Genomic DNA, 131,997 nt, shown 5'->3' on the forward strand with positions numbered 1-131,997 from the left:
GCTCCTGTCCAACTTCACAAGTGGCTACAATTGAGTCCCGAATATTAAAGTACTGAAGTTGATGACCCCAGGTATTTCAGAAACCGAGAAATATATATTTCTGTTGAGTAAACCATGGATGTTTGCTGAACAGTTTGCTGAACAGTTTTGAAGTTGGCTAGTCGAACTACTATGCACAGTCCGTAGCCAGATGTGCACCGCATTGACAATGCGCCGTATACCTGTATTTCTCCTTTTAGCTCTGTGAAATCAAATAGTTTCTGATTGATTTGAATGAGTGGTGGATTAATGTCTATTTTTTTTGTCTGCCAGTCTATCACTCCTCTATCACTCATCTGTTTTGTGTGTTTGATTAGGGACTTTGGTTCGGCATACACTGCTGGCTGTACCTATTGTTGTCATTACTACCATGTGGGACACAGTAAGATGCGTAAGATGCCTTGTGAATCTAAGGTAATTATTGTATTGAAATTGACACGACATATATACCAGTATATGTGAATAGTCTGGTACTATATGTTTGTAGTTCATATGTGTAGGTCCAAACTCCATGACAGCTGATGAGGTATTGAAGGCACAACTGTAATATTTATTTCAAAGCAATTGAGGTTCAAGTAATATGTAATGTAGTAATGTAGGGAAGTGTGAAGGCATATTTGGCATTAATTTATAGGCAGGTGTTTAAATGGAACAGAGAAAGTAACCATTGAATTGCATTGTAGGACATTCCTAAATATCAATCATAACCGAATCGTTGCTGAAGAAATCGTTTTTCAAATCAAATCGGCATGAATGCTCTGATTTATACCCCTAGTCATGACTAGAAGAAAATAAAGACAAAAACACATTGACAATTTGTCAACGGTTTATTCTCCCTGTTTGACATGTTCATGCTGTGTCTTGAGGTTTTTTTTGTGTTTGTTTTTTTTTGTTTGTTTGTTTTTTGCTATTGGTGGGGACTGCTATTGAGGAGGCTGCCGTGGCTGGAGGATGCTGTCGAAGGTGTAGGAGACTGCCGTGGCTGGAGGAGGCTGCCGAAGGTGGAGGAGGCTGCCGAAGGTGGAGGAGGCTGCCGTGGCTGGAGGTGGAGGAGGCTGCCGAAGGTGGAGGAGGCTGCCGAAGGTGGAGGAGGCTGCCGAAGGAAGAAGCTTCCGTAGGTGGAGGAGGCTGCCGTGGCTGGAGGAGGCTGGAGGAGGAGGAGGCTGCCGAGGCTGGAGGAGGCTGCTGTAGCTGGCGGAGGCTGGAGGAGGAGGAGGCTGCCGTAGGTGGAGGAGGAGAAGGAGGCTGCCGTAGGTGTAGCTGGAGGAGGCTGCCGTAGCTGGAGGAGGCTGCCGTAGCTGGAGGAGGCTGCCGAAGGTGGAGGAGGCTGCCGAAGGTGGAGGAGGCTGCCGTGGCTGCCGAAGGTGGAGGAGGCTGCCGAAGGTGGAGAAGGCTTCTGTAGGTGGAGGAGGCTGCTGAAGGTGTAGGCAGAGACTTCTTCGCTTGGCTTTTGCTGCCCAGGTAAGCTTTATTGCTCAGCTGCTTTTCACTGAGGCACTTGCCCGCAATTCGTAGCCTCAGCCTAATGTATCTTCTCACCAACTTCCTCTTCACATCATGGCATGATGGTAGGCTGCTCCTTGTAGCCATGGCCTCCTCCTCCAACTGTTGCACAGTGCAGCTTGGTGTGTTGTTATTATTACTATGTGATTCTTTACTTCACTGATGACCCCTGAACAGATTGTCAGTGCCCTTCCTAACTTCATGTGTTTCTTTATTTCATTGCTCCAGCTGTGTCATATTCACTCATCATTGACTGATGACCCCTGAACAGATTTCCGGCCCTTCTTCATACACCTTGTCTTCCACCTTCACAGTCATGGTGTGTATATTGTTATTACAATGTGATTCTTCATTTCATTGCTCGTCTTCATACAGCTTGTCTCCCACCTTCATCTGGTTCTTCACTTAATTGCTCCAGGTGTACCATATTCACTGATAATGATATTTGTTGTTCATATACAGAAGCATAGACCCCTTTTACAGTTTTAATTTTCTGTCTATTTCAATGTTACACGTTGAGTATGACCGCTGCATGTCTGTGTTGTTGACAGGCACAACACTCAGGAGTGCTGTGAGTTGCATGACACCTGCAGAGGCTCCATACTACAGACTACTTCTACTCGGTACTACAGAAACCGGATCACTTGACAAGCCTGTGTCCTGTTTTGGCCTTCCACACTCTGTAGGATTGCATAGGCTCCATTTCTTCTCCCACATCACCATTCCAAAACAACTCCAGATGTTTCGTTTGTATTATGGCCAGTTTCTTTACATCTGTTACACTACCTGTGTTTTGCACCCAAAACTGGACTGCTCTATCTGTTTCTTGTTTTTTATCATTATCACTTGCATTGCTGTAAATATGTTCCATTAGCTCAGTTTTGCAACTATGAAGTGTACAGTTTTGTTGTTGTATTACTGTTACGCTGAGCAAAAAGAAACCTCAAACCTTACTCTTAGGCCTATGTGAATTCTTCATGCGTGTCGTGCTCTGTCAACAGTTTGATGCTTACAAAGCATTCCAAGTGTCTGTATGATGTTCTACCATTATGCTATGCCTTCACACAGTTAATAACAAAAGGTATACAGTATTAAAAATGCATATTCACACTAGGTTATTGTCTACCTTGGCACCATAGCAGTGAGCATCCAGTGTATTTCTGTGTTCAAAACATACATAAATACATTTTTTTTTTAAATTAATTGACCCACTCAAGTACTGGTTATACAGTTGTTGTCTTTTTTTAATTATAATTTATTTAGTCCACATGACAGATCCATGGCCCTGCTCCATGCCACTGATTCAGAGTCGTGTGTAGGGACTACACGTCTCTGCCCTGATCCTCTTCACTCTGCCTGCATGCAACGATGCATGTTTTTGGCAGGTCTGATGCAGCCTCATAAAGGCTAAAGCTGGCCTGCGTCTCACTGCTAGAGATCTATAGACATACAAGTGTATGTGATTAGTTTTTAACGAATTAATATTTGTAGTGTAAATAATGAACACAACGCTTTTGCGATTACAGTCAAAAGCTACCAAGAAAATTAGCATCTCATAGGTAAGTGGCGGGCTCCTGGATAAGCTAATGGTGATTTCCCTCAAAACGTGATAAAAACACACCAGTTCTACGACAGTAGCGTGTAAACAACACAGTATTTTATATCACCTAGATGTACTAGACGAATTACCTAAAAAAAATGGGATGGATCCCGTTTGTGTGCATATTTATTCAATGCTTGCCGTAGAAAGGCTTATTCTGCTCAGTAGAAGTCAATGACGGCTCTGTTTGTTTAGAACTTTAGCGTGTCTACACATGACTCTGACAGCCACTAGGTGACTTTCCCGCCGAGATCAAAGGTAGGCGTAACTCTGTTTATCAATGGCTCTGGTCCACTACGTGGCCTGCGCAAGACGTCACACAGACTGCTGTCTGGATTTGCTCCGGCTCTGTCTGAGTCTGAGCAGGTAGCGAGAAGAACAAGTGAAGGCTAATGCACTTCACATGGACAAGTACCGATCTTTGGTCTGAGTCTGAAGGAACCTATGCAACGACATAAGCATAGAGTTGCCAGATATTTACTAATTATTGCATTTGTACCATACGTTTTGTCCTCTGCTGTACGATTAAAAACACATACTGTACGACAATCAGAGCTTTCATTCAGTTGCCTTTAACAACCATTTGGTTTGTGTGCAATAATTTCCTCCCACCATATCCCATAAAACGATCATTTTTAGGCTTTGTATATGCTTTAGCATTTTCCATCTGGCAACTGTGATCATGCATGCACAATAACATCCGTAGCAAGTAGTCGATCCATCTCTTTGTCCTTAAACAGTTTTCGATCTCCAAGCTTATATGGTCAATTCGTGCTGAATCAAGGAACATGCCTAAATAAAGCATCGTCGTAACTTTATGTGCATATTTCACGGCTAGAGTAGCCAGTCGAGGTGATGTGTGGAGCATAGAAAGAAGAAACTAGCCAAGACAAGTAGCAGAAAACCAGGATCATGAAAAGATATCTAAGTGGCTGCGAAAAAAAGAAGCGGAAAAAAGAAAACGAGCAGTTTGTTGAAAAGCTTCCAAAGATAAGTGCATTCCTCCAACAAACAAGTTCTTCCGCCCAAGAGGCAAGCACATCTGCTGATATTTTTTCCAACAGCAATGATGCTGCTAGTTGCAGTAGTTCTGGTGACAACTTAGCTTGCGAGACACCAGCAGCAACATCCTCTCGCATCGACATTGAAGAAGAGGGAACAGAGGAGGAAGATAACCAATGCTCCGATCATGACACGGCCACAGAATCGGTCAGTGAAAGTTCCCTACTCAGTGAAGATCCATCGTTATGGCCAGAAAAGTTAACAGACAGAGAAAGAGTCGAAATAGTTAAAAAAGGTCCTGTGCAAATTAAGAATTTCCCTTTTCCACCCAATTCTGACCAACCACCAAGAAAATTCACAAAAGAGAACTACTCCATGACGATGAGAAATGGCGAGAAAATAAACAGAAAGTGGCTGCTTTACTCAGTCAGTGCAGACGCAGTATACTGTTTTGGTTGTCGCGTCTTTGGAGAATCGAAGACTGCGCTTAGCTCCAATGGCTTTCGCTCCTGGAAACACCTTTCCGAGCATCTTCGAATGCATGAGAAAAGTAAAGACCACACCGCAAACATGGAGAAATGGCTCCACCTAGCGGAAAGATTGAAACTAGACGCCACAATCGATTCAGTGAACCAGCAGCTGATTAACCAAGAAATGTCACACTGGAAGATGGTGCTGAGGAGACAGTTTGCCATTGTCTGTCATTTGGCAGAACGAAATCTAGCATTTCGGGGTCATTCCGAACACCTTTATGAGCCCAGAAATGGCAACTTCTTGGGTCAGGTGGAATTAATGGCACAATTTGACCCAGTGCTAAATGAGCATTTAATGAGGATTAAAAATAATGACCGCAAACATCATTACCTAAGCAAGCAGATCCAAAATGAGATGATAGCAGTGATTGCACAGAAGACCCGAAATGCTGTTGTTGCTCTCGTTCAGAAGGCCAAGTACTTTGCTATCATAATGGACTGCACACCAGACAATAGCCATACTGAGCAGCTGTCAATTGTCTTCCGCATTGTCAACTGTGAGAGTGATGTGGGTGTTTCCATTGAGGAGCATTTCATTGGATTTGTGGATGTGCATGACACCACAGGAAAGGGGCTATTTGACACTTTCATTGACCTGCTGAACAAGCTCCAGCTGAACATCTCTGACTGCCGTGGCCAGGCATATGACAATGGAAGTAACATGAAAGGGAAGCACCAGGGAGTTCAGAAGAGAGTGTTGGACGTCAACCACAAGGCCTTGTATGTGCCTTGTGGGAGTCACAATTTGAATTTGGTTATTTGTGACGCAGCACAGTCCTCTATTCAGTCTGTGTCATTCTTCGGGCTCCTCCAAAGAGTTTACACTCTTTTCAGCTCCTCAGTACAGCGGTGGGAAATTATGCAAGAACATGTGGACCTCACTGTGAAGAGCCTCTCCGCCACCAGATGGGAGTGCAGAATCGACAGCGTCAAAGCAATGCGCTACCAAATGCCTCAGTTCATAAAAGCCTTGGAGGCAGTCCTCAACCATGCCATGGGCAAAAAAGATGCGGAGACCGTGTCAAGCTGCAAAGGCATACTGAAAGAATTACAGACATGGAAATTTCTTACTTGTCTTGTTGTGTGGTACAACATCCTTTTCCAAGTAAACCACATCAGCAAGCTCTTTCAGAGCCCCAAGGTCTCCATTGAAACTCTGCAAAGAGAGACAAATGCTCTACAAGAGTCTCTTCAAGAATACAGAGAAACCGGGCTAAAGTCAGCACAGACAGAGGCAAGAGAGATTGCAGAGAAATTGGATGTTGAAATGGAGCTGCCTGAAGAGAGACAGCGGACCACAACCAAAAGATGCCTCTATGAGGGAAGAGAAGAAACAAAATCGACACCTGAGGAGCGCTTCAATAGGGAGTTTTTCTTACCTCTCATTGACAAGGCATTGTGCAGCATCAGAGACAGATTTGCACAGACAAAAGTCTTTTTTGATCTATATGGTTTCCTGTATTCACTGGACCACATGAGAAAAGCTGTGTCTGAAGGAACCTTGGCCGTTAGCTGTCAGAAGATGGAGGTGGAAACAGACGATGTTGATGGAGCTGATTTGGAGCGGGAAATTATGGCTGCAATTCGAGGCTTTCCTTCCCTTTCCTCTCCGACTGACATGCTCAGCTACATATTCCGAGAAAACCTGTTGGACTGTTACCCCAACTTGAGCATCGCCCTGCGAGTACTCCTCACACTACCAGTCACAGTGGCCTCAGGAGAAAGGAGTTTTTCTGCTCTGAAGTTGATAAAAACTTATCTCAGGTCCACAATGAGCCAGGAGAGGCTGTCTGATCTGGCTGTGATATCCATAGAACAACATGTGAGGAGGAAACTTGATATGGAGGACGTCATCACTGCATTTGCCAATGCAAAAGCACGAAAAGTAAAGTTTTAGGTAAGTTAAATTATAATAATTAATAATTTAATCTATTTACATTTTACACTGTACAGTATATGCTGCATATTAATTCATGTTTTTTTCTCTGTCTCTATCTCTTGTCTTTTTGTCCAGGCCTCGTTCACTTAAGCCGCCACCACCACCGTCCATGAGAGTGATATGGGCATGCAGTTCAGAGGGGCAGACAGTCACTCACTCACTGTGTATATGGTTTTCGTGTGTTCATTAAAAAAATGTGCATCAATATGGTTGAAAAGTAAAGTTTTAGGTAAGTTTAATTATAATAATAACTAAATCTATTTAAATGTAACACTGTACAGTGTACATATTAATTCATGTTTGTTTTTTTCTCCTCTTGTCTTTTTGTCCAGGCCTCGTTCACTTAAGCCGCCACCACCACCGTCCATGAGAGTGATATGGGCATGCAGTTCAGAGGGGCAGACAGTCACTCACTCACTGTGTATATGGTTTTCATGTGTTCATTAAAAAAATGTGCATCAATATGGTTGAAAAGTAAAGTTTTCAGGTAAGTTTAATTATAACAATTAATAACTAAATCTATTTAAATGTAACACTGTACAGTGTACATATTAATTCATGTTTGTTTTTTTCTCCTCTTGTCTTTTTGTGCAGGCCTCGTTCACTTAAGCCGCCACCACCACCGTCCATGAGAGTGATATGGGCATGCAGTTCAGAGGGGCAGACAGTCACTCACTCACTGTGTATATGGTTTTCGTGTGTTCATTAAAAAAAATGTGCATCAATACTATGGTTGATTTTCTCATTATTACAAATATGCGTTTGAGTTAAGGGGGGCCTCGAAATGTTTCTTTGCCCAAGGCCTCAGATTTCCTAAAACCGCCCCTGGCTCTAACTAATAGCCTCTCTATCCCCACTGTCTCCTGAGAGCCAATAGGAAGCTGCCTGCCTTTACTGTTTCTGTACATGTAGCAGATAGTAGCCAATACGTCAGTGTAGCAAAGTAACTGGGAGAGGCATACTGTACCGCAGCTGCAAGGTGAGGGATATGGATGATATTTTATTTAATTATGTTGAAGGCCATTACTTTTCAGCCTGTGTTGGGGGTTGTGATAACCAGGCATATGAGCGTGATGACGTATGTTACGCGAGCAGAGTAGAACTAGTGATCACGCAGTGTACACCTGTATTATCATTGTGCGAGTAACCACTAAAGATACCAGTCAACTCCAGTCAAGTCTCGGTCTGATTTATTCAATTCATTTTAATGACCGCGGAAGCTGCAGTCATTACAGTGGCGACGAGGATTCAAAACGGAAAACAAAGGAGAGGACGGACAACGCTTTCGTCAAACTTTGGAGAGGAGAGGAAAACCGAAACCGGAGCATTGGAACAGGGACGCGTGAGTGCTAACACCCATGAACGCAACTAGCCAGCTAGCGCAGCAAACGCCTGACTACTGAAGCTAAGTAAAATGTTTAATGCAGCCTTGGCAGGCCACTCTCCTCAACCGTTTGACACGGAGACAGATCCGAGCTCTCTAGGCACGAGATGGAGTAAGTGGACACAACGCTTTGAAAACTTTCTCGTAGCGATGAACATTGTGAGTGATGCTAGGAAGAGGGCACTGCTTCTGCACGTAGCTGGGGAACGAGTGCATGACATTTATGATACTCTCTCGGATGACGAGGATGATTATGCAGCGACGAAAAAGAAGTTAGATGACTACTTCACTCCGATGAAAAACACCCAGTATCTTGTGTACAAATTCAGGAAAGCAATGCAGTTGCCTGGCGAGTCCCTAGACACTTATCACACAAAACTCCGAACTCTAGCAAAAGACTGTGAATTCGCCGATGTAGACAGTGAGATCAAAGCACAACTGATCCAGAGCTGCACGTCGCAAAGGCTCCGCAGGAGGGCGCTCCGAGAACCTGAAACGAAATTAGACAAGCTGTTAGAGTATGGGAGGACAATGGAAATATCCGAGGAACAAGCAGAGGGCATAGAGAAAGGCACACCCACTGCAGTTAACATGCTGGAACACAAAAACAAAGCACAAAATGAATATCAGCGCAAAGATAAAAATAAAGCAAACACAAAATGCAGGAATTGTGGAGGAATATATCCTCATAAAGGGGAATGCCCAGCAAAAGGAAAGGACTGTAATGCATGTGGGAAACCCAATCATTTCTCCAAAGTGTGCAGGTCCCGGCAAAGAAAACCCCATGAAAGTAAGAAAATGGATTCTGCTGAGAGAAAGCAGGTGGGCACCAAGAAGGTAAACCAAGTCACTGCATCGTGCTCAGAGTGCAGCACACACAAAGGTTCATCTAGCAGCGATGAATATGCATTCATGGTCGACAGTGAGGTTTGCTCAAAGCATCCTCAGACACATGTCACAATAAATGGTGTCAAAATAAAAGTCCTGATTGACTCTGGAGCTTCTGTAAACATAGTCAGCGAGACAGTAGCCAACAGTCTCAATCCTGCTCCAAAACTCAGTCCAGCTGAAATCAAAATATTTGCTTATGGCTCCAAAACTGCTCTGCCTATCATTGGTATGTTCACATGCTGCACACAAGCCAAGGGCAAAAGCACAGAAGCAACATTCTATGTGCTGAAAGGGGATGGACATTCACTTCTCAGCTGCGAAACAGCCAAAGCACTCGGACTGATTCAAATCATCAATGCTGTCAACCTCACCAGACCAAGCGTAGCAGAACAACTTGTCGACAGTCATCCGGAGCTGTTCACTGGAATAGGCAAGCTCAAAGACTTCCAGGTGAAGCTTCACATTGATCCTGATGTGCAACCAACATGCCAACCACATCGACGAGTGCCGTTCCACGTCCGGCAAAAGGTTGAAGCAGAGCTCCAGAAGCTAGAAAATGATGGTATCATTGAGAAGATCGCAGGGCCAACACCCTGGGTGTCTCCAATAGTGACGCCTCCGAAACCAAAAGACCCTAACAAAGTCAGAATTTGTGTTGACATGCGCCAAGCTAGCGTGGCCATACAACGAGAGCGACATCTCACGCCAACGATGGATGATGTGATCCATGAACTCAACGGCGCGAAAGTGTTCTCCAAATTGGATTTGAATGCAGGATACCACCAGTTTGAGCTACATCCAGATAGCCGCTATATAACCACCTTTACTACTCACCTGGGGCTCAGAAGATACAAGCGTCTGAACTTCGGCATATCATCGGCCGCTGAAGTTTTCCAAAATGCCATATGTCAGGCTCTGCACGGCATCCAAGGTGTCAAGAACCTAAGCGATGACATCATTGTCTTTGGTGCCTCTCAAAAAGCACATGACGATGCCCTGACAGCGGTGTTTGCAAGACTGAAAGAGTCTGGTCTGACACTCAACCGCAACAAATGTGAGTTCAACAAGCAACGACTAGAATTTTTTGGCTTTATCTTCTCAGCTGACGGCATCTCAGCTAGGGCTGGGCGGTGTACGGTTAAAAAACCGTGATCTCGGTTTACACTACACAAGGTTCTCTTTTTGATGAGAGACGGTTTTGTTGTTGTTGTTTATAGCCTACTATGTTATGTGCGTGAGCTTCATACTCCGTGTCACACTTCCAAAGATTCTTCTAATTCATAAGTCTCTGACACTTCATTTCAACTCCACTGTTGTTGCTGTTCTACGTGTCACCACAATGTAAGATGTTGATTGAACTAATAAAATAATTGGTTACGCACTAGAGGCTAGTGAAACATGATGAACACACATGGCATGGATGAATCATGACAAACATTTCAATTCATTTAGCCTACTTTTGATCTCACAAAGTTAAATAAAAGGCAATTCTATGTGGTGCTATGTTAACAGGCTACAACAGTTATCTGATTCTTAACTGTATTTAATTACCATCCCAACTGTGTGCCCCGCACTGCTGTTAAGACTGCTTATAAGCTAAAGTAGCATAGCTTTCAAATGCAATGGGCAGACAAGATACATTGCTACATTGCTATATTTGTTTGAAATGATTTGGGGGCAAAATAGGAGCGAAACACATCGCAATATGACACAAACTACCGGACAAAATACCTTCTACGTTGGATTTGGACTTTAATTCAAAGACAATATGCACACAATGTCAAGTAAATCCGTTTGTTTCGTTTCTGTCCCACTGTTGTTTACTCGCTAGTCCAGCGGCAGCGCAACACGCCGGATGTGTTGCCAGGTGTAGAACGACAAATAAGCAATTAGTGTTGCCAGGTGTAGAACAAAATAAGCTGTTTTGGGCTGTCTTGGAAAAAAGCCCAAAACAGCTGCTTATAATCATTTAACCCTTCTTCCTTGAAAAATCTATGGCACCCTGGTCAAGATTTTAGGTTATTTTATGAAATGCTGCATTTTCTCTAATTTGAGACTTTGTTGGATAGGGAAATATAAACTATAAATTATAGAAAATATTATTGAATGAAAAAATGATAAAATATAAATGGAAATTAATTTAAATTCATGATTTTATCTCATTTTAACATTTAATTTGAGATCTTTTCCTCAGAAAGATTAAGATTTGGGGGGAAATCGTCGCATATCAAAAAACCGTGCAGAAAACCGTGATCTCAATTTTCATCAAGAAAACCGTGATGCTATTTTTTTCCAAAACCGCCCAGCCCTAATCTCAGCTGACCCTCAGAAGGTGGCGGCCATTCATCAGGCCTCCGCACCCAAAGACCCGGCCGCGATACGAAGCCTCCTCGGCATGGCCAATTACTGTTCCCGGTTTATCAAAGATTTCTCAACAATCACTGCACCCCTCAGGGAGCTCACCAAGAAAAGCACGCCCTGGCAGTGGGGTGAGGAGCAGTCAGCTGCGCTCGAACTGCTTAAAGAGAGACTGACCAGCAGTACCACCATGTCCTACTTCGACCCGAAGAAAGAGACAGAACTGATCGTCGACGCCAGTCCTGTGGGACTGGGTGCCATTCTCACTCAGAAAGAAAAGGGAGAGAAACACATCATAGCGTATGCCAGCCGCGCGCTAACTGACGTCGAGAGAAGATACTCACAGACTGAACGTGAAGCACTAGCAATTGTATGGAGCTGCGAGCACTTTCACCTCTACATCTATGGGCACCCATTCACCCTGGTCACTGACCATAAGCCGCTCGAACTGATCTGGAATAACCCAAGGTCAAAGCCACCTGCCAGAATAGAGCGATGGGGTCTCCGGCTGCAGCCCTACAATTACCGTGTGGTCTACAGAAAAGGAGCTGACAACCCTGCCGACTACATGTCCAGACACCCAAGACCAACACTGACATCCGAGACAAGAGCCAGTAAGGTTGCAGAGGAGTACGTGAACTTCATCTCGATCCAGGCGACTCCAAAGGCGATGACGCTAGAAGAGATAAAATCTGAAACATTAAAGGACACCACTCTGCAACTGGTCAGTAAATGCATCAAGAACAACACCTGGCACACAATCAAAAGTGACATGCCAAATGCAGCTGTGTTACAGCAATTCAGAAACAATAGCAGAGAACTCACACTGTCTGCGGATGGAGACATCATACTCAGAGGCTGCAGAATCGTCATACCACTGTCCTTACAGCAGCAAGTACTGGCACTTGCCCACGAAAGCCATCAGGGCATAGGCAAGACCAAAGAGCTCCTCCGGGAGAAAGTGTGGTTTCCTAACATTGACCAACAGGCCGAGGCTATCTGTCGAAACTGCTTAGCCTGTTTAGTTAATACCCCTGTCAGCAAGACCGAACCTCTCAGAATGACCGAGTTGCCTGAAGCACCCTGGCACTCTGTTAGTGCTGATTTCTACGGCCCGCTCCCAACAGGAGAGTACCTGTTAGTCATAGTGGACGACTACTCAAGATACCCCATTGTTGAGGTCCTTCGCTGCATCTCAGCAAACGCAGTGATACCCCGACTGGATGCTGTATTCTCCATGTTCGGAATTCCATCCGTTTTCAAGACTGACAACGGGCCTCCTTTCAACGGCTCACAGTTTTCCCAGTTTGCCAGCTACATGGGATTCAAACACAGGAAAATAACACCTCTGTGGCCGCAAGCAAATGCAACTGCTGAAAGATTCATGCGGACCATTGGGAAGACAGTGCGCATTTCACAAATGCTTGGAACTTCCTGGAAGCAGCAGCTCAACATCTTCCTACGTGAGTACAGAGCAACGCCTCATAGTACAACAGGAAGACCGCCTGCTGAACTGATCTTTCAGAGAAAAATGAACATCAAAATACCATCTGCCAATCCTTTTACCATTGATGCTGACAAGGATGTACGCCAGAAAGACACCATGGCAAAGGCCAAGATGAAAGCTCATTCCGACGTCCGACGACATGCCACGCCATCCAACATCAAGCCAGGCGACGTGGTGCTGTGTCGTCAACAGAAGAAAAACAAGCTCACCACACCTTACAGCAAAGAGCCGCTCACAGTCACACAGGTGAAAGGCCCAATGGTGACTGCAGGACGGAACGGATACGCCATCACCAGAAACAGTTCATTCTTCAAGAAGATTCAACCCGATGCACTGCAGGATCCGCTGACACTCCTCGATCCAGACCTGGACCTTGATGATGACGGCGACGCTGCAGAACCGGCACCAGATCTGGAAGGCGGTGTTAACGCAGAACCAGCACCCCTGCCACGTCGATATCCTTTCAGAAAGCACAGGCAGCCTCCTGCTTATTTACGTGACTATAATTAAAGGACTGAGAGAGACCTTAAGTCACAAGGGGACTGTTTAGACTTCCCATTAAGTGTGGTTGAATGTTGAATTTAAGTAATGGTTCTGTTGACATCTTATCCTGAGTTATTTGGACATTTCATGACTTAGTGAAGTGCATTTATGTTCTGCAGTAAATATGATTTTCAATGCCATTGATAGCCTAAAAGTAAAGTAAAAAGTAAAGTAAAAGTGTAAGTCAATTTAGATATTATTGGACATTCATACTATGCTCTGTCATCTAAGTGCAGTAATGGTAGCGCGTGGAACTTCGTTAAAAAAAAAAAGGAGTGATGTGATAACCAAGGCATATGAGCGTGATGACGTAAGCTATGTGACGCAAGCAGAGTAGAACTAGTGATCACGCAGTGTACACCTGTATTATCATTGTGCGAGTAACCACTAAAGATACCAGTCAACTCCAGTCAAGTCTCGGTCTGATTTATTCAATTCATTTTAATGACCGCGGAAGCTGCAGTCATTACAGGGGTAAAGAGTAATCTGGCTCTCGTCAGATGGACATAGTGGGAGTTATCATAACAATAGGATTTGAGGAGCTATACTTATCTCTCTGTTGCTCCAGATGAGTCCATCCTCCACACTGCTGTCCTGGGATCAGCACTGCCCCCTTTGGCTCCTCTTGGTTGTGTCCACTCTACTCCACCTGCCCTCTCTCTCTCTCTCTCTCTCTCTCTCTCTCTCTCTCTCTCTCTCTCTCTCTCTATCTCTCTCTGTTGCCGTATATCATGCTGCTTTCATTCTGTGGCCTGTAAGCCGCTTGTGAACACGTGAGCACATACAAAAGGAGCTCAACTTGCCATCTGATTTCCTCTAAATTTCATCTGAATTCTACTGGGTTCTAAATTGGTCGACACATTCCTTAGAATAGTATCTCACATTTGCCGATGTTACATTTGGTCCCCACCCTCATGCAAACACGCACGCACGCACGCACGCACACACGCATGCATGCACGCACGCACGCACGCACACAAACACACACACACACACACACACACACACACACACACACACACACACACACACACACACACACACACAGCACCTGCAGTGAGCTCCAGCAGCAGCAGTGCAGTCATGTGGAGCCTGACTGAGGGAGGTTTTTGTACGGCGCTTTATCACTGTGTGAACACATATTTGCTGTTGGGATAGTGGAAACTCTGACAGTAGTAAACTCCTGCATCCTCAGCCTGGACATCACTGATGGTCAGAGTGAAGTCACTGCCACCACTGGATCCTCCACCAACAAAGCGACTGGGAGTTGATCCATAGCGGGTGCTTATATAATACATTAACAGTTTAGGAGCTTCTCCAGGTTTCTGGAGGTACCAGGAGAAGTAGTTACTAAGTATGGGGCTGCTGGTCCTGCAGTTGAGTGTGATGGTTTGTCCCACAAGAGCAGCTTTCACTGCTGGAGTCTGAGTCACAGTATACTGGCCTCTGCATACTGAAATAAATGGGAAAAAATACAGAACACCACTGATTTGTACAATATCTACAATTGAATGCTTAAATAGTCTACTTTGCTCATTACATTACCTGTAATACAGAGCAGGAGAGCCCAGATTAAATAGATGTTGTTTGTCTTTTTCTTCAGATAATGTCCTCCAGAGTTGAGTGCTCCAGTCCTCGTCTCCCTCACATATAAATATCTCAATCACACATTTCTCAGTTTGCTAATGCAAATTATATACCTTCACCACCCATTCCTTCCCACCACAGATTCTCATCCACAGTGTGTGTTCTCCATCCCCTGGTGGCCATGAGAGGAAATGATGACTAGACCAACACACTGAGTGCGTTCCAATATGCGGCCTTGTCTCCTCCACTTGTGCTTGTCTCCTCGTACCAGGAAGTAATATGTCATGATGACATCACTGACAACAGCATTACATTTCAATTTCTTGCAAAAGCTCAATTGTAAACACTGTTTCTCATTTGCAAACTGGATGGTGAATGAAGAATAGTCCCCCAAAAATTGTTCTGGCTTGGCTGACAGCTGGGAAACTTTATCGTTTTCTCCACGGAGGCGGGGTGAGGTCACAAGCACAAGTGGAGGACGCAAGGTTGCATATTGGAATGCACTCACTAACATGCATGGATGTTTATGTTTGGGCCAACTCTGACATCATTAAGAATAAAACTGAGAGGTTATCCAGTCCACAACTGAACTGGACCAACCCTTAGAACCACTGATCAGTAGATGTTTTTCACAGGGTGAGTTTGGTGCTGGATGGTTTAGGAGGAAAGTCCAAACAGTTAAACATCCTGGTGTGTCAGTAGGTGTCAGGACAGAGGAGGTTTTGCCTACTGACATTGTAATACGGTACTATTGAACTTGGTCAGAAAAGCATTACATACTTATATGATAGCATAGATTAAGCATAGGCCTAATGTAGGACTTACATTCAACTCTGTAATTATTCAATTGATGGTGGCCCATTATTATAAACTAGACCAGTTAGTTAAAGCCTGCCAATGTTGCATAGCCAGTCAAAATGTCAGAAAAAAACAATGCTGTCTAAAACCGAACATGATAGAGACCATGGTCTCACATTTTGATATTTGAGTGTGTGTCAGGAAGGCATGGAATTTTAATTAGAAATAAAAACAATACATTAATTTTAATGGCAAATGAGGACCTCAATCCTAAAATCATCCATTAGCATCCGGAATATTAAATGGTTTAGTAAGCTTTTACACTACTATTTGCTGCTGTATGTTCAACTGTCTATAACGGCACAGTCACACAGTCAGGCCCAGTGTAGCATGAAGAGGTTTTTGTACGGCGCCTCTATGAGTCTGTATCACTGTGGTGGACTTTCGGAGGCGGCAGCAGACTTGAAGTTGGAGGTGAGTTAATAGTTTTACTACTTTTTTACCACACAGATTTCAGGTTTCAATATTTTAATGTTCATGTGACAATGGAGTGCTTTTATGCTGTGGTGAAATTATGTCATTGCGTGAGCTTATGTCATTTTATAAGTGTCTGTTTTAGCGTGATCAACAACTGGACTTAAATTTGTTGTGTTTCTCAGATTAGTCTGTCTTTTAAGGCATAGAGTGACCTTAATTAGTGAAATCATGTATTTCCTTGGCTTATTAAAATGTGAGGGTGATTCACTTTATAGGTTGTGCTGTGATGGGTTCTTGCACAGCTGCAAATACTATTTTTAGAACTACACAGCAGTAGAGTGAATGTTGGAGGCAATGGTTATAGCTTTGAATGGTTATAGCTTTTTATCAGTGTATATTGTTTTGAGGGGGTAGGGAGAAGTTGTCATTGACGATATAAAATTTATACTAGTTAATTTACATTGCACTTGTGAGAAGCAGCACAATGAGCACTTTATGGGGGTAGTGGGATACTCTTAGCATGGTGTATTAAAATGTGGAGCAGTGTAAAGCTTTTCAACATTACACATTGTTTTGTGACATATGCATCATGAGTTGCATAATGGTGGGACATAATGGTTTAATCCTGTTTTATTGCATAAGCTATAGTTTGTGCTAATTTATGCCATATGTAATATTAACACTACTGATCTGTTATACTGGCTGACAAATATTATTGTGCTTCATTATGATTCTGGTTTTGATGTGTTTCATCTCATCACCTTGTTATCTCGTTTTGTGCCCCTTGTCTTCATTCCCCAGGTGACACCACTCCCAAACTGACAGTGCTGCCCCCCCTGGACACCAGCGGGAGTTCGGCCACGCTCATGTGCCTGGCTAACGGATGCTTCCCGTCTGACTGGAGGCTGAGCTGGTCTGTAGCGGGGAGCAGCAGGAGCGGGGAGACCAGTCTCTGGGCCCCACAGAAGGACGGCCTGTACAGCTGGAGCAGCACCCTGACCCTCCCTCTCCAGGAGTGGACCCAGGACGTCCCAGTGACCTGCCAGGCAACACGGGGCTCCCAGACTGTCACCAAGATCCTGAAGAAATCAGAATGTTCCTAGGCTCTGCTTTAATGTCATTATGCCATTCGTCTGATTTATAGTGTGGCTCAAAGGGACTCTTCCTCCCTCTATGTGTGTGCAGCTCTGACTGACATTTTTAGAAATAATTTCTTTGTTATTCTGACGTATCATTTGAGAATCTGAAGTGCTTGTTGCTTTGAGGTTTCCTTGCATTTCTACCAGTTTTATATAAATAAAGGGTTTTAATCAGATTTTTTGTTTTGTCGTTGCTTTTGTTTTTGAAATGGTGAAATCTTTTCATATTATTTTCATCTTAAAGTATTCATTATGACTGGAACAATTGCACTTTTCATACATGAAAAGGGGGATCTTCTCCATGGTCCGCCATTTTGAATTTCCAGAAATAGCCATTTTTAGCCGCAAAAATGACTGTACTTGGACCATACTAGAAAATATTTTATTACTCAGTAAACTTTCATGAAAAGATCCAATTTGGCAATAGGCAACCCAGTTTCAATGAGCAGCATGGCTGCAGTACCTTTTTGACCATTTCCTGCACAGTGTACCTTTAACACATTTTTTTCATTAAAAAGAGAAAAGTCGTACTTCAAAGTTCTACTTCTACATGTTTCCATCCTACAAGTTGTGTATCATTCTCAATACTAATGCTGCCTTTTTGAAATCTCGTGGGAACTCTTGAACATCTGGCAGTAGTGCTGCTCTATTCTGGGACTAGCAGAGCCACTGAAGCATGGCCATGCAAATACTAGTTTCCCCCACAGAGTGCACTGTTGCACTGGGTTGCACCTACACCCACAAAATGCCCTGAGACATCTGTGCTTAGTCACTCTTTCACTTTCCCATAGAGTACCTCACGCACATGCACACATGCACACACACACAGACACGCGCACACAGAGAAAGAGAAAGAGAGAGAGAGAGAGAGAGAGAGAGAGAGAGTCACACAGAGGCGCCGCAAAAAAAATTGGGCCCCATGAAAGATAAAAATTTTGCCCCCCCAAAATGACAAATTATGTTATCAGCATCCTTCCATGGGCCCTGTCAGTACTGTTGGGCCCTTAGAATCTGTAACACCACCCCACCCCACCCCCAACGGCACCCATGGAGTCACACTCAAGCACAGTGCACTATCCAAAAGCTCCCTCTACTGTAATGTTATTATCAGCCCTTCCCAGTTCACTAGTTAAAGTTTAATATATTTTTTAGGAATGATTATTCCCGTATTCTTCCATAACTTTGTTACATGTGTGTACTCTGTATTTTCTACAGGTATTGCATGTTGCTGATTATGCCCTCTACCATCTCAGTGCTAGTGCAAGAGCAGAGCCCACAAGAGGTGGCATGTTACTCCTGATATCCTCCACTAGGGGGAGATACTTGAACAGGATCAGGACCAGACTGTACCTGGCACCACGTGTCATGCAGGGTTGCTCCTTGGACGTGTAGGCTTACATTTGTGGTAAGAGATCTAGGCCTGACCTTATTCTTGCAGTGGCGTCATCAAGTGTGACAGGCCTAAAGGCATTAATACACTCCTCTGAGGCATGTTCGCCTCATGTGATCAATCCTAGTGTGTGTGTGCATTATCGTATTAGAACAGTATATACTATCCCCTAAAATGTCTTCATTTGCTTTTTTTTTTAAAGGTAATGCTACTGCTAATTCTGCCCCAAGACTTCATATCTTCTGCAGTGATACAATTCTTTTTTTAAAGACATCTTCCACAATAATGGAGTTATCTAGTCAACATTTCACAGCATAATGTGACAATTAATTAAAAATTGGGCACAGTATATCTCCACTCTACTTTCTCATGTTCCCCAAATCCAGAGAGTGGAGCTCTAGTAACTCTGTATCCCCACTGCCCCCTGAGAGCCAATAGGAAGCTGCCTGCCTTTATCGGTACATGTAGCAAAGAGAAGCCAACATGTCAGTGGAACATGTAGCAGAGAGAAGCCAACATGTCAGTGGAACATGTAGCAGAGAGAAGCCAACATGTCAGTGGAACATGTAGCAGAGAGAAGCCAACATGTCAGTGTAGCAAAGTAATTGGGGGGACATTCTGTACCACAGCTGCAAGAAGAGGGATATGGATGATATTTTATTTAGTTATGTTAAAGGCCACTACTTATCAGCCTGTGTTGGGGCTAAAGAGTTATCTGGCTCTCGTCAGATGGACATAGTGGGAGTTATCATAACAATAGATGTTTGGGGAGCTACACTAGGGTTTGTGCTTCCACATGTATTCCTCTCTCTGCTGCTCCAAATGAGTCCATCCTCCACACTGCTGTCCTGGGATCAGCACTGCCCCCTTTGGCTCCTCTTGGTTGTGTCCACTCTACTCCACCTGCCCTCTCTCTCTCTCCTCTGCTGCTGCTGTCCATGGTGCTGAAGCCCCTGCAGCTCCCTCATGCTGCTTTGCGAATATCACATGAAATGCATGAATAAATGTTATGTATCCACTCATGCCCTAATAGTGTGTCTGATTTAGTCTACACATCTACATGAGACATTGGTACGTGTACTGAATATATTCTAACAGGTTATTACTGCACCATGTCATATGCTGGGCTATATGCTGCTTTTAAACACATGTGAACCCACAGACACACACGCACGCACGCACATACACACACACACACACACGCATGCACGCACGCATGCACGCACGCACGCACACACACACACACACACACACACACACACACACACACACACACACACACACACAACCCTCAGCACCTGCGTTGAGCTCATGTAGCAGCAGTGCAGTCATGTGGAGCCTGACTGAGGGAGGTTTTTGTACGGCGCTTTATCACTGTGTGAACACTGGGCCACTATGGAGACTCTGACAGTAGTAAACTCCTGCATCCTCAGCCTGGACATCACTGATGGTCAGAGTGAAGTCACTGCCACCACTGGATCCTCCACCAACAAAGCGACTGGGAGTTGATCCAGAGCGGGTGCTTATATAATACATTAACAGTTTAGGAGCTTCTCCAGGTTTCTGGAGGTACCAGGAAAAGCGGTCACTCCAGATGAGGCTGCTGGTCCTGCAGTTGAGTGTGATGGTTTGTCCCACAAGAGCAGCTTTCACTGCTGGAGTCTGAGTCACAGTATACTGGCCTCTGCATACTGAAATAAATGAAAAACACAGAACACCACTGATTTGTACAATGTATACAGTATAGTTGAATGCTTAAATAGTCTACTTTGCTCATTACATTACCTGTAATACAGAGCAGGAGAGTCCAGATGAATTTAATGTTGTTTGTCATTTTCTTCAGATAATGTCGTCTAGAGTTGAGTGCTCCAGTCCTCGTCTCCCTCTCATATAAAGATCTCAAACACACATTTCTCAGTTTGCTAATGCAAATTACTGTATATACCTACCTTATATACCACCCATTCCTTCCCACCACAGTTTCTCATCCACAGTATGTGTTCTCCACACCCTGGTGGCCATTACAGGAAATGATGACTAGGCAAGCACACTAATATGCATGGATGTTTATGTTAATTTGGGCCATCACTGACACCATTAACAGCAGAACTGGACTCGTTTCTCAAAAGCGTTGTTGCTAACCACTTAGCAACTTAGGTTGCCGATGGTAAAATACATTGATTGAAACCAAGTAAGTAGTTAATTTAGTTAGCAACAATGCTGTTGGGAAATGCACCCCTGAGAGGTTATAAAGTCCAGAACTGAACTGGACCAACCCTCAGAACCAGTTAAGGAGATCAATAGATCATGTTAATCACATCAGGGCCTGGTGAACCAGAGATCAATGATCATCACAGGACATAGCGAGTTGCTCCTGTCAAGGTGTCAGAAAACAATGCTCCATCCACGCTGTCTAACATTGAACAAAGTATCATCTTAACTACTGATATGTGTGTCAAGAGGCATGCAATGAATTAGAAATAAAAGAGAATAATTTTCATTGAAATGTAAAACAATGAGGCCTGCAACCGGTTTGAAATGAGTTGGTAAGCTATGTTCTCCTCCCTGTAACAGCACAGTCTCACAGTCAGGCCCAGTGTAGCATGAAGAGGTTTTTGTACGGCGCCTCTATGAGTCTGTATCACTGTGGTACACATTTGGAGGTGGCAGCAGACTTGACGTGGGAAGTAAGTAACTCTTTTTAAGTATTTCAACCATTCAATGTTTGGTTTCAACTTCAAGTTCTAATAGTATGTGCTTTATGCTGTGACAAAATTATGAAATTAAATTGCTTTGAAAAAGCTATTTTTATGGGCTACATGCATTTAAGGGTCTGTTTTATAATGATCAAAAACTGGACTAAAGTTTGTTGTGTTTCTCAGATTTGTATGTACTTTTAAAAGATATGCAGTGACCTGAGTTAGTGGAATCCCTTTTATGTGTTTTTTTAAATGTTAGGGCAATTCCCTGTTGCCTACACTGCAATGGGTTTTGGTATGGGGGGCAATTGCTGTAGTGTTTGTTGCACTGTGGTACACATTCAGATGTGAGAAGCGACGGAAACACTATAGCTTGCTGTGAGAGGGTCGGGGACTTTTCATTATTTATATGGGTACATCTATATTATGGATACATTACATCACACTTGTGAGTACAGCACTATGATTACTTTATGAGGATAGAGATACAGTATACTCTTAACATGGGGTGTAGTAAAACCTGGAGTAGAAGGACATTTTTCAACATTGTGGTATGACATTTATGCATCATGAATTAATTTGAAATACATAGCCATTGCAATATGATTAGATGTTTTGGTATTGTCTATAGTTCATGGCCAATTTATGTACTGTTGCTTGCTTTCTTCTTGTAAGTATTTAAGGATGCAGTGCATTGTATTAAGCATTCATACAGATAGAGAAAATTTGGCATTTCTGTAACAGCAGGAGCAAAACTAACAAAAACTCTGGTTACAAGTCAGTATTGCGCTAAGTCCCTTGGGATAAATAAACAAATAGCAAAACAAATAACAAATAGAAAAGAAAGTTTTTGTTGCATTGAAAAAGGTGAAAGGGGACCTTTTCTTTATCAATGCACTCCATGGACTTAAATATTAAGAATTAAAATATTTTAACATGTCTTTACACATGTGACATATGACATTTCCCACAGACACAAGGGCAATTTTATTTTAGTTTTTTGTCATTATAAATAAACTTCATGTAGTGCCTTGATCAAAAAAAGTTCTTAGTTTCACCTTTTGAGCTAAACTTCATTGTGTTCTGTCAAATACATGCAATCTACATAGATATAGCCTACTAAATATGCTTTCCTGTATGAAAAAGTAAGCAGTGTGCAGTCTGTGCACTGCGGTTATCTGTTATATTGGAGGAAGAATTACCCCCTTGCACCACGATCACTAGTTTGATTTCATCATCTCATTTCTCTCATTTTTTCATGATTCCCCAGGTGACACCTTGTGTTTCATCTCGTCACCTTGTTTATCTCAGTTTGGTCTCATCTTCATTCTCCAGGTGACACCACTCCCAAGCTGACAGTGCTGCCCCCCCTGGACACCAGCGGGAGTTCGGCCACGCTCATGTGCCTGGCTAACGGAGGCTTCCCGTCCGACTGGAGTCTGAGCTGGTCTGTAGCGGGGAGCAGCAGGAGCGGGGAGACCAGTCTCTGGGGCCCACAGAAGGACGGCCTGTACAGCTGGAGCAGCACCCTGACCCTCCCTCTCCAGGAGTGGACCCAGGACGTCCCAGTGACCTGCCAGGCAACACGGGGCTCCCAGACTGTCACCAAGATCCTGAAGAAATCAGACTGCTCCTAGGCTCTGCTTTAATGTCATTATGCCATTAGTCTGATTTAGAGTGTCTGATAGGGACTCTTCCTCCCTCTATGTGTGTGCAGCTCTGAGTGACATTTAAAAATAATATTTTTTTTGTTATTCTGTCATATCATTTGAGAATCTGAAGTACTTTTTACTTCGAGGTTTCCTTGCATTTTGACCATTTCTACAAATAAATCATTTTAATCAGATTTTTAGATTTGTTGCTTTTGTCTTTGAAATGGTGAAATCCTTTCATATTAGGATCTGGGCTTGCCATAAGTTATACAATATGCTGGTGGTTTTATTTCTGGTTAAGTCATATTACATATTGTAAAACTTTTTTAGGGAAAAGGCACAAGGATACAAGGATATAGTGTAGTTATTGTCATGTGCACATGAATTCAAGACTTCATGAGCAATGGAAAGCTTCCCTGCTTGAAGAGCCCCAAAAAATAAAAATAAAAACGTTTTTAAAAAGTATAAAAGTTTAAAATCTGCGTGGTGTCCTTTTATGCCACTGACACTCACTCACTCAGCAATGAAAATACACAACTTTGGTTAAAAAGAAAGAGTATCAAGGGCTTGGTGTTTTATCAAGACCTCATAATCTTAAAAATGAGAACATGGTTTAACTATACTAATGCCGCCTTTTTGAAATCTCGTGGGAACTCTTGAACATCTGGCAGTAGTGCTGCTCTATTCTGGGACTAGCAGACCCACTCAAGCCTGGCAATGCAAATACTAGTTTCTCCCACAGAGTGCACTGTTTCCTGGGTTCAAAAACTGAGACATCTGTGCTTAGTCACTCTTTCACTTTCCCATAGAGTACCTCACACACATGCAAGCATGCACACACACACATGCACAGAGTGTGTGTGTGTGTGTGTGTGTGTACTGTGTACATTATCCAGTTAGTTTATGCTGTCCCTAAAAAGTCTTAATTTGCTGCTACAAATGTCTTTTTTTAAAGGTAATGCTACAGCTAATACCGTTCAAAGATTTCATATCTTTTGCTGTGTGACATCTTCCACTTTGTGCAAAGTTAACTAGTCCACATTTCACAGCACTGCTCATGCTGCTGTCCATGGTGCTGAAGCCCCTGCAGCTCCCTTATGCTGCTATACTATTGGGATTGTGTGGGAAATCAAATACACTAACAAACAACAAAAAGAGCAAATAGATAAACTTGCATCAAACTGTAGGGGGTTGGGAGAGTGTCGAGGGGGGTCAAGAAGGTCGTGTTCTTTTGCTGTCACAGCATTTGGAATTTGATTTACCCAGACTCTGATTTTGCTTAAACATCAACAAAAAACATTGGACATTAGCATATGTGTTGAATATTACTGAACCATGATTTGCATTCTTCTTTCTGTTCTCATGTAGCTTCACAGCCAGCATATTCTCTGTTAACCTATAATGACTTCTGCTGCTTTGGTCACACTGGGAGCTGAAGATGAAGTGAGCTACCTACACATACCATACCACATTTGAAGCTGCAACATGACATTACAAATATTACCTCCGCCAAGGATGTTTTTGGTCACCTAGCATTGTCTGTCTGTTTGTTTGTTTGTCTGTTTGTTTGTCTGTTTGTTTGTTTGTCTGTCAGCAGGATAACTCAAAAACATATGAACGAATTTGGATGACACTCTGTGGAGTTGTTGGAAATGGCCAAAGGAACAAGTGATGAAATTTTGGTGGTGATCCGGATCACGAACCGGAACCAGGACTTTTTAAAAGATTCTTCACCATTGCGGGATAGGGCGAATTTTGACATTCCAGTTTCTAACTCCACAAAAAGGGTGTAACATAGTCAAATATACTATCAAACAGCTTCCTTGGCCAAGCTCTGCATTCTGTGAGTGTATTTCTAGTTTATACCTTTGAACAAGTCCTGCCCCATATACTGTATTTTCATATTGAAGTGAACATGAACAAGCTCGTAACACATCCTGTCTTGCAGTCCTCAAAACAAGACTCTCCACAGCACCTGCAGTGAGCTCCAGCAGCAGCAGTGCAGTCATGTGGAGCCTGACTGAGGGAGGTTTTTGTACGGCGCTTTATCACTGTGTGAACACATCTTTACTGTTGAGAGTGCAAACTCTGACAGTAGTAAACTCCTGCATCCTCAGCCTGGACATCACTGATGGTCAGAGTGAAGTCACTGTGAGTTCCACTGCCACTGAATCTGGATGGAGTCCCAGACTGAAGTCTTTTGGCGTAATAGATGAGGAGTTTAGGAGCTGCTCCAGGTTTCTGTTGGTACCAGGCAAGACAAGGGGCAGATCGACCTGATCCTGCATCATACACATCACTGCTGGTTTTACAGTTCAGAGTGACTGATCCTCCCTGTTGAACAGCTTTCACTGCAGGAGTCTGAGTCACAGTGACCTGTCCATATGACTCTGTAGAGAAGACAAAAACATCAATATCTGTCATGTCCAAACAGAATCATGCCTAATTTAAGATGATTATACTGTAAAATAAGTAATGTTTTACCTGTAAAAGAGGATATAAATATCCAGAAGATCATGAAGATTGGAGTCATGTTGTGTGATTATTTCTCCTCAATGATGACAAACACAGTCACTGTAGAGCTTCTTATAAGAAAACACAAGGACCTAAATGTCACCAACTTTATCCACTCATGCAAATCAGCATCTACATGCAAATACTTCACCAGAGCTGCATGCATAATTCTGCCTGATTAATTATTACTGATAATGTAGTTGACAATAACTTTGACTGCTGGTATTAAAGCAGCAATGGCAGTGTTATGGATGAATGCAAAGTTTAGGCTTTATTTGATTTAAAACATATTTTACGTACACGTAATAGAAAATTGAACAAACGTACTCCCAAATCTGAAGACTCAGACACCTCTACTACTTTGCAATACTATGGGGAGATTATATCTACTGTATCAAGATGTCGATCAAATATGTTTGAATGGTCATGGCATGGAGATGGATGTGGGCCTACAGTGTGTACTCTGAGAGAGTGTAAGGGGATGGAAGCTGCTTATGGAAGGGGACCCAGTGTCTTGAGGGTCTTATGGGAAGTGTCTTATGTAACATGACATGCAATGGACCATGTGAGGTGCAGCAGTGCTGGAGAATGTGAAATATAATGGGCCCTCTACAACTGAACTGGACCAACCCTTCGAACCGCTGATCAGTAGATGTTTATCACAGGGCATGGTGAGTTTGGTGCTGGATGGTTTAGGAGGAAACTCCAAACTGTTGAACATCCTGGTGTGTCAGTAGGTTTCAAGACAGAGGATACATTGCCAAATCCACTGACAGTTTACAGTGTGCGTTATCGTCCATGTAGGGCAGGCCTACTTATTGAATTTAGTCCGAAAAAATGTCATGCTTTTATATGCATAGTAGGGTTAATCATAGACCTGTAGACCTACTAACATTGGACTCATTAAACTCACATAAACTAGACCAGTGTGTTAAATACTTCATTGCAGCATAGCCAGTCAAAATGTAATAAGAAATGTCAAAACTGAACATTATAGAGACCTGGCCTCACATTTTGATATTTGAGTGTCAGTGAGACATGGGATATTCATTAGAAGTCAAACAATGATTTCCTTTCAATGGGAAATGATGAGGATGTCAACCCTAAAATCATCCATGAACATCCCAAAACTTGAGATGAGTTGGTAAGCTAGCCTACTGTATGTTCCCCTCCCTGTAACGGCAGTCTCACATTCAGGCCCAGTGTAGCGTGAAGAGGTTTTTGTACGGCGCCTCTATGAGTCTGTATCACTGTGGTACACGTTTGGAGGAGGCAGCAGACTTGACGTGGGAAGTAAGTAAACCCTTTTAATCATTTTAAACACGATTGAATTTCAGGTTTGTTTGTTTCAAGTTGTAATCATGTGTGCTTTTTACAGTGACAAAATTATGTCTGTGAATTGTATTTTTTGTACCTAGCCTAGTTAAGGGTCTGTTGTGTTGATCAAAAATTGGACTTGGGTTTGTTGTGTTTTTCAGATGTGTTTGTTCTTTTAAGTGGTTTGCATGTAACAGTTGGAGTTAGTGAAATTGTGTCTTTTCTTAGGTTCCTGAAATGTGAGAGTATTTTACTGTAGGATTACATGGGAGCAAATTGTATTTATTGTGGTGCACATTTGGCTGTAATTATTTTTTATTGTTTGGAATATGTGAGTCTATTCATGAATTTACGTCTATGTAGGCCTATTATTGGTGAAATTACTTTGCACTTGTGAGTACATGACTATGAGCACTTTACAGGGATAGTGGGGTACTCTTCACATGGGGTGGCAAAATGTTTGCATCTTGTCTTATTGTGTTGGCTGTAGTTTGCGTTAATTCATGCAGATTCTGCTGTGTCTTTATAAAGTTATTCTAGGTATATAACGCGCACACTGAAAAAAGCAAGGTTTAAAAAAAATCTAAAATCTGAAATCAAGGCTAAAGCCTGAAACCTGCAACCTAAAACTCTGTGCCTTCTGAAATATTTTACATACGTATATATTACTAAATATTATTCCCAGATTAAAAAGTAACCAATAATCAACGCTACAGTGATGTGTTTTATTACAGTGATCTGATATATTACTCTCGTGCCTCTGACTGGTTTTGATGTTTCATCTGACCCTCGTTTTTCTCGTTTCATCCCTCGTCTTCCCCAGGTGACACCACTCCCAAAGTGACAGTGCTGCCCCCCCTGGACACCAGCGGGAGTTCGGCCACGCTCATGTGCCTGGCTAACGGAGGCTTCCCGTCCGACTGGAGCCTGAGCTGGTCTGTAGCGGGGAGCAGCAGGAGCGGGGAGACCAGTCTCTGGGCCCCACAGAAGGACGGCCTGTACAGCTGGAGCAGCACCCTGACCCTCCCTCTCCAGGAGTGGACCCAGGACGTCCCAGTGACCTGCCAGGCAACACGGGGCTCCCAGACTGTCACCAAGATCCTGAAGAAATCAGACTGCTCCTAGGCTCTGTTTTAATGCCATTATGTCATTTTTACTGATTTAGCGTGTGTATGATAGGGACTCTTCCTCCTTTCCTCCCTCTATGTGTGTGCAGCGCTGACTGATTTTTTATTCATCTCTGTGTTATTCTTTCATATCATTTGAGATTCTGAAGAGCGTAATGCTTTGTGATTTTCTGGCATTTTGAGTATTACTTAATAAAAAACTTTACTTTTCACTTATTGTTGTCATTGTTTTTGTCTTGAAAATGGTGAAATATTTTCACATTTCTTTCATCTTTGGTCGAAAGAAGTACCAAGAAGTAGCAGACATTTTTTCATTCACTTATATGACATTAAGACAACGCATTTAGACAATGTAAGATGTGTCATTATGATACTTATGCATGCTTGCTTCCATGATTCCATCCAAGACACAAGTTATCTCACATTCTCTAAAAATGTTTCATACTAAGGCCACCTTTTTGAAATCTCGTGGGATCTCTTGAACATCTGGCAGTAGTGCTGCTCTATTCTGAGACTAGCAGACCCACTCAAGCCTGGCAATGCAAATACTAGTTTTCCCTACAGAGTGCACTGTTTCATGGGTTACACCCACAAACTGCCCTGAGACAAATGTGCTCAGTCACACTGTTTCATTTTCCCACAGTTTAACTCAACACACACACACACACACACACACACACACACACACACACACACACACACACACACACACACACACACACACACACACACACACACACACACACACACACACACACACACACACACACACACACACACACACACACACACACACACACACACACACACACACACACACACTTCCCTTCCCAATGCTTAATGTGTTTTGGGGGAGACCATTCGTAATATTATATTTTTTCCCCATAACTTTGTTACATGTGTGTACTCTGTATTTTCCCCACATAATGCATGTTGCTAATTATGCCCTCTTCCCTGGCACCTGCATGGTTGTACATAGAGAGGGCCCACACAAGAGGTGGCATGTTATTCCTGATACCCTCCACTAGGGGGAGATGCTTGGTCAAGATGAGACTGTACCAGACACCATGTGTGCATCTTAATATGCGACCTTGCCTCCTCCACTTGCTTCTTGTCATGATGACATCACTGACAACAGCATTATATTTCAATATCTTGCAAAAGCTCAATTGTAGAGTCTTTTTCTCATTTGCAATTGGGATGGTGAAAGAAAAACAGTCCCTCAAAAGTTGTTGTGGCTAGGCTGACAGCTGGGAAACTTTATCGTTTTCTCCACGGAGGAGGGGACAGGAGGCGGGACGAGGAGACGAGCGCAAGTGGAGGAGGCAAGGTCGCATATTAAGACGCACACCATGTGTCATGCAGGATGGACCAGACTGTACCAGACACCATGTGTCATGCTGGGTGTCTAATATCAGAATCAAATGTTCACACATTAGCACCTTGGAAGTGTTGGCTTACATTTCTGGTAAGAGATCTAGGTCTGACCTTATTCTTGCAGTGGCAGGCCTTAAGGCATTGAACACATCCTCTGAGGTACGCTCGCTTCATGTGATCAATCCTAGTGTGTGTGTACAATATCCTATGAGTGTATACTGTCCCCTAAAAAGTCTTAATTTGCTTTTGGAGGGACCGGACAGGAGGGATATGGTGGTAGCTAATACTGACCAAAGACTTTATATCTTTTGCTGTGATATAATTATTTTCTTAGACATCTTCCACTTTGTATACACAGTTAGAGTTAACTAGTCCACATTTCACAGCACACACACACACACACACACACACACACACACGCACGCACGCACGCACGCACGCACGCACGCACGCACGCGTGCACACACACACACAAACATATCCCACAGCACCTGCAGTGAGCTCCAGCAGCAGCAGTGCAGTCATGTGGAGCCTGACTGAGGGAGGTTTTTGTACGGCGCTTTATCACTGTGTGAACACATATTTACTGTTGATTTCATGTATACTCTGACAGTAGTAAACTCCTGCATCCTCAGCCTGGACATCACTGATGGTCAGATTGAAGTCACTGTAATCTCCACTGCCACTGAATCTGGATGGAGTCCCAGACTGGAGTGTTTTTACATAATAGATCAGGAGTTTAGGAGCTGCTCCAGGCTTCTGTTGGTACCAGGATAAATCTGGACTTGACTTCCCTGCATCATTAACATCACTGCTGGTTCTACAGCTCAGAGTGACTGATCCTCCCTGTTGAACAGCTTTCACTGCAGGAGTCTGAGTCACAGTGACCTGTCCATATGACTCTGTAGAGAAGACAGAAACATCATCAACTTCTATCATGCAGAAACATTCCTCATTTCTAGCTGAATAAAATTAAATTAAATTAATGTTTTACCAGTGAAGGAGGATATAAAAATCCAGAAGACCGTGAAGATGGGAGTCATGTTGTGTGATGATTTCTCCTCAATGATGACAAACACAGTAACTGTAGAGCTTCTTATCAGAACACACGAGGACATAAATGTCACCAACGAGAGCCGTTATCCACTCATGCAAATCAGCATCTACATGCAAATAGTTTCGGTAACACTTTCTATGAAGCCCATATCTATAGCGCATTATGAGCGCATTTATAACAAATTATAATGCACATTATAATTACTTACAACACATTACGACTACACCGATGATGTTTCATGATGCTTTATGTTAACAGTAATGAATAACCATGAATCGCCACAGTGCGTGAACAGAAAGAACTACAAAGGATAGTGCGCTCTGCTGAGCGCTGTATTCGTCAACCTCTCCCTGCCGTGAAAGACTTATACACAAAGAGAGTGCTATCTAGGGCCCATAACATTCTCAAAGACCAGTCACACCCAGGATATGGACTATTTAAAAAACTGAGATCTGGAAGGCGACTGTGCTGTCACAGAGCTAGAACTGAGAGACTGAGAAAGAGCTTTTTTCCTCATGCCATTTGCTTACTGAATTCCTCCTAATTACTTTGATTGAACACACACACGCACACACACACACACACACACACACACACACACACACACACACACACACACACACACACACACACACACACACACACACACACACACACACACACACACACACACACACACACACACACACCTTTTATTTTTATTTTTTATTTTATTTTTATATTATTTCTTCTTCAACCTTCTTCTGCACACTTGTTTTTGGAACGGCCACGCATTTCATTACAAGTGACACGAAAGTGTCTCTATGTACATGACAAATAAATATCCTTGTATCCTTGTATCCTTGTATCCTTGTATCTAGCTTATAATACTTTATAAATCCAAGGGTATTATGAGTACTCATGACTGGATATAAACTACAGGCTGCCTGATGGGGCTTACAGTACATTATGATGCATTATAGATGTGCATTATACAGTGCATTATATATGCATCCATATGAACTTCACTTTACTTAGAGCACACATTGACGACTTATGATCTCACATGAAACATTATAGCATCGTATGAGCCCTTATGACAGTTTATCATCCAGGTCTGTGCATAGAGGGGTATAGGTGCTCATAATGTACTATAAGCCCCATCAGACAGCCTGTAGTTTATAGCCAGTCATGAGCACTCATGACACCCTTGGATTTATAAAGCATTATAAGCTAGATTCATAGTTATTCATAACTGTTAATATAAAGCATCATGAAACATTATGAGTGTAGTCATAATACGTTGTAAGTAATTATAATGTGCATTATAATTTGTTATAAATGTGCTTATAATGTTGGCTTTAAGTAAAGTGTTACCAATATTTCCATAGAGCAGCATCCAATATGCTGGCTGATTAATTATTACTGATTACACGTAATGTAGTTGACAATAACTCTGACTGCTGGTACTACAGCAGCAATTACAGTGTTATGGATGAATGCAAAGTGGGCTTTATTTGATTATCAACATATTTTTAATAGAAAATTGAACAAACTTTTACTCCCAAATCTAAAGACTCAGACACCTCTACTACTTTGCAATACTATTGGGATATTATATCTGCTGTATCAAGATGTTGAAAACTAAAGATGTTTGAAAGGCCATTGCATGGTGATGAATGTGGGCCTACAGTGTGTACACTGAGAAACTGTTAGGGGATGGAAGCTGCTTATGGAAGGGGACCCAGTGTCTTGAGGGTCTTATGGGAAGTGTCTTATGTAACATGACATGCAATGGACCATGTGAGGTGCAGCAGTGCTGGAGAATGTCAGATTCAGATTCAGACAGAGACACAGGCTGCTGGGTCGCACGCGAGGGAGCGCCCCGGAAAACACACATGTGAAATGTGAAATATAATGGGACACAAAGCCCAATACCATTACAAGTTATCATTTCAACATTAATGTAATCCAATACCCAGCGAAGCCAATTGGAAGTACAGAGGACAAACTCAGGCCCACCAGTGCAGAGTCAAGCCCATGTCTGTTACAGGAACACATCATTCTGGGATATGTGAACTACTGCAAATGTGGCTGGAATATTCATCCCTGTGTGTTTGAGTATTTCAATAGAAATATTAATATTATTGATTATTATTAATGAAATGTTATTAATATATACATGCATTACTGCTTTTAAATACTCGAATGTGTTATGATGCACCATTGGTAATACTACAGTAGGGCCTATATGCATTGGTTAGAAATGCTGTATCATAAATGTCTTGAATAAACACACACAGACACACAGACACGCACACGCGCACATGCACACACACGCACACACGCACACACACACACACACACGCACGCACACACACACACACACACACACACACACACACACACACACACACACACACACACACACACACACACACACACACACACACACACACACACACACACACACACACACACACACACACACACACACACACTCACTCACTCACTCACTCACTCACTCACTCACTCACACACACACACACACACACACACACAGAGTAAACCACAGCACCTGCAGTGAGCTCCAGCAGCAGCAGTGCAGTCATGTGGAGCCTGGCTGAGAGAGGTTTTTGTACGCCGCTTTATCACTGTGTGAACACATATTTATAGTTGATATAGTGTTCACTCTGACAGTAGTAAACTCCTGCATCCTCAGCCTGGACATTACTGATGGTCAGGGTGAAGTCACTGCCACCATTGGAGCCTCCACCAACAAAGCGACTGGGAGTTGATCCAGAGCGGGTGCTTATGCGATACATGAACAGTTTAGGAGCTTCTCCAGGTTTCTGGAGGTACCAGGAGAAATTATCACTCCAGTTGGGGCTGCTGGTCCTGCAGTTGAGTGTGATGGTTTGTCCCACAAGAGCAGCTTTCACTGCTGGAGTATGAGTCACAGTAATCTGGCCCCTGCATACTGAAATAAATGAAAAACACAGAACACCACTGATTTGTACAATGTATACAGTATAGTTGAATGCTTAAATAGTCTACTTTGCTCATTACATTACCTGTAATACAGAGCAGGAGAGTCCAGATGAATTTAATGTTGTTTGTCATTTTCTTCAGATAATGTCGTCTAGAGTTGAGTGCTCCAGTCCTCGTCTCCCTCTCATATAAAGATCTCAATCACACGTTTCTCAGTTTGCTAATGCAAATTATATACCTTCACCACCCATTCCTTCCCACCACAGATTCTCATCCACAGTGTGTGTTCTCCACACCCTGGTGGCCATTACAGGAAATGATGACTAGGCAAACACACTAACATCCATAGAGTTTTATGTTTGGACCGACTCTGACATCATTAAGAATAAAACTGAGAGGTTATCCTGTCCACAACTGAACTGGACCAAACCTTAGAACCAGTGATGTTTATCACAGGCCATGGTGAGTTTGGTGCTGGATGTTTCCTGGGGGAAACTCCAAACTGTTTAACATCCTGATGTGTCAGTAGGTTTCAGGACAGAGGATGCTTTGCCTACTGACATTGTAGTATTTTATTGAACTTAGTCAGAAAAGCATTACAAACTTGTATATGATAGCATAGAGGTTACGCATATAGGCCTACTGTAGGATTTACATTCAACCCAGTAATTGTTCAAATGTTGGGGGCCCATTGTTATAAACTAGACCAGTTAATTAAAACCTATCATTGCTGCATAGCCAGTCAAAATATCAGAAAAAAAGAATGTTCTGAACATGATAGAGACCATGGCATCACATTTTGATATTTGAGTGTGTGTCAGGAAGGCATGGAATTTTAATTAGAAAAAGAAAATAAATTCATTTTAATGGAAAATGATAAGGACCTCATCAATCCTAAAATCATCCATGAGCATCCGGAATATTAAATAATTTACTAAGCTGTTTCACTACTACTTGCTGCTGCATGTTCAACTGCCTGTAACGGCACAGTCTCACAGTCAGGCCCAGTGTAGCATGAAGAGGTTTTTGTACGGCGCCTCTATGCAGGGCCGGTTCTGGCTTATTTGGTGCCCTAGGCGAGTTTGATTTCTGGCGCCCCCCCCCAGAAATCTTTCTTATACCTCACAGAACACAAGACTAATATCCTTAGTAAGCTTAACTAAATAGCATCAAGAACAATAACCGTTTTTCATCAAATGGATTTGTGGTTCTTTTTGACAGGCGACCAACACATCAAATTGAGTCGCATGAAAGTAGCTTCACTGTGTGGTGTGTTGGATGTGATGGTGGTGGGACTGTCGTGCCGAAAAGTGAGTGCCTGCCAGAATACGAGTGCCCTCATTGAAACCAATGGAAACCAATGACCAATTTTTCAGACATTTGTTACCCATTTTTGCAGATAAATCCGACACAATTTAAGATGGAAAGCCTATCAATAAAGATTCCTTCTGGAAGTATAACAAAGAACTGGTTACAATTTCAGTATTATTTCCATAAAAGAATCGAAGAATTGTCATAACAAATGTTACAGTTTCATTCAAATAGCTCATATTAAGTGGAGGACGAGTAATGTTTCATAAGCATATTTTAGTTCATAAATTATGTAATTCATTCTGCAAAAATGTGTATAATTTTCTCTCAAAAAATGTCATTGGTTTCAATGAGGGCACTCGTGTTCTGGCAGGCACTCGCTTTTCGGCACGACACCCAACCCCAGATGAGAGGGAGGTTATCAATGTGTTTGAATTGTAACGTGAAATTGAAATGCCAGGAGAGTGATACAGTACATTTGCATGTAAAATGCATGTGTAGACAATAAGCCTACCAAGGAGGTCTGCATTGATCTACACTATCTAGGCTACAGCATCACAAAGCATGGCAGCATAACAATTTTAATAAGCTACACATTTGTGCTGTCTTCCAAACCAATTTCATTTCTGGACTGGAAATAGTGGTGCATTTGTGAGTAGGAGAATGAGAAGGGGGCTATCTATGTGTTTGGAGGGACAGGGTGAGAGAAAGGGAGAAGAGCTGTCACGCTATTGAATTTCATAATATACAAAATATAGTAAATAGCCTCACTTGTCTGCTGTGCATGGTTCTGTTACATGATTAATGTAGGCTATGTCATTCTGGTCTGGAAATTAATGTTTTTTTAAGCTTACAACAAGCAGGTAATTCATGTGGATGGAAGGAGATATGGCAGCTAAAATTGTTTTAAACATTGCACCAGTCTTACTTTACATTGCTTGTCAACCTAAGCAAGTATTATGATATCAGGTGGGTGTTAGTGAGTAGTGAGTAGGCTACTAACAGCTACTTTACTGGATTTCATTGCTTAGCATACTTGGCTAATGTTAGCATGCTAACTAGCGATTTCTCTGATCAAAAACAAAGCTCTTTTTCTCTCTAATTCCAAATAGTAACCTCATAACTATTGGGCTTTCCATAATCACAAACGGTTGCTGATTAAATCACATGGTTCCAAAACACCCTCTGAAACTCCTGCATCATGCAATGAGTGGTTTAATGAGAACATAATAATCTCCATCCAGCAGAGCAGCACTACTGTTTGCGCTTGTCCCCTCTGTCTCTCGAGTGAGTCTCCAAATTCAAAATAGACCGCACGCTGTCACTCGTCCCGCCCCCTTTCTCAGAACTGTCTGTTTATTGGTTCACAGACTTCCCAGAGACAGTTGGAAGAGATATTACTATTGGCTGAGGGGCGCTTTGCCGTGAGGAGCGCTTTCGCCATTCTTTGTTAATTGCGACTTCATAAAAAAACTTCATATCGCAAAATTACGCATAGGAGAGCGCCATTTCGGCGCCCCTTCTTCACATGGCGCTCTAGGCGACCGCCTAGCCGGCCTATATTAAAAACCGGCCCTGCCTCTATGAGTCTGTATCACTGTGGTGGACTTTCGGAGGCGGCAGCAGACTTGAAGTTGGAGGTGAGTTAACTGTTTACAATATTTTTTAACCACATTTAGATTTCAGGTTTCAATGTTTCAATGTTCATGTGACAATGGAGTGGGCTTTTATGCTGTGGTGAAATTATGTCATTGCGTGAGCTCATGTCATTTTATAAGTCTGTTCTAGGGTGATTAACAACTGGACTTGAATTTGTTGTGTTTCTCAGATTTGTTTGTGTTTTAGGGCATACAGTGACCTTTCTAGTTCGTGAAATCATGTCTTTCCTGGGGTTATTAAAATGTGAGGGTGATTTACTTCATAGGCTGTGCTGCTATGGGTTTTTGCACAGCTGTAGAGTGGATGTGGGAGGCAACTGAATGGTTATAGCTTTTTTATTTGTTGGTGTTTATTGTTTTGAGGGGGAGGGAGAAGTTTTCATTGACGATACAAGATTTATACTACAGCTAATTTACATTGCACTTTTGAGCACATCAGCACTATGAGCACTTAATGGGGGTAGTGAGATACTCTTAGCATGAGGTATTTCTTTTCAACTTTACACCTTGTTTTATGACATATGCATCATGAGTTGCATAATGGTTGGACACTTATATAGACCTCCTTGGTTGGACATAATGGTTAAATTTGGTTTTATTGCATGAGATATAGTTTATATGTAATTAATGCTCATCAACACTATTGATCTGGTATACTGGCTAAAAAAATATTCTTGTGCTTCGTTATTATTCTGGTTTTGATGTGTTTCATCTTGTCACCTTGTTATCTCGCTTTGTGCCCCTTGTCTTTATTCCGCAGGTGACACCACTCCCAAAGTGACAGTGCTGCCCCCCCTGGACACCAGCGGGAGTTCGGCCACGCTCATGTGCCTGGCTAACGGAGGCTTCCCGTCCGACTGGAGCCTGAGCTGGTCTGTAGCGGGGAGCAGCAGGAGCGGGGAGACCAGTCTCTGGGGCCCACAGAAGGACGGCCTGTACAGCTGGAGCAGCACCCTGACCCTCCCTCTCCAGGAGTGGACCCAGGACGTCCCAGTGACCTGCCAGGCAACACGGGGCTCCCAGACTGTCACCAAGATCCTGAAGAAATCAGAATGTTCCTAGGCTCTGCTTTAATGTCATTATGCCATTATTCTGATTTAGAGTGTGTCTGATAGGGACTCTTCCTCTCTTCCTCTCTCTATGTGTTTGCAGCACTGACTGTTTTTTTATAATCATCTCTTTGTTATTCTTTCATATCATTTGAGAATCTGAAGAGCTTAATGTTTGGAGTTTTCTGGCATTTTGAGTATTACTTAATAAAAAAAACGTTACTTTACACTTACTGTTTTCATTGTTTTTGTCTTTAAAATGGTGAAATATGTTCACGTTTCTTTCATCTTTGGTCGAAAGAAGTACCAAGAAGTAGCAGGTTTTTTTTTTTTTAATTCACATGACATTAAGACAATGCATAGACAATGTAAGATGTGTCATGTGCATTATGATAATTCTGCATGCTTGCTTCATAACATTAAGTTCTACTTCTATGATACATGATTCCATCCTACACACAAGTTGTCTATCATTCTCTAAAAAGTCATAATACTAATGCCGCCTTTTTGAAATCTTGTGGGAACTCTTGAACATCTGGCAGTAGTGCTGCTCTATTCTGGGACTAGCAGACCCACTCAAGCCTGGCAATGCAAATACTAGTTTCCCCCACAGAGTGCACTGTTTCCTGGGTTGCACCTACACCCACAAACTGAGACATATGTGCTCAGTCACACTGTTTTATTTTCCCACAGTTTAACTCGACACACACACGCACGCACGCACGCACGCACGCACGCACGCACGCACGCACGCACGCACGCACGCACGCACGCACACACACACACACACATTTCCCTTCCCAATGTTTAATGTGGTTTGGGGAAGACCATTCCCAATATTTTCCCAATATTCCCAATATCATATATTTTCCATACAAATTTGCTACTTGTGTATTTCCTCACATATTGCATGTTGCTGATTATGTCCTCTTCCCTGGCACCTCCATGCTTGTACAAGTGCAGGGCTCACACAAGTGGTGGCATGTTGTTCCTGATATCCTCCACCAGAGGGAGATACTTAGTCAGGACGAGACTGAACCAGGCCATGTGTCATGCAGGATGGACCAGACTGTACCAGACACCATGTGCCATCCCGGGAGTCTACCCCACAGACTGTCAGTGGCAAATGTTCACACATTAGCTCCTTGGAAGTGCAGGCTTACATTTTTTGGTAAGAGATGTAGGCCTGACCTTATTCTTGCAGTGGCGTCAAGTGTGACAGGCCTTAAGGCATTGAACACACTGACTCCTGATCAATCCTAGTGTGTGTGCATTATCCTATTAGAACAGTATATACTGTCCCCTAAAAAGTCTTCATTTGCTTTTTTAAAGGTAATGCTACTGCTAATTCTGCCCGAAGGCTTCATATATTTTGCAGTGATACAATTCTTTTTTAAAGACATCTTCCACAATAATGGAGTTAACTAGTCAACATTTCACAGCATAATGTGTAAATTAATTCAAAATTGGCCTACAGTATATCTCCACTCTACTTTCTCATGTTCCCCAAATCCAGAGAGTGGAGCTCTAACTAGTAACTCTGTATCCCCACTGTCCCCTGAGAGCCAATAGGAAGCTGGCTGACTTTATCTGTAGCAGAGAGAAGCCAACATGTCAGTGGAACAAAGAAATTGGGGGGACATTCTGTACCGCAGCTGCAAGGCGAGGGATATGGATGATATTTTATTTAGTTATGTTAAAGGCCACTACTTATCAGCCTGTGTTGGGGGTAAAGAGTAATCTGGCTCTCGTCAGATGGACATAGTGGGAGTTATCATAACAATAGATGTTTGGGGAGCTACACTAGTAGGGTTTGTGCTTTGACATGTATTCCTCTCTCTGTTGTTCCAGATGAGTCCATCCTCCACACTGCTGTCCTGGGATCAGCACTGCCCCCTTTGGCTCCTCTTGGTTGTGTCCACTCTACTCCACCTGCCCTCTCTCCTCTGCCGCTGTCCATGGTGCTGAAGCCCCTGTAGCTCCCAATGCTGCTTTCATCTTGGAGCATTCAGGCCGTCTGAGAACCATGCAGGTGCCTGTTCCCGCACCTAATAGCGATCCAGCCGCAGATCTTAGTGTTGGCGATTCGGAAAGTTGGTTCGTGATGCGAACCAAAAAATACTTGTTTTTTTCCGCGAACCGTGACGTCAACAGGTCCATCCGGGAAACACACAGTCATGTGCAGAAAATTTCAGAGCCCAGTGTGAACGCCGGTGGTTCACAGGTAAGCACTTTAGTGCTGAACGTAACTGGTGTGGGCACCGGTTCCGTTCTGGTCGGCCTGAAAACCACCTCTGTGGCCCTTAATCTGCTTTGTGAACACACGTGAACACATAGAGAAGGTGCTCAACTTGCCATCTGATTTCATCTCAATTTCATTTCAATTCCATCTATTGTGTCCTAAATTGGTTGACACATTCCTTAGTGTAGTATCTCTCTCTCTCTCACACACACACACACACACACACACACACACACACACACACACACACACACACACACACACACACACACACACACACACACACTACACACACACACACACACACACACACACACACACACACACACACACACACACACACACACCACAGCACCTATACCTACACCTACACCTACACCTACTACACCTAGGCCAGTTAATCTAACGTTTGACCTGGGACAAATTGCAATAGCAATCATTTCAAGTCTTTTTTAACCCCTAGGTAAAGGGGTTGGGCAAAATAATGGAAACACTTGTCATTTTAAAGTGGGAAGTTTCATGGCTCAAGACGACCAGTCTGTTGTCCAATCTTCATCAATTCCACATTACACCAGTAAGGTGAAGTGTGAAGATTCTTTTAGCAGGGTAAGAGTACAGTTTTGCTAAATTTTTTGCAATGCACACATTATTATGGGTGACATATCAGAGGTCAAAAAGGAGAAATTCTTGGTGTGCGTGTAACTGTTGCCTTTTTGACTGACAGCAAGTCTTTGTTATGTATCAAGAGCCACGGTATCCAAGGTAATGTCTGCATACCACCAAGAAGGATGAACCACATCCAACAGGATTAACTGTGGATGCAAGAGGACCAGTGGTGGATGACAGAGTTAGGCCTATGTTTAATGGTTCAAAGTGTGTTTTGCTTGCACAGTCTTTGGAGATTATCTATATTGTAAAGAAGAGTGGATGTCTGACTCCTCAATCAGTTGCATCTCCATTTTAATGTCTGCATCAATGTTGCAATCATACAGCCAAAATTACTGACTGCTAATTGTGTTTTTAATGTATATGAAGAACTATTATTTAAATTGCCTTGACTATATGTATTCTATTTTGCTCACAAATACACATATTCATGCACACACAGCGACTCTCCCTCTCTCACACACACACACACACACACACACACACACACACACACACACACGCACGCACGCACGCACGCACGCACGCACACACACACACACACACACACACACACACACACACACACACACACACACACACACACACACACACACACACACACACACACACACACACACACACACACCCCTCAGCACCAGCAGTGAGCTCCAGCAGCAGCAGTGCAGTCATGTGGAGTCTGACTGAGGGAGGTTTTTGTACAGCGCTTTATCACTGTGTGAACACCCTTTTACTGTTGATATAGTGGTAACTCTGACAGTAGTAAACTCCTGCATCCTCAGCCTGGACATCACTGATGGTCAGAGTGAAGTCACTGTAATCTCCACTGCCACTGAATCTGGATGGAGTCCCAGACTGGAGTTTTTTTTACATAATAGATGAGGAGTTTAGGAGCTGCTCCAGGGTTCTGTTGGTACCAGAATAACTCTGGTTCTGTCTTCCCTGCATCATGCACATCACTGCTGGTTTTACAGTTCAGAGTGACTGATCCTCCCTGTTGAACTGCTTTCACTGCAGGAGTCTGAGTCACAGTGACCTGTCCATATGACTCTGTAGAGAAGACAAAAACATCATCAACTTCTATCACGCAGAAACATTCCTCCTTTCTAGCTGAATATGAAATGATAATGTTTTACCTGTAAAGGAGGATATAAATATCCAGAAGACCATGAAGATGGGAGTCATGTTATGTGATGATTTCTCCTCAGTGATGACAAACACAGTCACTGTAGAGCTTCTTATAAGAACACACGAGGACATACATGTCACCAATGAGAGTCGTTATCCACTCATGCAAATCAGCATCTACATGTAAATATTTCCATAGAGCAGCATCCACTATGATGGCTGATTATTTTTTACTGATTAATGTAGTTCACAATAACTCTGACCGCTGGTATTAAAGCAACAATTGCAGTGTTATGGATGAATGCAAAGTACAGTATCCTTTATTTGATTTTCAACATATTTCAACATATGTTAATAGAAATTGAACTTTTACTCCCAAATCTTAAGACTCAGACACCTCTACTATTTTGCGATGCTATTGGGATATCTGCTGTATCAACATGTTGAAGACTCAAGATGTTTGAATGGCCATTGCATGGTGATGGATGTGGGCCTACAGTGTGTACTCTGAGAGAGTGTAAGGGAGAGAGTGTAAGGCAATAGAATCTAGACTCAAGACAAAGCTGTTCTCAGATGCTTTCCCCTAGCTTAAATTACATATCATTCTTTTTATTATTATTATTATTTTTATTTTTATGTTTATTTAATTTGTTTTATTTTATTTTATTATTATTTTTACCTTGTGTTTTACCTTAATGTTTTAAATGTTTTTTGACTCTAATTCATTTCCTTCTTTCTTCCCTGTTTCCTTTCATTTACATTTGTTAACTTTGTGAAGCACATTGAGTTGCACCTGTGTATGAAATGCGCTATATAAATAAACTTGCCTTGCCTTGCCTTGCCTAAGGGGATGGAAGCTGCTTATGGAAGGGGACCCAGTGTCTTGAGGGTCTTATGGGAAGTGTCTTGTGTAACATGATGTCCAATGGACCATGTGAGGTGCAGCAGTGCTGGAGAATTTGAAATATAATGGGACCCAAAGCCCATCAATACCATTACAAGTTATCATTTCAACAGTAATGTTATCCAATAATTCAGAGAAGCCAATTGGAAGTACAGAGGACAAACTCAGGCGCACGAGTGCAGAGTCAAGCCCATGTCTATTACAGGAACACATAATTGGAATATGGGAACTACAGTACCTCAAATGTGGCTGGAATATTCATCCTGAGTATTTCAATAGAAATATTATTTTTAATGATTATTATTAATGAAATGTTATTAATATATACATGCATTGATGTATTTAAATACTCATATGTGTTAAGATTCACCATTGGTAATACAGTGTATGCATTGGTTAGAAATGCTGTATCATAAATGTCTTGAATAAACACACACACACACACACACACACACACACACACACACACACACACACACACACACACACACACACACACACACACACACACCACACACACACAGAGAGAGAGAGAGAGAGAGAGAGAGAGAGAGAGAGAGAGAGAGAGAGAGAGAGAGAGAGAGAGAGAGAGAGAGAGAGAGAGAGAGAGAGAGAGTAAACCGCGGCACCTGCAGTGAGCTCCAGCAGCAGCAGTGCAGTCATGTGGAGCCTGACTGAGGGAGGTTTTTGTACGGCACTTTATCATTGTGTGAACACCCATTTACTGTTGGAATAGTGGAGACTCTGACAGTAGTCAACTCCTACACTGCCTCCTACGCCAACACTGTTGTTGTCCCAGACTGTCCCACACACACACACAGGTCCGTCGATAGCTTTGGTTGGGCCCGGGACAAAGTCATCTGAAAGGGCCCCAGTCCCACTGCATAGAATGTAATGAGGATCCAAGTCTGGGGCCCCTCTCTCCCTGGGCCCAGGAAAAGTGATTCCTTTTGACCCCCCTTGTCAGCTTCCCTGCACACCCACATACACACACACATGTGCACACGCCGCCCACTTATGCGCCCACACACACATGCCCGACCCCCCAACCCCACCCCCACCCCCACACACACACGCACACGCACACATACCACACCAGCTGTAGTTAGCAGTGCAGTCATGTGGAGCCTGACTAAGGGAGGTTTTTGTACGGCGCTTTATCACTGTGTGAACACATGTTTACTGTTGGAAAAGTGGCCACTCTGACAGTAGTAAACTCCTGCATCCTCAGCCTGGACATCACTGATGGTCAGAGTGAAGTCACTACCCCAATTGGATCCTCCACCAACAAAGCGACTGGGAGTTGATCCAGAGCGGGTGCTTATGATATACATTAACAGTTTAGGAGCTTCTCTGGGTTTCTGAAGGTACCAGGAGAAAACATTACCATGTATGGGGCTGCTGGTCCTGCAGTTGAGTGTGATGGTTTGTCCCACAAGAGCAGCTTTCACTGCTGGAGTCTGAGTCACAGTATACTGGCCTCTGCATACTGAAATAAATGAAAAACACAGAACACCACTAATTTGTACAATGTATACAGTATAGTTGAATGCTTAAATAGTCTACTTTGCTCATTACATTACCTGTAATATAGAACAGGAGAGTCCAGATGAATGTGATGTTGTTTGTCATTTTCTTCAGATAATGTCCTCTAGAGTTGAGTGCTCCAGTCCTCGTCTCCCTCTCATATAAAGATCTCAATCACACGCTTCTTAGTTTAGTTATGCAAACTATCCCGTTCCTTCACCACCCCTTCCCACCAAAGTGTCTCATCCACAGAGTACGTTACAATATGCGACCTTGCCTCCTCTACTTGTGCTTGTCTCCTCGTACCAGGAAGTAATATGTCATGATGACATCACTGACAACAGCATTATATTTCAAAAAAAAGCTCAGTTGTAGAGTCTCATTTGCAATTGGGATGGTGAATGAAAAACAGTCCCTCAAAAGTTGTTGGGGCTAGGCTGACAGCTGGGAAACTTTAACGTTTTCTCCACGGAGGAGGGGCCAGGAGGCGGGACGAGGAGACAAGCACAAGTGGAGGAGGCAAGGTCGCATATTGTAACGCACTCACAGTGGGTGTTCTCCATCCCCTGGTGGCCATGAGAGGAAATGATGACAAAGCCAACACACTTTCATGCATGGGTCCTGGGGGGAACTCCACACAGTTAAACATTCTGTGTCAGTAAAGTTTGAGGAGAGAGGATACGTTGCCTAATCTACTGACAGTTTACAGTATGCATCATCAACCATGTGCCAATGTATTATTGAACTTAGTCAGAAAAAACACGCTTTTATATGATAGCATACAGTAGTAGAGGGTAGTAATATAATCATAGGCCTGTAGGCCTACTTACATTGGACTCAGTGGTTATTAAAATCACATAAGCTAGACTAGTAGTTAAAGCCAGTCATTGCTGCATAGCCAGTCAAAAAGTCAGAAAAACGATGCTGTCTAAAACTGACCACTAGGGACCATGGCCTCACCTTTTACTATTTGAATGTAATGTTAATTAGAAATAAAACAATTATTTCCTTTCAATGGCAAATTATGAGAATGTCAACCCCAAAATCCTCCATGAACTCCAAAAGGTGAGTTGGTAAGTTACACAGTCACAGTGAAACAGTCAGGCCCAGTGTACCGTGAAGAGGTTTTTGTACGGCGCCTCTATGAGTCTGTATCACTGTGGTACACGTTTGGAGGAGGCAGCAGGCTTGACGTGGGAAGTAAGTAAACCATTTTAATCATTTTAACCAGTATGCAATTTCAGTTTCAAACTATTTACCTAGTTAATGGTCTGTTTTATTGATCAGATATTGGACTTAAGTTTGTTGTGTTTCTCAGATGTGTTTGTCCTTTAATGGCACAGTGGCCTGTGTGCTTTAACTGTTGGAGTTAGTGAACTTGTGTCTTTTCTTGAGTTCCTCAAATGTGAGTGTATTTTACTGTGTAGCCCATTGTGAAGGGCTTTGGTATGGGTGCAAATTGTATATATGAACCGTGGTGCACATTTGGCAGCACACATGATGTGGGAAGCAGCTGAATTATTCCATCTGGTAACACTTTCTATGAAACCCATATCTATAGCGCATTATGAGTGCATTTATAATAACTTATAATGCGCATCATAATCATAGTGCGTTATGACTACACTCATAACTCTTCATGATGGAGCATATCAACAGTCACGAATAACAAAAAATCTAGCTTATAATGCATTATAAATCTTAGGGTGTTTTGAATGCTCGTGACTGGTTAAAAACTACAGGCAGTGAACAGGCTTATAATACATTATAACTGTCATGATGCACTATGACTAATTATGATGCGCATTATAAATTGTTATAAATGCGCTCATAATGCGCTATAGATATGGGCTTCATAGAAAGTGTTACCTTCCATCTTTTATTGATTGGAGTGTGTGACTCTATAAATGATTTAAAATCTACTTATACTATGGATAAATTACCTTGCACTTGTGAGTACAGCACTATGAACACTTCATATGGGTAGTGGGATGGGATACTCTTCACATGGGTAGTAAAGCTTGGAGCAGAGGGAAGTTTTTTTTTGTGGTTCGACATTTATGCATGCATCATAAGTTGTTTTTAAAATGTGCATACCCATGGCAAAATCTTATTTTATTGTGTTATCAGTAGTTTGTGCTTAATTTATGCAGGTTGTGTCTTCTCAAAAGTATTTAAGAACAGATTGCACACTGAAATGAATGTGCATTTAGACGAAAATCTGAGTAGAAATCGAATTCTGTAAATCGAGACTAAAGCCTGAAACCTGAAACCTAAAACTCTGTGTTCTCTGAAACATTCTACATACTATGTATAACTAAATATCTTTTCCCCAATTAAAAAGGAAATGTACAATGCTACAGTGATTCAAATTCGAATTCGAATTCTTTATTAAAGGATATCCCCTTGAGATGAACATCTCATAGTCATTTTCGAGTTTCGAGTGAGTTATATTAAAGTGTTACATTACATTGATCTGTTATATTACCCTTGTGCCTCTGACTGATTTTGATGTTTTATCTCATACCCTCATTTCTCTCATTTTGTCCTTCTTGTCTTTATTCTCCAGGTGACACCACTCCCAAACTGACAGTGCTGCTCCCCCTGGACAACAGCGGGAGTTCGGCTACGCTCATGTGCCTGGCTAATGGAGGCTTCCCGTCCGACTGGAGGCTGAGCTGGTCTGTAGCGGGGAGCAGCAGGAGCGGGGAGACCAGTCTCTGGGGCCCACAGAAGGACGGCCTGTACAGCTGGAGCAGCACCCTGACCCTCCCTCTCCAGGAGTGGACCCAGGACGTCCCAGTGACCTGCCAGGCAACACGGGGCTCCCAGACTGTCACCAAGATCCTGAAGAAATCAGACTGCTCCTAGGCTCTGCTTTAATGTCTGCCATCATTCTGAATTAGTGTGTGTCTGAAAGGGACTCTTCCTCTCTTCCTCCCTCTGTGCATATGCAGCACTGGGGGACTTTTTCTTTAATCATCCATTTTTTATTCTGTCATATAATTTGAGAATCTGAAGTTCTTGTTGCTTTGATGCCCTCTGGAAGTTGACCATTTCTTAATAAAGAAAGTCAATCAGATCGTAGACTTGATGTTGTCATTCTTTTTGTCTTTAAAAATGGTTAAATGATCAAAAGGAGGACCTGGGCCTGCAGTAACTAATACAGTATGTTGGTTTAATTTCTGAACTTTACTGGCTCTCAAGAATGAAAGTACATAAAAACAGACATTCAAAAAACTGTTCTTTTCCCTCCACAATCTCATTCATATATGTACGTGTAAATGACAATGCATTAAAAAAATCAACTACATATTTCCATCCTACACACAAGTTATCTATCATTCTCCAAAAAAGTCATGATACTAATGCCGCCTTTTTCTAATCTCGTGGGAACTCTTGAACATCTGGCTGTAGTGCTGCTCTATTCTGGGACTAGCAGACCCACTCAAGCCTGGCAATGCAAATACTAGTTTCCCCCACAGAGTGCACTGTTTCCTAGGTTACACCTACAGTCACAAACTGCCCTGACACATCTGTGCTTAGTCACTCTTTCACTTTCCCATAGAGTACCTCACATACATGCAGGCATGTGCAAACACACACACACACACACACACACACACACACACACACACACACACACACACACACACACACACACACACACACACACACACACACACACACACACACACACCACACACACACACACACACACACACACACACACACACAGAGAGACACACACACACACACACACACACACACACACACACACACACACACACACACACACACACACACACACACACACATGTCCATGTGTGTGGTAATTGTGGTAATGTGTTAGGACGTGTACATGCACAACGGTCTTTATGCTATAGTATTCAAAAATATTCCACATGTACATTTGTATAAGCAGTGTGAAACACGGAGTATGTTCTTAATTTGAAACGTGTCCACACGCCTACCTTTGGGAACACACACACACACACACACACACACACACACACACACACACACACACACACACACACACACACACACACACACACACACACACACACACACACACACACACACACACAGGGAGAGAGAGAGAGAGAGAGAGAGAGAGAGAGAGAGAGAGAGAGAGAGAGAGAGAGAGAGAGAGAGAGAGAGAGAGAGAGAGAGAGAGAGAGAGAGATACACACTCAAGCACAGTGCACTATCCAAAAGCTCCCTCTACTGTAATTAAATGTTATTATCAGCCCTTTCCAGTTCATTAGTTAAAGTTTAATATATTTTTTAGGAATGATTATTCCCATATTCTGCCATAACTTTGTTACATGTGTGTACTCTGTATTTTCTACAGGTATTGCATGTTGCTGATTATGCCCTCTACCATCTCAGTGCTAGTGCAAGAGCAGAGCCCACACAAGGTGGCATGTTACTCCTGATATCCTCCACTAGGGGGAGATACTTGAACAGGGTCAGGACCAGACTGTACCAGGCACCACGTGTCATGCAGGGTTGCTCCTTGGAAGTGTAGGCTTAGATTTGTGGTAAGAGATCTAGGCCTGACCTTATTCTTGCAGTGGCGTCATCAAGTGTGCCAGGCCTTAAGGCATTAATACACTCCTCTGAGGCGTGTTCGCCTCATATGATCAATCCTAGTGTGTGTGTGCATTATCCTATTAGTACAGTAGGCCTTTATTATCCCCTAAAATGTCTTCATTTGCTTTTTTAAAGGTAATGCTACTGCTAATTCTGCCCAACACTTCATATCTTATGCAGTGATACAATTCTTTTTTTAAGACATCTTCCACAATTTTTTAAGATGTCTTCCACAATAACTAGTCAACATTTCACAGCATAATGTGAATATTAATTCAAAATTGGCCCACAGTATATCTCCACTCTACTTTCTCATGTTCCCCAAATCCAGAGAGTGGAGCTCTAACTAGTAACTCTGTATCCCCACTGTCCCCTGAGAGCCAATAGGAAGCTGCCTGACTTTATCTGTACATGTAGCAGAGAGAAGCCAACATGGCAGTGGAACATGTAGCAGAGAGAAGCCAACATGTCAGTGTAGCAAAGTAATTGGGGGGACATTCTGTACCGCAGCTGCAAGGCGAGGGATATGGATGATATTTTATTTAGTTATGTTAAAGGCCACTGCTTATCAGACTGTGTTGGGGGTAAAGAGTTATCTGACTCTCGTCAGATGGACATAGTGGGGGTTATCATAACAATAGATGTTTGTAGGGTTAGTAGGCTTTGTGCTTCCACATGTATTCCTCTCTCTGTTGCTCCAGATGAGTCCATCCTCCACACTGCTGTTCTGGGATCAGCACTGCCCCCTTTGGCTCCTCTTGGTTGTGTCCACTCTACTCCACCTGACCTCTCTCTTCTGCTGCTGTCCATGGTGCTGAAGCCCCTGCAGCTCCCTCGTGCTGCTATACTACTGTGATTGGGAATATCACATGAAATGCATGAATAAATGTTATGTATCCACTCATGCCCTAATAGTGTGTTTTATTTAGTTTACACATCAACATGAGACATTGGTACTTGTACTGAATATACAGTTAGGGCCAGAAATATTTGGACAGCGACACAATTATCACCCTTTTCCACCCTATACCCCACCACAATGAATTCAAAATAAAACAAACAAACTGTGCATTAATTGTAGACTCTCAGCGTTAATGTTAGAGTGTTAAAATCCAAATTGCATTAACATAATTGAAATAGCAACAGTTTTTGTATGTGTTGCCCACTTTTCAAGGGATCAAAAGTAATTGGACAGTAGGCTACTCAGCTACTCTCCAGTCAGGTGTATGCTATTCCTTTACTACATCAAACCCAACCAAACCAAATCAAATCAAACCCATTTGAGAGATGAAGAAACATTAAATGTGATTAATTTAAGAGTTCAGAATGTTGGGGGGAAAAACAATAACAGAGAAACACCAAATTACCTGGCAAACATGGAAAACAAATATTGTGGATGACAGAAAACATTCGGTATTTGGTGAACAAAAACCCATATCCCAATAGTTGGCCAGATGTAAAATAGTGCCGTGGAGGAAGGTGGATACATGTCTAAGGCAGCAATCAATACAAAGATCAAGAACATTCAGGAACACCTCACCATGGGAAATACAGAGGATTCACTAAAAGATGTAAGCAAATGTTTGCTTCAGAAATAGTAATACCAGATTCGGCTTTGCAAAACAACGTCTAAAAAGACTTTATAGGTCTTGAAATACATCCTATGGACAGAGAGGGGGCCAAAATCATCTTGTACAAGACTAATGGGAAGAAAGGAGTATAGAGAAGGGAAGGAGCTGCTCATGATTCAAAGCGTACCACCCAATCAGTGATTCATTGTGGTAGTGTCATGGTGTAGCCATGCATATCTGTCAATATGATGTTCCCCTTGTATTTATTGATGATAATGACTGTTGACAAAAGCCACAGGATGAATTCTGAAGATTTTCAGGCTATATTATCATATCATATTAAACATATGGTTCTGAACTCATTTGACAATGTTTCACAGTGCAGATGGAAAATGACCCAAACCATCATGTGAGAGCCACCAAGTAAAAGTATTTTCAACCAAATATCAAAATGTGAAATTTTGATGCATAAATACTAAACTGTCCAATTACTTTTGGTCCCTTAAAAATTGGGAGGTACTAATAGAAATTGTCATAAGTCCTTCACAGTTCACCCAATTTGGACGCAAACATCCTCATATTAAAGCTGAAAGTCTGCAGTTATTGTACATTTTGTTTGTTTCAGTTCAAATACATTGGGATGGTGTACAGCACCAAAACGATGAAAATTGTGCAGATGTCCAAATATTTATGGCCCTAACTATTCTAAGTATTCTAACTATTGTTATTACTGCACCATGTCATATATATGCAGGACTATATGCTGCTTTTAAACACATGTGAACCACTTAACATCACACACACACACACACACACACACACACACACACACACACACACACACACACACACACACACACACACACACACACACACACACACACACACACACACCACACACCACACACACACACACACACACACACACACACACACACACACACACACACACACACACACACACACACACACACACACACACACACACACACACACACACACACACACACAAAGAGAGATAGAGTCGTACCCCACAGCACCTGCTGTGAGCTCCAGCATCCTCAGCCTGAACATTAGTGATGGTCTGAGTGAAGTCACTGCCACTGAATCTGGATGGAGTTCCAGACTTGCAGCCATCACAGAAGAAGAGTTTAGGAGCTGCTCTAGGTTTCTGTTGGCAACCGGCTAATATTAAACAGAGAGAAGGGAGGGAGAGGGAGAGAGAGAGAGAGAGAGAGAGAGAGAGAGAGAGAGAGAGAGAGAGAGAGAGAGAGAGACAGACAGACAGACAGACAGACAGACAGACAGACAGACAGACACACACAACTCTCAGCACCTGCGTTGAGCTCATGTAGCAGCAGTGCAGTCATGTGGAGCCTGACTGAGGGAGGTTTTTGTACGGCGCTTTATCACTGTGTGAACACATTCTTGCTGTTGGGATAGTGGCGACTCTGGCAGTAGTAAACTCCTGAATCCTCAGCCTGGACATCACTGATGGTCAGAGAGAAGTCACTGCCACCAACGGCTCCTCCACCACCAAAGCGACTGGGAGTTGATCCATAACGGTAGCTTATGTCATACATTAACAGTTTAGGAGCTTCACCAGGTTTCTGGAGGTACCAGGAGAAAAGATTACTATAGTTGGGGCTGCTGGTCCTGCAGTTGAGATTGATGGTTTGTCCCACAAGAGCAGCTTTCACTGCTGGAGTCTGAGTCACAGTATACTGTCCTCGGCATACTGAAATAAATGGGAAAAAATACAGAACACCACTGATTTGTACAATGTATATAGTGTAGTTCAATGCTAAAATATTCAACTTTCTCACAAACATTACCCGTAATATAGAGCAGGAGAGTCCAGATGAATTTATAATGTTGTTGGTCATTTTCTTCAGATAGCCTAATGTCCTCTAGAGTTGAGTGCTCCAGTCCTCGTCTCCCTCTCATATAAAGATCTCAATCACATGTTTCTCAGTTTAGTTATGCAAATTATCTACATTTTCTTCACCACCCATTCCCACCAAAGTGTCTCATCATTAGCTTTGACACCAATAATAGCAAAACTGAGAAGTTATCCAGTCCACAACAAAATTGGACCAACCATTAGAACCAGTGATCAGTAGATCAGTAGATCATGTTTATCAAAGCAGGACATGGTGAACATGTGATCAGTAAATCAGATGGTGAGTTAGTGCTAGATGGTTCCTGGGGGCAACTCCACACAGTTAAACCTTCTGTGTCAGTAATGTTTGAGGAGAGAGGATACGCTGCCTAATCTACTGACAGTTACAGTATGCATCATCAACCACATTACAAGGTATTATGGAACTTAGTCAGAAAAAATGCCATGCTTTTGTATGATAGCATAGTAGAGGTTAATCATAGGCCTACTTACATTGGACTCAGTAATTATTCAAATCACATAAGCTAAACCAGTGAGTTAAAGCCTGCTATTGCCTCATAGCCAGTCAAAATGTAAGAAAACCAATGTTGTGTAAACCCCCATAGAGACCATGACCTCACATTTTACTATTTGAATGTAATGTTAATTAGAAATAAAACAATGATTTCCTTTCAATGGCAAATGATGAGAATGCCAACCCTGAAATCATCCATGAACATCATGAAACTTGAGATGAGTTGGTAAGCTACACAGTCACAGTCTCACAGTCAAGCCCAGTGTAGCATGAAGAGGTTTTTGTACGGCGCCTCTTTGAGTCTGTATCACTGTGGTACACGTTTGGAGGTGGCAGCAGACTTGACGTTGGAAGTAAGTAAACCCTTTTAATCATTTTAAACAGGATTCAATTTCAGTTTCAAACTATTTATTATATAGCCTAGTTTAGGGTCTGTTTTAGATTGATCAAAATTTGGACTTAAGTTTGTTGTGTTTCTTAGATGTGTTTGTCCTTTTAAAGGTATACAGTGACTTGAAAAAGTGAAAATTTTGTTTTTGTGAGGGTATTTTACTGTGTAGCCCACTGTGAAGGGGTTTGGTATGGGTGCAAATTGTATATATGGACTCTAGTGCACATTTGGCAGTAAACAGCTGGAAAGCAGCTGAATCATTTTTTATTATTATTGTTTGGAGTGTGTGATTAAAAATCTACATATACTATGGATAAATTACTTTGCACTTCTGCACGTACAGCAGAATGAACACTTTATAGAGATTGTTGGATGGGATACTCTTCACATGGGGCAGTAAAACTTGGAACAGAGTGAAGTTTTCCGACACTACACTTTGTGGTGTGACATTTATCCATCATAGGTTGTTTGTGGTAGCTGTAGTTTATGTTTAATTAATGTCAATGTTAATAATAATAATAATAATAACAACAATAATAATAATAATAATAATAATAATAATAATAATAATAATAATAATAATAATAATAATAAATTTTATTTTGAGCGCCTTTCAAAATACCCAAGGACACTTTACAATCAAAACAAATACATAACAGTAAGGAAAGTATAACAAAGCTTCAGGGAATTAAGATGCAAAAATAAAATAGAAATAAAAGTACAATAAAAATAAATGTTTTAAAATAAGAAAAAGAAGTAGAATGCGTTTAAAAATAAAATAAAAATGTGGGAAAAAATAAATGAATAAAATCAAAATTAAACTAATAATTAAAATAAAGTGGAAGTGCCTGTCAGTGAGGTTGAAAAGCAGAAGTGAAAAGGTGTGTCTTCAGCTTAGATTTGAAAGTAGACAGTGTAGAACACTGACAAATGTTGTTGTGTGTCTTCTCAAAATTATTTAAGAACAGATTGCACACTGATTTTTTTTTTTTTTTAAATGAATATCTGAGTAGACATTGAATTCTGTAATTCAAGACTAAAGCCTGAAACCTGCAACCTAAAACTATGTGTCAGTCTGAAATATTCTACATACTGTATATTAGTGGTGTCAACAATAATCGATTCGGCGATGCAATGCAATGCGGGGAATGGCCAATTCAATTCAATCCGGCAAGTTCCAGAATCGATGCAGCAATTTTTTTACGTTTCAATTACTTCCGTTGATATTTCGGGAGCAAATGAATGTTAAATTAAATAAAAGCACTTCAAAGCATTGAAAGCCAATAAATTGTTTCTCAGTATCTGAGTATTGCCTCATCATGACTGATGAAACATTTGCTTTGCTTTCAGTAGAAATGTAATACAATGCAATGCATCGTAGAATTGAATCGAATCGAATTGAATTGAATCGCTACCATCGAATCGTAATCGAATTGAATCGTGAGGGCAGTGCCAATGCACACCACTACTGTATATTACTAAAGACGTTTTCACAGATTAAAAAGGCAACCAATGTGCAATGCTACAGTGATTCAAATTCAAATTCTTTATTAGAGGATAGCCCCTTGAGATGAACATCTCATTTTCAAGAAGGTCCTGTGAGTTATATTACAGTGTTACATTGCATTGATCTGTTATATTACCCATTTTGATGTTTTATACCCTCATTTCTCTCATTTTGTGCCTCTTGTCTTTATTCCCCAGGTGACACCACTCCCAAACTGACAGTGCTGCCCCCCCTGGACAACAGCGGGAGTTCGGCTACGCTCATGTGCCTGGCTAACGGAGGCTTCCTGTCCGATTGGAAGCTGAGCTGGTCTGTAGCGGGGAGCAGCAGGAGCGGGGAGACCAGTCTCTGGGCGCCACAGAAGGACGGCCTGTACAGCTGGAGCAGCACCCTGACCCTCCCTCTCCAGGAGTGGACCCAGGACGTCCCAGTGACCTGCCAGGCAACACGGGGCTCCCAGACTGTCACCAAGATCCTGAAGAAATCAGAATGTTCCTAGGCTCTGTCATTAATGTCATTATGCCATCATTCTGATTTAGGGTGTCTGATAGGGACTCTTCCTCTCTTCCTCTCTCTATGTCTGTGCAGCACTGAGTGTTTTTTATAATCATCCCTTTGTTATTCTTTCATATCATTTGATAATCTGAGGAGCTTGTTACTTTGAGGTTTTCTGACATTTTGAGTACTACTTAATAAAAAAAACTTTACTTTACACTTCCTGTTGTCATTGTTTTTGTCTTTAAAGGTGACGTATTTTCACGTTTCTTTCATCTTTGGTCGAAAGAAGTACCAAGAAGTAGCAGGGTTTTTTTTAAAATTCACATGACATTAAGACAATGCATAGACAATGTAAGATGTGTCATTTGCATTATGATACTTCTGCATGCTTGCTTCATAACATTAAGTTCTACTTCTATGATACATGATTCCATACACACAAGTTGTCTATCATTCTCTAAAAAGACATAATACTAATGCCGCCTTTTTGAAATCTTGTGGGAACTTTTGAACATCTGGCAGTGGTGCTGCTCTATTCTGGGACTAGCAGACCCACTCAAGCCTGGCAATGCAAATACTAGTTTCCCCCACAGAGTGCACCGTGTCCTGGGTTACACCTACACCCACAAACTGCCCTGAGACACATGTGCTCAGTCACACTGTTTCATTTTCCCACAGTTTAACTCACGCTCACTCACACACACATACACACACACGCACGCACGCACGCACGCACGCACGCACGCACGCACGCACGCACGCACACACACACACACACACACACACACACACACACACACACACACTTCCCAATGTTTAATATGGTTTGGGGAAGACCATTCCCAATATTTTCCCAATATTCCCAATATTATATATTTCCCAAACAACTTTGCTACTAGTGTGTACTCTGTATTTTCCCCACATATTGCATGTTGCTGATTATGCCCTCCTCCCTGGCACCTGCATGCTTGTACAAGAGCAGAGCCCACACAAGAGGTGGCATGTTGTTCCTGATATCCTCCACTAGGGGGAGATGCTTGGTCAAGATGAGACCGGACCAGGCACCATGTGTCATGCAGGATGAACCAGACTGTACCAGACACCATGTGTCATGCTGGGTGTACCAGACTGTAGCAGACACCATGTGTCATGCAGGATGGACCAGACTAGACCAGACACCATGTGTCATGCAGGATGGACCAGACTGGACCAGGCACTAATATGTGTCATGCAGGATGGACCAGACTGGACCAGGCACTAATATGTGTCATGCAGGATGGACCAGACTGTACCAGACACCATGTGTCATGCTGGGTGTCTGTCTACCACAGAGTCTTGTACCAACAAATGTTCACACATGAGCACCTTGGAAGTGTTTGTGGTAAGCTAGGCCTGACCTTATTCTTGCAGTGGCGTCATCAAGTGTGACAGGACTTACGCCATTGAACACACTCCTGAGACAAGCTCGCTTCATGTGATCAATCCTAGTGTGTGTGTACAGTATCATGTTAGTGTGTAACCTGTCCCCTATAAAGTCTTTATTTGCTTTTTTAAAGGTAGGCCTAATGCTACATATAATACTGCCCAAAGACTTCATATCTTTTGCTGTGAAAAAATTATTTTTTGAAGACATCTTCCACGTTGTGCACAATTATGGTGTTAACTAGTCAACATTTCACAGCATAATGTGTAATTTAAAATTGGGCACAGTATATCTCCACTCTACTTTCTCATGTTCCCCAAATCCAGAGAGTGGAGCTCTAACTAACAGCCTCACTATCCCCACTGTCTCCTGAGAGCCAATAGGAAGCTGCCTGCCTTTACTGTTTCTGTACATGTAGCAGATAGTAGCCAATACGTCAGTGTAGCAAAGTAATTGGGAGAGGCATACTGTACCGCAGCTGCAAGGTTAGGGATATGGATGATATTTTATTTAATTATGTTGAAGGCCATTACTTTTCAGCCTGTGTTGGGGGTAAAGAGAGCCTGACTCTCGTCAGATGGACATAGTGGGAGTTATCATAACTGTAGGATTTGAGGAGCTACACTTAACTCTCTGCTGCTCCAAATGATGACATAGTTTCTAAATGGGTCAATGAGTCCATCCTCCACACTGCTGTCCTGGGATCAGCACTGCCCCCTTTGGCTCCTCTTGGTTGTGTCCACTCTACTCCACCTGCCCTCTCTCTTGCTCGCTCTCTCTTCTGAAGCTGTATGTCATACTGCTTTCACTCTGTGGCCTGTAAGCCAGTTGTGAATACATGTGAGCACATACAAAAGGAGCTCAACTTGCCATCTGATTTCCTCTAAATTTCATCTGAATTCTACTGGGTTCTAAATTGGTCGACACATTCCTTAGTATAGTATTTCACATTTGGCGTTATCATGTTATTTGGTCCCCCCCCTCATCCAAACACGCACGCACGCACGCACACACGCACGCACGCACGCACGCACGCACGCACGCACGCACGCACGCACACACACACACACACACACACACACACACACACACACACACACACACACACACACACTACATTACATTACATTACATTGCATTTGGCAGACGCTTTATAACCAAAGCGACTTTCAAAAGAGGACATAATCAAGCCAACATCACAAGCAAATACAAAGTGCACAGGAGATATACAAAACAACAAGTGCAATTGCAAAGAGGGGTTAGTTTTTTTTTGTTTTTTTTTTTAATAAAGAGGAAATAACGAGTACACACACACACACACAAACACACACTAAACCAAACATCATGTCAGGAGTCTGCCCTGGGGCAAGGCCAGTTCAAGCATTAGTCTAGTAGATTCTCTCGAAAGAGGAATGTCTTTAGTTGTTTCTTGAAGGCTGCAAGAGATGTGCTTAGTCTTGCTGCCTCTGGGAGACTGTTCCACCACTTGGGTACCACAACGGAGAACAATCTTGACTGGGAGTACCTAGAGCGACTGGATGGCAAAGCCAGACGGCTTGTGCTGGATGAGCGCAGTTCTCTTCCAGTAACATAAGGCGTTAGTAGGTCCTTCAGATAAGCTGGGACCGTTCCTGTGATGGTTTTGTAGGCAAGGGTCAATGCCTTGTGCTTGATCCGGGCGGCGATCGGTAACCAGTGCAACTCAATAAATAGAGGAGTAACATGGGTCCTTTTGGGTTGATTGAATACATCAACCGTGCCGCCGCATTCTGGATCATCTGCAGAGGCTTTAGCGCACAAGCAGGTAGACCTGTCATGAGTGAGTTGCAGTAGTCAACGCGGGACAGGACCGTGGCCTGGACCAGTCTTTGTGTAGAATATTGTGTCAGCACAGGTCTGATATTCCGTACGTTGGACATCTGGATTCGACAGGTCCGGGTGACCGAGTTGATGTAGTTGGAGCATGACAGCTCATCATCAATCATGACGCCAAGGTTTTTGGCGACTTTGTTTGGGGTCACGATGGTGGAGGCTATCTTGACACACAGAGTCTATTGAAGGTACAGTGGACCCACACATACTAGTCAGCCTGCCAAGCCCCAAAAATATATGTTTGATGGCATTTTCTGTTAAAAGTTGGCAACCATGCCAGAAGTTATCAGCATGGGCTAAGGTTTCAGAATCACCTGGTTGCCAACACGGAACTTGACCTTTAAGGTCAAATATGAAGGTCAAATGGTCAACCACGGTGAAATAACAGTGTTATTTAGTTAAAAATTGTTCAAAAGATGTTAAAAGTGGGCAACCATCCCAGAAGTCATCAGCATGGACTAAGGATTCAGAATAAACTTGTTGCCAACACGGAACTTGACCTTTAGGGTCAAATTTAAAGGTCAAAAGGTCATAAACAGGGTATTTTCTTGCTAGTCTTTGTTGGGAACTGTAAATTAAATGGAATTCTTTTTCAAATGTAAGCAACCATGCTAGATGGTATCAGCATGGACTAAGGTTTCAGAATCACCTGGTTGCCAACATGGAACTTGACCTTTAAGGTCAAATATGAATGTCAAAAACAATGCATTTTCTGGTTTGCCTTTTTTGGGAGGGGTTTCATATTCATGGAATTCTTTTTCAAAAGTTGACAATCATGCTAGAAGTTATCAGCATGGACTAAGGTTTCATGGTCCATGGTTGCCAGCATGGAACCTGACCTTTAAGGTCAAATTTGAAGGTCAAAAGGTCAACCGGGGTGAAAAATATATATATTTAGTTGTTTTTTTGTGATGTGCTTTCATAAAACACAAGTTGTTTGCATGATGTATTGAATAATTAGTTTGAGATATTAGTTAGAGACATTTCGTATTATTTAAATCATTTTAGGTGAGTGAAAGTATTGGAACAAATAATCGTAAAGAAAATAAAACACTGTTTTGATGAGGTTTCTCCCAAAGCGGACAGCGCTGTCAAAAGTTGCATTTGGGGTTTTCTGTCAGTGGACGGTGGAAGTGGTCGCGAGAGTCACACTTAACCTACTGTAAGTATCAGATGACTCTGGACAGTGATTAATTAACCTTTTAATCCTACTTAGAGCCCCTTTAAACCCAAGTCTTCAGTGAACAACAAAAACAAGGAAAATTGCCTTTCTGTTCTAATACTTTAGGGGACTGTATATTTAGAAGTTGTATAGTCTTTATTATTATGGTATGAGTGAAAGTGATTATTGCAAATTGTCAATAACAAGAATGTAATTCATCGTATTGTTTCTTTACTTCAATAATTAAACAACAATTACAATTCAAATGTGATGTCAGTACATACTGGATATTTATGTTTTTAAAGGAGCTATTGTTGCTGTTATTACAAAAAGGTTGTGTCATCCAGATCATGTTCTATCCCTACGGCGTTTAAACATTCTACATTTTAATCACATGCAGGTATACAGGGCTGTCCATTCCTCAGGCAACTGCAGGCATATATTGGCCACTTGGTTCTACAACCATATCTTATCAGTCCTAAGCTACTATGTGGAACTGGAGGTTTACTTTGCCACACAGCCATCAAGTGTTGGTCTACAAATTTCCAACCACGTGTCTCCTCAGTGTCTTTGTCAATATGTACTTTGTCAGACTGCAGCCATACATTTGCCTGCTGATTTGTTATGCAAGATGCAATCCATATGCATCACTTGATGGTAACATATCAATTGTCTTTTTGTCTTCTGAAAAAAGTCAATCAATACCCAAAGATAAGCATGGTGATTTGTACAGGTTACACAAAAACTCAAGCCTGGGAAATTGCAACCGAACATTCTACAGTAGTCATGAGAACATCAAGGGAAGTGTGCAATACTTGCTCTACTCTTACTGTAGGTTTTATTTTCTAACTATGATATGACATAGCAAATCAGCAAGTATCCTTCATTGCTATAACCATTTGAACACATCAGAAATAACTGAAGTCATTATTTTTTCTATGGAAAGCATGTGAATTAATGGGGCAAAGCAAATTCACTGGTAAGCCAAGGCATATCCCATTTCATACCAGCAGCTTAATGTGCTTCACAAAGAAGAATAAAGTAATTGAGATGACCAGAATGAAAATGTAATGTAAATTTTATGCTAATGAGCTATGATGAATGTCTAAGGATGACAGGCCAGAGCCCCACCATGATAAGCCAAATCAAACATTAAATTATAGGCCTACTAATTATTCAATATACAGTACCATGCAAACAACTTGTATTTTATGAAAGCACATCACCAAAAAACTGATTTTTTAATTGATCTCGGTTGACCTTTTGACCTTCAAATTTGATCTTAGAGGTCAAGTTCCATGTTGGCAACCAGGTGATTCTGAAACCTTGAGTGCATCTTAATATGTGACCTTGCCTCCTCCACTTGCGCTTGTCTCCTCGCCCCGCCTCCTGGCCCCTCCTCCGTGGAGAAAACGATAAAGTTTCCCAGCTGTCAGCCTAGCCACAACAACTTTTGAGGGACTGTTTTTCATTCACCATAACAATTGCAAACGAGAAAAAGACTCTACAATTGAGCTTTTGCAAGATTTGCAAGAAATATAATGCTGTTGTCAGTGATGTCATCATGACGAGAAGCGAGTGGAGGAGGCAAGGTCCCATATTAAGATGCACACCTTAGTCCATGCTGATAACTTCTAGCATGGTTACTAACTTTTGAAAAAGATTTCCAGGAACACAGTCCCCCAAAAAGTCTAACCTTAAAATACATAGTGTTTGACCTTTTAACCTTCAAATTTGACCCTAAAGCTCAAGTTCCGTGTTGGCAACAAGTTGATTCTGAATCCTTAGTCCATGCTGATGACTTCTGGCATGGTTGCCCACTTTTAACATCTTTTTAAACCATTTTAAACTAAATAACACTGTTATTTGACCGTGTTTGGCGTTTTGACCTTCATATTTGACCCTTAAGGTCAAGTTCCATGTTGGCAGCCAGGTGATTCTGAAACCTTAGCCCATGCTGAGAACTTCTGGCGTGGTTGCCAACTTTTGAAAAAGAATTCCATGAATATACAGTTCCCAACAAAGACTAGCAAGAAAATACCCTGTTTTTGACCTTTTGGCCTTCAAATTTGACCCTAAAGGTCAAGTTCAGTGTTGGCAACAAGTTGATTCTGAATCCTTAGTCCATGCTGATGACTTCTGGCATGGTTGCCCACTTCTAACAACTTTGTAATAATTTTTAACTAAATAACACTGTTATTTGACCGTGGTTGACCTTTTGACCTTCATATTTGACCTTAAAGGTCAAGTTCCGTGTTGGCAACCAGGTGATTCTGAAACCTTAGCCCATGCTGATAACTTCTGACATGGTTGCCAACTTTTAACAAAAAATGCCATCAAAAGTTTATTTAAGCACCTTAGCTGCTGATGGCAGGCTGACTAACAGGCCCACAAGTGGAAATGGTAAATGCTAGATGCTTATGAGATTAATTAGTTTAACTCAAATGTATCAGGAATGCACGTTCATGTGAGTATTTAAATAATAACATTCATATGTGTATTGACAATGCACCACTGGTAGAGTACCCATGGGTTAGAAAGTTTGCAATTACAAACCCCAACTCCGATGAAGTTGGGACGTTTGGTAAACAGTGAATAAAATCAAAATGCTATCATTTTCAAAACATTCAATCTATTCATTAGATGGAGAATAGTGAAAAGACAACATATTAAGTGTTAAAACCGAGAAAAAATATTGTTTTGGGGGACATATGTACTCATTTCTAATTTGAGAAATCCAACACGTCTCAAAAGAGTTGGGACGGGGATCAGTGAAATTTAGTAAACATCCAAATAAGATAAAACAACAAAGAAGAACATTTCAAAATGAATTGTACTGACGGACAATATAGGTGTCCAGGTATAAGATCATCACAGAGAGGCTGAGTCACTCAGAATTAAAGATGCAAAGGGAATAATTACCATAGTTATTACATACATTTTTGAATTCCCTTTGATTTACCACGATTGAGTGTATATAAGACATATTTTTGTTAATAAAATCATTGTATAGGTTCATGACATCATGAAATATATATTGGCTATAGTCTCACTCTAATTCCTGGAGTGCTAGAGCTATTGAAAATTGACCATATTAAGAATGCTTAATGCATGAAAATGACACAGGGGTTTAACATTCTCCTAAGCACCTGAGCTCACTTGAAATAGACCCAGAAGACATGGGAAACTGTCCTTTGCTTACAGAAGTCAGCAGAAGTTGTAGAAGTCCATTCTTTTTGACAATAATAGAGCATTGCACATCCTGTGCTACAGTGAAAATGGACCATCCAACTTGTGTTAGTGCTAGCTTCAAAAGTCAGCCTCCATGATGGCATGCGGATGCAGTAGTGCATTGGTTAAGATGTTCTCACTCACCTGTAGAGTTAAATACAGTGCTGAATGGTATAAATGGGTTTGAAACAGCATGAAAAGCCACTCATGCATTATATTTTGAAGGGAGATCTTCGATTACTGCCACATAGTAAGGTCAAATTGCATTCTCTACTATGTTTTAACAGTTTGGCTCCATCATAAGGACCAGCATGTGATAAAATGGTGGGTTTTTGGTCAAGACCTGTCACACTGTAAGCACTACAGAAAGGAAAACATTGCAAAACATGACAAGGAATACACCCACCATTTAATCTGGTGAAATCATGTCCAAGATAGGAATTAACACTGTTTTTTATATAAAATGATCTCATCGGTTAATGTATTTAACTGTTAAGTGTTGTCTTTTGTTTTGTTTTTAGTCTTCCTCGACATTTGCTGCCATTTATTGTCCCCGTCCCAACTCTTTTGAGACGTGTTGGATTTCTCAAATTAGAAATGAGTACATATGTCCCCCAAAACAATATTTTTTCTCGGTTTTAACACTTAATATGTTGTCTTTTCACTATTCTATATCTAATGAATAGATTGAGTGTTTTGAAAATGATAGCATTTTGATTTTATTCACTGTTTACCAAACGTCCCAACTTCATCGGAGTTGGGGTTAGTAATATGTCTTGATTCTTGAATATAGAGGAGAGAGAGAGAGAGAGAGAGAGAGAGAGAGAGAGAGAGAGAGAGAGAGAGAGAGAGACTCATACCCCACAGCACCTGCAGTGAGCTCCAGCAGCAGCAGTGCAGTCATGTGGAGCCTGACTGAGGGAGGTTTTTGTACGGCGCTTTATCACTGTGTGAACACCCTCTCACTCCCAGGATAGTGGAAACTCTGACAGTAGTAAACTCCTGTATCCTCAGCCTGGACATTACTGATGGTCAGAGTGAAGTCCCTGCCTCTATTGGATCCTCCACCAACAAAGCGACTGGGAGTTGATCCAGAGCGGGTGCCAGGAGGTACCAGGAGAAGGCATTGCTATAGATGGGGCTGCTGGTCCTGCAGTTGAGTGTGATGGTTTGTCCCACAAGAACAGCTTTCACTGCTGGAGTCTGAGTCACAGTATACTGGCCTCTGCATACTGAAATAAATGAAAAACACAGAACACCACTGATTTGTACAATGTATACAGTATAGTTGAATGCTTAAATAGTCTACTTTGCTCAGACACATTACCTGTAATACAGAGCAGGAGAGTCCAGATGAATGTGATGTTGTTTGTCATTTTCTTCAGATAATGTCCTCTAGAGTTGAGTGCTCCAGTCCTCGTCTCCCTCTCATATAAAGATCTCAATCACACATTTCTCAGTTTGCTAATGCAAATTATATACCTTCACCACCCACCACATATTTTCATCCACAGTGTGTGTTCTCATCCCCCTGGTGGCCATGAGAGGAAATGATGACTAGGCCAACACATTAACATCAATAGAATTTGATGTTTGGGCCATTACTGACATCATTAAGCGTAAAACTGAGAGATTATCCAGTCCACAACTGAACTGGACCAACCCTTAGAACCGCTGATCAGTAGATGTTTATCACAGGGCATGGTGAGTTTGGTGCTGGATGGTTTAGGAGGAAACTCCAAACTGTTGAACATCCTGATTTGTCAGTAGGTTTCAAGACAGAGGATACGTTGCCAAATCCACTAACAGTTTACAGTGTGCATTATCGTCCATGTAGGCCTAGTTACTGAATTTAGTCAGAAAAATGTCATGCTTTTATATGATATTCACTGCAGGAGTCTGAGTCACAGTGACCTGTCCATATGAGAAGATAGAAACATCATCAACTTCTATCTATGCAGAAACATTCCTCATTTCTAGCTGAATAAAATTAAATTAAATTAATGTTTTACCAGTGAAGGAGGATATAAAAATCCAGAAGACCGTGAAGATGGGAGTCATGTTGTGTGATGATTTCTCCTCAATGATGACAAACACAGTAACTGTAGAGCTTCTTATCAGAACACACGAGGACATAAATGTCACCAACGAGAGCCGTTATCCACTCATGCAAATCAGCATCTACATGCAAATATTTCCATAGAGCAGCATCCAATATGCTGGCTGATTAATTATTACTGATTACACGTAATGTAGTTGACAATAACTCTGACTGCTGGTACAGCAGCAATTGCAGTGTTATGGATGAATGCAAAGTAGGCTTTATTTGATTTTAAACACATTTTTAATAGAACATTGAACAAACTTGTACTCCCAAATCTAAAAACTTAGACACCTCTACTACTTTGCAATACTATTGAGATATTATATCTGCTGTATCAACATGTGGATCACTAAAGATGTTTGAATGGCCATTGCATGGTGATGGATGTGGGCCTACAGTGTGTACTCTGAGACAGTGTAAGGGGATGGAAGCTGCTTATGGAAGAGGACCCAGTGTCTTGAGGCTCTTAAGGGAAGTGTCTTATGTAACATGACATGCAATGGACCATGTGAGCTGCAGCAGTGCTGGACACAAAGCCCATCAATACCATAATAAGCTGTTATTATTTCAAAATTAATTTAAGCAAACGGTGCAGAGAGGTCTATTGGAGACACAGTGGACACACACAGGCCAACTAATTCACAGTTACTGCCATCATATTTATGCCACATGCTGTACCAATGTGCCTTTATGTGAATTAACACTGTCTTAGCCTACATGTGGCTGGAATACACACACACACACACACACACACACACACACACACACACACACACACACACACACACACACACACACACACACACACACACACACACACACACACACACACACACACACACACACACACACACACCACTGCAGCTGCAGTTAGCAGTGCAATCATGTGGAGCCTGACTGAGGGAGGTTTTTGTACAGCGCTCCATCACTGTGTGAACACATCTTTACTGTTGAGATAGTGGTAACTCTGACAGTAGTAAACTCCTGCATCCTCAGCCTGGACATCACTGATGGTCAGAGTGAAGTCACTGCCATAATTGGATCCTCCACCAACAAAGCGACTGGGAGTTGATCCATAGCGCTTGCTTATGTAATACATTAACAGTTTAGGAGCTTCTCCAGGTTTCTGAAGGTACCAAGAGACACAGTTGCTACAGCCTGAAATGGGGCTGCTGGTCCTGCAGTTGAGTGTGATGGTTTGTCCCACAAGAGCAGCTTTCACTGCTGGAGTCTGAGTCACAGTATACTGGCCTCTGCATGCTGAAACATATTGCAAAACCATTTGTCAAAATAGGCTATGTATATGATGTTAATTCTTAAAATTGTCCGCTCAGCTGAGACACGTTACCTGTAATACAAAGCAGGAGAGCCCAGATGAATTTAATGCTGTATGTCATTTTCCTCAGATGATGTCCTTTAAAGTTGAGTGCTCCAGTCCTCGTCTCCCTCACATATAAAGATCTCAATCACACGTTTCTCAGTTTGCTAATGCAAATTATCTACATTTCCTTCACCACCCATTCCCACCACAGATTCCAGTGTGTTCTCCATCCCCTGGTGGCCATGACATGAAATGACGACTAGGCCAGCACATTAACATGAATGGATGTTTATGTTTATTTCTGCCATTACTGACATCATTATTAGCAAAACTGATCCAGTCCACAACTGAACTGGACCAACCCTTAGAACCACTGATTAGTAGATGTTAATCACCAGGCATGGTGAGTTTGGTGGTGGATGGTTCCTGGGGGAAACTCCAAACAGTTAAACATCCTGGTGTGTCATTTCAGGACAGGGGATACGTCAGTGACATTGTAGGATTATTGAATAATTAAAGCATACAAACTGTTATATGATAGCATATAGAGGTTAATCATAGGCCTACTGTTGCACCCTGTAATTGTTAAATGTATTATTATAAACTAGACCAGTTAGTTAAAGCCTGTCAATGCTGCATAGCCAGTCAAAATGTCAGAAAAAAACAATGCTGTCTAAAACCAAACATTTGAGTTTGTGTTACTGAGACATGGAATTTTGATTAGAAATAAAAACAATAAATTCATTTTAATGGAAAATGATAAGGACCTCATCAATCCTAAAATCATCCATGAGCATCCGGAATATTAAAGGGTTTAGTGAGCTATGTTCCCTATACTACGTGCTGCTGTATGCTCACCTCCCTGTAACGGCACAATCACACAGTCAGGCCCAGTGTAGCCTGAAGAGGTTATGGTACGGCGCCTCTATGAGTCTGTATCACTGTGGTGGACTTTCGGAGGCGGCAGCAGACTTGAAGTTGGAGGTGAGTTAATAGTTTTACTACTTTTTTACCACACAGATTTCAGGTTTCAATGTTTTAATGTTCATGTGACAATGGAGTGCTTTTATGCTGTGGTGAAATTATGTCATTGCGTAAGCTTATGTCATTTTATGAGTTGCTTAATTCAAATTGAAATGGCACTGCCGTGGTCATCACCACAGGTGCACAGCCCCCCATACCTTACTGTATTCTTAAGGTCGGAGCACAGAGCACACACGAGGACCTTGAACATGATGTGGGAACCTATTTATAGCAATGCAATTACCACACCCCTCGTCCTCATCTGTTGAGCACAGCTGGGTGAATATTGTGTGAATAATGTGACGCAATAAAATAGGGTTGAAGTGCTCAGACTACTGTAGCCGCTAAAAGGGGGGAAAAAACCTCACATGTGCCTATAGCAGTGACGTGCGCTGGGATTTATGGCTGGTGAGGCAACTTTTTCAATATCAGATTTTCAAATAAATAATTGCCAAATAGGCCTACCGACAAGTTCCATATGTCGTAGCAGCATAAGGTAGGCCTACATATATTGACATACTGCATTTCCGCAGAGAAAATGCTATTAGATCTCTCTCTCTCCCTCTCACACACACACACACACACACACACACACACACACACACACACACACACACACACACACACACACACACACACACACACACACACACAGGATTCAAACAGTGGTCTCACATAAACCACTCAGCACCAATGTGGACAGCAGAGCAGAGCAGAGCAGAGCAGAGGAGAGGAGAGGAGAGGAGAGGAGAGGAGAGGAGTGGAGAGGAGAGGAGAGGAGAGAAGAGGAGAGGAGAGGAGAGGAGAGAAGGGGAGGGGAGAGGAGAGGAGGATAGAAGAGGAGAGAGGAGATGAGAGAGGAGGAGAAGAGAGAGGAGATGAGAGGAGAAAGGAGGAGTGGAGAGGAGCTCAAGGAGAGGAGAGGAGAGGGAGAGGAGAAGAGAGAAGAGGAGAGGAGATGGGAAAAGAGTATCCTGGTGAACCAGTAGCCTGTAACATGGTGTCATATAGACCGCCAGGGGCGGAGTGGGAAGAGCATTCCCACCGGGAGAATTTTTCCCTTAGCGGCCCTTTTTACCCCCACACACACAAAAAAAAAACAAAACAAAACAACAACAACAACAACGCGAACAACATGGTTCCCTAACCAAAAAGACAAAAAACACGAAATCTGCAGTCGTAGGTGTACTACATGTGGACATTAGTGTTGTCAAAATATCAACCTGAAGTGGAGAATTGTAGCCTACACTTGATGAAATAGGCCTACACAGCCATCATCACAGTCCAAAGCATTCACCATAGAACATTGCAGGTTAGGCTACATCACGCTACTGTTCCATGAAAATGTGCACTCCACTGTCATTTTGACAGTTTGTAGGCCAATTGAAATATCGTAAAAGAGTCATTTATGTAGCCATTTATGTATTAAGCCATTTATGTAGCCCCTCCCTTTACCATTCAGATAAATAAGCGGACCAAAGTGGGTTCCTGTTGAGCTAGAGCAAGTATGTGTACCTGTAATGCAGTTACCTTAAGTGAGTGGAGTCTGACAAGTACTATAAGATATTTAAAAATAGAAGTATTTATTTTAATACCAAAAAGGTTCAATAGTAAAACAAATAAAACAGTGTAATTGCCCCTCTTTCACTAGTTATAAAGAAACAAAATTCACAAACCAAAAATGCATAAGTGGGGTAGCTCCCACTATGACCTAGATATAAGCCCAGGCAAACTAAAAAAAAAAACAATAAAAGATAAGGTACTCACTAGTACACTTCAAGTCCTAGACTCTTACTATTAGAATTTTACTCTTTAACAGGAATACAGGATGAGCACTGGCACAAAGTTTTGAGTGTGGGGATTTTTAGAAGGCTATAGCTTACAAAAAGTCTGTCTACATTGTGCAATAAACCCACCATGCAGCAACTAAGCCAAACCTAGGCTACTTCAAAGCACAACCATAAGTCAACAAAATTAATAACCAGACGGTGTAGGCCTACCTTAACCCTCAAGCGACCGGCCTGTTTTTGCGACTAATCTGACCGAGCGGGGTCATTTATGACCCCAAGGAGTTTACTGTATATAGAAATACCATTATGTAATTTTTTGGGGGGATCATTCAAATGTATTTACATCTTGCACATACTTGTCCCTCATCTAAAGCAAAAAAATGTGAATTTGAACATTTTATTGTTTTGCTAAAAATTTGTCAAACTTACATACGTATATGCTAAATATGATGTATGCCCTCATTTGCATATGTAAACATCAAAATACAAAAAACATCCAATAAATTTTTTTCTTCTCTCATCATCAGTAATCAACTGAGAAAGTTTCATGGTGATATCTATCATTTACATTTTTTAGCCCATTCACTTGTAGTAATCTTACCATAATAATACAGTATATTTATGCTAATTATGGAAATTGCTCAAAGTGAAACTTTGAGAAACCAATCTAAATTCTATCCATTAGGCCCATAGATGATATTTCTACAATAAAACTTTAGGTTACTCAACATTTCTGGGTTCATGAAATCACAAGATCAGAGAATATGGTAATTTACATAGACAAAACTGTAGTGATATTGAATGTATCATGCGCGCATGCGCAGTGTGTTGAGTTTCTACTACCAGATAAAGGCACTAAACGTACGTCCTGTCTCCGGTCCATTTATTATATACTTTATGAAGTACACAGTACAACACATGGTGTCAGAACTTGACGACCCGTCTCTATGAAGAAAGAAGCTTAAAAAAGCAACGGAGAGAAGTTTCCTTCCAGTTGGGCTACGCGAGGAAAAAGAAGTTTTGGGGTTCTCTCGAGCTGAACTAGCCAACGCGTTCCAAGGTAGCCACAACCTGACGAAGACGTCGGAAGGTAAAACAAAATGGATTCTTTGTTTTCGATAAGCCCGCCAGAGGCATTTGATTTCAATGATTTCGCCGGATGGCCGAATTGGATCAGACGTTTTGAAAGATTCCGTATAGCTGCCGGTCTCGATAAAAAGGACCAAGAGTATCAAGTGAATTCGCTCATTTACACTATGGGAGACTCGGCTGATGATGTGCTTAACACTTTAACGCTGGAAGAAGCGGACAAGAAAGAATACCAGAAAGTAAGAGACGCTTTTGAAAAGCATTTCATCTGTAAACATAACGTGATATACGAGAGGGCTAAGTTTAACAAACGGTGCCAGGAGCCTGGTGAAACTGCCGAGGCGTTTATCACGGCAGTCCACAAGCTAGCTGACCATTGCCAGTATGGAGACCTCAAAGAGGAGATGATCAGAGACCGCCTCGTCGTAGGCATTAAAGATCACACGCTCTCAGAGAGGCTACAGCTCGACTCAAAGTTGACGCTTACAAAAGCAATAACTAAAATTCGTCAAAATGAGGAAATTAAAAAGCAACAACCCATACTGAGACAAACTAGCACGGATGGTGCAGAAGGAGCAAATATGGATGCTGTAAGATTCAAGCACAAACAAAAATCTGGTCAACAAGGAAACAAAACAAATCATAGACCAGTGCACACAAATGCAAAAGACAAATGTGGCAGGTGTGGAAAATTTCATGGAAATGCATTCAAAGATTGTCCTGCTCGCAATGCAGACTGCAAGAAATGTCAGAAAAAGGGGCATTTTGCTGCTTTATGTAAAACTAAAATGAGAGTGGAGGAAATTCAGCAGAGTGACATAAGTGAGCGTGTGGAAACTTTGTTTTTGGGCACAGTGACTACTGCTGCACCTAGCACAGTGTGGAAAAAGTCAATTGGAGTAAATGGCCAGCAGGTGGTGTTCAAACTCGACACCGGCGCTGCAGTAACAGCCATCCCAAAACACATGTACTCTGCAAAACTGCATGGGAAACTTTCACCTCCAAACAAAAGACTGTGTGGACCAAGCAATACTCCCATTACAGTAGAGGGACACTTCACCGCCAACATGAGCTACAAGGGCTCTGTTGTGAAGCAGCAGGTGTATGTTGTTCCAGGTCTAGCTACTCCACTCCTTGGCTTGCCAGCCATACAGGACCTCAGCTTGCTTACTCAAGTGGACGTCATTGCAACAGAGAGTGCATTCACAAAGCAATATCCCAGAGTGTTCACTGGTTTAGGGAAGCTAGAGGGAGAATACAAGATTAAACTGAAAGAGAACGCCACACCATTTGCCCTCGCGGTGCCACGCCGCGTGCCTCTACCATTAAGAGGGAAAGTTCAAGAGGAGCTGAATAGGATGGAGGCAATGGGGGTCATTTCGCCCATCGAAGAAGCAACTGAATGGTGCTCAGGAATGGTTGTAGTACCAAAGCCAAACGGAAAAATCCGTATATGTGTCGACCTCACCCGCCTAAATGAGGATGTATGCAGGGAAAGACACATCCTCCCAGCAGTCGATGAGACGCTCGCGAAACTAGCTGGAGCTAGAATTTTTTCAAAGCTAGATGCCACTGCAGGTTTTTGGCAAATCCCTCTGCACAGAGAATCGGCCCCACTCACCACCTTTATCACGCCATTTGGCCGTTTTTGCTTCAACCGACTTCCTTTTGGAATATCCTCAGCGCCCGAGCATTTCCAGAAGCGCTTGACGCAGATGCTGGATGGCCTGGATGGAACGGTTTGTCACGCGGATGACATTTTGGTGTTTGGCGCCACACCACAGGAACATGATGAAAGGCTGCATCGAGTGCTGCAACGCCTACAGCAGAGAGGCCTCACCCTGAACGACAAGTGCGAGTTTGCAATGACTGAGGTGAAATTCCTCGGTCATATCGTCAGCGGAGAGGGAATACGGCCGGACCCCGACAAGATCAGGGCCATTGTAGCCATGCCACCACCCAAGGATGTGGCAGATGTCAAAAGATTCATGGGCATGGTGAATTACGTGGGAAAGTTTTCCCCAAACATTGCAGAGCTCACCGGACCAATCAGGGACCTCCTGAAAGCTGATAACATGTGGACATGGGGGCCAGCGCAACAGACAGCCTTCGCTAAGGTGAAAGAAGAGCTCAGCTCATCGGCTGTACTTGCCCCATACAGCACTGACAAGCCAACGAGAGTGTCAGCAGACGCATCGTCCTATGGACTGGGCGGTGTTTTGTCACAACTTCAAGCATCAGGAGAGTGGAGGCCAGTGGCCTTTATTTCCCGAAGTATGACTGAAACTGAGCGTAGATACGCCCAAATTGAAAAAGAGGCCCTGGCCATCACATGGGCATGTGAAAGGTTTCAAACCTATCTCCTGGGCCTGCACTTTCAGATCCGAACAGACCACAAACCCTTGTTGAGTCTCCTCAGCACAAGAGCACTTGATGACATTCCCCCTCGTGTGCTGCGCTTCAGATTGAGACTGCTGCGGTTCACGTACAACATTGTGCACATTCCGGGCAAAAATCTCATAGCAGCAGATGCTCTTTCAAGAGCCCCCCTTCAAGATGCAGTGAGAGAGGAGGATCTCGTGCTCCAGAGTGACGTGAGAGCTCACATCAACGAAATCATTCAGCAACTGCCCGCATCGCCAGAGAAACTGATCCAGATTAGGCTAGCCCAGGAAGAGGATCCAGTGTGTGCGCAGCTGTCTTCTCTCATCCGCACAGGTTGGGACAGACTGAGCTCTGCCCCACAGCTGAAGTCCTACTGGCAGTACAGAAATGACCTGTTCATGGCTGATGGTCTCCTGATGAAGGGAAAAAGAATTGTGATTCCAGCAAGCATGCAAAAGAGCATTTTGGAAACTTCATCAGGGCCACCAAGGAATGGTGAAGTGTATGGCGAGAGCTCAAGAAGCAGTATGGTGGCCAGGTCTGACAAGTCAGATAAAAGAAAGAGTACGCAACTGTGATGTTTGTGTCAAGGAAAGTCACAATGCACCAGAACCTCTCCTGACCACACCCTTGCCATCACGCCCGTGGCAAAAGCTAGCCGCCGACCTGTTTGAATGGAAGAAGGGTCACTACTTAGTGGTCATTGACTACTACTCCCGATTCATTGAGGTCGCTAACCTCACAAGCACCCTGGCGTCAGCTGTCATTCAGAAAATGAAAGCCATCTTCAGCCGTCATGGAGTGCCTGACACTCTCATCAGCGACAACGGCCCACAGTTTTCAGCAACAGAGTTTGCTGAGTTTGCTAAAGATTACAGCTTCCAGCATCTGACCAGTAGCCCCCGTTACCCCCAAAGCAACGGGGAAGCAGAACGTGCTGTTCGAACGGTGAAAGCCCTGTTGCAAAAGAATGAGGACCCTCACAAAGCACTAATGGCATACAGAGCGACCCCTCTCGCTCATGGGGCATCGCCTGCACAGCTCCTAATGGGGCGTAACATTCAGACACCTCTCCCAGTGTGTCCAAGCACCCTCACACCAGCATGGCCAGACCTGAAAGCTTTCGAGTTGAAAGACAAGGAGCTTAAGAGAAAACAGGCTGAGGGATACAACACCCGACACAGAGCGAAGGAGAAGGAACCGCTCCAGCCAGGCCAGAGAGTCTGGATAAAGAACATACCACGCACTGGAGTAGTTTCCGGATCAGCAGCGACGCCGAGGTCATACGTCGTTGACACTTCGAATGGCAGTCTCAGAAGAAACCGCTCTCATTTGAGAGTTGTGCCTTCGCCATCGACCACTCCAGATCCAGGGATACGCACCAGAGTGGGCAGAGCGGTCAAGCCCATCCAAAGACTGAACTTGTAGAAAAGTGTTGTGTGTATACACGGAGCAGAATAAACCTCCATACCACAACAGAGAGGACCAGGTAGTCCACCCTGCCTCTCAGTTAGGTTCTTTTGTGTTATGAGTTTAAATGTTGCAGTATTGTTTTCAAAAAAAAAAAGAGGAGAGAAGAATGAGATGGATAATGAGATGCAGAATATTAACATTCAGAGTTTATTTTGAAGAGTTATGTTAAGTCTGAAGTTAATGTAACTATAGCACCCCCTACCTGAGTTAAGTAAGATCTGCAGTAAGTAAATAATAGTATCTGCTTGAAAAGATATAATTCTTGATTTTGTAAACAGCTTTAAAGCATTGGATTAAAAGGGGGAGATGTAGTGATATTGAATGTATCATGCGCGCATGCGCAGTGTGTTGAGTTTCTACTACCAGATAAAGGCACTAAACGTACGTCCTGTCTCCGGTCCATTTATATACTTTATGAAGTACACAGTACAACACAAAAACCATGTCTCAAACATATAACCTTATGCACACTCAAAATTTCTCTGAAACTTTTTCTGGACATTGTAGCTGTGAAAAGGTGAGCAAATAAATGATTCAACTGATGCTTCAGCCTTTGTATAGCCATAAAATAAGGAAAATTCTAAAAACGCCATTGATTTCTACACTGATGACTTGTTTCCTCCCTCTTTGTTCATCAGGATGACTTCCATTTCATGTTCTCATCATGTGTCTAGGAGCACTGTGCCATGATATCAACAAATATGGCGTAATAACAGAGGAAATGCTACCTGGGTGCCCTCACAATATGCTTCGTTGGCTATCGCAGGGGTGCCCTATTTATTTAAATAATATATTATATTATAATACTATAAATGTTTATATTATGAATATTTTAAGTCTGCTGACCATGGCTTGCTCAAAGAAACAAAATACAAAAATCAGAGTTTGAAAATTACAACAACAATGGCCATTATAATGTTGAGTATCTCATGGATCCTCTCGGGGTCATAAATTACCCCAGAGGTATTTTGGTTATAAATCCTCTATAGATGGTCCAAATCTCACGAAAAGCATTCACAACATGCACAACATATGTATTGACAAATGAAATGATGAAAATTGCAGAAATGGTGTATGAAAATATGTGCCCGGGGTCATAAATGACCCCAGTTGGTCGCTTTAGGGTTAAAACGCTGTCTTCGTCGCAGCAAATGTCTTTGTTTCTTGCAATTACATTTTAATCCACAGTTTAGCACTGCTCACATTAGAATCTTGTGTAGTAATTATTTTGTTCCATTTCTTCAGACATTACATAGGCTACATCCTAAATGTGCCACATATAAATATATGTATGATATAACATTATTTCGACTGTAAGGAGATATAGGCCTACCGCTAGTTCTAACAAACCAATGCCATCAAAACATGTACAACGTGTTTTCCTGCTTAGCTGCAGTTCACCTCCTTACTGTCGTGCTTGTATAATTATAATAAAAACAGGTACTCGCGGAGCTGTGGCTGATGTTCATTTATTATTCAGAAGACTGACGGCTTGACGCAGCGAACGTCAAATGCCTCTCAATCAGGACCCCACACTTACACTTGACAGGTGCCTGTAAAGGTGCCTGATATAAATGTTACATCCTCCTCTTTTTGGAAGAAAACAGAACAATGAACACAATGATACACAAGCACTATGAAGTCATTTAAAATCAATTCAGTTAATCTCTTGAGTACATTCAATATTCAAACAACATTCAAGTTCCTGGCTGAAGTTATAAAACATTGGAAAAGCAATCATACCGTATAGATATGTAGGCCTGCAAAACACAAAAATGTAAACAACAATTCAAGGGAATGCAAACACCCTGTATCAATATGCTTTTTTCTTTCCTTCTTTCTTGTCTTTTTTTTTGTTTTTTGTTTTTGTTTTTGTTTTGTTTTTTTTTTAACAAAAATACTGCAGCGATCCGCCAAGTGTTTTTTTTTTTTTGGATTGTCTTCAGTCTGATGGTGCTCTCCGGTAAGTATATACTTGCGTGGTGTGTGTGTGAGGCATGTGTGCTTTAGGGCAGCGTTCGGCGTGCACCCTTTTGTTTGTGTGTGTGTGTGTGTGTGTGTCAGGCAAGTATGTTTCAGGGCAGCGATCCATGTGGTGTGTGTCAGGGATGTGTTTCAGGGCAGCGTTCGGCGTGCACCCTTTGTGTGTGTGTGTGTGTGTGTGTGTCAGGTAAGTATGTTTTTCAGGGCAGCAATCCGGCTTCCCCCTTTTCGTGTCACAAATCCATGACCGAGCGTGTCTTGACTTCACGCCCGGACTTTGTGTGGTATGACATTGGCCTGGTCAGCGGTTCCGGTGTCTGAGTGTCTGCGTCAGGTGAGTATGGGGATGGCTCTTCTTCAGTTGCGCGTGGTGTGTCAGGTGTACTGCTTTCGCTCGCCTGCGCCGTGTCTGACAGGGTCCGAAGGTGGCGTCGATTTCTACGGTACACCTCTCCACCTGCGGTGCGGAGGAGGTATGACCGTGCTGTGTCAGCTTGCTGAATCACGACGGCTGGTTTCCAGCGGCCCTGTTCTTGTACCCTGATGTGCTCTCCACTGCGTAGCTGGGACAGTGGTTTGGATGATCGATCGTAGTACCTCTTTTGGTGTCGCTGTCTCTGCTGTCTTTTCTCCTTCCCCTCTCCGTAGTCGACGACTTCGGGCAGCAGCTGTCTGTTGGTGTTTGGTAAGACCGATCGGAGTCTGCGACTCATCAGTAGTTGTGACGGGGATTTGAAGTTGTCCACCGGTGTGTTTCGGTATTCAAGGATACTTAAGTAGGGGTCTCTCTGCGCTGCTTTTGCTTTCTCCATCAGTGCTTTTGCAGTCTGCACCGTCCTTTCTGCAAGGCCATTGCTTTGTGGGTAATGCGGGCTGGAGGTGAGGTGCTGGAATTCCCACGAGTGGGCAAAGAATTCAAACTCTTTTGATGAATACTGGGGGCCGTTGTCAGAAATTAAGATCTCTGGAATGCCATGCCTGGCAAAAGCTGCTTTCAGCTTGTGGATCACTGCTGCTGATGTTGTGGTGGTAAGTCTATCTAGCTCAAAAAACCTGCTGTAGTAATCGACTGTTACAAGGTAATTCTCACCATTCCATACGAATATGTCTGTTGCCACGTTCTGCCATGGTCTATCTGGAATTTTGTGTGACAGCATGGGCTCTTTCTGGTTTGCTGCTTGGCGTTCTCTGCATATTTCGCAGTCCTTTACTATCGCCTCAATGGTCTTGGACATTCCGGGCCAGAACATGACATCACGTGCCCGCTGTTTGCTTTTTTCCATGCCCAAGTGACCTGTGTGGATTTTTTCCAGCATGCTGTCCCGAAGGCTGCCAGGGATGATGATTTTTTCACCCTTGAAGAGAATACCATTCATTTTTGACAGCTCGTCACGATGGTTCCAAAACTCTCTGACGCTCTGGTGGCAGCTCTGTATCTCGTCAGGCCAGCCTTCTTGTATGACTCTCTCCAGCAGTGTCAGCTGTTCGTCTTTCTCAGTTTCAACTTGGATCTCCTTCAGTCGGTTGTCACTCACCGGTAGGCTGCTGCATACGGTGTGTACTTGTGCATCCATCCCCTCACTGAGGCTGTTGTCATCCGATGTAAGTGATTTCCTTGAGAGGGTGTCGGCGACAGGTATATCCTTACCAGGACGGTGGATGATGGTGAAGCTGTATTTTTGTAGCTGGAGGATCATCCGCTGCAACCTCGGGGGGGCGGCTGCCAGTGGCTTCTTCATGATCGACTCCAGTGGCTTGTGGTCAGATTCAACAGTGACATGCCTGCCGTATGCATATTGGTGAAAGCGTTTTAGTCCAAATAGTATGGCATACATTTCCTTCTCAATTTGTGCGTAATTCACCTCAGTGTCTGTGAGTGACTTGGATGCATAGCTGAGGGGTCTTCCATCTTGTAGCAGCACGGCACCCAGGCCGTATTTGGAAGCGTCCACTTGTATGGTGAGCTCTTTCTTGGTGTCGAAATAGGCGAGGACTGGCCCTGGTTCTCTGGTGATGATGTCTTTCATGTTTTGGAACGCAGCATCGTGTTGTGCGTCCCACAGGAATTCACTGGACTGCTTCAGTAGCTGGCGCATCGGCGCATTGGTCTCGGATAGACCGGGTGCAAACTTTGCCAGGTAATTGACCATCCCCAGCACTGTCTCTAGTTCGGCCCGGTTTCGTGGTGGTTTCATCATCTTGATGGCTGTGATTTTTTCTGGGTCTGGCTTGATGCCCTCAGCTGAGAGGCAGTGGCCGAAGTAGCTGACCTCAGTGGCACCGATGATCGCTTTCTCCGGGTTGAGGCGAACTCCCTTCTCACGTGATCGTTACAGCATGGCGCGGAGGTTTCGATCATGGTCCTCCTTGGTTGCACCGTATACCAGGACATCATCCACGATTGCCACCACGCCCTCGAGCCCCTGGTATGTCTCGTCGATCTTCCTCTGGAATTCATCTTGGGCTGAGATGAGTCCGAAGGGTAGCCGCAGGAAGCGGTAACGCCCGAATGGCGTGTTGAAGGTGGTAAGTTTGGATGACTCTGTGGAGAGCTTGATTGCCCAGTACCCCGAACGTGCATCCAACACACTGAAGTACTTGGCACCCCCTAGCTTGGGGGTGATGTCTTCTAATGTAGGAAGAGGGTAGTGGGGTCGCTTGATGGCTTTGTTTAAGTCCCTGGGATCGAGGCAGACTCGGAGCCGTCCTGTACGCGGCTTCTCCACAACAACAAGCGCGTTGACCCATTCGGTTGGCTCAGTCACTTTGGCAATGATTCCGGTGTCCTCCATGTGTTGCAGCTCCTCCTCTAGCCGGCTGCGCAGCGCCAACGGAACTCTCCTTGGTGGGCATACCACGGGGGTTGCGGCTGGGTCAACGTGTATTGTGCATTCACCAGGAAAGAGCCCGATGCCTTTGAAAACATCTGCGAACTCCTCCCTAATGGCCTTCTGGTCGAGTGGTGTGCCAATAGATAACACTAGCTTAATTAAGTCTAAATCCAGGCAGGCGTTTAGACCTAGGACAGGCGGTGCCCTAGTGTCCACTACATAAAAGTCCAACATCATGCTGTTCTTCTTGTAAGCACTGCGAATTTTGCACAGGCCTTTAACGGCAAGCACCTGTCCCCCATATCCTGTCAGTGTGCGCATTGTGGGCTGTAGGCGCAGCCTGCATTCAGATTTCAACTGGTCAAATACATTCAGTGGAATGACATTGACTTGGGCCCCTGTGTCTAATTTAAATTTCAAAACTGTGCGCTTCTCCCCAATGTGTATGTCTGCGAATGCTTGTTCCGATTCTCGAGGGTGTCCACTTTTCGTGACGGCATCTACATACAGTTCCTCTGACTCACCCTCGTCGTCGTCGTCATTCACTGCATGTACTGTTTTCCCTCTCGTAGTAGACTTGCACACTCTTGCAAAGTGATTAGTTTTCCCACATCTGGCGCATTGCTTTCCTCTGGCAGGGCACTGTTCTATGTCTCTGTGTGCTTTCCCTCCACAGTATCCACAGTTCCTGCCGTAATCCCTGCTCCTCTCGCTAGGTCTATCGCGCTCGGTTTCTTCAAGCCTGGGACGCCTTCTCGTGGCTGCTTGCTGCTGCCTCTGCACAGAATGTACGACCGGATCACGCGCGATCGTCATGTTGCTAACGTTAGCTTCGATGGCGCGAGTTTGTGCCTGGGCGAATTCATGGGACCTGGCGATGTCAGTAGCTTTCTGTAACGTTAACTCCGATCCCTCATTTAGCAACTTTTCTCTGACTTTGGCAGACTGTACGCCAAATACGATTCGGTCTCTGACCATTTCGTCATCATTTGCGTAGGCACAGTCTTTGACTAGCAGCTTTAGCTCGGTGATGAACTGCTCTAGACTTTCGTTGGTTCCCTGCACTTTTTCGTTAAACTTGTATCTAGCAAAGATTGTGTTTTTCTTGGGCAATACATACTTCTCAAACTCGTCATAGTATGTTTTAAGTAGTTTTGCGGCTTCATCAGTCAACGTCCATGAATTGTAAATGTCTCTACCTTTTTCTCCCGCCCAGAGTAGCAGGTAGCTACATTTCTCGACCTGGCTCTTGCTCCGTAGCGGTCCCGAAAACATCAGCTCCACATGCTGTTTAAACTTCTTCCACTCCCCGGGAAGATCAGGCGCGTCCCAATTGATTTTGGGCGAGGGTACTCCGGTTACGTCCATTATTCTGACACCATGTCGTGCTTGTATAATTATAATAAAAACAGGTACTCGCGGAGCTGTGGCTGATGTTCATTTATTATTCAGAAGACTGACGGCTTGACGCAGCGAACGTCAAATGCCTCTCAATCAGGACCCCACACTTACACTTGACAGGTGCCTGTAAAGGTGCCTGATATAAATGTTACACTTACCACTTGGTGGAGTCTGTTCGTAACCCAAGTCAATAACCACAGAGCAAGTGAATCTGGACTGGCAGACTGTAAACTGTAACAGTCATGTGGAAATCGGAAAATAAATCACAACTTACTAATATTTCCATTCCTTGGTAACCAATCTAAATATCACAGGTTCTTGAAATACTGAAAACGAAACTATGTTACTAAGATCTAGTAAACTTCCGCGATCTACGGTGTATGAACATTATCAGTAGTGAAGGGGTGTGGCCAATTTACTGTTTGACACCGTCACTGAGGTATTGCGGTCGGGTAGACGGTATATATAGTGGTGAGTCAACTTCATGTTAAATGAGAACAAAATTGTAGTTAGTCAATTTTCGTAGAGATAGAAAAATACTTTAAGGCCGGCTGAGAACATAATGTGGCCAAACCAAAAATTCTCTGTTCTGCATTAAGAACGTCTCTGGCTAAACACTTTGGGGCCGGCTGAGAACATAATGCGGCCGCTATAATATATTTCGCGGCCGCGGCCCACCGGGACAAGTCCCCGATCTCCCGATGGCCACTCCGCGCCTGTAGACCGCTGAGCACCACGGCGAACAAACCGGTGTGATGGCTTTTGTGATACGCACTGGATTCTCGTGCAAATGTAGGCCTACATCTACTTGTACGAGGCTACGGCAAGCGATGTGGGACAAAGGTGTGGCAGGAAGCGAATGTCAACGTAAACAGATATTACACAAGCTTCGATATGGTCACCAAATATTTTGGGACTGTTATGCCTACACCTTGGAATTAAATCAGAGTCTTGTAGTTACACGGGTATATTTGATTTACCTCAACGGTACCCTGTACTCAACTTTACAAACAGTTACCGGGCACATGAGAATTCGGTGCCCATCACAAAAGCTACCACACCGGACAGAATCACGGAGGATTCTCTCTCTCCCCACGGGTCTCACAAACACAGGCTTCACACACAGGAAATTGGTCTTACCTGAACTCCTACATCAGGTCCATGCGCCGCTCTTTTCCTTCACTTTGTGAAGGCGTTGTGGGGCGTTGTGCATGCTAACGTTACTTTAGCCGGTGCTGTTCATCCAAAGCCCCAAACGTCGCCCCAAACGTCCAAAGCAATTTGGCATTGAATATGAGTAGCCGCGAGGATTTGTGTTTCGTGAGGCTCCTTAGTCCTTAGTAAATTGATTAGTCGTAAAATCCCATGCGAATGGTCTTCCACACATTCTCGCCGGTTGCAAACAAGACACAGGGGAAACAACAAATATTTTCTGTTGTACCACTCACTTTGAAATGATCGGGTAGTTATAATCCTCTGACCGGTCACCTGCAGTAAACCCTTCAGCTCTGTCGGTCCTCCATTATTTATCACATATTTTCCCCTTGGAAATCCAACTTTGAGAATGCTCTTAGTTTCGTTATGAAATCCACTTGTAGCAGTCAAAGTGAACAAGCTAGCCAACAACACCGACTGACTGTATTGTGAACTTCAGATTCGCTATGACGTAACTGTCCAGCAAGACTCTCAACACCAGAAGGAGTCTGCGGCCAGGCTACTGCTCGCCTCACCATTGTATCTTTCAGTGGGCGTTATGCAAAAGCGTCCAGAGTAAAGAAATGATAATCACACGTAGAAAATATTTAAAAAATATCAGGAAATGAGGGCACACCATACATACTTCTATTAAGTGTATAAAAACGTTTAATACAATATTACCAGGTTGCATTCACAGAACGAGCAACATGGCGCATGCGCTCAAACTTGTTAACGAGGGATTGCGCAATCCGGGGTGAGGCCAGTTCAGATCTGGCCCAAATTCAGCGTATTCGGAGCAATTTGACATGAAATGGGCAAATATTACGATTTTGGCCTCGGAAATTATTGAAAATGAGTGAAACTGTTTACATACTGCTCAAATTGTAGTTATGGTGCAGATGCTCGAAAACAATCGCTGTTATTGTTACTATTATTCAAATTTACTGCATCTCATCATTCTCATCTGGAGCTGGTGAGGCTGTGCCTTCCCTGCCGTATTGGCAGTGCTTAATTTGTCAAGTGGGAGGTCCTGGAGCGCAGAGGATGGGTGGCTCCCCCCCGAGGGGGATCTGTGATGTATTTCCATGAGGTTCCATCCAAGGTTCCGGAGCTCTCGTCTGAGGTTCCGGAGCTAGCTCCCCCTTGCTCCCCCTCAAATTAAGCACTGCGTATTGGAGTGCACGTGCCTGGCCTAGAGTGAGTATGGTTCACTCACCCGTAGAAATCATTCTACATTGTTGGTTGCTGGCCCCCCCAACCTGATCCTATGTATAAGTAATGTCAGAAATGATGGTATTGATTGTGTGCCAGGGAGACATGGACTGGTTTCTCTTATGGCAATTGTTGCTGATACTGATAAGAAACATTCTGAGGGAAGCTGTGCGTGTGTGTGCGCAGCGGCGTCGAACAGGGGGGGGAAAACCCTGACTCAGTCTTAGGGCCCAGACCACCTGGGGGGCCCACCGGGGGCCCTCCAATGGAAAATAATTTTCTTCTTTCCTTTTTTAAAAAAAACATTATTTTAAAATGTAATTATTTTAAAAATAATGTCAATACATGTTGGCAATTTAGCCTATGTAATTCCAATGTTCTCTGGAAATACATCTGTTGAATTGGATATACTAACCTGCAAATAGGCTATATTCTATCGGACACCCCCATTATCACGCATTGGTTCAGTCCGCCCGCTCGCGGACTTTTGATTCTACAATATGCGGAATCAACACTCACTCACTTCAATATTATGCATTAAACGCAGCTGCCGGTTAGCAATGAACGACATCTAAAACACCAGGCTTTCACAAAAAAGAATAGAAAGGCAAGAGAGACAGGGTAAACACAATGAAAGCAACTGCAGCTGATTTCTTGCAAAAAAGGTGAGCCAAAATGTCAAAATTGCAGCCTAGCCTAGGATAACTGGTTAAGCCTATCCCATTCCCATTCCGTGTGGCCTTCTGTGATAGCCGAAGTCAAATGAAAAAAATCTAATTTTGTTGGCTATCATTGTGATATAACCCATACGTGTCTTTGATATATTCATAAGTGTCCCAAAAGACCAACATGGGTCGATGTTGGTTCAAATGTCCAAATGATAGCAAAGCTATTTGTAAAATGAATCCCACTCAATTTCAGAAAAATTCACGGACGTGAAAGATGACCCCTGTCGCAGCAGGTGCAAATGGTGTGAACTTGAGAGAAGGTGAGCCTATTTTAGCTAATATCCTAGTCTTGAATAAAAGCAGTTTCTCAACCGGGTGCAATGCAGCCCGCCCTGGTCATCAAATTTGCAGATTGACTCTGTCCTCGTAACGATATGAATATTAATCGACGTCATGTTCATCAGTTGCCAATGTCAAGGTGGCGGTGCGAACAGCTGTCAGTCTTGAACTTTCATTCTGCTTTTATTTTGCGGTCTCAACACTCTAAATAGGAAAGCTCTGGTTACATGTCTCTGACCATCTGACAACGCCCGTTATAGCTGAAAGCATTGAGAAGAGAGATGTAGGCCTACCAGTCTCTCCTCCCCCTCACACCATAGTGATGAAGTGATGAAAAGTCATCCATATGAATATGATAGCCTATGTTTCATAACTGGTAATGTGAAAGATTAAGACATTTTATATTGTTATTATGTCTGTTAGCCTATGTCATATGACTGAAGATGAGGATGATTCAAGTGAAGGAGAGGACAGCATAGAGGGGTATTCCGAGGAAGGCAAGAAGGATGACGATATCAGGAGGTAGGGGGGGGGGGGGTTAGGTTGGGCTGTGTGTAGGGGGGCCCATGGAAGAGGTCGTTCCTAGGCCCCCAAATGTGGTGCTACGCCCCTGTGTGTGTGTGTGTGTGTGCGTGCGTGTGCATGCATGAGAACAGTGGATTATATTTCCACACAGCAATACTACCATTACAAACTGTCTCCGTGCATTTATATAGTACAAATGTAATGTTGCACAAACCCACTTGAGACATACTGTACAGATGGAATGCTTTTTGTCTGTGTGAAAAATGTAGACACCTTTGTTTTGAGAGGAAGTAGTTGGCAGACCAGTGCAGGAAGGGAGGCTTCTCACGGCTAAAGAATGCATGTGTATTAGTCTGTCTGTCTGTCTGTCCGTCCGTCCGTCCGTCCGTCCGTCCGTCCATCTATCTATCTATCTATCTATCTATCTATCTATCTATCTATCTATCTATCTATCTATCTATCTATCTATCTATCTATCTAGAGAGGGAGAGAGAGAGAGAGAGAGAGAGAGAGAGAGTGAGTGAGTGAGTGAGTGGTATTATGTGTACTACTGGTAAAGTCGTTAGACCAGGCTGGCTTCAGAATATGAGCAAGTGCTTTTACAAGAGCAGGCTGTAATGATGGCTGCCTGGCAAAACTTGGCTTTGGTCCTCCACAGACTGAACATTTGCCCTGCTAAAGAGGCCCATCTATGAAGATGCTTATTTATTTATTTATTTATTTATTTATTTATTTATTTATTTATTTATTTATTTATTCATTCATTCATTCATTCATTCATTTATTTATTTATTTATTTATTTATTTATTTATTTATTTATTTATTTATTTATTTATTTATTTATTTATGTATTTATTTATGTATGTATGTATGTATGTATGTATGTATGTATGTATGTATGTATTTATTTACTTGTTATGTGTTCATTTATTTTTTTATTTTTTGGAGGTGACCTTAGTCATCAGACATGTACAGGTATTGGAAATTTGAAAGTTAAAAAAACACCAATAATTGAAAATGTTTGAAGCTATTTACATTTGTGTGTGGGATATTCATTGCTCTAATGGACTTGTGCAACTTAGCGCACTCATGCACACGCACGCACGCACGCACGCACGCACGCACGCACGCACGCACGCACGCACGCACGCACGCACGCACGCACACACACACACACACACACACACACACACAAACAGGAGCCGGCCCGCCAGCTGTTCTTCATTCTGGCCACAATAGCAGCCCACTCCAGGAAGCCTCCAGCTGGCTCCAGCCACCACCTCTCTCCTCTCCGTGCCTGTGGGGATCCCTCCCTGTCTGGGTAGTGCTGGGCGATATTCCAGTACGCAGGCTTAGTGTCTGACCTGGGCATGCCAACTCTGAGCAAGTGGTAAGTAAGCCTACTACTAAGGACCTACTACATTTCGACCAAAGGGTGAAATTCAAGTCCTTTCTATTAGATGATTTAATACAACCCACCTTGCTCGTTGGTTACTAAGCCCCAGCAGCCATCGTGCTTCCCTTCTCCACCTGAGAGGATCCCTGCCTGGGCAGCACAGGGCAGCACAGGCCCCTGGAGCCAGACGGTCACCTGCCCCAAAGGGTTTATTAAATTGGACCTCTTTGGTGTAGGGCTGCATGTTTAATGTGCCGCTGTCTTGCGCAGACCTGGGCAGCACTGGTCCCTGGAAACTGACCTGTCACTGGAGCTCCCAAATGGACTGTTAAATTAGACCTGTTTGGGTTAGGGCTTTCTTCATAACATTAAGTTCTACTTCTACATGATTCTATCCAAGACACAAGTTATCTCACATTCTCTAGAAAGTCATGATACGAATGCCGCCTTTTTGAAATCTCGTGGGATCTCTTGAACATCTGGCAGTAGTGCTGCTCTATTCTGGGAATAGCAGATCCACTCAAGCCTGGCAATGCAAATACTAGTTTTCCCTACAGAGTGCACTATTTCATGGGTTACACCTACACCCACAAACTGCCCTGAGACAAATGTGCTCAGTCACACTGTTTCATTTTCCCACAGTTTAACTCAACACACACACGCACACGCACACGCACACGCACACGCACACACACACACACACACACACACACACACACACACACACACACACACACACACACACACACACACACACACACACACACACACACACACACACACACACACACACACACACGTACCCCACAGCACCTGCAGTGAGCTCCAGCAGCAGCAGTGCAGTCATGTGGAGCCTGACTGAGGGAGGTTTTTGTACGGCGCTTTATCACTGTGTGAACACCCATTTACTGTTGATTTTATGTATACTCTGACAGTAGTAAACTCCTGCATCCTCAGCCTGGACATCACTGATGGTCAGAGTGAAGTCACTGTAATCTCCACTGCCACTGAATCTGGATGGAGTCCCAGACTGGAGTGTTTTTACATAATAGATGAGGAGTTTAGGAGCTGCTCCAGGTTTCTGTTGGTACCAGGATAAATCTGGACGTGACTTCCCTGCATCATTAACATCACTGCTGGTTCTACAGTTCAGAGTGACTGATCCTCCCTGTTGAACAGCTTTCACTGCAGGAGTCTGAGTCACAGTGACCTGTCCATATGACTCTGTAGAGAAGAAACATCATCAACTTCTATCACACAGTCACATTCCTCATTTCTAGTTGAATATGAAATGAAATGAATGTCTTACCTGTAAAAGAGGATATAAATATCCAGAAGATCATGAAGATGGGCGTCATGTTGTGTGATTATTTCTCCTCAATGATGACAAACACATACACTGTAGAGCTTCTTATAAGAACACACGAAGACATAAATGTCACCAATGACAGTAGTTATCCAGTCATGCAAATCAGCATCTACATGCAAATATTTCCCTGGAGCTGGCTGATTAATTATTACTGATTAATGTAGTTCACAATAAGTCTGACTGCTGGTATTAAAGCAGCAATTGCAGTGTTATGGAGGAATTCAAAGTAGGCTTTATTTGATTTTAAACATATTTTAATAGAAAATTGAACAAACTTTTACTCCCAAACCTAAAGACTCAGACACCTCTACTACTTTGCAATACTATTGAGATATTATATCTGCTGTATCAACATGTTGAAGACTCAAGATGTTTGAATGGTCATGGCATGGAGATGGATGTGGGCCTACAGTGTGTACTCTGAGAGAGTGTAAGGGGATGGAAGCTGCTTATGGAAGAGGACCCAGTGTCTAAAGGCTCTTATGGGAGGTGTCTTATGTAACATGACATGCAATGGACCATGTGAGCTGCAGCAGTGCTGGACACAAAGCCCATCAATACCATAATAAGCTGTTATTATTTCAAAATTAATTTAAGCAAACGGTGCAGAGAGGTCTATTGGAGACACAGTGGACACACACAGTTAGCAGTGCAGTCATGTGGAGCCTGACTGAGGGAGGTTTTTGTACGGTGCTTTATCACTGTGTGAACACAGATTTGCTGTTGGGATAGTGGAAACTCTGACAGTAGTAAACTCCTGCATCCTCAGCCTGGACATCACTGATGGTCAGAGTGAAGTCTCTCCCATAACTGGATCCTCCACCAGTAAAGCGGCTGGGAGTTGATCCAGAGCGGGTGCTTATATAATACATTAACAGTTTAGGAGCTTCTCCAGGTTTCTGAAGGTACCAGGAGACACAGTTGCTACAGCTTGACATGGAGATACTGGTCCTGCAGTTGAGTGTGATGGTTTGTCCCACAAGAACAGCTCTCCCTACTGGAGTCTGAGTCACAGTAATCTGGCCCCTGCATGCTGAAACATATTGCAAAACCATTTTTCAAAATAGGCTATGTATATGATCTTAATTCTTCAAATAGTCCTCTTTGCTGAGACACATTACCTGTGATACAGAGCAGGAGAGTCCAGATGAATTTGATGTTGTTTGTAATTTTCTTCAGATAATGTCCTCTAGAGTTGAGTGCTCCAGTCCTCGTCTCCCTCACATATAAAGATCTCAGTCAAACATTTCTCAGTTTGGTTATGCAAATGACATACCTTCACCACCTATTCCCACAATACATTCTCATCACCAGTGTTTGTTCTCCATCCCCTGGTGGCCATGAGAGGATATGACAACCAGGCCAACACACTAACATGCATGGATGTTTAAGTTTATTTGGGCCATAGCTCTGACACCATTAATAGCAAAACTGAGACGTTATCCAGTCCACAACTGAATTGGACCAACCCTTAGAAGCAGTGATCAGTAGATGTTTAACACATGGTGAATTAGGTGCTGAATGGTTCCTCGGGGAAACTCCAAACAGTTTATCATCCTGGTGTGTCATTTCACTGACATTGTAGGATTATTGAAAGTATTCATTAAAGCGTTACGAACTGTTATATGATAGCATATAGAGGTTAAGCATAGGCCTACTGTTGCACCCTGTAATTGTTAAATGTATTATTATAAACTAGACCAGTGAGTTAAAGCCTGCCATTGCTACATAGCCAGTCAAAATGACCGAAAAAAAAACAATGTTGTCTAAAACCAAATATTTGAGTTTGTGTTACTGAGACATGGAATTTTGATTAGAAATAAAAACAATACATTAATTTTAATGGCAAATGAGGACCTCAACACTAAAATCATCCATGAGCATCCAAAATATTAATTGATTTAGTAGGCTATGCTCCCAACACTACTACTACTCACTGCTGTATGTTCAACTGCCTGTAACGGCACAGTCAGACAGTAAGGCCCAGTGTAGCGTGAAGAGGTTTTTGTACAGTGCTGTGGTAATAGCCTATAGAAAGCACTTCCGTGTGCCCATCACGGAAAACAATTCCGTGTCCAGGAGCACGGAAAACAATTCCGTGTCCAGGAGCACGGAATTTTGGCAAAATCCGTGCTCCTGGACACGGATTTTGTGTCACAGCACTGTGCTAACTCTATCATTAGAAAATGCATACCAAATGCTAATCAAAAACAAAATAATGCTATAGCAATTTAAATTGTGCCCTGACCAAAACATTCCCTGGAAAAGGTATTTCTCAAAAATATGTCATTTAAGACATATTTTTGAGAAATACCTTTTCCAGTTGGTTGCGAGGTTATCAAACTCATATAATGAATGAAAGAAAACTAGCTGTAAGAAGTAAGAAATGTTTTTTTTTTAGACAAAATATTTGAAATTAGAAAAATCCTGAGAAAACACAAGACTGTGGAAACATAGAGCTGTGGGAGTATAGAGAGCACTTCTGTGTGTCCATCACGGAAAATAATTCCGTGTCCAGGAGCACGGAATTTTGGCAAAATCCGTGCTCCTGGACACGGATTTTGTGTCCTTAACATCCGTGTCCAGGAGCACAGAATTTTTGGAGATCATGTTGATTGATCTGTTATACTGGCTGACAAATATTCTTGTGCTTCGTTATGATTCTGGTTTTGATGTGTTTCAAGTCATCACCTTTTTATCTCGTTTTGTGCCTCTTGTCTTCATTCCCCAGGTGACACCACTCCCAAGCTGACAGTGCTGCCCCCCCTGGACACCAGTGGGAGTACCGCCACGCTCATGTGCCTGGCTAACGGAGGCTTCCCGTCCGACTGGAGCCTGAGCTGGTCTGTAGCGGGGAGCAGCAGGAGCGGGGAGACCAGTCTCTGGGGCCCACAGAAGGACGGCCTGTACAGCTGGAGCAGCACCCTGACCCTCCCTCTCCAGGAGTGGACCCAGGACGTCCCAGTGACCTGCCAGGCAACACGGGGCTCCCAGACTGTCACCAAGATCCTGAAGAAATCAGACTGCTCCTAGGCTCTGCTTTAATGTCATTATGTCATTATTCTGATTTAGAGTGTGTCTGATAGGGACTCTTCCTCTCTTCCTCCCTCTGTGCATGTGCAGCTCTGAGGGACTTTTTCTTTAATCATCCATTTTTTTATTCTGTCATATCATTTGACAATTTGAAGTTCTTGTTGCTTTGATGCCCTCTGGAAGTTGACTATTTCTTAATAAAGAAAGTCAATCAGATCGTAGACTTAATGTTGTCATTCCTTTTGTATTTAAAATGTTTAAATGATCAAAAGGAGGACCTGGGCCTGCAGTAACTAACCCAGTATGTTGGTTTAATTTCTGAATTTAACTGGCTCTCAAGAATGAAAGTACATAAAAACAGACATTCAAAAAAACTGTTCTTTTCCCTCCACAACCTCATTCATATATGTACGTGTAATGACAGTGCATTAAAAAATCAACTACATATTTCCATCCTACACACAATTTATCTACCATTCTCTTAAAAAGTCATGATACTAATGCCGCCTTTTTGAAATCTCGTGGGAACTCTTGAACATCTGGCAGTAGTGCTGCTCTATTCTGGGACTAGCAGACCCACTCAAGCCTGGCAATGCAAATACTAGTTTCTCCCACAGAGTGCACTGTTTCCTGGGTTCACAAACTGCCCTGAGACATCTGTGCTTAGTCACTCTTTCACTTTCCCATAGAGTAGCCTACCTCACACAGAGAGAGAGAGAGAGGGGGGGGGGGGTAGAGAGAGTCACACTCAAGCACAGTGCACTATCCAAAAGCTCTCTCTACTGTAATGTTATTATAAACCCTTGCCGGTTCACTAAAGTTTAATATTTTTTTGGAAAGATTATTCCCATGTTTTTCCCATGACTTTGTTATACGTGTACTCTGTATTTTCTACAGGTATTGCATGTTGCTGATTATGCCCTCTACCATCTCAGTGCTAGTGCAAGAGCAGAGCCCACATGAGGTGGCATGTTATTCCTGATATCATCCACTAGGGGGAGATACTTGAACAGGATCAGGACCAGACTACCAGGCACCACGTGTCATGCTGGGTTGCTCCTTGGAAGTGTAGGCTTACATTTGTGGTAAGAGATCTAGGCCTGACCTTATTCTTGCAGTGACGTCATCAAGTGTGACAGCCTCATGTGATCAATCCTAGTGTGTGTGTGCATTATCCTATTAGAACAGTAGGCCTTTATTATCCCCTAAAATGTCTTCATTTGCTTTTTTAAAGGTAATGCTACTGCTAATTCTACCAAAAGAGTTCATATCTTTTGCAGTGATACAATTCTTTTTTTTAAGATGTCTTCCACAATAACTAGTCAACATTTCACAGCATAATGTGATAATTAATTTAAAATTGGGCACAGTATATCTACACTCTACTTTCTCATGTTCCCCAAATCCAGAGAGTGGAGCTCTAACTAGTAACTCTGTATCCCCACTGTCTCCAGAGAACCAATAGGAAGCTGCCTGCCTTTATCTGTACATGTAGCAGAGAGAAGCCAACATGTCAGTGTAGCAAAGTAATTGGGGGGACATTCTGTACCACAGCTGCAAGGCGAGGGATATGGATGATATTTTATTTAGTTATGTTAAAGGCCACTACTTATCAGACTGTGATAGGGGTAAACAGTAATCTGGCTCTCGTCAGATGGACATAGTGGGATTTATCATAACAATAGGGCTTTGGGGAGCTACACTAGTAGAGTTTGTGCTTTCACATGTATTCCTCTGTCTGCTGCTCCAGATGAGTCCATCCTCCACACTGCTGTTCTGGGATCAGCACTGCCCCCTTTGGCTCCTCTTGGTTGTGTCCACTCTACTCCACCTGCACTCTCTCTTCTGCTGCTGTCCATGGTGCTGAAGCCCCTGCAGCTCCCTCGTGCTGCTTTGCTACTGTGATTGGGAATATCACATGAAATGCATGAATAAATGTTATGTATCCACTCATGCCCTAATAGCAGAGAGAGTAGAGAGAGAGAGGTTCCATTGGCCCATTGTTTCCTGGTTCTATTATGGCCCCCCTTAGGCAGACCTAGGCAGACCTAAGGACTGTTCTATTCAATGCTAGGAGCATTATGACACGCCCCTTTAGGCAGACCAGAACCTGGTCGCGTTAGGTGCCCATAGAAACCTATTATGTTGGCATATCTCTATAGAATATCTCTGCTAANAGTGTGTTTGATTTAGCTTACACATCAACAAGGGAAATGGTACTTGTACTGAATATACAGTTAGGGCCAGAAATATTTGGACAGCGACACAATTATCGTCATTTTCCAACCTATTCCCCACCACAATGGATTTGAAATAAAACAAACAAGCTGTGCATGAACTCAGCATTAATGTGAGGGTGTGAACATCCAAATCGCATCAACAGGATTGACATAGCAACAGTTTTTGTATGTGTTTCCCACTTTGCAAGGGATCAAAAGTAATTGGACAGTAGGCTGCTCAGCTTTTCTCCAGTCAGGTGTGTGTTATTCTTTACTACATCAAAACAATAAATATGATGTTCCCCTTGTATTTATTGATGGTAACGACTACTGACAAAAGCCACAGGGTGAATTCTGAAGATTTTCAGGCTATATTATCATATCATATTAAACCTTAGGTTCTGAACTCATTTGACAATGTTTCACAGTGCAGATGGACAATGACCCAAACCATCATGTGGGAGCCACCAAGTAAAAGTATTTGCAACCAAATATCAAAATGTGAAATTTTGATGCATAAATACTAAACTGTCCAATTACTTTTGGTCCCTTAAAAATTGGGAGGCACTGATAGAAATTGTCATAAGTCCTTCACAGTTCACCCAATTTGGACGCAAACATCCTCATATTATAGCTGAAAGTCTGCAGTTATTGTACATTTTGTTTGTTTCAGTTCAAATACATTGGGATGGTGTACAGCACCAAAAAGATAAAAATTGCGCAGATGTCCAAATATTTATGGTATTCTAACTTCTTATTCTTATTACTGCACCATGTCATATATATGCAGGACTATATGCTGCTTTTAAACACATGTGAACCACTTAACATCACACACACACACACACACACACACACACACACACACACACACACACACACACACACACACACACACACACACACACACACACACACACACACACACACACACACACACAGTCGTACCCCACAGCACCAGCTCTGAGCTCCTGAATCCTCAGCCTGGATGTTACTGATGGTCAGAGTGAAGTCACTGCCAGTGAATCTGGATGGAGTTCAAGACTTGCAGCCATCACAGAAGAGGAGTTTATGAGCTGCTCTAGGTTTCTGTTGGCAACAGGCTAATGTACAATAGTAGACAGGAGGGAGGGAGAGACAGAGAGAGAAAGAGAGAGAGAGAGAGAGAGAGAGAGAGAGAGAGAGAGAGAGAGAGAGAGAAAGACAGAGACACACACACAGAGACAGAGACAGAGACAGACAGACAGACAGACACTACCTCACAGCACCTGCAGTGAGCTCCAGCAGCAGCAGTGCAGTCATGTGGAGCCTGACTGAGGGAGGTTTTTGTATGGCGCTTTATCACTGTGTGAACACATCTTTACTGTTGATATAGTGGTAACTCTGACAGTAGTAAACTCCTGCATCCTCAGCCTGGACATTACTGTTTAGTCAGCCTGCCATGCCCCAAAAATATATGTTTGATGGCATTTTCTGTTAAAAGTTGGCAACCATGCCAGAAGTTATCAGCATGGGCTAAGGTTTCAGAATCACCTGGTTGCCAACACGGAACTTGACCTTTAAGGTCAAATATGAAGGTCAAAAGGTCAACCACGGTCAAATAACCGTTAATTTAGTTAAAATTTGATTTAAAAAAAAGATTTTAAAAGTGGGCAACCATGCCAGAAGTCATCAGCATGGACTAAGGATTCAGAATCAACTTGTTGCCAACACGGAACTTGACCTTTAGGGTCAAATTTAAAGGTCAAAAGGTCAAAAACAATGTATTTTCTGTTTAGTCTATTTTGGCAATTGTATATTCATGGAATTCTTTTTCAAATGTAAGCAATCATGCTAGATGGTATCAGCATGGACTAAGGTTTCAGAATCACCTGGTTGCCAAGATGGAACTTGACCTTTAAGATCAAATTTGAATGTCAAAAACAATGCATTTTCTGTTTTGCCTTTTTTGGAGGGGGGCTTCATATTCATGGAATTCTTTTTCAAAAGTTGACAATCATGCTAGAAGTTATCAGCATGGACTAAGGTTTCATGGTCCATGGTTGCCAGCATGGAACCTGACCTTTAAGGTCAAATTTGAAGGTCAAAAGGTCAACCGGGGTAAAAAAAAAAAAAAAAAAAATGTTTTGGGTTTTCTGTGATGTGCTTTCATAAAATACAAGTTGTTTGCATGATGTATTGAATAATTAGTACCTGGAGATATTTCATATTATTTAAATCATTTTAGGTGAGTGAAAGTATTGGAACAAATAATCGTAAAGAACATAAAACACTCTTTTGATGAGGTTTCGAGAGTCACACTTCACCTACTGTAAGTATCAGATGACTCTGGACAGTGATTAATTAACCTTTTAATTCTACTTAGAGCCCCTTTAAAACCAAGTCTTCAGTGAACAACAAAATCAAGGAAATTTGCCTTTCTGTTCCATTACTTTAGGGGACTGTATATTTAGAAGTTATATAGTCTTTATTATTAGGGTATGAGTGAAAGTGATTATTGCAAATTGTCAATAACAAGAATGCAATTGATCATGTTGTTTCTTTACTTCAATAATAATTAAAACAATAATTAAAATTTAAATGTGATGTCAGTACACACTGGATATTTATGTATTTAAAGGAGCTATTGTTGCTGTTATTACAAAAAGGTTGTGTCATCCAGATCATGTTCTATCCCTACGACGTTTAAACATTCTACATTTAATCACATGCAGGTATACAGGGCTGTCCATTCCTCAGGCAACTGCAGGCATGTATTGCCCACTTGGTTCTACAACCACATCTTATCTGTCCTAGGCTAGTATGTGGAACTGGAGGTTTCCTTTACCACACAGCCATCAAGTGTTGGTCTACAACTTTCCAACCACCTGTCTCCTCATTGTCTTTGTTAATATGTACTTTGTCAGACTGCAGCCATACAGTTGCCTGCTGATTTGCTTATGCAAGATGCAATCCATATGCATCACTTGGTGGTAACATATCAATTGCCTTTTTGTCTTCTGAAAATAGTCAATCAATACCCAAAGATAAGCATGGTGCTTTATACAGGTGACACAAAAACTCAAGCCTGGGAAATTGCAACAGAACATTCTACAGTAGTCATGAGAACATCAAGAGTGCAATACTTGCTCTACTCTTACTGTAGGTTATTTCCTAACCACGATATGACATAGCAAATCAGCAAGTATCCTTCATTGTTATAACTGTTTGAAACACATCAGAAATAACGGAAGTCATTATTTTTTCCATGGAAAGAAGCAAATTCACTGGTGAGCCAAGGCATATCCCATTTCATACCAGCAGCTTAATGTGCTTCACAAAGAAGAATAAAGTAATTGAGATGACCAGAATGAAAATTTAAAAAATGCAAGTTTAAGTTAATTTTATGCTAATGAGCTATGATGAATGTCTAAGGATGACAGGCCAGAGCCCCACCATGATAAGCCAAATCAAACATTAAATTATAGGCCTACTAATTATTCAATATACAGTACCATGCAAACAACTATTTTATGAAAGCACATCACCAAAAAACTGTTTTTTTATTGATCTCGGTTGACCTTTTGACCTTCAAATTTGATCTTAGAGGTCAAGTTCCATACGGTAACCAGGTGATTCTATAACCTTAATCCATGCTGATACGTTCTAGCATGGTTGCCAACTTTTGAAAACAATAATTCCATGGATATAAAGATCACCAAAAAAGACCAGAAAATACATTGTTTTTGACCTTCATATTTGACCTTAAAGGTCAATTCCCTCTTGGCAACCAGGTGATTCTGAAACCTTAGTCCATGCTGATAACTTCTAGCATGGTTACTAACTTTTGAAAAAGATTTCCACGAACACAGTCCCCCAAAAAGTCAAACCTTAAAATACATAGTGTTTGACCTTTTTAACCTTCAAATTTGACCCTAAAGGTCAAGTTCCATGTTGGCAACCAGGTGATTCTGAAACCTTAGCCCCTGCTGATAACTTCTGGCATGGTTGCCAACTTTTGAAAAGTAATTCCATGAATATACAGTTCCCAACAAAGACTAGCAAGAAAATACCCTGTTTTTGACCTTTTGGCCTTCAAATTTGAACTAAACTAAAGGTCAAGTTCAGTGTTGGCAACAAGTTGATTCTGAATCCTTAGTCCATGCTGGTGACTTCTGGCATGGTTGCCCACTTTTAACAACTTTGTAACAATTTTTAACTAAATAACACTGTTATTTGACCGTGGTTGACCTCTTGACCTTCATATTTGACCTTAAAGGTCAAGTTCCGTGTTGGCAACCAGGTGATTCTGAAACCTTAGCCCATGCTGATAACTTCTGGCATGGTTGCCAACTTTTAACAAAAAATGCCATCAAAAGTTTATTTAAGCACCTTAGCTTCTGATGGCAGGCTGACTGATGGTCAGAGTGAAGTCACTGCCATAACTGGATCCTCCACCAACAAAGCGACTGGGAGTTGATCCAGAGCGGGTGCTTATGACATAAATTAACAGTTTAGGAGCTTCTCCAGGTTTCTGGAGGTACCAGGAAAACCAGTTACTAGTGATGGGGCTGCTGCTCCTGCAGTTGAGTGTGATGGTTTGTCCCACAAGAGCAGCTTTCACTGCTGGAGTCTGAGTCACAGTATACTGGCCTCTGCATACTGAAATAAATGATAAATACAGAACACTGATTTGTACAACATATAGTACAGTTGTATAGTATAGTTGAATGTTTAAATATTCAACTTTCTCAGAAACATTACCTGTGATACAGAGCAGGAGAGTCCAGATGATGAATGTGATGTTGTTTCATTTTCTTCAGATAATGTCCTCTAGAGCTTGAGTGCTCCAGTCCTCGTCTCCCTCTCATATAAAGATCTCAATCACACGTTTCTCAGTTTAGTTATGCAAATTATCTACATTTTCTTCACCACCCATTCCCACCACATCCAATGTGTTCTCCATCCCCTGGTGGACATAACAGGAAATGATGACAAAGCCAACACACTAACATGCAGGGATATTTATGTTTCTTTTGGCCATAGCTTTGACACCATTAATAGCAAAACTAAGAGGTTATCCAGTCCCCACCTGAAGTGGACCAAACCTCAGAACCAGTGATCAGTAAATCATCAAATCATGTTTATCACAGCAGGACATGGTGAACGAGTGATTAGAAGATCACGTTCATCACAGGACATGGTTATTGGTTAGTTAGATGTTGGATGGTTCCTGGGGGGAACTCCACACAGTTAAACATTCTGTGTCAGTAAAGTTTGAGGAGAGAGGATACGCTGCCTAATCTACTGACAGTTTACAGCATGCATCAGCAACCATGTAACAAGGTATTGAACTTAGTCAGAAAAAATGTCATGCTTTTATATAGTAGAGGTTAATCATAGGCCTGTAGGCCAACTGACATTGGACTCACTAATTATTACACTTACATAAACTAGACCAGTGAGTTAAAGTCTGCCATTGCTGCATAGCCAGTTAAAATGTCAGAAAACAATGCTGTCTAAAACTGAACACAGAGACCATGACCACACCTTTTACTATTTGAATGTAATGTTAATTAGAAATAAAACAATGATTTCCTTTCAATGGCAAATGATGAGAATGTCGACCCTAAAATCATCCATGAACTCCAAAAGGTGAGTTGGTAAGCTACACAGTCACAGTCTCACAGTCAAGCCCAGTGTAGCATGAAGAGGTTTTTGTATGGCGCCTCTATGAGTTTGTATCACTGTGGTACACGTTTGGAGGAGGCAGCAGACTTGACGTGGGAAGTAAGTCAACCGTTTTCATAATTTTAACCAGGATTCAATTTCAGTTTCAAACTATTTTACCTAGCCTAGTTAAGGGTCTGTTTTAGATTGATAAAAAATTGACTTCAATTTGTTGTGTTTCTCAGATGAGTTTGTCCTTTTAATGGTACAGTGGCTTGTGTGCTTTAACAGTTGGAGTTAGTGAAATTGTGTCTTTTCTCGAGTTCCTAAAACATGAGGCTATTTTACTGTAGCCCACTGTGAAGGATTTTGGTCTGGGTGAAAATTGTATTTATGGCCTGTGGTGCACATTTGGCAGTAAACATGATGTAGGAAGCAGCTGAATTATTCCATTTTTTATTGTTTGGAGTGTGTGACTATTAATGATTTAAAATCTACGTATACTATGGATAAATTACTTTGCACTTGTGAGTACAGCACTATGAACACTTCATATGGGTAGTGGGGAATATGCATCATAACTTGTTTTAAAATGCATGCCCATGGCAAAATCTTATTTTATTGTGTTATCAGTGGTTTGTGCTTAATTTATGCAGGTTGTGTCTTCTCAAAAGTATTTAAGAACAGATTGCACACTGAAATTAATGTGCATTTAGAGAAAAATCTGAGTAGAATTCTGTAAATCAAGACTAAAGCCTGAAACCTGAAACCTAAAACTCTGTGTTCTCTGAAACATTCTACATACTATGTATTACTAAATATGTTTTCCCAAATTAAGAAGGAAACCAATGTACAATGCTACAGTGATTTGAATTCAAATTCAAATTCTTTATTAAAGGAAAGCCCCTTGAGATGAACATCTCATAGTCATTTTCAAGAGGGTCCTGTGAGTTATATTACAGTGTTACATTGCATTGATCTGTTACATTACCTTTGTGCCTCTGACTGGTTTTGATGTTTTATCTCATACCCTTGTTTCTCTCATTTTGTCCTTCTTGTCTTCATTCCCCAGGTGACACCACTCCCAAAGTGACAGTGCTGCCCCCCCTGGACACCAGCGGGAGTTCGGCCACGCTCATGTGCCTGGCTAACGGAGGCTTCCCGTCCGACTGGAGGCTGAGCTGGTCTGTCGCGGGGAGCAGCAGGAGCGGGGAGACCAGTCTCTGGGGCCCACAGAAGGACGGCCTGTACAGCTGGAGCAGCACCCTGACCCTCCCTCTCCAGGAGTGGACCCAGGACGTCCCAGTGACCTGCCAGGCAACACGGGGCTCCCAGACTGTCACCAAGATCCTGAAGAAATCAGACTGCTCCTAGACTCTGATTTAATGTCTGCCATTATTTTGATTTGTATTGAGTGTGTCTGACAGGGACTCTCACTCTCTGTGTGTGTGTTCAAGTCTGAGTGACTTTTTAAAAATCATCCTTTAGTTCTTGCATATCATTTGAGAATCTGAAGAGCTTTTTGCTTTGAGCTTTTATGGCATTCTGACTATTTCTGAATAAAGAAAATCACAGTTTTAGACTTTGCTTTAGTCATTGCTTTTGTCTTTACAATGGTGAAATCTTTTCATGTTGCTTTCATTTCTGCATTTCACTGCCACTCAACAATGAAAGTACATAACAATGGTTAAAAAAAGTATTAAATGCTTGGCTATAGTATCAAATGTTAAATAGGATCACAAGGTTTAAAAATTACAGACATTTAAAAAAAAAAAAACCTTCAGGCATTTCCACTCCACCACATTTGAATGTGTCATATAGGACAATGCCTGAAGACAATCTGATAAAATCGTGTCTTTCATAAAATTATGTTAATATTTACACTTACATTTACATGCCATAGGCCGAATTTCATCCTACACAAGGTCTTTACAAAAATTAATTTCTACTTCTACATATTTCCCTCCTACACACTAGTTATCTATCATCCATTACTGCATGGTATGGGAACTGCTCTCAAGCCAACAGGAGAGCTCTACAGAGGGTTGTGCGTACAGCTCAGAATATATGCGGCTGTGACTTACCCTCCATACTGGAGCTATTTGAGGGAAGGAGCATCAGGAAGGCAAAGAAAATCTTGGCTGATCCTAGTCACCCCAACCATGGACTGTTTACTATGTTACCATCTGGGAAACGGTACAGAAGCCTGAAATCTCATACTACCAGACTCCAAAGTAGTTTCTTCCACCAAGCAATAAGATTACTGAATTCATGCTGAAGACAACAAGGCACTTTCTTTGCACTTTTTCCCACCCCCCCCCTCTTTTTTTTTATTTTTATTTTTAAAATCTTTTTGAGGACACAAGAAAAACACAACAATTTTTACTCTTTATAGGCTTCAAACCTATAATAAGACGTAATAAACTAATCTTGAATCTTGAATCTTGAATCTCTATCCTTCTCTAAAAAGTCCTGATTCTAATGCAGCCTTTTTGAAATCTCGTGGGAACTCTTGAACATCTGGCAGTAGTGCTGCTCTATTCTGGGACTAGCAGACCCACTCAAGCCTGGCAATGCAAATACTAGTTTCCCCCACAGAGTGCACTGTTTCCTGGGTTACACCTACAGACACAAACTGCCCTGAGACATCTGTGCTTAGTCACACACTCAGAGACAGACACAGAGAGAGAGAGACAGACAGAATTACAGACAGACAGACAGTACACAGTGCGCTATCCAAAAGCTCTCTCTACTGTAATGTTATTATAAACCCTTCCCAGTTCACTAGTTGACGTAAGACTTCTAAGCCTTACTACAGGGTTAAAGACGAGTTGTGATTTTTTTTGTTCCGCACTCATATAACTATCAAAAAAGTAAATAAATGAATTTTGAATGTTATGCTGATAAACAGCATAGTCTGGTTTCTCATTTCAGTAACATTTAAAGAAAAATAATTGTCAATGTATGTGTGAAATAATCTCATAAAGTGCAAAAATGTCATTCAGTGTAATGGTCTGAACTTAAAAATCACCAATACATCCTTGAATAATTATGCCAATGTAGCACAAGTAGAACAAGTGTGCCAACAAAATTATTTTTTCACTCTCTGGGCATAATTCTAGAAGTGTTCCTGTTATTGTATTAAAAGCACATTTCATTACTATTTAATTTTGATATTCAAATCATCTTTTGTCCGGATTTTCATTTTCTTAGATGTCATTCAGTGTAATAAGATCAACATGGTGATTTTAAATCATAATAAAAAGTGATATTCACACAACAATATGTGACATCATCAAAAGGACCCCTGGGGACCCCTTAAGTGATGATGCAAAGGAAGATTCTTGTGCTTCATTGGTTGAAAATTCTGTATTTTTACCTTGTGGTAACAGCGTCCACAAAAACAGATGTCATTCAGTGAAATGTCAAAAAGTACTTTTATACTCAGATATTCATCCAAACAAGCATGTTTTGTAAATAGTCATAGTAAACATTGTGGGTCAAAGTCATTGTTTTATGTAGGGTGTCTAATATAAGGGTCATTTCATTCAGTGTAATCGGTTCATAATTGTATATTAAGAATCAAAACTGCAATATAAGTAGCAATATTATTATAACATACAATAATATGATGATACTACTTGAAATTATGACTTTTATTGTTATCACCATTATAACATTGTTATTACCATGTAGCACCCATATTACTGGTTCGATTCAGGGATTTTGTAAGTTGAACATGAATTATCAGAACACTCTAAGTCGAAATCCCTGAAATCTGCAGGTTAACAGCCAACATTTTCTTTTTAATTATTTTAGGCCTACGTACGTTTTTTGCCAAGGCGTCATTCAGTGTAATAATTGTGGACATTCAGTGAAATGCACATTTTAATGTGGAAATAGAGTAAAATTCTTACAAAACGTATTTGCTTAGCACAACACATGCGGGAGTATACAAACAAAATTTAATTGTGTATTTTAAACTGATTTTCTCCTCAGTGGGAACACTTCTTATTGTTAAATGGGTAAAATGCACTTGGTAAAATAATACCAACACTGTAAAAATATTTCCAAATGCCACTAACTAGGAAATGTTTGGTTTGATGAAGACCTTAAATATGGCCCTTTACTATGTTATGTAGATTATTTAATTTTTTTAATGTCATCCATGTTTTTTTGCATTACCAACTGTATTATAGTGCATTACACTGAATGACATTTTATGGGTAAAAATGGGCTAAAATGCATGTTCCTTACTATTTTCTGAACAGAAAATAATAAACTTAATCACTCTACACTCCAATGTGCCCAAAAAAGTTGCAAAACGGTGTCAGGGAACAGTTTTATGTTTTTGAGTCCTGACAACCCTGTTTCGTCTTTGACCCTACAGACATTATTCTGACATGAGTGTGTGGTTAAATTTTATCTTATATGATTCATATGCAGATTATTATATGTACATGTCTATGCAGGAATATTGAGATATGTGTATATGACTATATGTGTATATGTCTGTGACTGTATATATATAATTCCAGTATGTCTGTATTGAGTGTCAGCTCAGCTGAGGTGTGAGTGAGCTAATTAGCATCTGTAAGGGCCTGGCAGGGCCATGGGGCTGTGTGAGCTCACACAGTATAAAGGCGCTGAGAGGACACAGCAAAGTGTGCATTCTACCGTGGAAGATCAGCGAGAATGATGTTCTATCGCTGGGATGTTGCCCTGTTCTTATGGAGCAGTTATGAATAAAGAAATCTGCAGAAAACTCATCGGACCCAAAGTGCTTGTCTGACAGTAATAGAGAAAATACCCACATTTAATGGTGTCAGAAGTGCGATGATGATGCAGCTGCAGACAGGGGAAAGATGGACTATTCCAGGAAGGACAACATCTCAAAAAACTTGGCCAAGTAAGAAGTGGAAGAAACCTACTGGAAGAAGTTCATCAAAGACCTGCCGACGGCAAAAGTTGGACCGCATTCTGGGCCCGGTGAGTAGATTCCAATAACGTTAATTATTTCAAATAATTGTATTATGTTAGCCGAAGGAAGTGGGAAGTTAAGCTGAAATGTACCGTTGTTTGAAATGATGAGGTTGGGGGAACATAAAGAAACCAAAAATGGATGATCCAGCGTATTACCGAGGATGAGGGAGTGTTTGAGTTATACAAATGGCGGACACTGCACACTTTTATGTGGCCTATTAGAAGCGGTGTACAATATGAACGGCGTATGTGGTAGGTGGTCGATTTCAAGGTCTTAGGCTGGACAGGCACATTTTTGGATATGATTGGACGATCAGCAAATTTAGATGCTCAAAATATTGTTCTTTGGGGGAGGGAGAGTGCGTAAACTAGGGTAGCACACTGCACACTGAAATATGTGGCCTTAAAAGCAGTGTTTAAATTCTGAAGAGGATTCATGCGATAGGTGGTCGAACCCAAAGACGTATGATGGGCAGTCGTATTTTTGTGAGAATCGGCCAAATGGAGCGCTGAGTGATGGATGGATGATCTTATGTACTGATGTTATCAAAGGGTGTGTGGCGAATGACAAGGTGGCTAGATCATGTATATGACAAGAAGCTATGATTTATGAACGAGGTTTGAATTGGTAGAAGGACTTTCATAATATCTTTGATGTAAGACAGGCACAGTTCATTACGAGAGATCTCGGTGTGTATGGTAGGCCTACTGTGTGTGTGTGTGGTATTACTCAAGGAGCAGAGGAATAATTGTATGGACAAATTTAAATACTAGGTGAAGATGTTTAGCTTTTTCCCCGTCGGAAGATGAATTATGGATCAACCTCTGGTGTAATTTTAATAGTGGAAGTTAATATTTTTTGCTGTATGTGAATTTGGGCATAGAGAGAGAGAGAGAGAGAGAGAGAGAGTATGCCAATGTGTGTGAAGTGTTAGTGTGTGTGTGTGTGGATCCACAGAATGTATGTGTGTGTGATTTTGTGTGGCTCTGTATATGGTGTGATATCAGAGAGAAGAAAAGAAAAAGAGAAAGAAAGGAGAAAGAAAAAAGAAAAAAGAGACAACATTGATTGGCTTGTAGGTAATGATTGGATTGAAAGATGAGAAGAAAGTACAGAGAAGTAAAAGGTTTTTGAAAGTGTGAAAATAGATGGAAAGAATTATTTCTTTTGGATGGAGATATCGAGTGTAGAAGGAACAGGTCAGGTAGGGATAAAAAGCAAAGGGCTGAGAGGCCATATAGACTGTGTATAGGGTTGCCAACCGTCCCTTGAAATACGGAATCGTCCTGTATTTAGAGATAAAAGTACGGGTTCCGTATTGAACTGAAACGGGACACGGGACGTTAGAATGCAGGAAATTACATCTAAGAAATGCAAAATTTTCTGGGGGACGACCCCCAGACCCCCGGCACGATGAAGTGTCCCGTATTTTTTTCATTGACAGTTGGCAACCCTAACTGTGTTGGCTGGAATTATTTCAGTGTATAATATACATGGCAAGATAGGAAGGTAGCCTACTTTGAAACATAGAATAATAATGGAAGAAGGAATGAAGTGGAGAACAAGGTAACTAAAGAGTGGAAGCTAACAGAGTGGTGACATGGCGAGTAAATTGGTTGGTGGTTGCGGCTGTATGACATCTGTTCAATAAGCTTTGACTGGGTTGAATGTGAAATCATATGGGCTAGCAGGAAGTGTGGAAGTCTGAATGGCTATGCAGAAATTTGAATTGGGGTGAAAATGCATGCAGTGTGAACTGATAAGGTATTTTAACATCATACGAGGAGAAAAGGTAAATTTCTGTGAATGTGTGGTACTCTGTTTGGCCACTAGGGGTTAATTACCATGGCAATGGGGAGAGAGATGGAAGCTGAAGTGACTGTTTGGAAGCTGGAAGCCGGAACTAGCTTTTAAATTTTCATTTGAGAAGAGCGGAATGGAATGGAATATTTTTTTAGAAAAAAATAAAATAAAATAAAATAAAATAAAATAAAGAAGGAGAAACATGGGAACAGAAGTCGCTGAAAATTAAGGGTACTTGGCTTGGTGACAGAGAGCTGTGTCTGCCCCAACATAGAGGTCTGTGAGGGTCTTTATAAATGTAAATGAATGTGTCAAGGAGAGGTGCCGATGGTCTGGAAGGAAAACATTAACATGTCTGATCTTGATGAATTAAAGAAAGCAATGAATGTAAATGTGCTGGCAACTGGGAGTTGAGAATACTTAAAATATATTTGCAATACATTGATGACCAGGGGGCAAGGAGTGGTTGACAGCCTATGGGGGGTGAAAACCCAGTGTGATTTAACAGGGGGTGAACTCCCAGACTGGCTGGGCCCTGTGGGCAACTGGGTTATCACTGGTCTGAAGTGGTTCTTAGACTTTTAAAATTGGCTGTTAAACATTTCAAAGAAAGGAGGGACTGAAAGAACTCAAAGTTAACAAACAATTTAGCATGGAGTGAATGAAGAAGACAGGAAGGTCTTAGCTTAAATTGGATTATGATAATGGGCTGCGATGGACAAAGGGTGGAAGTGTTTAGTCTGCTGAGAGAAGAGAGAACTTCAATGCTATGGACAATGTACCAGGGTAGACAAAAGGTAATTAACAGAGTCAGCATTCCTTGGCAAGAAGAAAAGATCAAATAGGCTAGTGACACATTGGTAAGGGCGTAGCAGCAATTGGTAGATTTAAGGTGAGAGAACATTTGGAGTGATAAAAGCAAAATACTATAGAGTTTCATGGATAGCATAGAAGTGCATTAGGTAGCAAAAAATCAGGATACAATGCTCAAAATTTCAAAGTACTTATTGTCTAATAGGTTAACATGTTAGATAATGGTCTGAGATAAAAAGCTTGTATGTATGAGAGTGGGTCAAATGCAATGAGTGAAAAAGTGAGGAATGACTGTGGTGTGTCAGCAGAGAGAGATGGATATTTCTGTGTATGGTTGTATTAGATATGCCAAGTTTAAAGATATCAGGAACTACAGAGGAGTGTAATGGCATTTGTATATCAATCAATAGCATAGAAATTGTATGGAGAGAATGTGTGGAATAGGTGGCTGAGAGAAATTTGGTTTAGAAAATGGAATGCAAATATGAAAGTGAGCGAGATTGAATGTATGAAGTACAATTTGAATTGCTCAATGGAGTATTTGGAATTACCGGATATTTATCTGAAAGAGTGGAAAAGAGACTGGTGAAGAGGAGTTGACATTTTAACTAATAGCATGAGGCTTCACCGAGGGAAAAGGTGTTTGCAATTGAATATTGAATGGCCACAATGTTGATTGAAAACCCTGATTAGCTGGAAGAAGTCACAGAAGGTGTGAAGGGGGCTCCAGCAGAAGGTGAAACTAGTTTGAACTAATACGTTATGAAAGCAGACAGAGGGGGCAGGGAAGAAGCCCTGCAGTGGCATGTAAATGGTTAAGAGATCCTAAGAGTGAACAAGACTTGCAAAGGGAAAAGTTGATATGATATAATTGGTGAAAAATAAAAATAAAAATCTGAACGGTGCAGGAAACTTTGGCAACTTAAAAAAGGAAACAAATTTGATTGGGGAGATATGGTAGTGAACGAAGGGAAAACATTTTTGGAAATACAGGGGTGTTTGCAAAGGAAAAGGGGGTTGGAATCATTTCAATGGAATCAATTCAAGCAAGCAATGCAGTTGGAAACGCCCTACTGCATGTCATCTTTTTGCATGAAGCTATGAAACATATCTAACAACTAACCCCAACTAACATCTTAATTAACAAAAGGTAATGTTTCCCCACTAAAATTAACAATGGGTCTGTTTCCAACCGCTGAAAGAGAATCAAATGAACCGAAATCCAGTGAAAAGGCTGGAGAATTGGGAGTTACAAATGTAGTTTTCACAATTGTAGCTTAGGCTACAAAAGTGAAAAAAGGGGGGTGCATAGGTTGATTAAACATGGAAAGAAAAAATAGAAGATTAGAAAATTGGCAAAGAAAAGTGGAAAATTGACAGGATTTAGAGAAAAAATTAGAAGAAATTTGAAGAAATTTGAAATTTATAGTTGAAAGAGGTTTACATAATTCAGGAGGTAAGTTAAAGGAGAGGATTTAAGAAAATTGCTATAGAATTTGACTGGAGAGAAGAGAACAAATTGTTTAGATTGATGATAAAAATGAGTAGATGAGATAGGAATTAAAATTGTTTAGAGATTGAATTGTGTGATTAATTTGATTGTACAGTTTGATTGTGTATGTCTGAGTTGGCTAATGAATGAGAGTGTGAAATTGAGATAGTCTATCCAAAGAATTGATACTGCGCTCGCTGTTTGTGTCTCACAGGTCGACCAGGGCGGAGATGATGGCCAGTGGATTGCAACGGAGGAGACGATGGGGCTTAAAGGAGACAGTCGTCAGCTAACAATGACGATGGGAGCCAGCTAAGAAGAAGCCAGACGGTGTGGCCACCAGAACAGGAGGCCAGACAACAGGAGACAGGAGACCACAACATAACAACAGCCTTCCCATGGGCTGACTCGGGGGGTCAATTCAACAAAGGAAGAAATTTCACACCTGAGGCAAACTAGGATGGATGCAAAGTGAATTAACAAAGCATCAAATAGACTGGGCACATCTACTGTCGAAATGGGGGAACTGTCTTCGAAGTGGAAACGAAGGAACACAACATCAGACAATGCATACATTTCAAAGGACTTCAGAAATCCCTAACACATGAAAGCAACCGAAACACAACACTTTGGAACACAAATGTTCAACCTCGAAAGGAGCTAAGACAGGATTAAAAGTCATTAACACCTTGATGACACAACAAACAACAGCAAGCCAAATTGCATACATCACAGAGAACAATAGACTCTTTGCGACTGAGCCATTGAGGAGGAAGCAGTGACAGAAGCAAGAAGTCACATGGGCATGACAGTGAATTAAATTGTGTAACTGTGTTTGAACTGTTGAAAGAGCAGGATGAATCAGCTAGGAATGTTATGATGAGAAAGTTGATTAAGTTCTGACACAGAGCTAGACAAGGTGCCATATCAATCAGAGTTAATGTACAGAATGTCAGATTCTTGCCACTTACACAACTTGATTATTTAGCAATGTAAACATGAATCATATAACAACAGAATAATTCATTAGAGGTCAAATCACGGCAATAGCTGAGTGAAAATAGTGTGATATTTCATATTCATTGATAGGATGACAAAGTGTGTGCAATGTATTTGTGAAATGATATGATTGGATATTCCTGGTAGTCTGAAGACAGTAAATTGATAAGCAAATAGCGAAGAGACATATAACTAATCAAATATTTAGTGTAACTCAAGACAGTGTAGAATGGTCAACATAGACTAGAAGCATTTCCAGAAAAAGGCCCTTTATAAGGGTGTTAGAAGCATTTTTTAGTAAAAGTTGGGAACCTAGACAATTAGAGTACCCTGAATTCAGCTAGCCTGGTTCCCAAACTGAATTTTGAGTTTTTGACCATGAAATGGGCAAAAAACAAAATGGCCGCCGAAATTCTTGATTTTGGGCAGAATACGTTAGAAAGTATCACTTCTCCATGGAAATAAATGTGCAATGCTCACATATTTGCATTTAAGATGTATTCCTACACTTACACAAAGGCAAAATGTCATGGCAAAAAGATAAAAATGACTATAATTATGCCTTTTTATAATGTGATATCCTCGTAAACTGGCATTCAATAGCAATAGCTTCCGTAAAGCACATTATCATACACAATTGTCATTCAATAAGATTTGGAAAGAAAAAGAGAGAGAAAGAAGATAGTATTATCTAAAAAACGAAATATTGGAACATGAATATGTCCCCGGTTCTTTGAAGGAGATGAGTGAGCCATCTCTATGGGAGCACACTCTCAGCTGTACGATTAGCTGAAGACCTTTGCAATCACGCCAAAGGTCCAATCAACTGCGTCGTGGGCGGGATGTCCACTTTCTCAAAACCAAAAATAAGCCACTTTGATGCCAAACCTCTCTTCGGCTGTCGGCAACGAGGGTGTCTTGAGAGATGGCTCACTCATCTCCTTCAGAGAACCGGGGACATATTCATGTCGTATTGTTCTCTTTCAGTCGAATCGTTCGCATATCTATGGGAGAGTTACAATCACTCCCGATTGCAATTTGCTGGTCCAAACTAGGCAGAACTCCAAGAGCCTCCTGTATGGATAGCATTCCATTACCCTACAGACATTCAGTGGTCGTGCCCAGAACCCTATGTTCCTGTGGCAACGTGGTCACATCTAGCCGGCAGAAAAAAGGTGGTGGGCTTGGCCCAACCAGCCGCTCTGCACACGTCTGAAACTGCTGCACCCTTGAAGAGAGGACAAGATGTAGAGACCGCACTGGTAAAGTGAGCCCTAATCTGAGCCGGGGGTTGGCGACCCTTGGACTCATATGCCAGGGCAATGGTTTGAACCAACCATTTGGAGACCTCTATTTTAAAACTGTGAGCCCTGTAGAGGGCTTGATGAAGCACACAAACAGCTGCTCAGTGTTCCTAAAAGAGTGAGTCCTGTTCATGTACATGCGTAAAGCGTGTACAGGGCACAAGTTGTGTTGTCCCCTCTCTTCCACGGATCTGAAAGGTGTTGTGCAAAAGCAGTTTGGAGAGACCCCTCTTGGAGGGGCTCGAAAGGGGCCCCACACATAGCCTCCAGTACTAGAGAGATATCCCAGGTGACGTAGCACGGGGCGTAAGTATCTAGTGGATGGGCACTCAGAGTGTTGGAACTGAATCCTACATGGCACAATGAAATCGCTGCAAAGTAGACTTAAATGGTAAAGCATTGTCTCCCCCCAATAAGTCTTGTAGAAAGGACAACACCATCGGTACTGAACACTGAGAAATTGTCGCGTTGGTCACACTAGTGTTCGAAGACAGACCACTTCAGGTTATACAGTGTCCCAGTAGATTGGGCCCTGGCCCCTTGAATTGTCCTGATAACGTTATCCAGAAAACCGGTTAGGTTCAAATGTTCCCTTGCCAGACTCATAGGGGCAGGTGGCCCCTGGGCTGGGGGATGTCCTCCTGGTCCGGTGCCAGACTCGAACCTGCAGGAGAGAGGAAAGTAGCAGGAGGGGCTGAAGCCCCTACGCTCTCAGCTGAGGCCCCGTGGCCCCATGGGTTAAGGTTGGACAAACCCTGAGAAATCTCACCTCCTTGCAGGAGGGGAAAAAGGGAGGCGTCAGACGAAGGCGCTCGTGGTGTATTATACAGGACTTTTGGAGTCTACAAGCGCGCCATGAATGGTGACGGGGTAGTGCAAGGGCCTGCGGTGATGGCCAAGGGGCTCCGAGGCAGCTGCTCGAGCTGGGGAAGCCACATCAGCCACTAGGGTGGTGGTCAGTCCCTGCTGTATGAGATTCTCTGTGGTGGCAGGGAGTTGGGATAAAAAGTCGTCCACCTTAGGCGGGAGATCGAAGCACTTTGCCAGGGGGGAGTCAGAGTCTGACTCCACTGAAATGCGTTGCCAGTAGTCGACCGTAGTCAAGAGAACAAAGAGACAGAGCAGGCTAGAACTAGTCAAGCTCTCGTAACTCGTGTCGTTCAGGGTACTCGTGACCTCAGTCAGGAGACGTGAGTCCAAGGAACTGGGTACGCACAAATGTGTGTAAAGAACTTTTACTCCGTATTGTTTCTAATCTGCGGTGAGTAGGTTCCGTCATTGTGAAGTTTCTTGCTGCCATGGAGGACACTGTACATTCCATATGTTTGATCTGCAATGTGTGATCTCAGGTTAAAAGAGAGTGTCCACCTACACAAAGGTGATCGCAATGATGCTTTTTTATTGCCTGTGACATTTACCCACTTCATAGCCTGATCAGAATCTGGCTAAACTTGTATGTTCCTGTCCAAAATGTGAAGATATGACAATGCATTTGTATTCAAAGTATCAAAATGTGTGCAAAACGTGTGCAGTAGCGCATAGTAGGACTATTGGCAAATACAACGCAGCAGTCTGTTGTTCCTTTGATGACAGTGACTGATTGAACACTGACCAAGAAGTCTTCATGTCTAAGTTTTGACAGTGCAAGAAGAAAGCTAGGTCCGTGGCCTTTGCTTGTTTAGCATACTTATGCTCCTCTCCAGATTTTCCAAAGCATGATTCAGCAATGGGTGCTGAAAAAGTTGGTTTGAATGTCCTAGGAGTAATCCTGAGAGGATGTAGTTCCATCAGGGCATTTGACACATTTAATGTAGGGCCTATGTCTAGTGGACACCTCATATCTTTAACAGAATCATCAATTGGTTGGCCTCTCTGCCATGCTGCCATTTGTGTTGCATGGGAAGTATTCTTCCCATCAAGTGTTTCATCCAGGATGTCAATGTTATCACATGTGTAGTGGATGAATTTATCTGCCGCAATGTTTGTTGGAATAATGGCACCACTCTCTTGGTTCAGTGTTTTTACAGTGCTCTCAGCTAAGGAGGATCTGGACTTGGAGGACCTGGTTGTAACTCAGACAATGACCTGCCAGGTTGAATTGTCGTATTAGGTTGAATTGTCGTATTTTACCCAATAGCTTGATGAAGAGTACAAGCAAGACCGACATGTTTCGGAGTCCATTTTTTGCCATCACTGACACAATAAACAAGGACTTAAGCCTCATTCAGAACTGTACTTTGAGCAAGTTTTTCCTTGCTACCAATTCCATCATCTTCAAGAGATGTCTGGCCACTAACAATCAGGCTGAGTAGCATGTATAGACTATCTCAAATGTATGCAATAGTATCTTATAAAATATGTAAAATATGTCTGAACATTTTTCAAAATGACACAAAATAACTTATGTTATATGTAATATCATGGTGTCATCTAGCGATTTCTGGACAGTTTTCAGAGAGCTAATAGCAACTTAAAGTGATTTTTTGGAAACACTAAATACTGCACATTATGCTAAGTATTTCTAAAATACTTATATCAATTTTCTTAACCATATAAACACACATAGGCTACAAATATCTTATTAGAAAAGCTTAATATATGAAACGTTTAGCATTCTAGAAGCTATTTTATACTTTTTAAAATCCTCTATAGTAGATACATTCATCAAGAAACATTATTGGGACACAAAATGTTAGAAAAGAGCATTTATTTCCAAGTACAGCAATACTTGGTAAAAAATGCTCTGTCAAAAATAGCGTATTTTGGCAGCCATTTTGTTTTTCAAATTTAACTGTCAAAACCTCAAAATCCAGCTTGGGAACCAGTCTAGTTGAATTCAGCACACTTAAATTATGTTAAGTACATAGGTTCCCAACTTTTACTAAAAAATGCTTCTAACATTCACAAATATGAAAAATGTGTCTAGACTAACAGAATCATGGGTTAATCATAGATACATAAACCATAATGTAATGTGTAACACTGTAACACGGTTAAGGGTACTCAGTACCCAGTTAAAATTTAATGCAGAATGGGTACAAAGTCATGTTAAATCAATTCTTAACTGAACATGCAGGGCTGTCATATTGAAATGGAGCCATCGTTGGAATTTTCCCTTCACGTCTTGTTTTTCCCTTAAATTGGCAGAATGGGTTTTTTGCAAGATGTAAGGTTTCGCCACGATTTAAGAATTGAAATTTGAAATTTGAAGATTAAAGATTGAAGGCATATAAGATAAAAAATTGTAACCCTTTGTGAGTCTTTTTGAGACTCAAAATGGGGGAGTTTATGTGGTTAAATTTTATCTTATATGATTCATATGCAGATTATTATATGTACATGTCTATGCAGGAATATTGAGATATGTGTATATGACGATATGTGTATATGTCTGTGACTGTATATAGGCTATATCATTCCAGTATGTCTGTATTGAGTGTCAGCTCAGCTGAGGTGTGAGTGAACTAATTAGCATCTGTAAAGGGCCTGGCAGGCCATGGGGCTGTGTGAGCTCACACAGTATAAAGGCGCTGAGAGGACACAGCAAAGTGTGCATTCTACCGTGGAAGATCAGCGAGAATGATGTTCTATCGCTGGGATGTTGCCCTGTTCTTATGGAGCAGTTATGAATAAAGAAATCTGCAGAAAACTCATCGGACCCAAAGTGCTTGTCTGACAGTAATAGAGAAAATACCCACAAGTGTCTCCAAGAGTTTCAGGACTTTAGTCTGACACACTGTTACTTCAGTCCTTAGTGTGTGCATTATCCAATTACTTATACTGTCCCCTGAAGTCTTCATTTGGTGAATGTCAATGTATCCTGTAGTCTTCCACACACATCCACACACTTCCATTATCATGTACACTTCTATACTACCATAAACATTTTTTCCCTTTCTTCTCCTCCATGACATGCAATCCTCAATAGACCATTGAATTGACATACAGTCATAGACAAGCCTCACAGCACCTTGCATAAGCTATAACTGTATATACCAAAATAAGATACAGTATATTAATACCCACAACTCTACTTTCCGATGTTCCCCAACAGGCGCGGAGTGGCCGTCGGGAGATCGGGGACTTGTCCCGGTGGGCCGCGGCCATGAAATGTTATAATGCGGTTGCACTGCTCCCTTAACCGGCCCTAGAATTTCAAGATTGTACCAACTAATAATGACTTTTCACTTTCCACGTCCCGATATTTGTAAAAACCTGACTAGCCAGTGTTTATACCGTATGCCAGACGGCAATACCTCACTGACGGTGTCAAACAGTAAATTGGCCACACCCCTTCTCTACTGATCATTTTCATACACCGTAGATCGCGGAAGTTTACAAGATCTTAGTAACACAGTTTCGTTTTCAGTATTTGAAGAACCTGTGATATGTATATTGGTTACCAAAGGATGGAAATATCAATAAATTATGATTTATTTTCCGATTTCCACACGACTGTTACAATTTACAGTCTTTCCAGTCCAGATTCACTTGCTCTGTGGTTATTGACTTGGGTTACGAACAGACTCCACCAAGTGGTAAGGAAGAGAACTGCGCCTAACAGAAGCAATGGGTTTTGTTTTGATTTGCTAGACCTACCAGTATATCTCCTTATAGTCGAAATAATATTATTATCATACATATATTTATATGTGGTACATTTAGGATGTAGCCTATGTCTGAAGAAATGGAACAAAATAATTACCACACAAGATTCTGATGTGACCAGTGCTGGGTGTGTAGCCTAAGCTGTGGATTAAAGTAGAGTGATTGCAAGAAACAAAGACATTTGCTGCGACGAAGACAGCGTTTTAAGGTAGGCCTACACCGTTTGGTTATACATTTTGTTGACTTATGGTCAGGGCTCTCAAGTTTTGAAGATTGTTTGGAGTGAGAAAAAATAGGGGGTGGGGTTGTTGTAGACATCGACCCGTCACCCATCGACCCATCGACACTAGGTTTCCCTTCAACCCAGCTATTTAAAAAGTTTGATTAGACCAAATACACTATTTATTCAATATGCTTAACCCTAGTGCTCGAGTTGTAATATACAGTGGTGCTCATATGTTTACATACCCCAGCAGAATATACACTTTCTTGGGGATTTCTCACAAAATATGAAGGATTACACAAAACCTTTTTTTCACTCATTGCTAGTGACTGGCTTAAGATATTTATTAGCAATCTTCTGTGTTTACTCTTTCAAAAGCATGATCACACCCCAAACTACCCAAATGACCCTGTTCAAAAGTTTACATGCTGATGCTGAATATGGCCCTGTTTAACATCAAGGACCGCTCTAAATTGTTTGTGGTAGTTGTGGATAAGGCTCTTAATATTCTCAGATGACAAAACAGCACATTCTTCCTGACAGAACGGTTGTTTCTTATAATATTTTTGGGTGTCTTGCTGGAACCTCACATTTGAGGTTTTCCCTGAGTGGCTCAATGATGTTGAGATCAGGAGAGTGAGATGGTCGCTCAAAAACCTTCATTTTATTCTTTCTGAAGCTAATGACGGGTTGATTTGGCTTTCTGTGTCGAAATATTGTCATGTTGGCACTGTTGGAATTTCAATTCAGAAATGCAATATGAGGGGGTTTGGTTGAAATCAAGCCATTGGGCAAGGGAATCATTGCATTGCAATGATCATTGCAAGGGAAATTGTTCAGGAGGCATAGGACAACCAAAAAATAACTGGTGAAATATAGGACAACATGAAAAAATTGTACAGCAAAGAGGCACTTGAGGAAAGATGGGCTGTTGGGGGTTGCCAGGAGAAAGCCATTACTACAAAAATGCAAACATGTTATTTTGCATATGATACACCAAATAGCATAGTGAGAAGCATCAGAATGCCTGTGACAATGTCATTTGGAAAAATGAGATCAATATGGACAGCGTTTGGAGTACCATTTGGAGAACAGTCAACGGAGCCTATGATGAAAGTTACACCATACCCTTCTGTGAAACATGGTCATGGACCACTGATTTCATGGGGACATTTGAGTTACAAATGCATTATACTTTTGATCCATACTCGCAGAATGATGAATACATTGCCCTGTGAAAAATACTGGAGGAAACTTGACACACATCAGCCTTGAAACTGCACAGGGTCCATTGTTTGGACATGCCAACATGACAATATTTCAACACAGAAAGCCAAATCAACCCGTCATTAGCTTCAGAAAGAATAAAATGAAGCTTTTGAGCGACCGTCTCACCACTATCTCAACATCATTGAGCCATTCAGGGGAAACCTCAAATGTGAGGTTCCAGCAAGACACCCAAAAATATTATAGGAAACAACCATTCTGCCAGGAAGAATGTGCTGTTTTGTCATCTGAGAACATTAAGAGCCTTATCCACAACTACCACAAACAATTTAGAGCGGTCCCTGATGTTAAACAGGGCCATATTCAGCATTAGAAACTAGGGCATGTAAACTTTTGAACAGGGTCATTTGGATAGTTTGGGTTGTGATCATTCTTTTGAAAGAGTAAACACAGAAGACTGCTAATAAATATCTTAACCCAGTCACTAGCATTGAGTGAAAAAAAAGGTTTTGTGTAATCCTTCATATTTTGTGAGAAATCGTCAAGAAAGCGTATATTCTGCTGGGGTATGTAAACATATGAGCACCACTGTAAAAGCAGCTGGGGATGGTCACTCAGAGATTGATTCTAATTATTGGTGGTTCAAAAAAAATGAAAATCTAGTTGTTAAAAGTGCAATTTTAGCACAATATGTGAAGAAGAAGGGATGCCTGTTTTAGAGGGAGGTGATTTTTGACCATTTTGCTCTCTTTTAACGTCCCTGTCAAGGCTACATGGGCTGTAAATATTGGTATAAGGAGTAAAAACAGTAGCCTAACTAATACAATGCTCATATTTTCATCTGTATAGAGTTATCACCTGATGGTCCTTGCTCCTGTGTCTCCAGTTCGCCTACTTGCGATTCGTGAATTTTACAGTTCTCTTTGAACTCTGCTGAGCGCGCTATTGGATAAAACTCTGAGCCGCTGCTCTGATCTGCCTGACAACCGAACAATCTATTTTCTGATTGGCTGAATAGCGTGGTAACTAGTCTGAACACAGAAGCACTGTTAACAATTTCTGACGCGTCTTTGGATATTGGACGAATTAATGTGCGCCGATTGGATAAGTTATCAAAACTTCAGAGTGTGAAATACCATGTGTGGAGTGTGAGAGTGTGAACAAGCTCAGATGAGTGTGTCACACTCTCAAAGAGTGAGACTTGAGAGCCCTGTTATGGTTGTGGTTTGAAGTAGCTAGGTTTGGCTTTTTTGCTGCATGGTGGGTTTATTGCACAATGTAGACAGACTTTTTGTAAGCTATAGGCTGCTATACTATATTTTGTAAGCCTACTCTTCTAAAAATCCCCACACTCAAAACTTTGTGCCCATGCTCATCCTGTCTTCCTTAAACGATATTTCAATTTCAAACTGTCAAAATGACAGTGGAGTGCACATTTGCATGGAACAGTAGCGTGATGTAGCCTAACCTAGTAGGCCTATGGACTGTGATGATGGCTCCAGTAGTGTAGTCTACTTTTTGAAGTGGGTATACTGTATATTTGAGCATTTTTTGATGTGTGTATAGTCTACTGTATATATGTGTGCTATTGTAAATAATGGATCAATCAATTTTAAGTGGGTATAAGCTTACTGTAATCCCTGAAATTTTGAAATGGGTGCGTATACCTGCGTTTTACGTAGACTACACCACTGGCTGTGCATTTCATCAAGGTGTAGGCTACAATTCTCCACTTCAGGTTGATATTTTGACAACACTAATGTCCACATGTAGTACGACTGCAGATTTCGTGGCTTTTGTCTTTTTGGTTAGGAAACCATGTTGTTCGCTTTGGGTTTTTTTTTAATTATTTTTTTTTAAAAGAGGGCCGCAAGGGGAAAATTCTCCCGGTGGGAAAAGGTGGGCCACTCTGCCCCTGCCGATAGACGATGTCATCGTCCATCGGCGATGGACAGCTGGCATCACGATGGACAGCCAACATCGTGATGCCAAGGAATTTGTATTTTTGAAGCCGCTGCTATTGCCATCATTACGGTGCTTGGCATTGCAATAAACTGAAACATTACCGTAAAATCCTTAGTAGCAGCGGACTGCGCAGGTAGCAGGACTGAACGGACCGAGGTTGTCAACACAAGCCTCAAGCAGAGTGAATTTTATAGCTACGAAAAAAAACGCAATGGAATAAAAAAAAAACTTGTGAACTAAGCCCTACTATTGTTTGCTGCATATGAGTTCAAGTAAGTGTCTGATTGCCTACATGTATTTATGTGACCCAAGTTTCTACAACGGAGAGTCATGAGGCATTGGTTCTCCCTCCGGAGTAGCCTAAAGTGAAAGCAACAAATCGTTCAGCAATTGCGACAGTTTACCATTTCATGTTTAACGGAAATTCGACTCAAAATGTTTAATCTCTCCGCGATGGAGATGTCTTGTGAAGTAGCCACACAAGATTGTAGGCTACACTTCTGATTAGCCCACTGCCAAGAGGGAGCGCAAGCGATTCCATGTCTGCCCGCGTCTTTGTGGCTTCACCGCAATAGAGCTCTTCAGCGTTGACGTCAACTTGCGGTGTTTGGACTTCCGGTTCCATGGCAATTTTTTACATTGCAAAACGCCATAGAGATTCAGGTTTGGCAAAAATATAAGTTGCACGCCAACAACGAACATTAGCGTGTCCCCGCATCCCCTTCTCATTAGTGGACGGATCGTATCATCATGTTGGTGTATTCACATGTTAAATCATGACGATTATAATTCAATATTGCTAACCCCTTTCTGATCAATAAAACTTCCGAACTACATACAGTTGTGCTCATATGTTTACATACCCCAGCAGAATAAACGCTTTCTTCGTGATTTCTCGCAAAATATGAAGTATTACACAAAACCTTTTTTTTCACTCATTGCTAGTGACTAGCTTAAGATATTTATTCACAATATTCTGTGTTTACTCTTTCAAAAGCATGATCACAACCCAAACTACCCAAATGACCCTGTTCAAAAGTTTACATACCCTAGTTTCTGATGCTGAATATGGCCCTGTTTAACATCAGGGACCGCTCTAAATTGTTTGTGGTAGTTGTGGATAAGGCTCTTAATGTTCTCAGATGACAAAACAGCACATTCTTCCTGGCAGAATGGTTGTTTCCTATAATATCTTTGGGTGTCTTGCTGGAACCTCACATTTGAGGTTTCCCCTGAGTGGCTCAATGATGTTGAGATCAGGAGAGTGAGATGGTCGCTCAAAAACCTTCATTTTATTCTTTCTGAAGCTAATGACGGGTTGCTTTGGCTTTCTGTGTCGAAATATTGTCATGTTGGCACCGTTGGAACTTCAATTCAGAAATGCAATATGAGGAGTTTGGTTGGAATCAAGCCAATGGGCAAGGGAATCATTGCAAGGGAAATTGTTCAGGAGGCATAGGACAACCAAAAAATAACTTCAGGTGAAATATAGGACAACATGAAAAAATGTTGGCACTTGAGGAAAGATGGGCTGTTGGGGGTTGCCAGGAGAAAGCCATTACCACAAAAATGCAAACATGTTATTTTGCATATGATACACCAAATAGCACAGTGAAAAGCATCAAAATGCATGTGACAAAGTCATTTGGAAAAATGAGATCAATATGGAACTTTTTTAGGCCACTATTAACAGTACCATTTGGAGAACAGTCAATGGAGCCTATGATGAAAGTTACACCATACCCTTCTGTGAAACATGGTCATGGACCACTGATTTCATGGGCACATTTGAGTTACAAATGCATTATACTTTTGATCCATACTCGCAGAATGATGAATACATTGCCCTGTGAAAAATACTGGAGGAAACTTGACACACATCAGCCTTGAAACTGCACATGGTCCATTGTTTGGACATGCCAACATGACAATATTTCAACACAGAAAGCCAAATCAACCCGTCATTAGCTTCAGAAAGAATAAAATGAAGTTTTCGAGCGACCGTCTCACTCTCCTGATCTCAACATCATTGTGAGGTTCCAGCAAGACACCCAAAAATATTATAGGAAACAACCATTCTGCCAGGAAGAATGTGCTGTTCTGTCATCTGAGAACATTAAGAGCCTTATCCACAACTACCACAAACAATTTAGAGCGGTCCCTGATGTTAAACAGGGCCATATTCAGCATTAGCAACTAGGGTATGTAAACTTTTGAACAGGGTCATTTGGGTAGTTTGGGTTGTGATCATGCTTTTGAAAGAGTAAACACAGAATATTGCGAATAAATATCTTAAGCTAGTCACTAGCAATGAGTGAAAAAAAAGGTTTTGTGTAATCCTTCATATTTTGTGAGAAATCGCGAAGAAAGCGTTTATTCTGCTGGGGTATGTAAACATATGAGCACAACTGTACTTTCCTTTGGTTGCCATGGGTACAACCCTCCGCACGTACATGACGTTAGATACAGGCGCCGCTTCTGTAGTCGCCAAAAGCTTCCGGGTTTAGCATATGGACGCAACATCGTATTTATGTCGAAGTTTGACACAAAATGATCAACCATGTCATACCTACAGCCTATTTTTAACACCCTCGACAGTTTGCGGGGGTTCGCTAAGCGCGTGCTTGCACTCGGAGCTTATTTGAAACTGGCCCCAATTCATTCCCAATGGAGGCCGGAAGCCGATACGAACCAGGAAGTCCTTAAATGCTAACATGAAAGACTACAATCTACTACGTGCTTCCGCGTTACTGAAGAACTCTATTGTTTCCATTGATGAATTAAAAAGTCTCGCCGTGTGCTTAAGAAACATTGGCGTCGGGTAATTTGCTAACTCGGGCTAAAAACCATTGCAAAACCTCCAGATGGCACGCGTGGGTTCTCATCTCTTCCATTTGACAACGTTCTGGGCTTCCCTGCATGGCTTAAGTTATGTACCGGTATGCAAAAAACGCAGTGACACAGCTGGTCTTGAAATAGGATGAAATAACGATGTCATCGTCCATCGCATCGTCTCACTGTAAACATCATCAGCTGCCAATTAGGGGGACATCGCCCAAGCCTAGACATAACGTCTACTTTGTGTTTTGATTGAAAGCAATAGCCTACGTTCTTGCACTGCCATGTCTGTGGGCATGTTCTTCAAAATATGTTCAAGATCAGATTAACGTACTTAATGCATTTACCAGCTATCCACAGCATAGACTCCAGTAATTCATCATCAGATCTGTAGGCTTTGTATGAGTAGGCCAATTTGAAGTGCCACCAGAAATCTTGATGTGCCCTGTATTTAATTTCTAGCCCACCACACACAGTATCCTGACGGTGGTGTATAGTAGCTAAACAGATATGAAAGGTCAACACACACTACTGCTAAATCGGTGTCAGAAAATGCCAATGTACAGCTATTACAAAGATATTTGTCACTAGAATTACTGAAGTAGAACATGAAGTGACATTGGAGTGAATTACCTTTATGTGCAACGGTTGTTAAAGCATGTATGACATTTTTTAAATGATGTGGTGTGTTTGTATATGCTTGAACATCCCACAGACAAAACAGCTATCCAGCTATTTTCATACACCATTATACCAAAGCTTCCTGATTAAAACTTCCTGGTTTATTTTCTTCATATTTGTTCATTCAGATGGGTGTGTGGCGATCATGAAGATGGAACCTGCCAGCAAGCTCCAGCTCCAGCCCTTTATCCTCCATTTAATAAGTCATTTACATTTCATTAAACGTACCTCTCAACCAATATGACTTAAGTAATACATAGTAGTACTGCTTTCAATCCCTGAAGCAATGTGGTGACCAACAACACAAGAAGAACCCCCATATACATGTACGTCATGAGTCGTGTTGACGTTTAACTTGTTTCTTTTTTAAATAAACACTTACTATTATCATCCCAATGTTTCTTGTGCTTGAGACCTGTATATTAACATGCTTTTACCATTTGACTTCTCATAATGCTGAACAGAAAAGGCCAGAACAGGTTTTACGTATGTGTAATGTATTTTTATATAGTGCTTAATACAAACACACACGGGCATTACTTAATAACTACTTACAATTTCAGGATTTAGCAGTACAAATTGTGTAGTTTATTTACATATTGTTTTGGTTTGTATAAACCAAACAAAACAGTTTTTGTTTGTCCTTGCAATAACCACAGCAACACCATGGAAGGCCCGTCACAGCAGCTGATGATGGGCACCCTGTCAGATTTGGTTTGTCCATGTTCTGAAAAGAGCAAGAGAAAGGGTTGACAAATTATTTTAGACAGTTCAGATAGTCAGGTGTCAGAACAAAGGCCCAGTGGCCTCTGAATAAGAGGCTTAGTTCTGCCTGTTGTAGCTAATTGTAATATGATGTTATGGACCAAAAGCCGTGAAAGACAGATGAAACTTACGGGCGACGCGGATGGTGTCCTTGCCAGCTCTTGGAGGTCCTCAGGTGGCTCTAGGCCACACACAGTAATCAGTAGTCCGCGGGGCCGTGGAAGTCCTCCACCTGCTGACGGGTCACGTTGATCACCACCTCCCACATCTGCTGGCCTGAAACACACAGCCGTGGATATAGTACCAGTTATATTTTATTACTATACACAAACATATGAGGGTGATCGCTTTACTCGGGAAATAGGTCTTAGGTATAGAATCAGGAAGCATAATGTAAAAAACTAACATCTAAGTGTAGGCCTAATTTCAGTCTCACTTGCTGATGTGTTAGGTTTGTTATGCTTGGGACATCATACAAATCACTTGGTTACATTTTGTTTATCTTCGCCTCATAAGAGCCACACAGCGCAAGGCTATGGATTAGGGGTGGGCGATATGACAATATTAAATCGTGAATTGTGATATCGATATAAGATCGTCTCGAATCTGCCAAAGTGGAGAAATCGTATAGATCGTCTTGCAGTGAGGATGTTTATTATCAGCATCAGAGTGACGTTTTCTCACTTGTGTTGTTGTCTTCACTTTATTCTTTACATTATTGTATTCCAATTGTACACTTTATGAGAGTATCATCAGTGTGTTAACATTTTATTGACTGCAAATTACAAATTGCAAGTATATGAAAGTTGTTTTTTGTTGTTTTTATTTTTTGGATGGAAGATTGTGATAAAAAATCGCAATCGTAATTTCATGTTTTTTGCCATATCGCCCACCCCTACTATGGATTGCTAGAACCAGGCTTGTGATAATGACTCACGTGTGTAATATAGTGTAGAGGTGGGAGTCGTGGCAGTGGCTCAAATCCTTATCCAGGAGTGGTCCTTCTCTGGTGTGCCTGCTGAGGTGTACTATTTACTCTCAATGTGTTGGTAGTGTCATGGTGTAGGCATGCATATCTGTCAATACTATGTTCCCCTTGTATTTATTGATGATAATGACTACTGACAAAAGCCACAGGATGAATTCTGAAGAACTCATTGGACAATGTTTCACAGTGCAGATGGACCAATGACCCAAACCATCATGTGAGAGCCACCAAGTAAAAGTATTTGCAACCAAATATCAAAATGTGAAATTTTGATGCATGAACTGTCCAATTATTTTTGGTCCCTTAACAATTGGGAGGCACTGATAGAAATAGTCATAAGTCCTTCACAGTTCACCCAACTTGGACACAAACATCCTCATATTAAAGCTGAAAGTCTGCAGTTATTGTACATTTTGTTTGTTTCAGTTCAAATACATTGGGATGGTGTACAGCACCAAAACGATGAAAATTGTGCAGATGTCCAAATATTTATGGTATTCTAACTTCTTATTCTTATTACTGCACCATGTCATATATATGCAGGACTATATGTTGCTTTTAAACACATATGAACCACTTAACATCACACACACACACACACACACACACACACACACACACACACACACACACACACACACACACACACACACACACACACACACACACACACACACACACACACACACACACACACACACACACACTCGTGCCTCACACCTGTAAGCTCCTGAATCCTCAGCCTGGACATTACTGATGGTCAGAGTGAAGTCACTACCACTGAATCTGGATGGAGTTCCAGACTGAAGTTTGCTGCCATCAGAGAGGAGTTTAGTAGCTGCTGTAGTTTCTGTTGACAACAAGCTAAAATACAACAGTAGAGAGAGAGAGAGAGAGAGAGACAGAGAGAGAGAGAGAGAGAGACAGACAGACAGACAGACAGACAGACAGACACTACCCCACAGCACCTGCGTTGAGCTCCAGCAGCAGCAGTGCAGTCATGTGGAGCCTGACTGAGGGAGGTTTTTGTACGGCGCTTTATCACTGTGTGAACACATATTTACTGTTGGGATTGTGGCGACTGTGACAGTAGTAAACTCCTGCATCCTCAGCCTGGACATCACTGATGGTCAGAGTGAAGTCACTACCATAATCGGATCCTCCACCAACAAAGCGACTGGGAGCTGATCCATAGCGTGAGCTTATGCCATACATTAACAGTTTAGGAGCTTCTCCAGGTTTCTGGAGGTACCAGGAAAACCAGTTACTATAGATGGGGCTGCTGGTCCTGCAGTTGATTGTGATGGTTTGTCCCACAAGAGCAGCTTTCACTGCTGGAGTCTGAGTCACAGTATACTGGCCTCTGCATACTGAAATAAATGAAAAACACAGACCACCACTGATTTGTACAATGTATACAGTATAGTTGAATGCTTAAATAGTCTACTTTGCTCATTACATTACCTGTAATACAGAGCAGGAGAGTCCAGATGAATATGATGTTGTTTGTCATTTTCTTCAGATAATGTCGTCTAGAGTTGAGTGCTCCAGTCCTCGTCTCCCTCTCATATAAAGATCTCAATCACACATTTCTCAGTTTGCTAATGCAAATTATATACCTTCACCACCCACCACATATTCCCATCCACATATTCTCATCCACAGTGTGTGTTCTCCATCCCCTGGTGGCCATGAGAGGAAATGATGACTAGGCCAACACATTAACATCCATAGGATTTGATGTCTGGGCCAGCTCTGACATCATTAAGCGTAAAACTGAGAGGTTATCCAGTCCACAACTGAACTGGACCAACCCTTAGAACCAGTGATCAGTAGATGTTTATCACAGGGCATGGTGAGTTTGGTGCTGGATGGTTTAGGAGGAAACTCCAAACTGTTGAACATCCTGATGTGTCAGTAGGTTTCAAGACAAAGGATACATTGCCAAATCCACTGACAGTTTACAGTGTGCGTTATCGTCCATGTAGGCCTACTTATTGAATTTAGTCAGAAAAAATGTCATGCTTTTATATGATAGCATAGTAGGGCTAATCATAGACCTGTATGCCTACTAACATTGGACTCACATAAAGTAGACCAGTGTGTTAAATACTCTCATTGCAGCATAGCCAGTCAAAATGTAATAAGAAATGTCAAAACTGAACACTATAGAGACCTGGCCTCACATTTTGATATTTGAGTGTCTGTGAGACATGGGATGTTCATTAGAAGTAAAACAATGATTTCCTTTCAATAGCAAATGATGATGATGTCAACCCTAAAATCATCCATGAACATTTCAAAACTTGAGATGAGTTGGTAAGCTAGCCTACTGTATGTTCCCCTCCCTGTAACGGCAGTCTCACATTCAGGCCCAGTGTAGCGTGAAGAGGTTTTTGTACGGCGCCTCTATGAGTCTGTATCACTGTGGTACACATTTGGAGGAGGCAGCAGACTTGAAGTGGGAAGTAAGTAAACCCTTTTAATCATTTTAACCAGGATTGAATTTCAGGTTTCAACTTCAAGTTGTAATCATGTGTGCTTTTTACAGTGACAAAATTATGTCTGTGAATTGTATTTTTTGTACGTAGCCTAGTTACGTGTCTGTTGTATTGATCAACAATTGGACTTGGGTTTGTTGTGTTTTTCAGATGTGTTTGTCCTTTTAAGTGGCTTGCATGATGTAACAGTTGAAGTTAGTCTTAGTTAGTCTTTTCTTGGGTTCCTAAAATGTGAGAGTATATTACTGTAGCCCACTGTGAAGGATTTCAGTATGGGTGCAAATTGTATTTATAGACAATAGACTGTCATTGCATGTGGGGAAAACTGAATGCATTTTATTTGGTACCAAACATATGATAAAAAAGGCACCTGAGTTAAAAGTCACATGTAACGGTAACAAAATACAAACAAAATCAACAGTCACATATCTAGGTTTAACACTGGATCAGACGGTCATTCAATTGCGGAGAAGCTATTGTATAAAATTGCTTCTAAATTGAAATGTTTGTACCGTAACACAAGGCAATTAGATTTTAAAGTTAAAAAACTTCTTGTGTCAGCGCTTGTGCAGTGCCATTTTGACTATGCCTGTTCAGCATGGTACAGTGGCCTGACAGTGAAAATAAAAAATAAAATGCAGGTTATGCAGAACAACATGATCCGTTTTATATTAGGTAAACCATCTAGGTATCATGTTACTTCAAATGATTTTAAGAAAGTGGACTATCTGCCTGTGAAATTAAGGGTTGAACAGCTAAAACTGAATCATATGTTTAACATTATTAATGGGATAGCCCCTAAGTACTTGGGATCCCAGATTGTAATGGTGCATACTCAACATGCCCATGGAACAAGAGCAAGTGTTCGCTCCTGTAAGGTACCAGCTTCAAAAATCGCAGCTCTTTCTTTTATACAGGGATTATGGTATGGAATAGCCTTCCACTAAATATTAAAATGGCAGAAACAAAAAGGTGTTTTAAACAAAGAGTTAGAGTATTTTTGTGGAATAAAGTGGAGAACTAGGTGACGTAGGAATGTGATGGCATATGTGTATGTGATATCTGTTACATGTTTTTGTATGTCTTGTCCTCTTCCATCAGGGACCATGTTGGAAATAAGTGTTTACACTTTTACATGCTATCCCTTGGATACCTTTTTGTCTTTCTATATCCATAAATAAACCCAACCCAACCCAACCCATTGTGGTGCACATTTGGCTGTAATTATTTTGTATTGTTTGGAATATGTGAGTCTATTCATGAATTTACGTCTATGTAGGCCTATTATTGGTGAAATTACTTTGCACTTGTGAGTACATGACTATGAGCACTTTACAGGGATAGTGGGGTACTCTTCACATGGGGGGTTAGTATTCCAACATTGCACATCGTGGTGCAACATTTTTACATCTCAAGTTGTTTTACAACTGTGCAAACCCATGGCAAAATGTTTGTATCTTGTTTTATTGTGTTAGCAGTAGTTTGCGCTTAATTCATGCAGATTCTGCTGTGTCTTTATAAAGTTATTCTAGGTATATAACGCGCACACTGAAAAAAGCGTGCATCTAGAAGAAAATCCGAGTTTTGAAAAAAAATCTAAAATCAGAATTCAAGGCTAAAGCCTGAAACCTGCAACTTAAAACTCTGTGCCTTCTGAAATATTTTACATACGTATATATTACTAAATATTATTCCCAGATTAAAAAGTAACCAATGAACAACGCTACAGTGATGTGTTTTATTAGAGTGATCTGATATATTACTGTTTTGCCTCTGACTGGTTTTGATGTTTCATCTGACACTCGTTTTTTCTCGTTTCATCCCTTGTCTTCCCCAGGTGACACCACTCCCAAAGTGACAGTGCTGCCCCCCCTGGACACCAGCGGGAGTTCGGCCACGCTCATGTGCCTGGCTAACGGAGGCTTCCCGTCCGACTGGAGTCTGAGCTGGTCTGTAGCGGGGAGCAGCAGGAGCGGGGAGACCAGTCTCTGGGGCCCACAGAAGGACGGCCTGTACAGCTGGAGCAGCACCCTGACCCTCCCTCTCCAGGAGTGGACCCAGGACGTCCCAGTGACCTGCCAGGCAACACGGGGCTCCCAGACTGTCACCAAGATCCTGAAGAAATCAGACTGCTCCTAGGCTCTGCTTTAATGTCTGCCATTATTCTGATTTTGAGGGTGTCTGATAGGGACTCTTCCTCTCTTCCTCTCTCTATGTGTATGCAGCTCTGAGTGACTTTTTATATCAACTCTTTGTTATTCTTTAATATCATTTGAGAAACTGAAGTGCTTCATGCTTTGTGGTTTTCTGAAGTTTTGAGTATTACATAATAAAAAAAACTTTACTTTACACTGAACTGTTCTTATTGTTTTTGTTAAAATAGTGAAATATGTTCACATTTCTTTCATCTTTGGTCGAAAGAAGTACCAAGAAGTAGCAGGGTTTTTTTTAAAATTCATATGACATTAAGACAACGCATTTAGACAATGTAAGATGTGTCATTGTGATACTTCTGCATGCTTGCTTCATAACATTAAGTTCTACTTCTACATGATTCCACCCGAGACACAAGTTATCTCACATTCTCTAAAAAGTCATAATTCTAATGCCGCCTTTTTGAAATCTCGTGGAAACTCTTGAGCATCTGGCTGTAGTGCTGCTCTATTCTGGGACTAGCAGACCCACTCAAGCCTGGCAATGCAAATACTAGTTTCCCCCACAGAGTGCACTGTGCACTGGGTTACACCTACACCCACAAACTGCCCTGAGACAAATGTGCTCAGTCACACTGTTTCATTTTCCCACAGTTTAACACACACACACACACACACACACACGCACGCACGCACGCACGCACGCACGCACGCACGCACACACACACACACACACACACACACACACACACACACACACACACACACACACACACACACACACTCTTCCCTTCCCAATGTTTAATGTGGTTTGGGGAAGACCATTCACATTCTGAATTTCTCTCCTGAAGAGACAATAAAGGATAATCTAATCTAATCTAATCTAATCTAATATTTTCCCAATATTCAAAATATTATATATTTCCCATACAAATGTGCTACTTGTGTATTTCTCCACATATTGTATGTTGCTGATTATGCCCTCTTCCCTGGCACCTGCATGGTTGTACAAGTGCAGGGGCCCACACAAGCGGTGGCATGTTATTCCTGAAGATGTTTGGTCAAGATGAGACTGTATCAGACACCATGTGTCATGCAGGATGGACCAGACTGTACCAGGCACTAATATGTGTCATGCAGGATGGACCAGACTGGACCAGACACCATGTGTTATGCTGGGTGTCTATCTACCCCAGAGCCTGTTAGTGTCAACTGTTCACACATGAGCACCTTGGAAGTGTTTGTGGTAAGCTAGGCCTGACCTTATTCTTGCCTCTACTCCACCTGCCCTCTCTCTTGCTCGCTCTCTCTTCTGAAGCTGTATGTCATACTGCTTTCACTCTGTGGCCTGTAAGCCAGTTGTGAATACATGTGAGCACATACAAAAGGAGCTCAACTTGCCATCTGATTTCCTCTAAATTTCATCTGAATTCTACTGGGTTCTAAATTGGTCGACACATTCCTTAGTATAGTATTTCACATTTGGCGATATCATGTTACATTTGGTCCCCACCCTCATCCAAACACGCACGCACGCACGCACGCACGCACGCACGCACGCACGCACGCACGCACACACACACAAACACACACACACACACACACACACACACACACACACACACACACACACACACACACACACACACACACACACACACACACACACACACACACACACACACACACCACCTGCAGTGAGCTCCAGCAGCAGCAGTGCAGTCATGTGGAGCCTGACTGAGGGAGGTTTTTGTACGGCGCTTTATCACTGTGTGAACACATACTTGCTGTTGGGATAGTGGCCACTCTCACAGTAGTAAACTCCTGCATCTTCAGCATGGACATTACTGATGGTCAGAGTGAAGTCACTGCCATGACTGGATCCTCCACCAACAAAGCGACTGGGAGTTGATCCATAGCGTGAGCTTATGCCATACATTAACAGTTTAGGAGCCTCACCGGGTTTCTGGAGGTACCAGGAAAAGCCATTACTATAGTTGGGGCTGCTGGTCCTGCAGTTGAGTGTGATGGTTTGTCCCACAAGAGCAGCTTTCACTGCTGGAGTCTGAGTCACAGTATACTGGCCTCTGCATACTGAAATAAATGAAAAACACAGAATACCACTGATTTGTACAATGTATACAGTATAGTTGAATGCTTAAATAGTCTATTTTGTTCATTACATTACCTGTAATACAGAGCAGGAGAGTCCAGATGAATTTAATGTTGTTTGTCATTTTCTTCAGATAAGGTCGTCTAGAGTTGAGTGCTCCAGTCCTCGTCTCCCTCACATATATAGATCTCAAACACACATTTCTCAGTTTGCTAATGCAAATTATATACCTACCTTATATACCACCCATTCCTTCCCACCACAGATTCTCATCCACAGTGTGTGTTCTCCACACCCTGGTGGCCATTACAGGAAATGCTGACTAGGCCAACACACTAATATGCATGGATGTTTAGGTTTATTTGGGCCATCACTGACACCATTAACAGCAGAACTGGACGCGTTTCTCAAAAGCGTCATAGCTAACCACTTAGCAACTTAGGTGGTTTTACCGATGGTAAAATACATTGATTGAAACCAAGTAAGTAGTTAATTTAGTTAGCAACAATGCTGTTGAGAAATGCACCCCTGAGAGGTTATAAAGTCCACAACTGAACTGGACCAACCCTCAGAACCAGTTAAGGAGATCAATAGATCATGTTAATCACATCAGGGCCTGGTGAACCAGAGATCAATGATCATCACAGGACATAGCGAGTTGCTCCTGTCAAGGTGTCAGAAAACAATGCTCCATCCACGCTGTCTAACATTGAACAAAGTATCACCTTAACTACAGATATGTGTGTCAAGAGGCATGCAATGAATTAGAAATAAAAGAGAATCATTTTCATTGAAATGGAAAACAATGAGGCCTGCAACCGGTTTGAAATGAGTTGGTAAGCTATGTTCTCCTCCCTGTAACGGCACAGTCTCACAGTCAGGCCCAGTGTAGCATGAAGAGGTTTTTGTACGGCGCCTCTATGAGTCTGTATCACTGTGGTACACGTTTGGAGGTGGCAGCAGACTTGAATTGGGAAGTAAGTAACTCTTTTTAAGTATTTCAACCATTCAATGTTTGGTTTCAACTTCAAGTTGTAATAGTATGTGCTTTATGCTGTGACAAAATTATGAAATGAAATTGCTTTGAAAAAGCTATTTTTATGGGCTACATGCATTTAAGGGTCTGTTTTATAATGATCAAAAACTGGACTAAAGTTTGTTGTGTTTCTCAGATTTGTATGTATTTTTAAAAGATATGCAGTGACCTGTGTGCTTAGCTGGAGTTAGTGGAATCCCTTTTATGTGTTTTTTTTTTTTTAATGTTAGGATATTTCCTGTAGCCTACACTGCAATGGGTTTTGGTATGGGGGGCAATTGCTGTAGTGTTTGTTGCACTGTGGTGCACATTCAGATGTGACTGAAACACTACAGCTTTTATATATAACTTGCCGTGTGTGGGTCGGGGACTTTTCATTATTGATATACGTACATCTATATTATGGATACATTACATCACACTTGTGAGTACAGCACTATGATTACTTTATGAGGATCGAGATACAGTATACTCTTAACATGGGATGTAGTAAAACTTGGAGTAGAAGGACATTTTTCAACATTGTGGTATGACATTTATGCATCATGAATTAATTTGAAATACAAAGCCATAGCGATATGATTAGATGTTTTTTTATTGGCTGTAGTTCATGGCAAATTCATGTACTGTTGCTTGCTTTCTTCTTGTAAATATTTAAGAATGCGGTACGTTGTATTAAGCATTCATACAGATAGAGAAAACTTGGCATTTCTGTAGAGCAAGAACAGAACTAACAAAAACTCTGGTTACAAGTCAGTATTGCGCTCAGTCCCTTGGGATAAATAAACAAATATTAAAGCAAAAACATCTGATTGGGGGCTCTTTGATCCAAGTTTTTGTTGCATTGAAAAAGGTGAAAGGGGACCTTTTCTTTATCAATGCACTCCATGGACTTAAATATTAAGAATTAAAAATATTTAAACATGTCTTTATAATGACATGTCCAAAAAGTTAATTTCCCACAGACACGAGGGCAATTTTATTTCTGTTTTTTGTCATTATAAATAAACTTCATGTAGGGCCTTTATCAAAAAAGTTCTTAGTTTCACCTTTTGAGCTAAACTTCACTGTGTTCTCTCAAATACATGCAATCTACATACACGTAGATATAGCCTACTAAATATGCTTTCCTGGATTAAGTCTGTGCACTGCGGTTATCTGTTATATTGGAGGAAGAATTACCCCCTTACACTACGATCACTATGACTCCTATGACTAGTCTCATCTCATTTCTCTCATTTCCTCCTTTTTTCATGATTCCCAGGTGACAACTTGTGTTTCATCTCGTCACCTTGTTTATCTCAGTTTGGTCTTGCCTTTATTCCCCAGGTGACACCACTCCCAAACTGACAGTGCTGCCCCCCCTGGACACCAGCGGGAGTTCGGCCACACTCATGTGCCTGGCTAATGGAGGCTTCCCATCCGACTGGAAACTGAGCTGGTCTGTAGCGGGGAGCAGCAGGAGCGGGGAGACCAGTCTCTGGGGCCCACAGAAGGACGGCCTGTACAGCTGGAGCAGCACCCTGACCCTCCCTCTCCAGGAGTGGACCCAGGACGTCCCAGTGACCTGCCAGGCAACACGGGGCTCCCAGACTGTCACCAAGATCCTGAAGAAATCAGACTGCTCCTAGGCTCTGCTTTAATGTCATTATGCCATTAGTCTGATTTAGTGTGTCTCATAGGGACTCTTCCTCCCTCTATGTGTGTGCAACTCTGACATTTTTAAAAAATAATTTCTAATTAGTTATTCTGTCATATCATTTGAGAATCTGAAGTGCTTGTTGCTTTGAGGTTTCCTTGCATTTTCACCAGTTCTATATAAATAAAGGATTTTAATCAGATTTTTAGTCTTGTCGTTGCTTTTGTTTTTGAAATGGTGAAATCTTTTCATATTATTTTCATCTTAAGAAGGACCTGGGCCTGCCATGGGTTATACA

The 131,997-nt window shown here is 42.0% G+C and overlaps 1 protein-coding gene, 2 long non-coding RNA genes and 8 gene segments (V, D, J or C); 8 read left to right on the forward strand and 3 right to left on the reverse strand.

Annotated features, from left to right (window-relative positions):
- The first annotated feature begins 1,180 nt into the window (after positions 1-1,180).
- Positions 1,181-2,984, forward strand: LOC134464431 (uncharacterized). 2 transcript variants are annotated; one of them, XR_010037897.1, is made up of 4 exons: positions 1,321-1,333; positions 1,410-1,500; positions 1,771-1,861; positions 2,094-2,984. It is a non-coding gene; the product is annotated as an uncharacterized LOC134464431 (long non-coding RNA). The 2 variants fall into 2 exon arrangements; XR_010037896.1 differs by having other exon boundaries at positions 1,181-1,500.
- A 464-nt stretch (positions 2,985-3,448) lies between these two features.
- LOC134464432 (zinc finger MYM-type protein 1-like) lies at positions 3,449-7,433 on the forward strand. Its single transcript, XM_063217880.1, has 4 exons — positions 3,449-6,574; positions 6,692-6,845; positions 6,949-7,103; positions 7,211-7,433. The coding sequence occupies exon 1, from the start codon at positions 4,055-4,057 to the stop codon at positions 6,572-6,574; it is 2,520 nt and encodes an 839-aa protein (XP_063073950.1). The 5' UTR covers positions 3,449-4,054; the 3' UTR covers positions 6,692-6,845; positions 6,949-7,103; positions 7,211-7,433.
- An 8,693-nt stretch (positions 7,434-16,126) lies between these two features.
- LOC134463762 (immunoglobulin kappa constant-like) lies at positions 16,127-28,179 on the forward strand. The segment is given in 2 exon segments: positions 16,127-16,158; positions 27,696-28,179. A coding segment is annotated over 1 exon segment (237 nt).
- Positions 20,062-20,535, reverse strand: LOC134463760 (Ig kappa chain V region K16-167-like). The segment is given in 2 exon segments: positions 20,062-20,381; positions 20,476-20,535. Coding segments are annotated over 2 exon segments (369 nt in total).
- LOC134464814 (Ig lambda chain C region-like) lies at positions 20,537-23,101 on the forward strand. The segment is given in 3 exon segments: positions 20,537-20,548; positions 21,293-21,377; positions 22,725-23,101. Coding segments are annotated over 3 exon segments (399 nt in total).
- A 4,884-nt stretch (positions 28,180-33,063) lies between the features above and the next one.
- LOC134464815 (Ig kappa chain V region 3381-like) lies at positions 33,064-33,654 on the reverse strand. The segment is given in 2 exon segments: positions 33,064-33,392; positions 33,642-33,654. Coding segments are annotated over 2 exon segments (342 nt in total).
- Positions 33,655-33,804: 150 nt separating this feature from the next.
- Positions 33,805-89,881, forward strand: LOC134463761 (Ig lambda chain C region-like). The segment is given in 2 exon segments: positions 33,805-33,865; positions 89,398-89,881. Coding segments are annotated over 2 exon segments (321 nt in total).
- LOC134464749 (Ig lambda chain C region-like) lies at positions 44,464-46,924 on the forward strand. The segment is given in 3 exon segments: positions 44,464-44,542; positions 44,954-45,088; positions 46,458-46,924. Coding segments are annotated over 3 exon segments (516 nt in total).
- A 6,581-nt stretch (positions 89,882-96,462) lies between the features above and the next one.
- Positions 96,463-98,941, forward strand: LOC134464816 (Ig lambda chain C region-like). The segment is given in 3 exon segments: positions 96,463-96,495; positions 97,636-97,687; positions 98,640-98,941. Coding segments are annotated over 3 exon segments (387 nt in total).
- A 22,074-nt stretch (positions 98,942-121,015) lies between these two features.
- On the reverse strand, positions 121,016-122,226 carry LOC134464433 (uncharacterized). Its single transcript, XR_010037898.1, has 3 exons — positions 122,207-122,226; positions 121,401-121,545; positions 121,016-121,231 (listed from the first exon to the last, which is right to left on the reverse strand). It is a non-coding gene; the product is annotated as an uncharacterized LOC134464433 (long non-coding RNA).
- A 1,883-nt stretch (positions 122,227-124,109) lies between these two features.
- LOC134464817 (Ig lambda chain C region-like) lies at positions 124,110-126,978 on the forward strand. The segment is given in 3 exon segments: positions 124,110-124,121; positions 124,641-124,725; positions 126,596-126,978. Coding segments are annotated over 3 exon segments (399 nt in total).
- Positions 126,979-131,997: the final 5,019 nt, after the last annotated feature.

Source organism: Engraulis encrasicolus, chromosome 15 (assembly GCF_034702125.1).
Source record: "Engraulis encrasicolus isolate BLACKSEA-1 chromosome 15, IST_EnEncr_1.0, whole genome shotgun sequence".
NCBI lineage: Eukaryota > Metazoa > Chordata > Actinopteri > Clupeiformes > Engraulidae > Engraulis > Engraulis encrasicolus.

Bases quoted from the DNA above. Each gene is read 5' to 3' on its own strand.
- LOC134464432 (XM_063217880.1), top strand. From the start codon at position 4,055: ATGAAAAGATATCTAAGTGGCTGCGAAAAAAAGAAGCGGAAAAAAGAA.